Below are 144179 nucleotides of genomic sequence, written 5' to 3' on the forward strand. Positions count from 1 at the left end.
CCATACATTATACACTGAGAAACCACAGCCGAGAGTGAGCTCTCCGGGAACAGAATCCCGGAGGAAAACGGCCCAAAGGGAGGGTTGACATAGCAGCTTTGAAGCAGAGAATAATATATGTACAAGGCGGAAGAGACCCTTCTGCGCTAAACCAATCAGAGAGGGTCTTCGCTGTATGTGGCTAGCCAATCAGAGAGCGTCTTCGCACACATAGGCTACGGAAAAAAATCAAGCTGCACCTCCGAGTACTTCGAGAAACTTCCATACTTTCTGTGGCTGCCACAGGCTTGCCCAGTGAGAGGATTCTCCGGCGCTGCAGCTGGACCCTACTCCATGACAGTGAGAGCACTGTAGAAATAATAGACTGACGCGACCACAAGAGGCGCATACCGCCACCAGAGCCGTTGAAGAGACCATAGATATTATGTACAATCCGCGTCTATACTTTCCGTAGCCGCATTTCTGGCAGACGCTCTCTGATGGAACAGCCTGCAGTGCAAACTACCTGGTGTTCTATCGCCATGCTCTAAGACAAACTAACCTTAACCAACTTCGAAAGAGTGCCTAAGCATAACCGTAGAAAGAAGTAGCCGTCACGCTCTAAGACAAACTCTAACCTTAACCAACTGCGAAAGAGTGTAGAAACAGGCGTTGGCCAATCAGAGAGCGTCTTCCCAGAAATGCTACGGAAAGTATAGATTTCTTCTTCTTCAATGATTTAATGGCGGGTCGCGACCACAAGAGGCGCATACCGCCACCTGTACTTCCCAGCAACTGAGTGTTGAAGTTGCGCGATGGTTTGCGCATTTGCGCCAGCGTTTGATTGTTTTTCGAATTTGCATACAATAATGTTATGCTATTTAAAAAATCCTGCCAATTTATATAGGTAGGTGGATAAACTATTTTGATTGATACGCATTGATACACAATAATAATGCGTATAATAATGAAAATATTAATTCATTCATTTATGTATATATAATGGCTACTGCTGCCTACATTTGGGAGAATAGATATTCCCAACTAGCTACGCAAATATCAAAAAGACAAACAAACAAAAACACTGTAGGCTAAGCCTAGTTTAAATAGGTAATGTGTGTAATATAGTATAATATGACGTGTATGGTTTATTTCGCTTGTGTTGTTATGTTTTGATTGATTGATTGAAAACTTTATTAACAGATTGCAGAATGGGTACAATACAGTACAGCTCAATACACACAATTGTTAAGGGGATGCAGACCAGAGAAAGACTTTCGTCTTGTTTACATCAGGGTCCCCCATTTTCAATTCATCAGGACATATATGACATACATGACATACAGATAGTCAGTACTGCTACATCTATACATTTATGACATACCAGATTTGCAAATACAGTACTGTTTGTGATACAGAAGGAGTCAAGAAAAGGGAGTATATACATTTGACGTAGAAACTGTACATTGGAGGAGGTTGGGTGGGGGGGGTTGGGTACATTGGGATATTGACAACCATACTGGGTAATTTACATTGGAGGTGGTTGGGGGGGGGGGCACACTGTATAAACAAGTAAAACTGTACATTGAGGGGGGGGGGGGGGGGAGGAGACACTGTACAAACAAACAAAATTGTACATTGAACTATTGACAACCATACTAGGTAAATGACTGTACATTGGAGGGGGTTGGGTTAGGATATTTACAGGGGCCAGTGTTGAATTGCAGTCTCCCGTAGGTGTCCCTTGAGAGAGGTTTTGAAAGTGGGTAGTGATCCACATTCCTTTACAGCTTTGGGTAGGGCGTTCCACATTGATGTGGCATAATTGCGAAACGTGTTTAGTCCCTTATTTGTCTTGTTAAGATAGTTCATTGATACAAATTAAAATAGATTAACCGGTTCAAAATATTCGCAATGATTTGTTACTCCTCCTGCTCCACCTGTTAAGTCAGTGAGTCTACCCACAGCCTACACACCCCTTGCGACGGGGCGCACCTGAGTTAGAGACCCTGCCCTTTAGAGAGACGACAGCCAGATCAGAACACGTCGTGCGTCGATACACCCACCATCAGCACCGAAACTAAAAAGCTACTTCAGCGAGGATCATGATTCGAAAATATATGTTGGCTGCTGCAATCTTTCTTTGCTACATCCATGGAAGCGACAACAAAGGTGATTGACATTTTTCATTTCTTGAACCATTATTGTGTTCATGGACTGTCTATATAGCTACTTCTTTGTTGAGTCGCTGTCGTCGTCCGTCAAAGTTGTTGGAAATTACCATCTTTCTATATTGTATGTATTCGTTTGAATACCAATCACTTGTTTGCGTAATCATGTTTTGGAATAGATTCGCACAATTATTTATTTTTTGTTCGCTGAACTAAATCGTGGATCTGGCTGGTGGAGGGCTGTGTCAAATATTTTGTGTGCGTTTGTGTGAGAAATTGAGAATCAATGTTAAAAGCGTGTGTTATAAGAGTTAACGTTAAGCATAGAGAGTGTGGTTAGGAAGTGGTCAAGTGAAATGGCCTCACAGCGGTGTGTGTGTGTGAGAGAGAGAGAAGGACAAAGAGAGAGGAAACAAACATTGATTATCTTTCCATGTGTGTGTGTGTGCATGCATGCACTTTTATGATTGCAATGTTGCTTTACTTTCAGATGTTTTCAGTGGACCCACATCAAAACTTTCCAAGTATACAGTTGTGAATCCTCAGTTAATTCATAGAGGTGTAAGAAGCATCAACGGACTACAGTCATCAGAAGAGGTAGGCATATCTATCTACTTAATACGAGTGTAAACCTCAGACGTGTATAGCGACATATGAACATAGCATTAAAATAATTAAGGTAATGATTCAATAGTTCGTTCAATAGGCGATATCACGTATGTTACTCATTTCAGTAACATGATTGATTATGATATCAAATAGCCAGACTAAAATCTGATACCAGGAGGAGTCATGTGCAACATGTTGGAAAGCAAACCAATGGGATTTCTGTATTTCTGACATAGTCTCTCTGTATTCTCAATCATCTTTTTTGTACAGTGACCCAAAATTAATGGTCTAAGTCTACTGTATTGATACTTACAGTTTAGCACTCAGAATTGGCATTGGCCATACAAAAAAGTGGTGTATTGCATTTGCATCCATGTTCTTGTCTATTGTCTTATTTTAGAGGTATTGTAAATATGTAGATTTAAACTTGTTTATCTTGAACTGGCAGAATTAGACCATTTAAGCCTAAAAGCTTTACATCACAATGCTGTCGTCTTGTCAGCATCTCTTGTACAACAGGGAGAGGGGTGGGGTTGGTCAAAGGAGGTTTCACTCAAGAGAGGAGAGGCAGTGGTAAAATACATAAATGAATAATAATAATAATAATATAATTCCCGTATTTTCTATTTTCTATAGTTAACTACGCCTCAAAATGTCAAAAAGGTAATTGACTACTAAAATCACTATGCCAATTTTAATTTAGTTGAACTACTAGCAAGCTACTGCAAAATGTAATTAAACTACTAGTTTAATTACATGTTTGATTGATTGATTGAAAACTTTATTAACAGATTGCAGAATGGGTACAGTACAGCTCAATGTATACAATTGTTAAGGGGATGCAGACCAGAGAAAGACGTTCGTCTTGTTTACATCAGGGTCCCCTGTTAAAGTTATTACTAGATCTTTGTATTGTCATTATCAACAAATGTCTGAATACATTAAGTTTTGATAAGATTTGATAAGATCTCTAAAAGTCATTATGTGTGTCTCAGTATGTGACGAGACAAACGCTTCTGCTTGTCTTCTCTGCTAAAGCAGGAAGTCCCACTGGGCCTCTCAGGGGCCAGTTCATGTAAACCATTTCCTTAAACAAAACCGCTGTAATAGCACTTTCCTCTCAGAAGAAGACATGTGTATATTCTGAGAGGGTCAGCAGAAGGCGACATGTCTCAGAGAATTAATGGTATGTTCCCTGATGATCACATGATGTTCCTCTTTCTTCTCTGTCCTCTCGCTCTCAATAAAGCTGTTGTAAAACGGGAAGTTCCTCAGTGTGTTCTGAGGAACCGCTCCCTGTTCTGCAGACTTGTAATATAATCCCATTCTGTCTTGTTGTTCTTGGGTACTGAATAAAAGTGCAGTTAGAGGCACAGTGAGAAATCCTTAACATCCCCCATTTTCAATTCATCATAACATATATGACATACACGACATACAGATAGACAGTACTGCTACATCTATACATTTATGACATACCAGATTTGCAAATACAGTACTGTTTGTGATACAAAAAGAATGTAGTGAAACTACTTCCGAAAACTGGTCACAGCAGTCCTTTTACCATTATAATTGGGTGCTTGTTACAGATAACATATCAAAATAAGGATGGTAGCCTCTAGGGGTGGGAGAAAATAATCGAGAATCAAGATTCTATCTTCAATTCACAAAAAATCACAAGTATTTTTCAGTATTTTTGTCATATGGTTTCAACTTTCCTATGATTGTAGAACTATACTGTAAATCATTAGGTCGCCAAGATTTGCTAAGTAGAAAGACTCACACAATATACAAGCTTTGTAAGATGAAGGTTAATAGCAGAATCTAATCTATTGAACAGCCTAGATAATTGTGATGAATCAAGAATTGATGAAATCAAATCGTGACCCCAAAAATCAAAATCGAGAGATTTGAAAAGATTCCCACCCCTAGTAGTCGCAAGTACCCTAATGTAAGTACTTTGTTTGAAAAAAATTGTATCAGGACATCCCAACAAATATGGTTGAGAGTTTGAATTGTTTGATTGTGGACTTTAGGAGGTCGGGGGTCAGGGACTACAGCCCCCTCAGCATCGACGGGGCACCGGTTGAGAGAGTGAACAGTCTTAAGTACTGTACCTCGGAGCCCACATATCCGAGGACTTGACATGGACCACACACATTGACAGTGTTGTGAAGAAGGCACGGCAACGCCTCTACTTCCTCAGGCGCCTAAGGAAGTTCCAAGTCAGTCAGAAGATCCTTAAGAACTTCTACTCATGTACAATAGAGAGCATCCTGACTGGCAATATCACCTCCTGGTTTGGGAATAGCACCGCACAAGACCGTAGCAGACTACAGAGAGTGGCCTGTTCAGCCGAGCGCACAATTGGAGGGGGGCTTCCCACTCTCCAGAACATTTACAACAAGCGGTGCAGGGGTAAGGCTAAGAGAATTATCAAGGACTCCAGCCACCCAAACAACTGCCTCTTTGAACTGCTGCGGTCAGGCAAGCGATACCGGAGTCTCATGGCAAGCACAGAAAGACTCAGAAGAAGCTTCTATCCCCAGGACAGGTTGCTCAACGAACAATAACACTGCAACAACCATCAAATGCACTCACAGCACACACATCCGCACACACTCACTTTAAACAATCAACCCACTGCAGCACCCACTCTACACACTTTAGAACACCTAGACACACTTTATATTTATTGGCAAACACCTTATTGTAAATTGTACCTAAATTGTACCTCATCCCATTTCTGCTCTGCACTATATAGTATATTGTATATTAGTATATTGCATAGTATATTGTATGGTAACTCAGTTACTGCTATCCTGCATTGAACATTGTACATATGTACATACTGAACACTTGTGTCTACGTACGTGACTTCTATTTTTTACTTTTACTTGCTATACTTATTTTATTTCATACTTATCTTTTGTCTAGCACAGTCTGGAGCGTAACAGAAAGAAGCATTTTGTATAAAAGTATTCTGTACTTCTGTATGACAACTATTAAAGAAACTTGAAACTTGAATGCAATTCCTGAAGCACCATTCATCATTCACCTTTGAATCTGTGAGAGAGTAAAACACATTCTGGACTAGCTATTGGTTTTATGATGTAGTAACGGCCTAAATCAATATTATGTGCATATTGCATCAATTGTATTGGATTGTTGCCTTTTGATACTGATACTGATATGGTATCGGTCCGATACCAGACTAAAAATGTGATACCAGGACGCGTGAATATTTTAGGCAACCAACTTGTGTTCAGCGTTTCTCTGATTGGCCACTACGCCCATGTGACCGCGGCAGCGCGAGAGAGCTGCAGTGCGGAAATAGGCTGCATTCTATTGCCATTCTCTGCGACAAACTCTAACCTTAACCAACTCCGAAACAGCGCCTAAACTTAACCCTTCTAACCTTAACCAACTCCGAAACAATGCCTAACCTTAACCCTAACCTTAACCAACTCCGAAACAATGCCTAAACTTAACCATAACCTTAACCAACTCCGAAAGAATATTGGCATGCTCTAAGACAAACTCTAACCATAACCAACTCCGAAACAGCGCCTAAACTTAACCCTTCTAACCTTAACCAACTCCGAAACAATGCCTAACCTTAACCCTAACCTTAACCAACTCCGAAACAATGCCTAAACTTAACCGGCGAAAGAATGCATGTTAAAAAAAAAAAAATTTAAGGGATTCGAACTTGTTACCAACGCACCGCAGGATCCACAGCAAGGCGGCGAACCAGTTGAGCTAGTCGTCGATGTTAAAAGAGGGGGAATTACGGCTGCATAATGCTGCCGCGGCAGAGCTCCGCGGCTCCGCTCCGCTCCGCGGGGGCGTGGCTAGACGCAAGTTGGTTGCCTAAAATATTCATGCCTTTTGCTATACCAAGTATCGATACAGAGTACCGATCCATTGCTTTAAATTGAACAATATAGAATTAGACTATTAGTTTGGGGTCACTGGACAAAATAATTATTGAGAATACAGAGAGAATATATAAAAAATACAGAAAATCACATTGGTTTGCTTTGATTTCCAACATGGCTCCTGGTCCTGGTAGCCCGATACTTGGTATAGAAAAAGTGGTATATTTGTGTTTGCATCCCTGTTCTTGTTGATTTGTTATTTCAAAGAAATTGTAATTGTAGAGGACTGACCTACAGTGTGACCACTTCCTTATTTCCTTGTTCCTGCTTCTCTTTCCCAGAGCGATGGAAAAGATACACTTACCTATTCGCTAAACATAACCAAAAGAAAGCACCTCCTTCATCTCAAAAGGAACAAGTAAGGCTCCCTCATTCCTCAGCCATGATCTCATAGTCACCCGCCAATCAACATCATCACTAACAAGGTGACATGCTTGTGTCTTGTTTCCTTCGTCAGGGACTTTTTATCCAAAGACTTTGTTCAGTATTCCCATGATGCAAGTGGCAAGTACACGTCTACACATCCAAAACAACATGTAAGTAAACATTTTTTTTAATAATAATTATAGTACAATCAATCAGCCTGCTTCATTATTATCTCAGGATTTTGAGTTAATAGGTCTTGAGCTGTCTAGTAGTTGAATGTTTTTGTTTTTCTTTGAACAGGGTAATTGCTATTACCATGGGCATGTAGAGGGACAGGAGGATTCTCTAGTAGCACTCAGCACATGCTCCGGCCTCAGGTTTTTGTCGCCCTCATTTCCCATTATCTGCATACAATATAACACACCAGGCCTCCATTCATAAAGTTCTCATATTGAGTTTCTGCTGAACAGACATAAAAGTTATCAATTTTAATCTGCTCTGCTCCCTCTTTAGGGGTGTCATTTTCATCGGCCGCGAGATCTATGGACTTGAACCCGTCCCCCAGTCAAATGAACACATTCTATACCTCCTGAGCGATGTTCAGTCAGAACTCGTCGTCTGCGGAGTAGCCAATGAGACAACAGAAAGTCATTCACCCTTTGACCCTGGCCATTCAGTCACTGAGCGGGTTGGGATGCGCATTGTACTACATATATTGACATTGATATTGATTAATGTATCGACTTGGAAAACGACTGAGATTTCAAATTATTACATTTCCTTTTCTTGTGTTATGACCATTTCAACAGAGGAAGCGCAATTTACCTGATACCAGTTATGTGGAGTTGGCGTTGGTCGTTGATAATCTCAGGGTGAGAAGCTTTGTCAATTTACAGATTATACAATGTGTAGTTATGGTTGAAAATGATTTCAATCAAATGGATCTGATTATCTTTGGTTTTCATTGGTGTAGGAATCCGATGGCTTATATCAAACATTGATATGCAACAGAGTGTGCTCAGAGTTGCCTCAACAGTGTTGCATTCATTATTTATTGAGGAAATATTTTAATATATTTATTGGGGCGAGTGTTTCATGTCGTCTCTCCTTTCTGAGAACATTCACACTACCCAAAAATACATTTTGTCATTGTATTACCGTTGGATAGTCAAAGGCATTCATTGTGGCATTGTCTTATAAATGTTTTTTCTGTTATTTTCACAGTACACATTTAAAAAGAGAAATGAGACCGCTGTGCGAGAAGAGATGGTGGAATTGGCCAATCTACTCGACGCGGTGAGATGTTTTAATTGCTATTGTCAAACTAAATTCTCTTTGCTCCCACACAAAGAGCAACACTCCCATAGGTGAATATATGCTCTAGATACCGTCATCTTTATTGCGCTTATCCTTATTCTTCTGTGGGCATTACAGTATTATAAGCAGCTGAATATCCGAGTGGTGCTCGTGGGCCTGGAGGTGTTCAAGGATGATAATCCCTTTTCCGTGGTGGGATCCGCTGGGGAGGTTTTGGAAAGGTTTGTTAAATGGAGGAAAACCAGTCTGCTACCCCGGATCAGGAACGACGTTGGCCAACTCATCGTGTGAGTACTCTTATTGTCTAGTCCCAGCTATTTGTAGCATTTCGAGCCAAGTACAATGATGCGATGAGCTGGTAACATAACCGAAATTTGTATGTTGTCTGGTAGGGTGCATACCCCGGTAGCCTGATCTGCTCTCGCAAATGTAACGTGATCCCAGGCTTTTGTCTCGTCGTATTTGACAGTTCTCGTTGCTATGCTTTTCTCTTCCCCCCCCCCTCCTCAGTGGTCGTCCCGGTCCGTACGGGGGAGCGGTGCTCGGCATGGCCTTCGTGGGCACGGTCTGTTCCGTGGCGTCTTCTGGAGGAATCAATGTGGTCGGTTCTACTTCCTTTTAGCTTCTTGCATCCGCTGATGTTCTACTGCTTTGACATTGTGAGCTGTTGTTTTGGAAGCCGATGCCGTCTGTTTAATTCATGAAGAGCTCTATTGTAGTGCACTTCATTCTCACAGACCATGGCACGCACACACACACACACACACACACACACACACACACACACACACACACACACACACACACACACACACAGGTGTCAAACAGGTTAGGCGTTGCTATAAACTCTGTACACTCAGTGGCTGCATTCCTATTTGGGTTGTGGGCATTTCTCTGATTCGTCTTGTATCATTATCTCTATTTGTAGTTCTGCGAATAGACAACATACTGACATACTGCCAACTTCCCGGCTGTGTGACGTGGTTATGTGACATGGATGATAGACTATAAACAATGTGAGACTTGAATGTACTGGGTGTGTTTTACAGTTCAGCGACAACAGTCTACCGTATTTCTCCACCGTGGTGGCCCACGAGATGGGCCACAACCTGGGCATGAACCACGACGACGAACGCTGCAGCTGTGACGGAGGAAGTTGTATCATGTCAGCCAGCGCCAGGTAAAATTAATCTTGCAAACTGTCAGAGAAATTATAAAGAAATTTTCCCCTCGATAAGAGATTGAATAGGGACACAAGTGTGTCGCAAATGCAAAGCTGGGCAGATACTTTGTTCACAGGAGTCTGTGTCATGTCTGTGAACCACCACCAGGGGCAGAGAGGCGGTGCGTGAGTGAGTGATGCTCTAAAGCAGGAGTGGGCAATACATTTATACAACGGGCCACATGAGAAACCTGAACTGTGTTGGAGGGCCGAACCAATGATAACTTGAACTTAATTCTGCTCAATATTCATTATCTCCAATTGTAAAAATTGACCGCGGGCCGGACACGGACGCCCAAAGGGCCGGAAGTGGCCCGTGGGCCGTAATTGCCCAGGTCTGCTCTAAAGCCTCCAATATGTGTATTTTTAGGTAACAAACTCTGGGTGTACGGTGATAGAATCTTGAAGGGTAGAACTTGCAGATGGAACATAAGCTTTTCACAACTATGTTTACGAATGATATGAATGGAAACCAAAACAAAACTCAAGTTTCAAAATGCACTGAAAAGTCCACCAGCTGTCATTAAGTCCTTATTAAAGGAACACGCCAACATTATGGGAAATGCGCTTACCCATTTTCCCTGTTCTGTCCCCCATCATGGTTAACATTATTAACACCTCCTTAGCGTCTGGCACTGTCCCCTCCAGTCTCAAAATGGCTGCAGTCACCCCCATCCTAAAATAACAAGGTTTGGACCCGGATGAACTCAACAACTACCGGCCGATCTCCAACCTTATTTTCCTCAGTAAGATCTTGGAAAGACCAGTTGCCGCCCAACTCCACCAACACATGTCAAACCATGAGCTCTATGAACCCCTTCAATACGGTTTTAGAGCCAATCACAGCACAGAGACTGCACTAATCAAAATCACTAACGACCTCCTCATTGCTGCTGACTCTGGATACATCAACATTAAACATTTTCTCAACCTTTTTGCTGCATTTGATACAGTCTGCCACACTACCCTTCTGAACCGCATGTCTGACTATCTCAGCATCACTGTCACAGCTCTCTCCTGACTCCAGTCATATCTCTCAAACAGGAAACAGTTCATCACCATCAACAACTCCAGATCCCCCCCTGCCCCAGTCAACCAAGGAGTACCTCAAGGTTCTGTCCTTGGCCCCCTCCTTTTCATAATTTACATGCTTCCCCTTGGCCAGATCATCCGCCAACATGGCCTCAACTTTCACTGCCACGCTGACGACACTCGGCTCTATGTATACACCAAACCCTCCACACAGCTCAAGTTTCAAGTTTCTTTAATAGTTGTCATACAGAAGTACAGAATACTTTTATACAAAATGCTTCTTACTGTTACGCTCCAGAGACTGTGCTAGACAAGATAAGTATGAAATAAAATAGTATAGCATGTAAAATAGAAGTAAAAATAGAGGTAAAATAGTATAGCATGTCAAATAGAAGTAAAAATAGAGGTCACAGTGTTCAGTATAGACATATGTACAATGTTCGATGCAGAATAGAAGTATCTGAGTTACCATACAATATGCAATATACTATGCAATGTACTAATATACAATACTATATAGTGCAAAGCAGAAATGGGATGAGGTACAATTTACAGTAAGGTGTACGAGTTGTAGTGCAAATCCTTTACCAATAAATATAAAGTGTGTTTAGGTGATCTAAAGTGTGGAGAGTGGGTGCTGCAGTGTGTTGTTTGTTTAAAGTGAGTGTGTGCGTGTGGATGTGTGTGCTGTGTGCATTTGATGGTTGTTGCATAGTGTTTATTGTTCGTTGAGCAGCCTGATGGCCTGGGGATAGAAGCTTCTTCTGAGTCTTTCTGTGCTCGCCTTGAGACTCCGGTATCGCTTGCCTGACCGCAGCAGTTCAAAGAGGCAGTTGTTCGGGTGGCTGGAGTCCTTGATGATTCTCTTAGCCTTACCCCTGCACCGCTTGTTGTAAATGTTCTGGAGGGTGGGAAGTCCCCCTCCAATTGTGCGTTCAGCTGAACGTGTCACTCTCTGTAGTCTGCTTCGGTCTTGTGCAGTGCTATTCCCAAACCAGGAGGTGATGTTGCCAGTCAGGATGCTCTCTATTGTACATGAGTAGAAGTTCTTAAGGATCTTCTGACTGACTTGGAACTTCCTTAGGCGCCTGAGGAAGTAGAGGCGTTGTCGTGCCTTCTTCACAACACTGTCAATGTGTGTGGTCCATGTCAAGTCCTCGGATATGTGGGCTCCGAGGTACTTAAAACTGTTCACTCTCTCAACCGGTGCCCCGTCGATGCTGAGGGGGCTGTAGTCCTTGACCCCGACCTCCTAAAGTCCACAATCATCTCCTCCCCCCCAGTCCTTGTTGAACTGCCTGCACGACCTCAAAACCTGGATGTCATCAAATTCTCTCAAACTCAACAGCAACAAAACGGCTCATGGTTGTGGCTTCCAAGGCACTGCTCAGGAAGGTTGGTGATCTAGTCCTCACCATCGATGGCTGCTCCATTCTCCGCTCTTCAGAAGTCCGCAACCTAGGTGTCATTCTGGACTCTACACTCTCATTTATCCCCCATATCAAATCTGTCACTAAATCAGCCTTTTCTCACCTCAAGAACATTTCAAGACTCCGGCCCTCACTTACAGACTCTGTGGCTGAAACCCTCATCCACGCCTTCATCACTTCCCGCTTGGACTATTGTAATAGGGTCCTATCCGGGGTGACCCACAAAGCCCTGGATAGGCTCCAGTACATTCAGAACTCTGCCGCCAGGGTTCTCACCTGCACCAAACCCTGGCAGCACATCACCCCCACCCTCATACACCTTCACTGGCTTCCTGTAAAATCTTGTGTCACCTTCAAGATCCTCCTGCTCACATATAAATCCCTACACACCACTGTCCCTCAATACCTATCCGAACTTCTCCACACCTACACCCCCTCCCGGAATCTCCGTTCCTCTGACACAGGCTTACTTACCATCCCACAAGCCAGGTTGCGGAAACTTCGGGGACAGGGCTTTTAATGTTGCTGCCCCCACCCTTTGAAACTCCCTCCCCATGGACATCCGAAATGCTAATTCTCTTGTCCACTTTAAAAACCTGCTGAAGACCCACCTCTTCACCCAGGCCTATAGTCTCTGATGCTCCTGAGCATCCTATTCATTCATACAGATGAAGGGAATAAAATCACAACTTGAGATGGGAAAGGGAAGAAATTAAGGTACACAAAACAAACCTTCTATGAATCAGGCCCGAGGGCAACCAAGATCTTAGCAAAACGACTCAGGGCCCAGCAGAGTAGACACTTTATTCACAAAATCAGGGAACCCCAAACAGGAGAAACGATTTATGAACCTGAAGAAATCCAACGTATATTCAAGGAATACTATGAAAAGTTGTACTCGCAACCCGAGATGGAAGATGAGGAGAACATTTTACAGTTTTTAGCATCCCTGGATCTCCCGAGTATAGGGAAAATAGAGAATAAAGCCTTGATCTCCCCATCACAAAGGAAGAACTAGATATAGCCATAGGAAGGCTGAAAGCAAACAAAACGCCAGGGAGCGACAAGTGGCGAGTGGTACAAAATCTTTAAAGAAGACCTGGCCCCAGTAATGCTAGATTCTTTTAACTGGACACTTGAAAAGGCAGAAGCCCCCCCGTCTTGGAAAGAGGCGGTGATAGCAGTTATACCAAAAGAAGGGAAGAATAAGGAGCATTGCGAATCATATCCATATCGATGTTAAATGGGGATTACAAGCTGTTCACATCTATACTGACTAGCAGAATGGAGGACATCCTCTCTGACCTGATTCACGAGGACCAGACAGGGTTCATAATAGGCAGACAGACACAGGACAATGTTAGGCGCACCTTGCATGTGATAGAACAGGTGGAAAAACAACAACTCCCGGCAGCCCTAGTGAGCTTAGATGCGGAAAAGGCCTTCGACAGGGTCAGGTGGTCCTTCCTGTTTAGGGTATTGGAAAGATTTGGATTCAACGAACAATTCATCAGCTGTATAAGAGCTCTATACGACAATCCAAATGCCAGAGTAAAGATTAACGGTAGCTTGTCGGACAGATTCAAACTGTTCAGAGGGACGCGCCAGGGATGTTGTGCAAGTCCCGCCCTCTTCGTGATTTTTGTAGAATCGTTAGCCCAAGCCATTAGAGAAAGTAAAGAAATTGAGGGTGTAAGAATAGCAGAGGGGGAACACAGGATAGGCCTTTTCGCGGATGATATTATAATATACCTCCAGAACCCAAAAGTTCGACCTTCCCCAAGTTAATGACCATACTAAATGATTATGGTTGGATGTCAGGATACAAGCTGAATGTCGCGAAAACCCAGATACTCACTTACAACTTCTCACCCAGTAGTGGGATGAGGAATGATTACAAACTGAACTGGGAAGCTGAATCAATGACCTACCTGGGAGTGATTATCACCAAGGATATGTGCAAATTAGAAGCGGCTAACTACAATAAGATTAATGATAAATTACAGAAGGACTGGTCGAGATGGGCTACACACATGATGGATTTCAGTACCAGAATAGAAGTGATCAAGATGAATATTCTGCCAAGGCTGCTGTATCTCTTCCTCTCACTACCAGTCAAGGTCCCCGACTCCCAATTCATAGCATGGGACAGACAGATCTCAAGGTTCATATGGGCGGGGGGCAGACCTAGGGTGAAATTCAAAACATTGCAAATTGAAAAAGAGGGAGGAGGCCTGACACTACCTAATCTAAAGGAATACTACTATGCAGCCCAGCTGAGGTATGCAGTTTACTGGTGCTCAAGAGCATACAGGGCCAGGTGGAAGGACATAGAAACCCACTTAGGACGTGTCCAACCTCAGGCCAGATTGGGTGTGAAAGAACACACAACAAAACAGGGAAATAATTCAATAGTGGACCACACACTGATGGTTTGGAATGAGGTGGTCAGGAAATACAAATCAAAAGAAGATAGTAGACTTCTGATTTGGCCTTCCCAGACACCAGGGTTCAGACCGGGAGCACTAGACGCCACTTTTGACGGGTGGAGGCCAGGGATAGGGGTATAACAGCCATATGTACACTCTTAGAGAATCATAACTTCATGTCTTTTGAGCAATTTAAGAGAAAGTTTGACTTGGGAAATGACCATTTTTTTTAGATATCTACAGCTGCGACACTTCTATGATACAGAAGTCAAGAATGGGATATCAGTAGGTGGTAATGGGGTGGTGGCAATGATGGAGATAGCGTATATGCGAACTCCAGTGAAAATAGGATCGGAAATGTACAAAAGTTTACAAGTTCGCAACAACTGTGATTCATATAATGTGAAGAAGAAATGGGAAAGTGAACTGAGTATAATCTTGACTGAGGATGATTGGCATTCTATATGTGAGACACAACACTCATCCACTAGCTCTAGAGGATGGAGAGAATTCGGTTGGAAAAATGTGATGAGATACTTTATCACACCGCAAATTAAGAGTAAACAATTAAAAAGGCAACAACCCTGCTGGAGACAGTGTGGACAGATGAATGCCAACCACTCTCACATATTTTGGCTATGTGATAAGGTGCAACCATTTTGGGAGAGCGTTACACAGGAAATGTACAGAATTCTTAGCTATGAGTTCCCCATGGAACCCCAGCTGATATACCTGGGTTTGATCACAGAGAAGATCATACACAATGAAGACTTGTACCTGTTCAAAATCATGACAATTGCTGGTAAGAAGGCCATCACAAGGAGCTGGCTCAAAGAAGCTGCTCCAGGCATAGTGGAGGAGATAAGCGACATGGAAAAAATGACATTCCTGCTGAGAATGAAGGCAGAGACATACGGCAGACGCTGGTCGAAATGGACAACATATGAGCCGTCAGACGGTTAAAGACTGCCATGACACAAACAAAACAGACCTGACATATTAAGAGCAAATACAGCTCTCTCCCCCCCCACCATACAACACTGTACTGTCCTGTGAGTCCTGTTTGTCCTGTCTGTCCTGTGGTGGTGGTTGTCATATTATTAATGTAAATGTATGTTTATGAAAAATAAAAAAATAAATAGTTATAAAAAAAATAAAAATCATCAGTAACATTACATTGTTTGTATTTCCATCTAGCTCGCGTTAACTAGTGGCTAACCTAGCTCACGCTAATGTGGCTAACTGATCGACCTCTCGCACACAATTAATGACATGTTGCGACAGCCATACCGGTGACAATGTTTAGCTTTTAGTGCCAAATGATAAGAGTCTGAGGCGGAGTCTCAAAAGAAAATGTTGAATATTTATTGTGCATTAAAAATCACAACAGCAGTGTTAATTTTGTCAACGAAAATGATTACTAAATATGGTAGTCAACAAAGCTTTTTCCCCTGACTAAATCTAGACTAAAACAAAAAAGTCAAAATCTAGACTAAAACTGACTAAGACTAAAATGCTCAGACCTGTAGTTATGGTGTATATATGTGGAGCACTTCTATGCTCTATAATGGGGTTCCCAAACTTTTCAGGCCGCGACCCAAATAACGGTGTCAGGGAGCCGCGACCCCCACTATTATAGGAGGTACAAAAAAATGTTTTTAAAAAATTAAATATATTATTTTTGTATTTTGTATTTTATTTTTTTATAATTTTTTAAACAAACACAAACAAACATGACGACATAAAATTAGATATACAAGCATTAATTAACAGTGCACATCCAATGAAATCACCATTTAAATAAATGTCTTATACAAGATATACACCTAATACCTGCTATCTAATACCCTACATACATATGCTCTCGCTCGTCCGTCCCCCCCCCCCCCCCCGGGCCCCCCCTTGGATAATCCATCCATTATCATTCGCTCCTAACCAGGCACTACAATTATATGCTAGCTTTTATTCTCTCCACCACTTCTAACCACATTGTAATTTTGGATTCACTGAGACCCAAAATTCTTGCTGTAGATATTTCTAGATAAATCACATCGAGATATGTAAGAATCCAGACCTTCCGGCACATTTTTTCCGGTTGAAACCATCGTGATGCTATCAGCTTTTTAGCCGCTGTGATACCAGATAAAACCAATCTCTTTAGCTGTATAGGTACTGCACACTCAAAAACATCATTCAACAGTAATACAGAGGGGTGTACAGGTATATTCAGAGTTAAGAGATTTGATAATTGCTGGGTCACTTCTTTCCAGAATATCTTAACAGTCCCAGTACATGTGCATAAATGTACCCTCGTCCCCATTTGTACATAAGGAGCATTTAGAGTCTTGTTTAAGACCCATTCTGTTCAGTCTTATAGGATTCATGGCGGCTACGTGGCGTAGTGGGCAAGGCGCTCGCCACGAATGCGGAGACGCTGGGCTCGCCTGTTCGAGCCCAGCGCTCCACATTGCTTTCAGTTTAGCTGGTCGTTCATACTAATACACATTGGCCGTATTAGTGGGTGGGAAACTGATGGGTGAGGATCGGGCGTTGTGGACAGCGACTCCTACAGGTCGGTTGGTGCGCCTGCGCAGTAGAATCAGGAAGTGTCGGAGGCAGCGTGAGCCTCCCACGCGTTACTCCTCGCCACTGAGAGATCGAGCTGCGCAGGTGAAAAGATGCGACTGCTGTTACCTCAAGTACCGGAGGGGACTTGTGCTATGTATGACTTAGTCCACATTGCAGCCGGCTTGTGGGAGGCAAGAAACAGCGTTCGTGACAGGGGAGGGTTGAATTGGATGATACGAAATTGGGATGGGAGAAAATGTAGAAAATGGGAGAAAAAGTGGATAAAAAAAAAAAGGAGTCAAGTATGTCATATGAATATAGTTAAGATTGATTTGTTGATGGTCCGGGTTCCGTGATGCAAGACGAACATTTGCCCAGGCTTCTTGCCAATCAAAATCTATTTCCAGGTCTGGTATATCCCTCCTCCAGACTGAGTCTAGGTGGAGGATTTCATACGAGGACGTTAGTAATTGATGATAAAAATCTGATACAAAACCTCTCGATGTCTCTTCCATAGAAGAATTTGTGGTATCTGTGGTGTACAATTGGTATCCTTAATGGGACACCGTGAGCCTTCAAACATAACAATAACTGTGCGTAAAAATAATATGTGGAACTGGTGAGATTACATTTTTTGTGTATTTCCTCATAACTACAAAAACCCTGTTTGTTGAAAACATCTCCTAATGTGTGTATGTCCTGCTTTTCCCATCTTGGGAATCTTATAGGTCGTGTTCCAATCAGGAGTGCATTGTTATTGAATAAGGGAGTATGATTATGCCATTTATGTGGGTTAGAATTTTTTTTTTGTGTTTCACGCCATATCCGGATCGCATGAGTAATATAATGGGGCCATATTTCAGTTCGCATTGCTTAATTGATAATTTGGTGTATACTATGTCCTGCAGTCTATGTGGTGCTACTACTATTATTTATTTATTTTTTAATAAAATATTAAAAACCAGGAAATTTCTTGTTACAAAGACTTCATTTCCTGCATTCTGGTGCAGATTTATTTTTATTTGTACCCTTTAAATGCCAGTGTTTGTGATGGCATCACACATTATTGTTAAAAAACAGGCTAGCATATGTATGATTAGCAACAACACTGATTTTGATGGATTTTCAGTTTTTTTGTAATGTCAGATTGAAAATAATACAATATTTTATTCAACTTCAGCCCTGATCATAACACCACATTCATTTTATAATTCTAACCCTTTAAATGCCAGTGTGTGTGATGTGATGGCATATATTTGCAATATATCAAATGCAAAGTAGATTTTTCTGGGGGGGATTATTACAGGCTAGCATGTGTCAATGATTAGCAACAACAGTTTTTTGTAAGGGTCCCGCCTCCACCAATCACATGCGGCTCCCTTTGTGTGTGTGTGTGTGTGTGTGTGTGTGTGTGTGTGTGTGTGTGTGTGTGTGTGAGCGCAAGAGAGAGAGAGAGATAGTTCTCCAACTTGTGTGAGTTGCAGTGATCTCCTGGTTGTTCCCCACCTAGGTTATCTAACTATTGCGCTGCTGCAACTAGAAATACTGGCCTGCCCTGCTTCTAAGTTCAGTGGCCTGACTATAATAAAAAAAAAAAAAAATTATTTTGGATAAAAAAATGTGAAAATCATCTGGCGACACCCCCCGCCCCCCCCCCCCCCCCCCCCGCTGCGGCTCGCGACCCCCACTTTGGGAACCCCTGCTCTATATGTATATATTCTTTTTGTACAACCAGGGGTCATGTCTGCTTCACATGAGCTGTGGAAACATTCGGTTCATTTACTGTTTTTCTTATTTTAAGACTGGTGAGGGTCTTTAACTGTTTACATCTTTAACTCATTACGTTATGGGGGGAGTGGGGAGAGGGGCGTCTACATGAATCTATGATCCCAATAGAAATGAATGTGAATTTGACTTCCGGTATGGTGAGCAGGGAGTAGGACGCGTTTTTCCCTCTCTCCCTCATGTTTTTTTTTATTTCTACGTTTTAAGACTCCAAAACCTCACAATTCTTGTTTATATGCTAACATAGATATAGCTAACTAAGTATTTATCGTCGCAAAGATGACATCCAAGACTCCAAGACCAAAACGGGGCGATGTTCCGAACGAGGAAGAGGCTGACGATACTTTTAACAAGGCCTGGCTGGCCACCCTGCTTGAAAGCCACAAAGAGGCTATGACCACCGAGTTCAGAAAAGCCATTACCGCTTTGGAAAATAAACTTGACCAAATGAAAACGGACGTGGCCGACAATGTACAGCGGGTCGATTCCCTGGAGGAGAATGCAGAATCTGTAAGCGAAAGAATTACGTCGCTGGAGGCTACATGTGCGGATCTGAGGGCTAGCCATGCGGTGCTAAAGGCTAAGGCGGAGGACCTCGAGGCTCGAGGGCGACGTAACAACCTTCGGATCATTGGACTACCAGAACAGATTGAGGGCCCGAGACCAACATCCTTCTTCGCCACCCTTTTACCCCAAATTCTTGGGGCAGAGACCCTCCCTAACCCTCCAGAATTGGACCGCGCACACAGGTCTCTGGCAGCTAAACCGAAGCAGGGTGAAAAGCCTAGGCCCGTTATCATCAGGTTTCATAACTATCAAACTAAAGAACGGGTGATTCGGGAGGCCAGAAAGAGAAGAGCGGAGATGCTATACGACGGTCAACAAATTGCTTTCTACGAGGATTATACCCCGGCTGTGTTGGAACAGCGAGCACCGTACCGCGATGTGATGGCACTACTTTACAAGCGGGGGCTGAGGCCTAGTCCCCACTACCCTGCTAAACTGATGATTACGGAAGAGAGCGGGGACAGAATACGCTTCACGTCTGTTGGGGATGCCGAAGCGTACCTCAAGGCCAAGTTAGCCTAGCGTGGACGGCTACCCAACGTATACCCAGTGGTAAACTAATCTGACGCCGGGAGCAATGAACAATGAATGTAGAATGCGAGACTGAATTTATAGACATTGGTTGGGCTACATTGGTCGACTGCGTTAGACCTGATAATTAGACCTCATGGGGGGATGCTATTGACATTAAGCGGACTGGCTTCTGAAACTGAACTCTATGCTTCCCAAACAGCCGACGCGGATAATATTTTGCCCGTATTTCTAACGCCTTTTTGCTTTTTTTCATTATTCTTTGATAGCCCTTATCTTACATATGTCTCTCTCTCATTCAAACTGTAGACGTTCCCTCTGTTTAGGGGCTGCTAAATAAACAGAAGGGATCGGTTTGATAGGATAATGAAGGTTCTATATGTACGCGTTAGGAGTACTCAAGAGACTGGGCCTGAATTTACTAGGCCATTTACCTAGGCCCAACGGACACTCGGGGACAGCTGAAACCAACGCCAACAACATTAGACATGATTACGACGTACTGAGTGTTCGGCTGAACTTGTGGACCTTGGCTATATTATTATAGTGCTCAGTCACTATAGATTGTCCGCCTATGCCTCAGAAGGGGAATATTGTTATTTCAATAGGAGGGACTCCTTCAAAAGGAACCCTATGCCAACCAGGTTGCTATAGCCATGACCTTGTGAATGATTGCATGCTGTTTTCTTCTGCTCCCTATTTTGTATTTTTTGTTTTGCCCCCCCCCCCCCCTTCTTTTTTATTTCTATTTTTATATATGTATATAATCTTTTTCTTTTTTTTCTTAACTTAATTTGTCTTTTATTTTGTATGGATTTATTTATATACATATGACTCTCTATGCAGGGTGAACATATTCAGGGTGCACATGCTCCTCTTAATATTTGAGTGTCTCAATACACATAAACCGGATAGTATCTATTGGGTAGTGGGGGTTGTGTATGCATGTTTCAAGAAGCACCCAAGGTACTGACTGAACCAATTCAATTTGCACACGCTTCTTTTTACTGTCTGTAATAGAATAATTGTGATCGAATATCAATTAATATGCTTGCTATACACACCTAAGAAGACATTTCCCTTGGACACAACTAACACTGTCTGCCGTCATGACATCCTGTGTTTATCTTATTGATATGCCCATGATAACCCCATTGTACAACGTAGCAGGCCTGTCTGTGACCAAGGTCTGTTTTATATTCACATGTTAAACACATAATCACCTTTGTTTCCAAAGGCCTGATATATGTCCCAAGAGTTTCAAACTGATGACACGAGACTCACATTGCGACACAAAGGAGACAATTGACCCTTCAGACACTTGACCTTTTTGCAATCTCTGCCAAGCAGAAACATTCTACGAAACCCACTGACTACAAGTGTTTCTTACGACCCTCCAACTGTCAAGTTCACAGTTTTTACATTGGGCCACCTTCACTTCCTGAAAACACACACACATAGACACGCACACACATGCACACACATGCATGTGCACGACAATTGACCCTTATGCGATCTCTGACAAACAGGGACTTCCTCTATGAAACTAACTGACTACAAGTGTTTTACGACATGTCAACTGTCTCAGGTCACAGGTCAAGCGATGCTGCAAAACAATGCAACACCCCACTTCCTGAAAACACACACACACACGCCCACGCATATGCAAGCACACACACATAGCCGTGCACACACGCACATACATACACAAGCACACACATGCACGTGTAAGCATAACACACACACACACACACACACACACACACTTTCACTTCCTGAAGTCACACTCACACACACACACGCTGTTGGAGAATGCTATATAAGCTCTGAAACTCCATCTGTCTATACACATGTTGGCACCTTGCTTTGCTGTCTGTCAGTGTGTGTCCAGCCCTGTGTGGCTGCCCAAATTAAAACCAACAAACGTCCATTTGTTTCCGTGTTAATCTTTATTTCAACAGCTACACTTAAATATTCCAATACACTGTCTTAAGGTATAGGTCGTGCTGGAGAAGTTTTCTTTCTGTGTTTTTAGTTCTTTCTTTACTTCTTTGTATCTAAATATTTGTGCATGATACAGATAGGTCTGATTGATACTATTATTGTTTTTTTTTTTTTTTTTTCAGTAGCATCTATGCTGTATGTTTGGATGTTTTGCAGATGTGTCTTCAAAAACCTCGGTGTGGGGGGATGGGGTGGGTATGAGGGAGGGGAAGGGGAAATGAAAGGGGAAGAAAAGAAGAAAAGATGGAGAATGTATAATATTGACGATTGTAAATGTATGTACTACTTTTCCTGCAATAAAGAAGTAAAAAAAATAAAATGTATGTGAATTTGACTGACTGTAGCGGTACATAGAATTGCATTACAAGAGAATAAAATGCCTTTTTTTTTCATTAACGAAAACTAGACAAAAATGTCATCCGTTTTCTGTGACTAAATCTAGACTAAAACAAAAAAGACAAAATCGAAACTAAAACTGACTAAGACTAAAATGCTCAGACCTGTAGTTGACTAAAACTGACTAAACGAAAAATAAATGAAGATGACTAAATATGATAAACGAAAAAGGAGCACTTGACACAAGACTAAAACTAAAATGAAAATAGCTGCCAAAATTAACACTAGTGGCTCGGATGGACATGGTGGTGGTTGGATGGGGGGGCGTGTGGCATTGTGGATGGTCTGGGATGGCACTGGGACCTTTGGGACGCTGTGGGGGTTGTGGTGGGTTCTTCATGCGGAGGGTCCCTGGGGTGTCGGTTGAGGGAGTTCAGTGGTGGGGACTGGCTGGGGTTCGTCGGGGCGCATAGGGGAGTCTGGTGTTCGGCTCTGGGGGAGGGGTTTGGTTGGGTGGTCCGGGTGTATTCGTGCTGGTTGTGTTTTCCTTTGGTCGTGACATGCTTTATCAGGGGGTGTGTCTTGGATGGGGATGTGGTGGGGATTGATGTGTGTCTGGGGTGTTTGGGGGACTGGCTGTTCCGGGCAGGTTCACATGCTTTCGAGCAACACTACTTATTTTATGCCTATTATATCTGCACTTTCTACATTGCACTACGTTTATTGTCTTTTTATACCTATTCTTATGTCTGCACTTTATGCATTGCTTTTATTCTGTCAACTGTATGCTAATTTTATGCCTACATCTGTATGTTCATTTTATGCAATTTGCTGTGAAGCACTTTGAGCTGCAATCCATGTATGAAAGGTGCTATATAAATAAAGTTGTTATTATTATAACATTGATCGCAATCTGCTCTGCTCCAATTTTGTATGATTATGTACTGGAGAAGGAACAACAAATGACAAATAATTGTGTTTGTGTTCATATACACTACTATTACACATCGCAGTGTTTATCTTAACGGTGATAAACCAGCCACCCTGTCTGGAGGAGCAGGCACCCTATACTAAATGTATTTAATTTAGCAGAGAGTTCTTGGGTTACATGCACTTCACGTTGGTTCATAATTCTTTTTACACCTTAACAAAGAATGATTTCCGGGGGAAACACCAGTGTGCTTGTAACGGTAGTCACTAGGCAGGCACTTCACGCTCTGCACCTGCCCTCTGACGGCCTCGAACCGCGAACCCTCCGCTCACCAGCACCGTGTGACCACGTGTGTCAATTACCACGGTCTTATCCATTCTGCCACATGAAAAGGATCCAATTCAGGTGGCGAAGTGCTGGGTATTTTCTACTCAGGAGTGCGTTTACACCAAGCGGCTACTATTGCAAGGTGTCAACCTCTTTCCGACGCGTACGTACAGGACAGGTGTAGAGGATACATGTAGGGTTTCCTGTAATGTTTGTCCTTCTCACCCTGCAGCGGCACGACGAAATTCAGCACGTGTAGCGGGCAAGACTTCGAGAGGCTAGTCCGCCGCGGAGGGGGTGTGTGTCTGAAGAACCAGCCTTCCCCGTCAGACGTGGAGGGCGTGGCTAAATGTGGCAATGGCATGCTGGAGGAAGGCGAGCAGTGCGACTGTGGCACACCTGAGGTACGGTGTTATTGCACACCAGACACACCTAGAACACCTTCTCAGAGGTTACCCGGGCGCCTTGGTCACGTAATACTCTGGTGTCTGACATGACACCGTTTGCACTCATTTCCAAGCTATGTCCCTCACTGTTACTCGGTCTCTCCTGGATAGAAAGACAATAATTTGGCCATTGGTTGTGAATGTTTCAGTGTCCGGATCTCTGTCGACATGTGACGTTTTCATAGTTTCAAGATTTTTGCACACGTTCATTTACTTGACAGTTATTAGTAAATGAGTCAATTAGTTTGAATATGTTCACCAAGGATGTCTGATGTTTTTGGATGTGTGTGAGATTATGTGTAAAATAAATCAGCATTGTTCTTTGTTGAAATGCCCCTTTGAGGACATTTACCTTATTATGGTCTTTGTCACTGTTACGCAGGAGTGCAAGAACAAATGCTGTGATGCAGCCACCTGCACATTGACCCCTGGGGCGGCCTGTGGTCAGGGAGAATGCTGCAGCAACTGTCAGGTCAGTTTCACTTGGACCGAAAGCAGGATCTACGTATTATTGTATTGAACAGAGGGAATAATAACTTTGCAGTAGTAGTAGTAGTAGTAGTTTCAGTCATACCAGTCATATGCAAAAAGATACTATCCTGTCACCGCTGAGTATCGTGTGTCATGTTTCAGGTCAGAGTTGCCGGAACGCCATGCAGGGGATCTTCCAATACATGTGACCTGCCGGAATACTGTAACGGCACGAACCCATTCTGTCCAGATGACTTCTACGTCATGGATGGCCTGCCCTGTGAAAACGACGCAGCGTACTGTTATGGGGGCCGCTGTCAGACGTATGGCTACCAGTGCAGACATCTCTTTGAAGAAGGTACTGTATATACTGTATGCCAAAACCCGATCAATCTTTCGCCGTCGACTAAAAACACACTTCTTCAATCACTATCTGAAATTAATTAAATTCCTTTTTTAAATAAACACTAACGGTCTTATACTATCATGTACTCTTCCTACTATACTAATATGTTTTTACTTACTACTATGCACTCATCACTGCAGCCCCCAAGTTTCAGTACTGTTTGATGAACATTGTTACTCAGTTGTAAGAATTGTGCCCTTCCTGCTAAATGACAAAATGTAAATGTATATTCCATAAAGGTGGAACTTGAATTGTCTCTCTGCCAAATCTCTCAAAGTTGGCATGCATTGTAAAATGACAAAGCACAAAACCGTGTCACCCCTACATGTGTATATCACCCCTACGTGTGTCTATATCACCCCTACGTGTGTCCATGTTGCAGCAAAACTCTTGACAGTGATTGCACCAACACATATCACACTAACCTGTTTGGGTTGTTGGCTGAAGTAGTGGATAAACCTGTGCTTCTCAGACCCAGTGTAAGGAGAGCAGCATGGCTGCTAGTGGGGCTTATAGACTACGTTCACACTGCAAGCCTTAGTGCTCAATTCTGATTCATTGCTGATTTTCTGTTCACATAATTTTTTAAACATGGCCAAGATCAGATTCCAGTGTGAACTGGTCATGCTCCTGAACTGACCCATATATGTGCAAATGAACAATAACAAAGATCGACGTGAAGTTCGTGAACATGGAGGACACTGAAGTCACCAGTCTATGGTTTAATTTACAAGTTGATTGGCCAGGTGATTTGTGAGCAGATGATAATGGGGGCAAAGAGGAGGTGAAAGAGCCATTTCTTCTTAAACACTAAATGTGCTTTCAAACACAGACCGGTTATGATACATCCCCTCAGATTTTGCATGTAGAGAAGTATACCACCTCACTGGCCCTCCACTGACTACCTCCATCGCAGCTATCTTCCATGTTTGTATTCACTGAGTGACTCCCGAGTCCCGCCACAGAATTGTCATGAATGTCAATCTAGAGTGACGTAATAGTCACATGATGTCCGACATGACATCAAAATGAGGTCGTGTTGCAAAACATCAGACCTGTATCTGATTTAGGACCACATTATGAAAGTGGTCCAAATCAGAATTGAAAAGATCAGATTCTATGCGATTTGTGCTGTTCACACTGTTGTGAAAAAATGTGATCTGATTTGAGTCAGTGTGAACGTAGCCTTGTTGTTAATATTTTGTAAGCGAACGCAGGACAATGTCCTTCAAGGTGATGATTTTGGGATGCAGAGATAGGCGGGATTCATCACAAGCTACCTTATCGTCAAGTGACCACAATTTGCCAGTTGAAGCCCAGTCTGCAGCACCATGGGGAAAATCTCCAGAGCCTGAATTTTCACAGGAATGAATAGTTAAAGGAGCACACCAAAAAACTGTTGATTTATTTTGCACATAATCTCACACACATCCAAAAACAGTTTTGCACACATTAATTTAGTTGTAGTTCCTTTCTCTGACATTTGACATGTTGTATCCTTCATGCGCAGATGCAGTAAAGGCAGCAGATATCTGTTTCCAGCATGCTAACACACAGGGGAATATATTTGGAAACTGTGGAAGGGACAGTTCAGGACACTTAATCAAATGTTCTGTTGCGTAAGTATTTTTTCTTACCTGCTTCCTTGTTTGTACTCCAAAGCCACCAGATATAAATATTATAATGTCTGGATCAATCACCTTTAAAGGCCCTAATAGGAGGATTTCCACCTGAACACTTTCAGTGCCAGCAGGGGGCGCACGATTTGAGTGCCAGCGCTCTATTCAATGAGAGGGCGAGCACATTTGCGAACGCATAAACTACATCTTAAATTATGGCTATGTGTCTAATACGCCCGTCGCTTATCAATGACTTGTTTGGGCGGCTACATGGCGCAGTGGGCAAGGCGCTCGCAACGAATGCTGGAGACTGGGCTCGAACAGGATGCCTCCTGTTCGAGCCCCGCTCTCCACATTGCTTTCAGTTTAGCTGGTCGTCCACAGTAATACACATTGGCCGTATTACGGGGAGGGAAACTGAAGGGTGGGGATCGGGCGTTGTGGACAGCGACTCCTACAGGTCGGTTGGTGCGCCTGCGCAGTAGAATCAAGAAGCGACGGGGGCGGGGCCCCTCCAAAGCCCAGACCTCCGACGCTGAAAGATCGAGCCGCGCAGGTGAAAAGATGCGACGGCTGTTACCTCGAGTATCGGAGGGGACTCGTGCTATGTACAGTATGACTTAGTCCACATTGCAGCCGGCTTGTGGGAGGCAAGAAACAACGTTCGAAGACAGGGGAGGGTTGAATTGGACGATATGAAAATTGGGATGGGAGAAAAATAGAAAAAATGGGAGAAAAAGTGGATCAAAAAAAATCAATGACTTGTTTGCAGTCAACATTGTCGAAACGGATTGTTTTTTAATCAGTACATTTCCGTTTTATACCATTTTGAAAAACGCTAGTTTTTGGAGATTTCAAGAAAGAAAAAGAGATTCTGCAGGAATCGCCCTTTAGTGGAATACACAAAACACGTTGTAATTTTTCGGCCTATTTATGAATCGTTTTCAAATAAACGCTAGATTATCAATAGTATATGTGTACTTATGCACGCTAGAGAAGCGGGCTGAAAAATCGATTATCCATTTCCTGATCAACACACACACACACGCACACACACACATATGAGACACGCTGAGATATAGGTGAAAAAAAACTGATTATCCCAAGACTGGTAAAATAAGATTCCTTACCTCAGATCAGATGTTCTCCAAAAAGATTATTCCAATTCCTGATCGCCATTCCAAATATCGATCGTGTTTATTGATCCAACGCTGGGTACTGGAAACACATACCGGTAATCCACGCTGTTCTGAGGGTCGGTGATGACTGCAGTAGGCTCGGGTTACATGCCTGATAAGTAAAATGTGGATTCCGGATTCTTTTTTTCCCATCCATTTCATTCAGTCCAATCCAATGGGTGCAATACCATCCGGAGAGACGATAGGGGGCGGTATTTTCCCTGTTCGAGCTCAGCGAGAGTCCCAATGGTAACGTGAGGCTAGATTGATGAAAAATTTATGGAAATCGCTAATAAAAAAAATAACTTAATAACAAGATTTCTCGTCGTTGGCACTCAACCATTGGCATGAACTAACAAGATTTCTCGACGTTGGCACTCAAAGTGTTAATATACAGTATATTGTTGTTAATTCAGTGTCCATACCTTGGCAGGATTACTGCAGAAACATGTAGAGAACGAAAGACAATAATTGACGACACCACAAGGAGTCCATTGATATCCTCCGTTTTGTATTCATATTGTGTGCGACGGGGTTCTGCTGAAGTTATTACGGCTCAAAGGAAGCCCTTCCACACACACACAACCTGCTTTATCAACAAAAATAACTCCACGTTCACAGTTAGAAAGGCCTGTTCACTCTCCCCTTGTCATCAAAACAAATTGGACAAACGGCAAAATCATCACGCGACGGGGTTTACGAAAAATGTGGTCTTATCATGAGAATCAGGCTACCAATTTCTCTGGCAATGGTCTCATTTTGTGTACTGTAATTATAAAAAGGTGTCATAACCAATCTGACATTATATGATATATATTGTTGAAAATTCTTGCATATTATTGCTATTGTTGCTATTATTACCTGTTGAGGGAAACTGACTGATGCATTCTATCTGCTGGCCTGCAGTAACGCCATGTGTGGGAAGGTGCAGTGTACCAACGTGGACGTCAACAGACCGCCTCCCGGTGCCCACGTCAGCATTCAAATAATCCAAGGGTCTAGCTGTGTGAACGCAGATTTCAACCTTGGCAGCGACGATGTGCTGGATCCTGCCTACGTTAATCCCGGCAGTCCCTGTGGTAAGGGAAAGGTAAGCATTGTGTGAATCAACGTTTGGTGCGTGTGTTTGTTTTTAAGGAGTGTAAACATGAAGGAAAGGGAACAAATATTATTTGAGACGTTTGAGGCGCACCTTAGCTTGGGGAGCCATCAGGACACCCTCTGATTAACTGTTATTATGAAAGCCTACAATAAGCCTGGTATTCCGGTGGAAAAATAATTCTCATTCCTTCCCCTGATGCAGCCCAATGTAGCACCAAACAACTACCGTATTTGCTATGTGAAGATATAGAGGAGTAATGTTGTCCTGAGCGGAGAATGACGTCACACTGTGACGTTATCTGAGCTTCTCTGTTCTTTGCTTTGGTAGGCGGCCTTAAGCCACACATGTGAAACTGGTGCCCCTCCCTACAACAGACTCTTCCCATGTCAACCAATCAAAAAGAATGCTATTGTGAAATGCACTTTGGATAATGTCACTGCTAGTTGGGTGGTTCCTGGTTCTCTGCTCCCCATTTTCACGTTCTCTTTTTCCACGTAAAAAGGGTTCTCTAAAATATGTTTCTGACAACATTTTAGGAGAGGAATAGGCAATACAGCTGCTGAATCCTTTTTTGTCATTTTGGAACTACATTGCCTAGTTTGACAGTTTGGTCCAAGTTTCGTGAGTGCAACTTTATTGGGAGGTGTGGTCGAAGCAACCCTTTGTTATGGTCTGAAGCAGGTGTAATAGTGCAACATCTAGTGGCTGAAACATGGACCTTTAAAGCTTGGATTGCATTAAGATGTATGTTTCTTGCAGGTGTGTCTGGACTTCAATTGTGTGAATGCCTCTGCTCTTCTGCCCAACCTGAACTGTGATGCCCAGAGAACCTGCAATGGTCGAGGGGTAAGACCGTACCTTTTTATTAAAGGCATAGTTCCAAATGTTATTCCAGCCCTATATATTATTTACAGATGATGATGTTGATTGGTAGACTTCTTTCTCAGCACAATCCATGCTGTTCCTGCGACTGGCTCCGGATAGTTGGGCAGAAACCAATGCAGAGTCAAAGGGGTCACGCTCTTGTCTGTACAAGCTGACTGAGGCTCACTGAAATGTACTGTGTGCACTGTGGATTTACCGTTATTGGCTAGTCAGTAAAGTTGTAATTTAATCAAATTATGGTGGAAGGAGGAGATTGGGGACGGGGGGATTATATAGGATACCTACGTACACACACAGTCCCACAACATTAACCACTGAGCAGCTCTACTGGAGCAGTTGGGGGATGCCTTGCTAAAGGGCATTTCGATTGCAGTTGTTTATGGGGACAAACAACTAATGACCAAATGAACAACTGATGGGGACCATCTCATTCACCCCCCATCCCACCCTCACACACACACCTAGATTTTCCACATCCAGGCTTTAGGTCACATGCTTGTGTCTCTTAACACCAAGGGAATTATTGTCTCGCTTTACTCGCATCAGTTTGACTCGCGTCAGTTAAACTGGCGTGAAGACATGCTAGTGCCTTCAGTCTCAACAGAGTCTCTAAAAGGTGACCTATGTATAGGCTACAGAGCATTCAAAGTATTCCATTTCATACTAAGATATACCTGTATTCGCTCCACCTCGCCGTGTCAAAAATGTCTCGCTTGAGTTGGAACTAGGGATGTTCGATATTGGCTTTTTTACCGATACCGATATTGTCCAACTCTTAATTTCCGATACCGATATCAACCGATGCCGATATATGCGGGGTTTCCCCCCCCCCCCCCCCCCCCCCCCCCAAAAAAAACAGAATAATTTCAGGTATTTAACATTACATATCTCTTGTTGTGGAATTAACACAGCATTATGCATACTTTTGACAATAAATAAAATAAGAATGTGTTCTTACTTGCTTGCCTGGGTAAATAAAGCTTAAATAAATGTAAAAATAAATAAATAAATAAAAATAAAATAAAAAAAGATTTTTTTGAAAACCGATACCGATATTTTCCGATATTACATTTTAATGCCAATATCGGTAGGCCGATAATATCGGACATCCCTAGTTGAAACGTTTTCATTTGTATGCTTCTAAATGTCCCGTTGTGTCTGAACACACTATGACAGTGTTGTGACGCTCTCCTCAGTTATGTAACGACAGGGGACACTGCCACTGTAATGATGGAAGGGCGCCGCCCTTCTGTCGCTGGTCAGGAAGAGGAGGCAGCGTCGACAGTGGTCCTGCTCAGATAGGTGGGTTTCCTCCACTGCTTCTGTTCCCATTTACTTTGCAGTGGCTGATCCTGTATGCTGCTGATTTACTGTGCGCCATCTGGCCAGAGAGTACAAGTGGAAACTAGCCCTTGTGGTGAACATGTACAGAAATGTTAATTAATGTGCACTGCCCTCAGTCAAATATACTACTAATAAAATAAATATATAGTCAAATAAATCAATCACCTGGTACAGCAACATGGTGACAAGTGCAGTTCAGTTTTCTTCTCTCTTTCTCTAATAGACCTATTTCAAACCCCACCCTCTTTTCTTGATCCTCCCAATCACAACTGTTTGTGACAGTTGTTTGTCTGAGGGAAGCAGCAGTTGTGATTGTAGGATCAAGAAAAGAGGACTGGTTTGAGAGAGGTCAGTTGCCTCTGCCCTCAGACTACTCCCTCAGTGTCAGAAATGGCCTGTTTTATCTTCTTCCTGCTGGTAGTGCCTGTCTATAATATAGATTTTTATTGTAGGTAGTCAATCACCTATCGGGGCAATATGGTGACTCACTGTGACCATTGCAGTTCACTGTAGTCTTGTTTTGTTGTTGTTTATCTTCTACTAGAGGTATGTGGAGACGTCATATGTATATGTATGTATATGTGCAACCAAAGAATTATCTGTTTCTGTATTCGGATAGAATATCGGAAGTGGGTGTGGTTTATATCGGAATGTCTTTTTTTATGGGAACATTAGATTAAATGTTGGATGTTAAATCTGACAAATGTATTTTCGAACCTGATATCTATTGGAAATGCAATTGTTGTGCCTTCAAAGCATCACATTTATTTAATATTGGCATACAATTAATTATGCATAAATATTTCTACGTCCTCATGATACTGTACTTGTCATTTGTACTTATGCTCTCTCTCTTTATTTAAAATGTTTAACTAAACTAAGTTAATACTTAATACCCCCCCCCCCTTTAACTGAGGGACATTGAACAATCAGAAACTGAAAAAACAGTAACAGTAATAGTATACTTTAAATTTTTTATATAAAAAGAAAATGGTCATCCATTTTTACACAACCTGTAGATGATTACGAGCCAAAGATATGATATTTAGCACCTGCAAATTTCGTAATTAGGCTATTCATCATCATCATGTATGAATAATTCATTAAATGATAGACTTTAGAAACAAAATCTTGAACATATTGCCAATATGAATTTATAGAAAAGACATGAGCATTTTCTCTATATTAGTTTCCTACACTCAAGTAGGCTATCATTCTTAAACTTTTTCTGCCTTATAAAGCTGATTTTGTTGTCAGAACATCACACAAATATTAGAATTGATTAGATTAGTATGGTTTTGACGGACGGCAGAATAATAATATTAGACATCTGTGTAATAAAAATATGTGTCCATCTCATTATCCGTGCTTTCCCGAATTCACATTTGGAATATCTCCCTACCTTCTACCCTCAGACTACTCCCTCAGAGATGGCTTGTTGATCTTCTTCCTGTTGGTGGTGCCTGTCGTGACCTTCCTCATACTGCTGCTGCTCTACATCTTCAAGAGGGACTCCCTTGAGCGCTGCCTGAAAAGAAGCCTCCGCAGGTGAGTGTCTACTCTAAAGAGTAATGCCACCTATTTTAAGAATTCCTATAGACCTTTTCGCTGTATACAAACATACCGTGTTCGAGTCAATCCGCAATACCAACTGAGTCACGTGACGCCCCGGACCTGTGCGAGCTTCTGCACTAAAAGAATACGATGGGGCTCTATGGAGAAACCCCTAAAAGTTGTTTCAAACGAAAACGTCTGGATGTCATTTAGCCAAATCAGCATGGCTGTGAGTGTGAGTCTTTCACCTTTTACATATCTAGCGTTGGCATGGATTGATTGTTTAGATCGCTAGCATGGCTAACAAATACAAATATATTGTAGTCTGCTCCATTGTTCTGACCAGGAGTACATTCCTTTCTGCCCCGGTGATGCATGCGGCCTCGCGCACACTGAGTCATGAGGTATACAGCGAACAGGTCTATATATATTCTTCCTGTTCCCCAGGACAGTTCAATCAGTATTTGTTGTCAATCAGGTTAGACTAGAGTATTGCAGAAGTATTTGTAGAACTCTGCAGGGAAGCCATCGGGTCCAGGTGATTTCTTGTTAGGCATGAGCTCAAGTGCATTGTGGAATTCTGTTATTGTAAATGGTTTCTAAAGTGCACTTGCTTGGTCTTCAGTTCGTTGTGGTGAATCAATATTGTTTAGGAATGTATCAATGTCTTCTTGGCTTCGTTCATGTGTTGATGAGTATAGGTTGGTATACAAAATATTGGAAAGTTATTTATTTCCTCAAGTGTCTGTACGATTTCAAGTTTTAGTTTTATTTGTCACATATAAGGTACATGTACATTACAGTGAAATGCTTGGTTCTGTATGAACCCCCTAAGATTGTGCTTCATACAGTAAAAAAAAAGTGAAAAGAATACACTATACAAAATATACAAAACTAAAGTACAAATTGCAACGATTAGGTAGAGATGTAGTGCAAATATTTTAGTAATAAATAGATGAAATCTGGTGTATTGTTAAAAAGTGTTTAAAGTGAATGTGTGGATGTGCAATGAATGTAGAATGGATGGGTTCGTGTTGCATAGAGTCAATTTTCATTTCATTTCAAACCTTTATTTATACTCGTGAAAGCACTGAGGTTTCCCTCATTTACAGTGATGACGAGTTAACAAAGGACACAAATATCATAACAGTTAATAATTACAATGAATTACAATTACTACAATGATGGATTAAAAACAATTACATGATTCAGTACATAGGTCAAGTGCAATGCCTTTAAACTCCATGAATGACGGGAATGTTCCGAGCTTTAGAGTCTTTTGCAGGGTATTCCATGTGTATGGAGCATCGTAGGAGAAGGCAGATTTTCCAAGCTCAGACCGAACTCGAGGCACCCTGAGCACAAGCCGATCATTCGAACGAGTTTGGTAGGTGACAGCACTCCAGACCAACAAAGATGTAATATAAGGTGGAAGTTTTCCAATAATTGCTTTGTAGATAAAAAGATACCCATGATAACTACGTCGCAACGAGAGAGATGGCCAGCCTACCCTCTCATACAAAAGACAATGGTGAGTATCATATTTGTCACCCTTAATAAATCTTAGGGCGGAGTGGTAGGCAGAATCCAAAGGCCTTAATGTAGACGCAGACGCATGCCTGTAAATGACATCACCATAGTCCAATATTGACAAAAAAACAGCCTGTATAATTCTTTTCCTACAGAACATAGGAAAACTAGCGCGGTTACGGTACAAGAAACCAATCTTTTGCCGTAATTTTGTAGCTAGGTTATCTATATGGAATTTAAAAGAAAGTTTATCATCCAGCCATATACCAATGGGCCTCATGCATGAAGCGATATAAGAACAGATTTCGTTCTTAACTAGCATTTCCTCTTACTTTGTTCTTACCTGGGATTCAGCAAAGTTTTCTTATTGTTGCTTTTTTCTCAGGCAAGAACAAATTATAAGAGTGGTCGAGAGCACTCTTACCGAAATAAGAAATTCTTACCCCCCCCCCCCCCCCACACCAAAAAAAAGAAAAAAAAGCCTACTGTAACTGAGGGGTACAATTCCCTGACTGTATTACTAGATATGATACTTACTACCACTACCTTTGTACTTAATATTCGGCCACCCAGTACACGGCATAAATATATTATGATGAACACTGTCACGTAGATGAAACGGATCCAACACAAATGTACGAATTAGAAATAGGTCTTTATTTCTACACAGCGATGGTGTGTAGAGCAAGCACTTAATCAAATCAATCACATTTATGAATGGGAATTAGTATGCACTTTTATGGCAAGAGTATTCGTCGGTATATCAATAGAGAATGTCCAATCTCTGAAGGCGCAGGTGGTACATATACGACCTGGAATAGTTAAGGAATAACAGCAATGGTACTTTAATGATTATATACTGGATACACTAGGGGGGGTTAATCCGGTCGCTTGTAAGCCGACAGGAGTAGGAAGGGGGGGGGGGGGTAGAATCCGGCTGCCTCATCCGGCCAAGGGTATCCCAGGTGAACCCACTGTAGTGCCGTTCAATGCGCCGGCGATCCTTGGACCACAGATGAAAGCAGGTGGACTCTTTGTGGGCCGGCGTCCTCCGGTCCACGGAGGAGAGACGTGAAGCGACCTCGTCTTGCAGAGCGTCTCCTCACCTTGCGTCCTCTCCAGGGGGGGGGGTTCCAACACACGGCAGTGTCGGGGGTCTTTATCCATGGAATAATCAACGTATACAAAGCATAATCCGTGCCTGGGAAGGCGGGCTGTCGTCGGTAGAATAATCCGGTATACAGGTCCACTCGCTCGTCGGCTCTGGGGCTCCTCGGGTGCAGCTTCACGTGGGGTCAACCACCCTGGATAAGCAGCCAGTTCTCTGCCCGAAACGATGGGGTACTGACCACGGTAGTATTCTCACCGCACGAAGCACTATATATTAACAGACTATTATTAGCTTAATAGACTACGTCCAACTCGACGATATAGTGCCAAATATGACTATTCAAATATTAATATACACGATGTCTCAATACCGATGGTAGGCGAACTTGGCCTTACTCCCACACGTGGCGTCGCGGGGAGGCTTTACGTCTGTGACTCTATTGGAGGGTAAGAAACTGGACTGAAAAGGAAGTCCTACTTTAGTAGCGCAGTATATATACGCACTATGAACAAATAGTCCCATTAGTGGTGCGGTAGCCAGATTCCTACGCGGAACTAGGACTTGTTCGTACATGTTGAGCGGTACGTTTGAACTGGGTCTGGGGGGTATGGCAGCCTGGCACCAAGGTCTCGACCAATAGTAGAATGGAGACTATTATGGGATGTTCAGTAGGCTAGAATGGATATTCAATGCATATTGTACAAGGAATATACAAGGGATATCAAGGAATATTAGAGAATATACAAATACAATTAAATATATATATATAAATAAATATATATATTCGGTTTAATCTGGCCCTTCACAACACCTACCATTGGTTAATTGCCCCCAAATACGACTTTAAAAATACAGAACTTTTCAATAATAATAATAATTATTATTATAACTTATTGCGTGCGTTCTGTCTGAAATGGATTATATATTGCTGTTAGAACAATTATGCTCTGGCCGCCCAGGCCATTGATCGATTGAAGATTTTATTAACAGATTGCAGAATGGGTACAATACAGTACAGCTCAATACACACAATTGTTAAGGGGAGGCAGACCAGAGAAAGACTTTCGTCTTGTTTACATCAGGGTCCCCCATTTTCAATTCATCATAACATTTATTATTTACGAGACCATCTTCTTGGACCAAGTAGGTTTCGTCGATAATCCAATGTACAGTTCCCCACCCCACCCCACCTACCCAACCTCCAATGTACAGTTTCTACATCAAATGTATTTACTCTCTTTTTTTTGTAACTCTTTGTATCACAAACGGTACTGTATTTGTAAATCTGGTATGTCATAAATGTCTAGATGTAGCAGTACTGTCTATCGGTATGTCATATATGTTATGATGAATTGAAAATGGGGGACCCAGGACCCTGATGTAAACAAGACGAAAGTCTTTCTCTGGTCTCCATCCCCTTAACAATTGTGTGTATTGAGCTGTACTGTATTGTACCCATTCTGCAATCTGTTAATACAATTTTCAATCAATCAATCAATCAAGACCCAAGGCACTGCGTTCCGTTCTCAGAATGGATTTGAGAGAGATGTGTCATCCAGTATACAGTACGTGTGTATGCGCGCACTGCTGGAGGTGGCCAGAAGCGCGCAACTAGCCAACTACTATTATATTACTATATTAATACAGTATATTCCACTATATAGCTATAGGTGCTGTATGATGACAATACATTTGATTCCTATCTAATTTTGATCCATCGCAAAGCGCTCCAGCGCTTGAATACGGCCGGGGGATCCCATGCAGACCCACGGCTCTCGTATTATAATGAGCCCGCGAGGCGTGTCTCTGTATGCAAATGACTTGCGCGAGAACGCGCATCCAGTTTAGAATGAGTGGGATTCACCATTCCAAAAACCTGGGTAAGAACAGATTTGGACTTTAAGAACGGTGGCTTTTCTTATTGTTTGATTATGTCGTTAATTTTGTTCCATTGTATATTACCCTGTTTCTTTTTTTTTCTTTTTATATCGTTAATCCTGGCTTATATTACAGTCATAATAGTTTGCGCTGTTTTCTCTCATGCTGAATAAAGTCAAGCGGAAAGAAAGTCCCCCACTCGGCTACACAAACGGTGACACAAACACAATGGTATTCACTCACAGCACATGTTTATTGGCATAAACAAATTATACAAAACAGTAGCCTATAGCTATGTATACAATTGACGCCTGTTCCTGATGGAGACCGGGAAGTGCTGACACACTCTTCTGCTCCCTTCACCTTTATAAAGCGTAGACAACTGTGAAGTGTTTTGCAGCCGACTATGTGAAACTGGAGATAATGGAATGCAGACATGGAGGTGAAGAGACGGCGAGTGTTCTGTCCTCCCAAGGGAACACACAAAACCAATCACACAGTACAATGGCTCCTGTGGCCTCGATGATTCTAAGTCATCTCAACACAAATCCTTCACTTGTGTCAGTTATCGGTTTTTGTGTTCATCAACTCAATAGGGCAGGATACGCTGATCCTCCCTTAGGGTATGCCGACACTTTTTTCAACAACTATAACTTTAGAATATATTCATACAAAAACAATAAAGTCCAGCCTCAATATGACTCTGCGGTCATATTAGCGGAATTAAGCGCTTTTAAGTACAAAGCAGGGGTGAGTTTTCCTATTCAGGTTTTTTACCAGACTATATTTTATTTTTTTCTGTTACGGGTTTCCGCCAATAATTACGAGCAAACTTGTAAGTGCATTATGGAAAATGGTATGATGTTATCTGCAGTCCAGATATGTGCTAGCAAACTGGCACCACTGCCCCGAATAATCTTTGTAGTTAGTTTATAAAACATATTACCATCCAACAAAATCTTAGAATTAGGCACTGTGAACCAAAAGTAAGCATATAAGATCAGAAATTGCAGAACATTCTAGCTTTAAACCGTGTTCCAGGGACCCACTTTTCTACTGAGGGCAGTTTGTTTATTAAATGTTTAGATACATTTCAACACTACATGTAGCTGTTTAGACACAACACAATGTTTCCACACTACAGCAGGTGTTTAGACACAACACAATGTTTCCACACTACAGCAGGTGTTTAGATACAAGTTACAACACAATCTTTCAACACTAGGTGTTTAGATACAACACAATGTTTCAACACTAGGTGTTTAGATACAACACAATGTTTCAACACTAGGTGTTTAGATACAGCACAATGTTTCAAAACTAGGTGTTTAGATACAACACAATGTTGTATCAACACTAGGTGTTTAGATACAGCACAATGTTTCAACACTAGGTGTTTAGATACAGCACAATGTTTCAACACTAGGTGTTTAGATACAGCACAATGTTTCAACACTAGGTGTTTAGATACAACACAATGTATCAACACTAGGTGTTTAGATACAACACAATGTATCAACACTAGGTGTTTAGATACAACACAATGTTTCAACACTAGGTGTTTAGATACAACACAATGTATCAACACTAGGTGTTTAGATACAGCACAATGTTTCAACACTAGGTGTTTAGATACAACACAATGTATCAACACTAGGTGTTTAGATACAACACAATGTTTCAACACTAGGTGTTTAGATACAACACAATGTATCAACACTAGGTGTTTAGATACAACACAATGTTTCAACACTAGGTGTTTAGATACAACACAATGTATCAACACTAGGTGTTTAGATACAACACAATGTTTCCACAATAGGTGTTTAGATACAACACAATGTTTCCACACTACAGCAGGGCCCTATTCCCCATACCTGGTTCAACTAAGTCGATCAAGAGTCCCATTATCCAGATTCAATTAACCCGATGTTTGAATCCGGGATTTTCCTGTTCCTCGAACGCTGATTCAGTCTCGTTAACTCGAACCAGACTTGAGACTCAGGATAATTGCGCGCGCCCACTTCAGCTGAAAAGACAGCAGATGTCGATCGCAGAAATCCTGATTTTCTAACGGCATTGATTGATTGATTGATTTAAAACTTTATTAACAGATTGCAGAATGGGTACAATACAGTACGGCTCAATAGCCTCGCCGACAAGTTAAATGCATAATCTATAGGCTAATTTTAAGTCCCTCATTACCCCAATCAATCAGATTATATTTCTTTAAATGTGCCTGCTGGCAGTAGGTTTATGGATTGAATAATCAAATGAGATCTTGCTAGCGAAAATAATTAGTTCAACTATTTCAGAATAAGGATACAGCTCTCTTATCCATTGATAGATGTATGGTGGATGTTTTATTTATCTGGCACCGTGGTCTGATGGTTTGTACTTATGCCTTTCACGCGGACGACCCGCGTTCGAATCCCCGTCTTTTCTAATTTATTTTCTTCTTTTTGCAATGTAAATACTTCAATTTGGTGCACTTTGAGAGCTATATAAAGAATGACATCCTCAATGCATGTAGATTTATAATATTTTAACTTAAAACTAGGCTACTTTTGCGTATATTCATTAATATTATATTCCAAAAGAATTATATTGGAAATGCGGGGTTTCGAACTCGGGTCGTCCGCTTGACGGGAGTGAGCACTAGCAGTTGCACCACTGTGCCAGACGGAATATATCCATTGTGTATCCATCAATACAAGAGTCCCGTGTTTCGAATATTTTTCTTTTGAATGAAGTTGTATCTCTTTATTCTCAAATGCATTAATGTGACGTCAACGGCTCATTCAATTGCTCAAATCCGTCAAACAGCGCATCTCATTCTCATCAGACATTTTAATCCCAGTTACAATATCACAATAACGTGTGAGTGATGATACAATTCAACAATCCTCAGATTCCTCGTAATTCATAATCCACAAAAACCACAATCCACGCATAGACACTTCAATTTTATGCTTGAATGAAACACAATCCGGGCGCTCCGTTAAGCAAATCTACAGCGGAGAATATATGAAACTAATCAGAGCCAAACGGCCGATAGGTTTCATTCATTAAAAATATCCCTGCGGGATTCACATTTGCAATGCGCCGTTATTAAAATAACCACATGCAGCGTGTATCGCGACTCCGAGCGCCGTATATGACGTGCATTATTTTATTTAGGACAAAGTAAATCTATAGGCTGAATATGATTTATTATCAACATTTAGTTCTATTATTATACATTTCAAAAGCCCCCTCTAGGAAAACGAAGCACAAAAACATAATTCAGAATGGTATAATGGGATCTAGACTGTGAGAAATATTTCAGGAAGCGAGCTGGCATTTCTTTGCGTGGGCGTGGCTATGGTTCATCCAGCTAACTGAACTTAACCCTGCTCCGGACCAGGTTCAAACTTTCTGATCTGTTACCATGGTGATTTAGAAAATCCGACTTCGGGGAACAGAAAGGTCCGGCTTAAGTCAAGCTATGCTGGAAATGATCCGGCTAACTCGGTTAGCCAGGTACGGGGAACGGGGCCCAGGTGTTTAGATACAACACAATGTTTCCACACTACAGCAGGTGTTTAGATACAACACAATGTTTCAACACTACAGCAGGTGTTTAGATACAACACAATGTTTCAACACTACAACAGATTGACATTAGGTGTTTAGATACAACAGTTTGAGATTAGGTGTTTAGATACAACAGTTTGACATTAGGTATTTAGATACAACAGTTTGACATTAGGTGTTTAGATACAACAGTTTGACATTAGGTGTTTAGATACAACAGTTTGACATTAGGTGTTTAGATACAACAGTTTGACATTAGTGGTGGAAGAAGTGCACAGTTCCTTTTAGTAAATATACTAGAATTACCTAGATAAAATACTACTGTGGTAAAAGTATTTCATTTTAAATTGTACTTAAATTCAGTAAAATAAAAAAGGAAAGAAGTCATTCATATTGAAGTATCAAAAGTAAAAGTACATATTTTATAGGACATTCTTGTATTTCAGTGCTTGGGAGCATTCAACCCTTGATCTATTGACCTCTGATGGTTATGTTCAAGTGTTCCAGTTAGGCTATGTGTCCACTCAAAGCCTTTTTTTCAAGGCGGACCGCTTTGAAAAAAGAAGAAAAAAAAGCTTCTAGCGTTTTTCTGGGTCTCCCCAGAGCTCGCGCCAGCCGCGGCTCTGCCCCTTCCTCGATGAGTTACATTGATGAGTGCGCTCCTTTCCAAAAAAGTTGAACTAGTTTCAACTTTATGAGTTGGGAGCGCTCCGCCAAAAACGCTGCCGTCGAGAGCTCATAAAACGCGAGGCGCGGCTCTGGGAAGAGGAGCGCGCCTGACGCTTCTCCAGCATAGAAATGAATGACAGAAAGGAGCTGACAACTCATAAAACGTCGGCTATGGACACAAGCCCTTATGCTGCTCTGATTATGTCCCTCAGGATTGCTGGTTTAAAATGATTAACATTTAAAAGTACTTTAATCTTCATCAATTCATGCCATGTCTTGTATGCAAAATATTGGGTTCACTAATGGGTTCAGATAAATGTAGTGGAGTACAATATTTACTTTGCAATGTAGTGGAGTAAAAATACAACAAGTATCTCGCTCTCCCCATCAGTCAGGTGCACGACTCCTCACTGTCCCTTTTGGAGCGTATTGGGCACCACCAACAGTAAGGGGCAACAGTGGCTCAGGAGGTAGAGCGGTCGCCTGGTAATCCGGAGGTTCCCGGTTCGATTCCCGCTCCTCCCGGGCAATGTGTCAAATTGTCCTTGAGAAAGACACTTAACCCTTAACTGCTCCCGATGAGCTGGTTGGCACCTTGCATGGTTGCCTCCGCCGTCGGTGTGTGAATGTGTGAGTGAATGGGTAAAATGTGAGGAACAAATTGTAAAGCGCTATGCACCATTTAACATTTACAAAGTTCCCTGAAATGAAAATACTCAAGTAAAGTACAAGTACCTCTGAATTGTACTTGGGTACAGTACTTGAGTAAACATAATTAGCTATTTTCCACCACTAACGTATGTCTACTCCTTTTTTGGCAATAGAATCTGACATAATTGCTTGCAAGAGAAGCTTTCACATGACAACTTATTTAATTTATTTTAAATACAGGTCACGCAATGCGGAAAATGGTCATTCAAATGGACAAACAAATGGCAACGCTCAGACAACAACACAGCGCCCGATGCAAGATCTTCCTGCTAAGGTAAACAAACGAGACAGGTTTTTCTATCAACTGTTGCACTGTGTACAAGGACACAACCACTATAACCAATCGTCTTTACACCTATATCACTATACATATTATACTATAACTCTGTACATACAACTGATTAGCACTACACTCAGTAGTACCAATTTGTATATTTTGTACCCAGTTTAATCATGTACATTGCTGTTGCACTTTATGGCTACATTTACACTCTGGTTGGATGCCAAACGTATTTCCTTTGTACTGTACTTGTGCTGTATGATGACAATACATTTGAATATAATCCAATCTAATCAATTGCGTTAAAAGATACATCTTAACGAAAGGATAATCGGGATAACGGCAGTTGAAACATTGTTTTTATATTCATTGCAGCCACACGGAAATCCTCCAGATTTCTCTGCTCCAGCTCCTGGGTATGAATTAAATGGAATATTTTTTATTTTACGCTATTCAAATCAGTTAATCTTTTTTCTCTCATCCGCACTGTGTTCTTGTAGACGTGTTATGTTCATTAATCTCACCGTTTTATTTGCACACACTTATCAGTTACAGGTACGGAGAGTTGGATTATTGGAATACAGACTCGAAGGCTCCCACTCCTCCCAGTGCTCCTAGCAGCCAGCCACCTGTCATCATCACGCAAGGTCCCAGAGTCCCCAAGCCCTTCCCACCCAAGCAGGAACCACATTGATACTCTTGTATTGTTCCGTTTTTCTTTTTATTATTAATATATTTGCGACATCCTTGTGAGAGATCTTGACATTTTCTTTTGGCACTTCACCAAAAAAATATTCATTTAGTTTGATAGTTATTGAGAGTAAATCTTCGAAGTAGAGCAGCGAAGAAATGGAAAGTTTGTAGATTTGTTTATTTTCCTCAGTACAAGACTTGTACTCTACGATTGTGTGTCGTAAATGGTGCATTTGTTAAATGGTGCATTTATATAGTGCTTTTATCCAAAGCGTTTTACAATTTTAGCACATTTTAATATGGCCACCAGTGATGTCATCAAGAACATTGGATCCTTGTGTTGTGTTAATTACAGCTCAATTACATTATAAAGTAGCAGTTCCTATAAGACATGGTATTGCTATTTTTCATCATAGAGCTGTAATTAATTCAATGTCCCCAATGACATCACTGGTGGGCCATATTCAAACACATGTACTCTCAATAACTGTCAAACTAAATGAATGTGCAAAATGGTTTCGAGGTTTTGGATGTGTGCGAGATTATGTGCAAAATTTTAAGTGCCCCTTTAATGAATATATTATAGAAATGAGAGCTCAAGCACAGTGTTTGCATTCACTTTTAATTAAATTCACTTTTCAACTAACAATGGTTCAGTCCTCAGACATTCGTCAGGTTAAAGAGTTCTCTTGTCTACATGTTGACATTATAATTATTATCCTACTCCCCTGTGGACAAGACAAGAGGTGTGCAGGGGATTGAAGGTTTTTGAAATTCGTTGATGAAGAACAACACTGTTTATAAAGTAAGATGTATATTTAACACATTATTATTATTATTATTATTATTATTACTACCGTATTATTGTAATGGATTGAATGTTGTCAATGTTTTGTTGCCAGTGCCTTTATAAGGTAAATTTAAGCAACAGATGGTTTAAGCTGGTAGGCTGTTCACTGGATTACATATTTGATATGAAGTCTTAATTGTTTATATCGAAGTTTTAGTTTTTTGTTAATGTTATTTTCATGTGTAATTAAGGAGAACATTTTGTATTTTAGTCTGTTACATATTTGAAAATATTGTAAATGTTTGAATATTGATCTCATGAACGTTGATTGTAATAAAAAGTATAAATGTATTTTTTTATTGATTGGTTATTTAGTTCCTCTGTAGTACCACATCCTCTGCTGTAGGAGGCAGTACTAACGCCATGCTTAATCAAAACAACACACTAGGAAGTGTACGGAAGTGTACGATAAACAGCTGGACGCGAAATGCGCGCACAGTACAATGGAAACCACGCTGATTTAATGTAGCCGACACTTTTTAATCATGGATTCAGAGGAAAGTGGATGTTTGCGACGTACGCGAGCAACGTGCGTCTGTGTTCTCTGTGGTTTACCTGCTGCAGGGAAGACTACTCTCGCGCAGGCTGTCAACACACTCGCCGCGGACAGAGGATGGAGATCCATTGTAATAATATATGACGAAATGATCCCTGATGATGCTTTTCATATCAAAGTGTTGGAGGACGACGGCAAGCTGGTGCAAGCGGTAAAGGCCGTTAGTATTAGTAACGTATTTATCATTGGTGTGTGCGTTTTTCTCATTAACCTGGTCGGGTGTGTGAGGTTTTTGTTACTACTACATTTCATCACTTATATTTTGGAATTGTAGAAATGTGGCAAATTAGTAATGCATCATCATTAGAATGTCTTGCGGCAGTTATTGTTGCCAACTGCATTGATTGATTGATTGATTGAAAACTTTATTAACAGATTGCAGAATGGGTACAGTACAGCTCAATAATGCAGACTCGTCTTGTTTACATCAGGGTCCCCCATTTTCAATTAATCATAACACAGATAGACAGTACTGCTACATCTATACATTTATGACATACCAGATTTGCAAATACAGTACTGTTTGTGATACAAAAAGAGTCCAGAAAAGAGAGTATACATTTGACGTAGAAACTACATTGGAGGAGGGTGGGGGGGGGGGGGGGGGGGAGGGGGGGGGACTACATTGGAGGAGGTTGGGTAGGTGGGGTGGGGTTGAGGGGGGGGATTGATTGATTGATTGGAAAGTTTATTAACAGATTGCAGAATGGGTACAGTACAGTACAGCTCAATACATACAATTGTTAAGGGGATGCAGACCAGAGAAAGACTTTCGTCTTGTTTACATGATCAGGGTCCCCCATTTTCAATTCATCATAACATATATGACATACATGACATACAGATAGACAGTACTGCTACATCTATACATTTATGACATATCAGATTTGCAAATACAGTACTGTTTGTGATACAAAAGTGTCCAGAAAAGGAGTGTATATACATTTGGCGTAGAAACTGTACATTGGAGGAGGTTGGATGGGTGGGGTGGGGTTGGGTGGGTTGGGTGAGGGCTGTACATTGGAGGTGGGGGGGGGGGGGGGGGGGGGGGTTGGGTAGGGGACACACACATTTTACACTGTACATTGGAATACTGACAAAGCCTTACCTGGTCATTTACTGTACAACTAGGTTAGGACATTTGTAGGGGCCAGTTTCGAATTGCAGTCTCACGTAGGTGTTTTTTGAGAGTGTTTTTGAAAGTGGGTAGTGATTCACATTCCTTTACAGCTTTGGGTAGGGCGTTCCACATTGATGTGGCATAATTGCGAAACGTGTTTAGTCCCTTGTTTGAGCCGAATCTGGGTTTTACATGATTTGTGGAGCTCCCTCTGGTGTTGTGATCGTGGTATTCACTGACCTTTGGGAAGTATTTTGACATGTACATGGGTACCTTGGTCACGTAGTGTATCTTGTAGACCAGGCCCATTGCAAGTTGCTGTACTCTGTCGTCTACTCTAAGCCATCCTAGGTTGTCAAAGTGGGCAGGGGTGAGGTGGGTTCTAGGAGTCAGGTCAAGTAGTAGTCTGACTAGCTTGTATTGAGATGTTTGTAATTTGTTTTTTAGTGCCTTTGAGGTGCTTTGGTACCATGAGGTGCAAGCATAGTCGTAGTACCCTTGAATGAGTGCTCCTGCTAGAGTCTTTAGGGTATTCTTGTTTACCAGAGAGGAGATCCGGTACAAGAAACGCGTTCGTTGGTTGACTTTTTTTATTACATTGGATGCCACTTTGTCACAGGAAAGATTAGCCTCTAGGATGGAACCCAGGTAGGTAATTTCATCTTTCCTTGTGATAATATTGTCACCCACTGTAACCGAGAAGCCGTCGGTCTTGCTGAGTTTGTTATTTGAACCGAAGAGAATGGACTCTGTTTTGCCCATGTGTAATGATAGTTTGTTGTCGGCGAGCCATATGCATATCCCAGGGCTGTACATACATTGCAGTACGTGCAATTACTCAAATGTAGCCTTTGAAAATTATCGCAAATTGTCAAGAATTTTGATTAGCAGTACGACTTGTTTTCCGTTTCAGCAAACTGAATGGAAGTTGCATAGACAAGCAGTGCTCCAGTGTATCGAGCAATTCTTGAAGAACCCCCGAGTGCTGACAGAGCCATCCGCCGCCTGCAGGATCAACAGTGAAGCCTGGAGAAGATGCATCCGAACCCCAATGGGATCGAGGACCTTGGACAGCTCCCAGACGGACCAGTCGCCACTACTCATCCTGTTAGATGACAACTTCTACTATACAAGCATGAGATACGAGGTGTACCAGCTAGCAAGAAAGTGTAAGCACTGTTCTAGGAGGACTAGGGCTGTTCTCAACTCAAGAAAGTAGGTGTGGTAGCGGTAGGACTTAGTCGAATAGTTGGTTCAATAGACAAATCGTATATTTGTGTTTTCCCACATGCAATCGTCCGAAGGTACTTCTTTAAATGTAGTGCTTAGCAAGCAGAGATGTGTATAGTTTTTTTCAGGAAATAAGTCTGCGTGGGGTGAGGGGGGCAATTAATATCTGTGTACAGCCTATTCATTTGACTGTTGACATATGATTGATTGAAAATTCTATTAACAGATTGCAGAATGGGTACAATACAGTAAGGCTCAATACACACGATTGTTAAGGGGATGCAGACCAGAGAAAGACTTTCGTCTTGTTTACATCAGGGTCCCCCATTTTCAATTCATCATAACATATATGACATACATGTCATTATTTTGTTTGACTATTTGTGGCAGATTCTCTGGGGTTCTGTCAGGTGTACCTGGACTGTCATGTGGAGACTTGCCTCACTAGAAACCAGAGGCGATCCCAGGCCTTACCCACTGAGGTCATAGTAGAGATGGCGAAGCGCTTGGAACCTCCAAATCCACAGAAGAACCTGTGGGAGAAGAGCAGCATCTCCTTGGACAACACAGACGATTTGCTAAAAGGGGACATGTAAGGCCTTTCAGGGCAGCAATTTACCTAACTCAAACCCCCCCCCTCCAGAGAAGCAACAGTTGTGATTGGAGGATCAAGAAAAGAGGGCAGGGTTTGAGGTAGGTAAATTGTTGAAGGACGGTACAAGTGTTTTTTTGACATTCATCAAAATGTCTCGTTTGACTAGAATTGTCTTGCTAACATCTGAAGTTGCATCTATTTTCCTGTAAAGTTTCTCTATTGTGCCTTAATACAGTATCTAAAGGGAAGAATAGGATGTCTGATGCAATTTCGGGGGGTGGAGACTGGATAGCTGTAGTATTTAAATTACTTCTTAAACACGCCCTCCCTCTGCAAGTTGAGCCTTACGTCGTCTTACCTTTCTCCCATATTCCAATCGTATTACTACTGCTTTTCAAGTGGCGTCTTGACAGCTGTTCAGATGTGCTGCTGTCATCTTGCACAGCCGCAGGTTGCCTACGCACCTAGGTTCACGACCACGGATTCACACCACCATTTCTGGCCTGTCAGCACTACATGGGCTTCAACTGCCTTGGGCTGGCACTACCCTCAGGGTAAGCCAGCCAACATGGGCTTCAATAACCTCAGGCTAGCACTACCCTCAGGGTAAGCCAGCCAACATGGGCTTCAATAACCTCGGGCTGGCACTACCCTCAGTATGAGCCAGCCAACATTGGCCTCGAGCTGGTACCACCCGCAGGGTGGATCAGCCAACCAGATCTTGAAGATCTTAGGCTGATGACACCCTGCTGTACACACACCAAATCAGCCTTCATAACATCATTGAATAAACTGATTATCATCCTGTCTGCTGGCAGTTGATAACTACCAACTCAAAACTCTTGAAATGGCAACACTTCAGGAAAAAGACACACATAAGAGCGTATGGCGTTTTAGTCAACTGTGATGTGTTTCTTTGTATTTTCAAATGATAAACCAAATTCAGGCACTGTCTACACTCATAATGGGAGTGCACTCCCCCACCTCTAATAATAGCACACTGGGTTTGTTTAAGACACGTTTTCAGATACATGCTGCAAGCCTATGGCAGTGGTGAATCTGCAAAAAGTAACTACCAAATATTTCAGTAATGGTAAAAGATTATGGAATGTAATTTGCGGTGTCAATTTTGTTATCAAGGCAAGAATGACCAGGGACCCACATGTCTTAAATACACTGGTATTGTCCTTTTAACGAGCAGCAATTTGACCGAGTGATCATGGCTTTTCAGCCACATCTTAACTTGTTGCCTCTGTTTCTGTCTCTGGTCGTCTTCAGTCAAAGGTTGGTGGAATCGATCTCTTGTGCCATGAACAACCCTCTGAGCCCAGTCCAGGACAACACCCAACAAAAGGCACGATAATGTTATTCTCCACAAGCATGGTGGAGGTCAACTATATGTTTGTCTCATATGCTGGTGAAATATACAAACTATGGGTGTAACGATCTCGATACAGAATCGATAATTCAATTTAATTTACTTTCTGGTGGACATTCTCTGGTGGTATAGCGGCTGCTATTAGAATACTGTTGAGGCTCATCTTCATTGTTCACGACTTTAAAATAAAATGTGAATTTTTTCAGAGCCAAACAAAACCATATGAATACATTTTATAATTTGAAAATCAGATTGTGACCTCAAATTCGAAATTCTTCTTGAATCGGAAAACGTGTGCATCATTACACCCCTGAACACAACTATAGTAATTGAATCTGTTGTCCTGAAGCAGCCACACGCCACTCATCAGGCTCTGTCCTCTCTGTGCTCCAGGAGGCCGACCGTCTGAGCTGTGCCACCAGTGTGGTTCACCAAGCGGACCAAGTCTGTCGACGTCTGGTGTCTGAAGCCATGAAGAGCGCCAGAGGTCAGTCCTTAGCTGCAGCAACAGGGGGAATTATATAGTCATCCTGTACCGTTTAGGGACCCAAAGGGAGATTTGTCTTCCCTCCCCATGTCACAGCCCGGTCTCACTTAAAGGAACACGCCAACATTTTGGGAAGTTAGCTTACCGTCTTCTCCAGAGAGAGACGAGAAGATGGATACCAGTTTCCTCTCTGTGCGTTCAGTAGAAAGCTATCTGGCTGCATGTTAGCCTAGCTTTTCACTGTATACTTGTATGCCGTGACAAATAAAACTCTTGACTTGACTTGACTTGACTTGACTTGACTTGACTTGACTTGACTTGACTTGACTTGACTTGACTTGACTTGACTTGACTTGACACAATGAATGGAAGTGGACATGACCGGTTAGCCTAGGCATTGTCCAGCTAACACCTCTCCCGAAGGCTAACTGCTCATGTCCGCTTCCATTCATTGTGCTAAGCTAGGCTAACATGTAGCCAGAACACAGAGGAAAACTGGTATCTATCTTCTTGTCTCTCTCTGGAGAAGACGGTAAGCTAATTTCCCAAAATGTTGGCGTGTTCTTTTAAAATATGTAAATAAAGTACTAATTGACCACAGGAAAATGGTGCATATTGTACGTTATGTTATAACCATAAGTAATATATTGATGAAAATGTACACTGTACACTGACCATAATCATTGTTGGTTCCCGGTCGCTGTGTTTGTTTTGGACTTTTGCCGATACAAAACGTAAATATATTACTTATACAAGACATAATATATAATACGTATGGCTATAAAATAACATACATTATGTACCTTTTGTCTTGTGGTCGATTAGTAATTTTTTTTTATGTTTTCTGATGAGAAGTGTTGCAGCCATCTTAACACATTCTGCGCCAAACCCGAGATAAGTCGTGTTAACTCGCCATGCGTTGGACGCCAGACCCGCGATATCTCGGTTTTGGTCGTTTTTTATTTTATTCAATATTTTTATTCATTATTCATCCACTGACCTCGGTGTTGCCATAGGAAAGGATTTTGAGATCGCCAAAGTGCAATACCAGCCGCATCCTGCCAGATGGCAGTGTCGCTCACCCTTTCAAACCTTATATCTAACCCTGTGTTACACTCAAATGTCTCCGGAACTATATTTAGACGGAGCCGAGTAAGTCGCTTCATCCGACCACTTCGAAACGCATCTGGCACACTCGATCCATAAATTGGGCCAAATTATGTCCGGGACCAGATGGACATCAATACTGGAAATCGCGATCAGACAATTGGAATATTCTTTTTGGAATACCCCCGACCACAGGTAAGGACTATCTCACATCAATTTAAGCTTGATCCAACAATGTTTTCATATCCATCCAGCTGATCAGCTTCTGTGGTGTTCAACACGAATGCCGTTACTGGCCATCAAAGCATAAAAAAACTACCCCCCCCCCTTCCTTTCATGCATTCATGATGAAACATAATACCTATTATATACATTTGATTTGGAAATAGTAGTGTGTGTCCAGGCAAGAAACGCCAACGCTTATAGTAGAATACACGTAGCGCCCTATAACTCAGCGTTTCAGGAATTTTCCCGGATCACTCCTAAACTATACTTATATTCACCACGGGATAACGTGCGAACATATGCATGAAAAAATTATCTCTTTTTTGCATGTTCGACGGAAGAAGGTCACTGTCAAATGACTATAGTATTGTCTCCATAGCTATAATATAGAATATAGATATAGCTCTCCAAACATAGTGATGCACAGTGAAAATATGTTATGGAAACGTGGCACGTTAGCCACAAGGACCCGACTAATCCCTGGCGCTGAATGAGTTAATGTTATTGAATACTTCTTTTTTTTTTCATTGGTGGGGCCCCATAGAGGATGACAGGGGCCCTAGGCACAATGCTTGATGTGCTGCTAGGACAGGGTGGCTGACGTTAAAACGAGTTTGAAGCACCATAATGGTTGTCTCAGTAGATCATGGGCCTAATTTGGAAATATATATATCACCATTCTTTGTTTCCCTGTGGTTTTAGAAAATAAAGTGTCCCCTGAACACATGAAGGTTCTGGCAGCTGACTTGAACGAATCCAAAACGGCATTCCTTCGCAACTTGCGGAAGCAATTCCTCCAGGGACTACCCGTCACCCACGGCGAAGATATCGATGTGGAATACGTGGTGAAAATAGCCGTAAAGGTTTTTGACCAAGATAGAAAGGATATCATGTCAAAATACTTTGTGAATGACTTGTAAATACTGTGTGAATGAATGAGAATGTACTTGTGTAAATGATTTGACAAATGTGAATGTTTTCTTTAACACATTAACTGCCATGGAGTTTGCCCGTCTCATACCACTCTCTGCCACCACTCTAAGCCTATGGAGATGTTTACCTTCTTTGCAGGGCTATAACTTTTTAAATTGTATTGCTAAATTGACATTACTATGGCCCATTCAACATCGATTATCTATCGTTCAAGATGTAGGAACGTTATACTTTTTCATTCATAGATTCATATGAAAATACCGTCTAGAATATAAATAGGCTGAGGTTCTGCTTTTAAGCAGTGACAGGCCTTTGATAGCACACTCAGTACACAAGTGCTGTCTTTAAGCAGGAAGCAGCCTTTAATGGGGCACTTAAGGAAACAAAATGGCCGCTTTAAACACGCCCCTTAATCAAGTCAGCTGGTCAGGTCAGCAATCAAGTCTCAGTTTAAAGATATTACTAAATTACTTAAAATGTCTTACCCTGATGCAGTGTAAGTCTCTCAGTGAATGTGCTGTCCTTCCACAACAGAATGTAGTACAGAGATTATCAACTGCCGTTTGTTGCCGATACACGCTATATTAAAAATGTCAACTGTACATGATCCTAAACGTTATGACTCATCATGCGCAGATGAACGGGGGGGGGTCGTTTATAATTATAATAAGTCAGTAAATGCTTTATGTAGTATGGGTGATATATTGATCAGAGCAGTTTGCATTAATAATAATAAACAAACACGCTGAAAATTACGTCAGCGTCCTCTTACCGTTCACCGATGAGACTGGAGGAAAAAGATCCCACTTATTTGACGGCGACCTACTAGATTGTATAATAATAAGAAACGCCCAAATCATATTGATTATTGAGTTATGGCAGCGATCGATATACACGGATGTGTGTCTAGAGTCCCGCAACAATATGTGAGTGCCGGACGCATTTGCCAGATGCCCGGAGATCTCCAGAGATCCATTTCCGGTTGTAACTCTCCGATCATCCACCAGGCGGCAGTATTGAAGCGTTGCAGAGTTGTGCAGGCTCCCACTGTATCAGCCGAGGCTGGGTGAGGGAATTCTGAATACCATGGCGAAAAAATGAAATATGATCTCAATAACGTTGTACGCCGTGGAATGGCAGAATTAGCATGACCTTGAAACACGGTGTACGACGTTATTGGCGCCAGATGTGTTAATGCACTCATATTTTGTATGGCATAGGAATGAATAAATGAATACACAATAAGAAAGTCTTCTTTTGTGTGTGTGTGTGTGTGTGTGATTTTTATATATACAAAACCAGAATGTTGGTGCTCAGGAAATTGTTAGTTACACAAGAAATGTGATATTGCAATATGCAATGGAATAAAATAAAGAGTCTTGACAATGTAACTGCTTTAATTAATGCCATCGGGTGCAGAATCTACCCAATAATTTCAAGTGTAGGATAATGATCTCAGTAATCTTAGTACCGGTAATGGTTATTCATTTAAAGGTGGCATATTATGGAAAATGGGTTTTGCCAAGTATTTGTATGGATTTGGCAGTCTGAAATATTATTTAGGTGCTATAATCGACTAGCTGTCCTTTTTGGCGCCAGGAGCACTGACTACCTAATGTACTGCCCAATGTATAAAGATATTTTACTCTTGGGTGTGGGACAGCCAGGCAGGGAATGTAACAGTTTATTTAAACTATACCCACCAAAAACAAGAGGTGCTAGAATATAATAATAAAAAAAAATGTATTTCTTTGCTAAAGAAAAATGTTCCACATTCAAGGAAGTCATTAAATTATTAACATATGTCGCCTTCAATAACCAGGGCTTCAAATTAATGGTAGCGACCAGCCAAATGCAAATATACATATGGCACATCCGTTTGAATCAGCACTTCAGCTACGACACTGAATTGAAGGTAGGGGATTTAGTTTCATGCGTCATTTAAAGGTGCTGCAAGTGGTATTTGCGTGAAAATGAGTGGTCTACATGTTAAAATAATACTCCTGATTGGATAAAGTGGGAACGGGATACCAGAACATGTATTTCGTATTTACTGCAGAGCGGAGGGACTGACCAAACACTCACACCATCAGTGATGGCTGTCGGAATGTAGAGCTACTTAACATTTGTTTTAAATAAAGAATACCACTTACAGGACCTTTTATGATGATACTGTTGAGGTGGCCTTGGCTTGTACTATGCAAATGTGCATCACTCAATAGCCCATGGTCTTTATAATGGAGAACATATTCCTTCTTTGCTCACAGTATAAATAAAATCACCAGACGCAAACATCTCCAAATAATTACTTAAAGGGGAACTACACCCAATTTAAGGATTCATGTACGTTATTCAACCATATACTTTTACTATAGAATAAATCTCATTTGGGTCCACAAAATATGTCTCCTTGTCATCGTCAGTGGAGCAGCTCGACTTTATACCAGATGACATCACATGTTTCTGGCTTCATGAGAGAAGCTCATGTTCACAGATATTGATTGAACTTTCCTTGGCAATGGAAACATTGGAATTCTTAATTTGGGTAGTGTTCCCCATTAATTAAGGTTCGACTTTACGTGTAAACAGCATTATTATTCAAACCAGCAGTTGCAATACACCACTAGACTTCTCTAATGCACACATTATGAATGACTATTAAAGAAAGAAATACTGTAAAGTGTGTAATACTTTAGCCTAAAACAATTACAGGTTTAATAATTTTTCATTTTTTTTCATTTCAACCTTTATTTAAAATCGTAAGCATCTGAGGTTTCCCTCATTTACAGAAACGACGATTGTACAGTACATAATAAAAACAATATTCACAGAAATTTAAACGGAGTAAAAAATAAAAAACGTTTAAAAATAATTTAAAAAGATCAACTAAAACAGTTACAGGTAGTCACACAATGGTCTGAAATCATGTTTAAACATCCAAGGGAAGGGAGAACCTCCAATTTCAGCGAGAGTTGAAGGACATTCCATGAGTTAGAGGCATCAAAGGAAAAGGCTGACTTCCCTAGCTCAGAACAAATTTGAGGAACCCTAAGAACCATCCAGTCATTCGATCGAGTTGAATAGGTTCCAATATTCCAATCTAACAGTGAGGAGATAAACAGGTTGTTTACCAATAAGGGCTTTAAAAATAAATAAATACCTGTGTTTGTTGCGCCTTTCTGCAAGAGAAGGCCAACCCACCCTATCATACAGGACACAATGGTGAGTATCATTATAAATCTGATAGCTGAGTGATATGCAGAATCCAGAGGTTTAAGAGTCGATGCCGCAGCATGCCTATAAATTACATCACCATAGTCCAAAACTGATAAGAAGACTGATTCAACAATTATTTTTCTACTAAATAGAGGAAAATTGGATCTGGTTCTGTACAGTAAACCAATTTTCTGTCGCAGTTTAGAGGCAATATTGTCCACATGGAACTTTTCTCATCAAGCCACAGGCCAAAATATTTATACTCAGTGACTCTCTCTATACAAGAGCCACTGACAGTAGATATCCTCACATCATCAAAGTTAATATTCCTTGCTCTTGAAAACAACAAACTTTGTCTTACTAGCATTAAGAACCAATTTAAGACTAGTAAGGGCATCCTGTAGAGCATAAAAGGAAAGTTGCAATTTCTCAATGGCCAACTGTACAGAGTGCAATACAGTACACAATTGTGTCATCAGCATACAAATGGGCATGCCATCCATACAAAGAAGAAACAATATCATTAATATAAATTGTAAAAAGGACAGGACCCAAAACTGAACCTTGTGGCACACCTTTAGTCATGGCCAAGAATTCAGATTGTGCTTGACCTAACTTCACACACTACCGCCTAGAAGATAGATAATCCTGAAACCAGACACAGGCATTATCATCCAACCCAATGTTAGATAGTTTCTTTAGAAGTAAGTAGTGATCAACTGTATCAAATGCTTTTGATAAATCAACAAAGAGGGCAGCACAATGTTTCTTCTTATCTGTTCAACAGAAATGACTTGGTTCATGCAATCCGCTGTCAGTCCTGAGAGGTATGAATGAATTCCAAATTCAGAGTGGCAAACGTTATCACTCAGGCCGCTGAACACAAATGGCAAGCAATATATATATGGATTAGATTAAGCACCAATTCGACTGGCCTTCATGAAGAAGATCGGTTTTAATATTCCACAGAGTTAAGAGAACACAGATCCTGAATAATTGGCTGAAATTAACATTTTGGTGATAGTCAAGGTCAAATAAAGCTTTGGATGTTGTCAAAAAAAAAGCGTGTCCATCCTAATAAAAAAAGATCTTGAAATATCAGCCCACAGTGCATGGATAAACTGAAATACGGCAACACAATAACAGTCACAACCACGTGCAAAATAATACAAGTAATTCTACAAGTGGAAAAAGGGGGAAACAAATGCAATAGATTACCAAGGGATAATAGCAAAGTAAAGCAACACGACCACTGTTTTAACATATAATATGAAGTTACTTTTGATGATCTCCACGAGCAAAGTGACATGCAAAGTCATATCTATCTCTGCACATGCAGCCACAGACGTTACACTGGAAAGGGTTTTCGTAACCATGGCAGCCCATGTGTATGGTATAGAGGATGTTGTCAAAATAATGGATATCACAGTGGTGGCACTTTTGCACCAACTTTTGGTCTTGTGTGGTCGAGCCATGGGCAGGTGTACTAGGCTGGCTGTTGCCGACGCTCGAAGACATAGTGTGTGCGCTGTGCTCAAAACCGAGGCCGTAGTCACCGTGGCCTGAGGGATGAGACTCCTCAGTGGGCGGTGACATCTGGACTCCATTTGTAACCTGCTGGATAATGATGGGCTTCTCGTCCTTACAGGACGTCCTGTCTGGGGATGTAGGAGTCTGCGACCCGGGGTGCAGGTTGGCCAACTGGCCAGCGAGTGTAGACAGCTGGTTCAGTGGGTTATCGATCATCATACCATTGGGACCTCTGCCGCTGATACCACCGTGGTCGTGAGCTTTGGCCATGTTCTTACACTCGTCCCCATTCAATTGGTGGTGGTGCAGCTCGTGAGAGAAGTCATTCAGATAAGGGGACTTTTGCCCCACCATCGAAGGGGGGCTGAAGTTAATCAACAGCCGCCTGTTGAAGCCCAGAGAGCTCGTCCTCTTCTGGAGAACGCTCAGCATCCTCTTGTTGGTGAAGGAAGAGCGCACCCCCCTCATGGGCAACAGCTTGTGGCGGCGGCGGCGATGGTGAGACAGGTTGCTGCGATCACTGCAACAGAACCCGCAGAGGTCGCACTTGTACGGTTTCTCGCCAGTGTGAGAGCGCATGTGGGCTTCGAGGTGACGCTCGTAAGCCGAGGCAAATGGACACAGTTGACAACGGTGAGGCTTTTCTCCTTTGTGAGAAACAGGAAATGAAACAATGAAAGAAAGAATTCAAAAAGCAGGTTAGTGAATATAACTTGAAGATGAAGATGAATGTTTTCAAACCGGATCTGACAAAAGTGTGCTGGGATTAGGTTACCTGTATGGATACGGATGTGCTCTACTAGACGAGCTATGCCTTTGTTGGCATAGTTGCAGTAGCTGCACTTGTACTTTCCATCAGGAGTCCTCTCAAAATTATCCATCGGTACCTCTGTATTATCTTCCAGTGGTAGCCTTACCTCCACAGATGGAGGGTCAAGACCATTCTGGTCACTCTTTGTAGCACCTGATAACACATTAACACAACAGTTAGGCCCCCCACTCTTCACAATAATGAGTGTACATTTTGCAGTTCATTTTCTACCAACGTTACTGTGACTTTGTCAATATTTAGGCCTGTCGTTATTACTAGGTCTAGAGTATTACCATGTTTATGTGTAGGTTCATTTACATATTGGATAAGTTAAAAACTGTCCAATAGATTTCTTAAACTCGTTAGCCTGGGAGTCGTTTGTCTTGTTATGAATGTTCAGTTCTCCATTTAAGATGAATCTTTCATATCTAGTGATGCTAAGCGAGATTAGCTGATAATTCCTGTATAAATAGGTGTGAGTTTTTTGGTGGCCGATATGTGATGATTAACACTGATCATTCTTAGATATGGTTCGGAACACATACTGTCCTTGTACGCAGATGACTTATTATTATTAATTTCTGATCCACTGTCTACCATCCCCCAGACTATCGAATTATTGGAACCTTCTCAGGTAAAAAAACTGAACTTTTCAAAGAGTGAATGCTTCCCGGTGAATAATCTAGCCTTACAGATCCCTGAAAAGCAATTCCCCTTTAAGATGTCTAGAAACAGCTTTAAGTATTTAGGAGTGAATATTTTCAGACCTTATCAGAAATAATATTCACAAGATGATTTTATGGATCCAAGAACCGACACGGAGTTGGTGTGAATTTGAAGCTAGATCCTGTCCTTCTACCTCACTTTTGGCTCTGCTCTCATCTGAATTGCCAATCCGGCCGACCAAATTTTCAATTAACCCAATTGTTGTGTCCACTTTGAGAATATGGCTTCAATTCGGGCGTGCTTTTGGACACCTGGGATTCTCCAGCCACAGCCCCATTCACAACAACCACCTCTTTATCCCTCCCCACACTGACGCAGCCTTCTCGGTCTGGCAAAGGTTAAGCCTTGTTAGATTGAGGGACCTTTATATTAATATGGTTTTCTGTAGTTTTAGCGATCTGTGTGAAAAAGTTGGCCTCCCGAGATCCCATCTATTCCGATACTTTCAGGTTCGGAACTGGGTTAAACAACATAATGCCTCCTTCCCTAATATCCCCCCTAACTCAGTAATTGATACAATTTTGGACATTCAATCCCACAAATCAAAAAGGTCTTGTATCAAGGATTCTCCTGTAGCACAGAAACCTCTCTTGATAAAATCAAAGTACATTGGGAAAAGGAATTGGGCAATATTATAGATGAGGGTGTTTGGGATGGAGTATTGGCCAGAGTAAATGACAGTACTGCACGTCTTGTTCCAGGCTCAATCTGATGCACTTTAAGGTGGTCCATCGCATCTATTTTACTAATTCTAAACTCTCCAAAATATATCCCAATATTACAGATTCTTGTAATAGATGTCATATGTCCCCAGCAAATATGACGCACATGTATTGGTCTTGTCCTCGCCTACAAAGCTTTTGGACAACTATTGTCAAACACCTCGCTGAGGCCTTCAACATGGAGTTGACTCCCAGTGCAGAAATATTCATTTTTGGCGTTTTACCAGGCCCGGGTCATCAAAGGGTTAGGAGAAGAACAATATATAACATTGCCGTTGCATCATTATTAGCACGCACAAGGATTTTGCTAGAGTGGAAGTCACCATCAGCCCCAAAAGCATCCCTATGGCTCAAAGACCTCATGTTCTTCTAAAATTTGGAGAAAATTAAATACAACCTAATGGGGTCTAGTGAAAAATTTGGGGCCCTTTTATTGATTACATAGCTAAGCTAAAGACACTATAGGACAAATGAGGAGGAAGGATGAGTAAGTGTGTTTGTATGTTGTTTTCTGTTTTTGATGTGTATTTGTAGGATTAGGTAGGTGAAAATACAAAATGTGTCATTCAATGTGTATTGTATTTCATTGTATCCTGATGACGAATAAATACATTTATAATAAAAAAAAAATATAATACCTAATGCTCTAAGCTCAATGGCATGGTGTTCAAACGATGTGGATTCACCCAGATCAATGACTTTACATACAAATGATGAAGACAGAATTGCGGCAATCCCTCCTCCCTTCTTGTTTTGTCTGATTGGTTGATACAATGGAGGACAAGTTTCAATCAGTATTGCTACACCAGTGACGTTTAACCAGGTCTCAACTAATAGCATATACAATGTACGTTATTTTCAGCTATTAGGTCATTGATTTGTTAGTTAACAACCCGACGTTTAGAATTAGACAATATTCCAATTAACAGTTTTGCTTGTAGTGTCCCCCACCCAACCTCCTCCAATGTACAGTTTCTACATCAAATGTATATACTCTCTTTTCTGGACTCTTTTTGTATCACAAACAGTACTGTATTTGCAAATCTGGTATGTCATAAATGTATAGATGTAGCAGTACTGTATGTCGTGTCATATATGTTATGAATTGAAAATGGGGGACCCTGATGTAAACAAGACGAAAGTCTTTCTCTGGTCTGCACCCCCTTAACAATTGTATGTATTGAGCTGTACTGTACTCATTCTGCAATCTGTTAATAAAGTTTTCAATCAATCAATACCACTCTTTTCAATTGTAGGGATTGTGTGATTGGCGGGGGAGGCCGTTTTATGTTGAACATGGACCTGTGTCTGAGGTTACGTGTACTTGCATACACAGATTGCACTGGTTCGGGAAGCCAGTCTCACCAACTTGAAATGATTCGTCCGTGTCTTTCTCCGCACACACAGCGCCCGAGATCATGTTGACATGCTGAGTTTGTTGTGTCAGGTATTCTTGGAACTCCTTCACAAAATCCAATGGCTCGGGTTTAATATCATCCATTTTCCTTAACCGAGTGCTCCTTCTTTGTCAAAAGAGCCCGAACCTGCAAGGTGATAAAACAAAATGAGCAAGACAAAAAGAGACAAGTTAACAGCTAGCCATTTAGTTCAGTAGTCAGACCCGAGGCAAAATTGTGATGTATTGGATTCGATCTGGCCGACAGCAGCTGAGGTAACAACAATTCGACCATCTTTGTAGCTAACACTCACATAGCGACGGACGGGAGCTTGGACGCAGGTTTCTCTGGTTAACGTAATCTTACAAATACCTCGTTCACTTTACCATAATCACAAATTACAATTTAGTTGCCGAAGAACTTGACTCTCGCTTATAGGAGTATTTTAACTAAGGCACGACAAAGACTAGCTAACACGAGCTGGTATCAGCAAGAGCAGCCTTTTTCTCCAGCAGCCTTTGTTTCACCCGGCACACTCACCGAGTGGTACACTGCACTCTTCTCGCGAGATGACACGCCCTGAAGTTAGTTTGATGTTGGCTATTCGACACTCAAATGATTCGATGGATTTAGACGTCATTTAACGTCAGTGGCCAATAAGATCGCGGAAAACTGAAAGTGGGTTGGTAAAAGACTACACGCGGAATCCAACATTAAAACAACTTCATCGCGGCGCCGAGGACCCGTATGTAAACAAAAAGGAATCATGGCCGCCCCGGTGTTGGTTAGAATTGTCTCAAAGGTGAGCAGAAATATATGGCACACGATTTAGCTCAATCGTCGGGAGACTTGACACTCTTGTTGATTTGTATGTAGCTAACGCTGGTTTTGTGTGTTAGCCTTTCCTACAAAAAAAACGCACACTAAGCGTCCTCGAAATCAAGCAGCCTACCTTCAAATCACCCCCATTTACGAGACCCGTTTCTTTCCATCACGTTAGCCAAAATCAAGCATGGGTAGGGCTGCAATAGTATTCCGTTAATTAATTAGATTAATATCAACCTATGGAATAGTATGACCAGATGATATTCATAAAAAATATATAAAGTAGTTAGATGTGACACATTTTGATCCGATTTCGTTCATATTTATATATCCTTCACTCACATCTGTTCTCTTTGCCATATAAACGTTGTTTCAGGAGTGTAGCTAATCCTAACCGTTATTTTGTTGTTTGTAATTTGCCATAATTGCAGGTGGGCCGACAAGTGTCTCGACCATCATGGGGCGCATGCCAGGTTGGGCTGCACCGGAACAGGTCCACAAGTTCTGCCCCAGACGCGGCCTCAGAGCAGGCTGTTGGGATGGGGGTCTCCTTTCCTCCTTTACAGACTTATTCTGAGGAAGAGGCCATGATGAGAGATGCAGGTGAGTTGACGGACTACAGGTAATACAACTGCCTACAGTTCAGTAGGCTTAGGTGATGTTGAAAAAAGAAAATATGATTTTCAACACCGATCTATGTCACGATATCAGCTAGCTGGTATTATGAGCATAGTGTGTCGCAAAAAAATTCCCAGGGTATGATAACACAATAATCATTGAACACGATAAATGATAAATAGCATGCATTGCCCAGCCCTATTGTATAGTGTCTCCTAAAACTCTAAATATCTTGTGTCCTCTTTCTGAACAGTGAGGAAGTATGCACAGGAGCGCATTGCCCCATTTGTGTCAAAGATGGACGAGAATTCTGTCATGGATAAGGAAGTCATCGATTCGCTTTTTGAACAGGGTGTATGTTTTTTTTTTTTTTTTTTTCCTATGCTATTTATTGAGATGAAAAACCACATAGGCGAAGTCTGTTCTATGTTTTTGCCATGTTTTCAAACTTAAAGTTGACAAGTTGGAGTGTTGTTCATAGATAAAGGCAGTAGCGGTTGAGACGTTCACTCTACAAGTGATACAGACTTGATGTGGTTCTTCCTATCAAGGATTTATTGCTGTTTTAACAGTTGTGCTAAAACAGAAATCATTCTGGACACCTTCCAGAATTATAAAATATTTCTGTCAAACGTTCACAGCTAATGGGGATCGAAATCGACCCAGAATACGGCGGTACTGGCTCCACCTTCTTCTCTTCCATTCTGGTCATTGAGGAGCTGGCAAAGGTGGATGCCTCTGTGGCAGTCCTGTGTGACATCCAGAACACCCTCATCAACACACTGGTGGCCAACATGGGAACCCCAGAGCAGAAAGAGCAGTACCTCAGCCGACTATCAACAGACATGGTGAGTGATTTATGTTGTACCCTCTCACACTTAAGGGTACTTGGCCTTTTGGGTACCTTAAGTGAAAATTAATATGTATCTCCTTCTTGCCACTTAACCCCCTTGCCCCTTTGTGGTTAACCCAGCTTTTAGTCACACTGTATCAACAAATCAATTCAATTGAAGAGTTCTAGATGATCCATTTTCTGAGACTTTGTTTTGTTTCCCTTTTCTTATTGGTGGAGGCCCTTTTGAGTGAGGTAGCGGCTAAAGCCACAGAGGGTTGAGGCACAGTACTTGATTTGCTTGTAGAATGGATCTGCTCTCAAAAGGCCCGGATCAAGTATTCTTTTGGAAAATATAGACTGTTGTATCATCTTCATCATAACCAGAAGATGGAGACACTTGATGGTCTTGTATCTTGTAAATCTCATACTTGAGATATGTATTGGCTTTGCATAGATACTATTTGTAATGTTTGCAGTGTTTCATTATTTTCCAGTGTAATGTATGAGAAAGGTGCTGGTCTCTTGCCATACAGGTTGGTAGCTTCTGCCTTTCTGAGGCAGGGTCAGGGAGCGATGCCTTCGCACTGAAGACTCGTGCTGACAGAGAGAAGGACTACTTCATCATCAACGGGTCCAAGATGTGGATCAGTAATGCAGAGCATGCTGGGGTGTTCCTGGTGATGGCCAACGTAGATCCATCTGCTGTGAGTAGAAGAAGTCTTTATTTGTAGCACACATTGCTACATTATCATGCAGCGAACACACGCATGCAAGATGGGCAACACACATAGGAACACACACATGCATTTTTTTGGGTCGCCAATAAAATGTCCTCTCTGTGCTTGATCCATCCCGTTGTCGTCGTCGTCGTCGTCCCCCGTCCCCCCAAGGGCAGCCAGTAGAAGACACAGGCTGTGGCTTGGGGTGTGACAGCGTTGGCGATCTGTTCTGCATGTTTTTCCATTGGGTTAATCTCTTTTTCTGGAGGGGAAACCCTTGCGAGCACGGGGAGAACATAGACAACTGGATAATGTTGTAGTCAACTGGATGGTGTTGTAGTCAACTGGATGGTGTTGTAGTCAACTGGATAATGTTGTAGTCAACTGGATAATGTTGTAGTCAACTGGATGGTGTTGTAGTCAACTGGATAATGTTGTAGTCAACTGGATGGTGTTGTAGTCAACTGGAGGAGGTTGTATTCAACTGGATGGTGTTGTAGTCAACTGGATGGTGTTGTAGTCAACTGGAGGGGGTTGTAGTCAACTGGATAATGTTGTAGTCAACTGGATGGTGTTGTAGTCAACTGGAGGAGGTTGTAGTCAACTGGATGGTGTTGTAGTCAACTGGATGGTGTTGTAGTCAACTGGAGGGGGTTGTAGTCAACTGGATAATGTTGTAGTCAACTGGATGGTGTTGTAGTCAACTGGATGGTGTTGTAGTCAACTGGATAATGTTGTAGTCAACTGGATGGTGTTGTAGTCAACTGGATGGTGTTGTAGTCAACTGGATGGTGTTGTAGTCAACTGGATAATGTTGTAGTCAACTGGATAATGTTGTAGTCAACTGGATAATGTTGTAGTCAACTGGATAATGTTGTAGTCAACTGGATGGTGTTGTGGTCAACTGGATAATGTTGTAGTCAACTGGATAATGTTGTAGTCAACTGGATAATGTTGTAGTCAACTGGATGGTGTTGTAGTCAACTGGATGGTGTTGTAGTCAACTGGATAATGTTGTAGTCAACTGGATGGTGTTGTAGTCAACTGGATGGTGTTGTAGTCTGTGTGGTGTTGTCTTTATGGACACCTCTGTGTCTCTAACTGCAAGCCCCCTTCTTGATTCTTGTTTATCAAAGATAAGTTATGAGATTTGTCAACTGGGCTATTCATAGTATCCTCATTATGTGTTGTGCATATCTTACCAAAATGGTAAAATGCCATAAACAGGTCACTGGCTATTGAACACATTCACACAGTTTGCTCTTATGTCATGCTCTGCAGGTGGAAAGGAATCTCAACAATATGGTCAAGGTTATCATTTGTTATTTGATTACAATCACCTTTGTTTGCCTACCAAGATGGCTGATGATTATGATGTAATGGATTACTGTGAATAGTTCCAAATAATCAAATTATGACTTAACATTTAGTGCTTTTAGTCCTGTATTCTAAATGTTTTGTAGCTATTGTGTGCCACTGTGCTGATGATCCCTCCTTGTTGTTTGACAGGGCTACAGAGGCATCACCTGTTTCATCGTGGACAGGGAAACTGAGGGTCTTGAGATCGGTAAAAAGGAGAACAAGCTGGGCCTGCGAGCCTCCTCCACCTGCGCTCTCAGCTTCGACAACGTCAAGGTGTGGTCAGATTGATGTATCTGCCTCATATTGTAGCCTGTATCCACGTGAAACGATGGAGCCGTCTCAAGCTCCGCCCTCTTTTCTTGACCCTCCAATCGTAACTGTTGCTTCCCTCAGACAAATTTTATTTTTATTTTATTTTTTAAGAAAAGAGGGCAGGGCTTGAGATTGTGGAAGTGAAAACTCCCGATGCAAAAAGTGACTTTTGGAGCTCACTGCTCCTCATCATTTTAAACTGTTCCAAACAGTAGTGTCTGGTAGGAAATTCCTGGGAAAATCATCCAGCACACAAGAACATGAAGCAGTTTGTTTGGAATTAATAGAAGACTAACTCAGTAGTTAGCATGAACTTTCATGGAAAGCAAGCTAATACAGTGCAAAAATGCAACAACAATGATCACTAATCACCAATAGATGTTGCCCAAAACAAGGACCACGCGGATCACCACTTTCACCACAAGTTAATTGAATGTGCATGGTTTTTAGTTTTGTGAACACTTAACATCATGCCACTGTTACTACCTTCATGCGCTCCGTTTATAGGTTCCTGAGAAGAACATTTTGGGCAAGATCGGTCAGGGGTACAAGTATGCCATTGGGATGTTGAACGAGGGAAGGATCGGGATCGCTGCTCAGGTAAAACAGCGAGACATTCTATCCCAAAATCTGTTCTGCTCTCTCTCATTCTAAATTTTTTACTTAAAGCAAGACCTGAAGAACAAAGCGAGGAAAAGGCTTGTGTTCCAGGTAGACTCACTCACGTTCTCTCCGTGTCACAGATGCTGGGTCTGGCACAGGGCTGCTTTGACAACACTATTCCCTACACCAGACAGAGGGTACAATTTGGCCAACGAATCTTTGACTTCCAGGTAAACATTCAGCACAAAAGTAATATTATCAGTAGTAGTAGTTGTTGTTATGTCTTGCCATTATTTCATCGATCGGCGTGTTTGGTTCATATTTCCTCTGTGCTGTGTACATAAGGGCATGCAACACCAGATAGCCCACGTGGCCACTCAGATCGAAGCCGCCAGGCTGCTGACCTACAACGCTGCCCGTCTGAAGGAGGCTGGACGACCTTTCATCAAGGAGGCCTGCATGGCCAAATACTTTTCTTCAGAGGTGAGCTCTCTGATCAACAACAACAAAAATATATGAAAATAAATATATAATATTATTTTAACCCTTTCACTACCACACTAACTGTAGTGTGGTAGTGAAAGGGTTAACCTTCTGTAGTGTGGTTGTGAAAGGGTTAACACTTTGTCGCGTGGCAGTGAAAGGGTTAACCTGTATTGTCGCAGTGAAAGGGTTAACCCTTTGGTAGTGTGGTAGTGAAAGGGTTAAAGGGGCATTTTGCCAATTTCTAACCTGAATCCTATCGTCCTGTTGTGAGGAGAACATGAATATGTCCGCGTCTCGAGAGCTCTGCTGCACTGGTGCCCCATGAAACTCCACCGGGGAACGGCATCCGGCGGAGTTTGTCGGGTGCCAATGGAGCCGAGCTCTGGAGACACAGAACAAGTCGGTAGGTTTTTATGTCCTCCTCGCAAACAGAGCGAAAGGTCAGTGAAGTGGCACTTTTTCATATGTCTCGTGTATCTTCTGGAAAACACACGTTGTCCTCTCGTCACTCAGGTCGCAACGTTAACCACGTCGAAATGCATAGAGTGGATGGGAGGCGTGGGCTTCACCAAGGACTACCCCATAGAGAAATACTACAGGGACTGTAAAATCGGTGAGTAGCAGTCATGGTTGGGACGAATGCCCCACACCACCTAATCCAGACTGTGATTGTTGTACTGGATATGATAACTATTGTATTGCACTGCACTATTTTACTCTTGTCTGTTTTATGCTAATTTGTGTTTATTATATTGCACTGCTCTTATTCTGTCTACTTTTCTACTCATTCTATGTCTGCACTTGATGCATTGCTTTTATTTAGTCAGAAACCTGTTAATAGTCTTTATAGATTTTAATCTCAGAAATCTATCAGAATCAATAAGAAATGTATTACAATCTTTTGAATTTTTTTATAGAGATTTTACCAACGGAAATCTATTACAATCTTTTTTTAATTAATCTTTTTCCCCCCATAGATTTTAATGATAGAATGATGAATTATTATTATTACTACACACTCATAGTTTGATTAGAGGTGGTTTCTATGACCATTATCAACTTTACAGCGTTAGTCCCCCCCTTGCATTATTAAAAGTACACAAGTCATGACTCTGTAGGAAAGTCAAACTACAGCTGTTTAGTGATTGGACCAGAGTAGGGTGGAGAGAAGTGGTGGTGGTGGTGCTGCTGCTGCTGCTGCTGCTGTTGCTGCCCCACAGGTCCAAGTAATCTGATCCCAAAGGAATTCCCCCCGTCTGACCTTGGTGTACTTAGACAGAGTGTTACTATGCCAGCACCACACACACACACCCCCCCCCAGGAAGCACTCTGCGCAGAATGGCACTTTTCCTTTCGTCAATTCCACTTTGTGCTCCTCGTTTCTTTGGTGGATTGAGTTGCATAATAAGCCTGGCGATTCCCCCCTTTTGTCCTGATATTGAAAGCTCCACATTCATTGTGTTGCTGGTGGAATTTAGAAGACATTGTACTCGTAATCTGGGTTTTTCTTCCACGTCAAGAATGAATGTTTGAACACTCGCAGGTAGCATTTATGAGGGCACAACAAATTAGGGCTATGCGATATACACTCTCTTACCGACCACATTTTTCTCTATATTGGTATGTTAGGTAAATGCATTCCTCCACTACATAGGCTGTTTCACTTAAAGTTTGTGCCCCTTTAATTCAACTGAAAACAACCAATCACATGCTGACAAACATATCGATAGACCGATATTACATGATCTATTATTATGGAGAATGTGGTATTTGTGTGCTGGTGTTAAAAAAATATATATATTTATCTATACAGTGTATATATAATGAAAAGAAGAAGATATTGACATTTTAATATACAGTGATATGAATTTTCATTGCCATACCCTTTTTTGTTTTTGTCTCCATGTGTTTTAACTCAGGTACCATTTACGAGGGCACGACAAATGTCCAACTCTCCACCATAGCCAAGTTCATCGATAAGGAGTATGACAAGTGAACTGCTCTACATCAGCTGAACCATGATTGATCTGCACCTTTCCACTTAACACTCCCTTGACCTAAAGACTGTAGTGGGATTTCATGTGTGCGACAGGCATCGCTGTAGAGCTCCTCTTCAAATTCATATTACTGGCCTGTTGATCTTAGGCCCCGAATATCACCACCACTCTCTGTCCATAACCAATCATGTCCAGTAGTTTGACTGTGTGTCTTTTCTTCACCACTATTCATGCACTAGCGGTTACGGGAGTCCAGAGATCTCTGATAGCAATCAATTTGACCTATTTCAAACCCCACCCTCTTTACTTGATCTACCAATCACAACTTCCCTAGGGACAGTTGTGATTGGAGGATCAAGAAAAGAGGGCAGGTTTGAAATAGGTCAGTTGTGTTTATTTTTTTCCACAAGTCTGTGAAAATTGACAAACGATGTACATGTCTTGATGTAGGACTTAAAGGAACATGCCAACTTTTGGGGAAATTAGCTTATTTGCTTACTTCCCTGAGTCGGACAAGAAGATGGGTACCCTCCTCATCTCTGTGCGTGCAGTACAGAGAGAGTGAGGCACACTAGCTAGCTTACACAATTACTGGAAGTGGATATGCACCATTAGCCTACTGTCAAAAGTAATGAAATACACTTTCCAACTACTCAAACGGTTTTATTTACATGTTGTGACATGTAGAAATAACCTCAGCCTGTTTTGACTGTACAGAGATGAGAAGGGTACCTATCTTCTTGTCTGACTGGGGAAGACGGCAAATAAGCAAATTTCCCAAAAGGTTGACGTGTTCATTTAACTCTTTTTGACAGTCTTCCTTTTGTTCCTAATATCTTTCTAAGAATCTTTCCCTCCAGCAGATTCAGTATTTGTGAAGAATTATCCTAATGTTACTGTTTTTTCATGTAGACATGCTCAATATTACAATTGGAAAATGAAGTTGGGGAGTACACAGTTGGAATCTTTGGCTGAATAGGTCAGTGCCTTCACACACAGTTTCTCAACAGAGTAGTTTGCTTTTTAAAGACTAAGCTATAATTTCCTCAGGATATCATGGGTGATAAGTAGTTTGATTTCAATCGTTTTGTGGCCTACTTTTGTTGTTTAATGTGTACTTTTCCTTGGTAACATTGTTTGCTTTGCTCAGAGTGTGTGTATAATTATATATATATGTGTGTGGAGTATGACACATGTACTTAGTTATAAGAGTTGTCTTAAGAATCAACATCTTTGACAATATAACTATATTGTATAATGTTTGAATAAAGCATTTCCTTCCCTTTATGGTATTGATGCAACACATTTAGCTAATGTAGTGGTTTGCTTATTTGCAGGACTGGAATGGGTTAAATGCAGAGGAGACATTCCTGGTATATGTTCAAATGTACTTGACAATAAAGAGATTCTATTTCTATCTATTCTAGAATAGTTGTTCACATTATTCTCTCATTGAGCTAACATCTAGTAAATGCAATAGTGAAATTCAACTATTCCCTATTTTTCTTGGGAGCCCCTGTGATACCATGAAAGGACCCCTGAGGGTCCCCTGGTCCCACATTGAGAACCACAACATTCTTGTGACCTGGTTATACCACTAGATGGCAGCATTATCTTGATGGACATCTCATGACTGAGGCTTGTTGTGACAGCCACCACTCAACGGACGACCAATTACCACATCGTAATAGCTTGTCGGGTGCTAATGTTATTTTAATGCAATTTAATTATGCTCCGGTTTCAAGTGAAGTCAATGTGCCTTAAATAATTCACTCTTTGGAGCAATTTGTCAGGTAGATAAAGATTAATTAGATGTCCATAGTCTACATGTGAGGCCCCGTCTGTACTGACTAAGCAAGGTATATTGTTCTACCTCAGACATAATCTGAGACCAAATCAGATGCTACACTAACACCTGATGTAAAAATGAACATCTGCTATGTAAGGATACTTATGTGGATACCTGATGCAAAGCGAAGGTCATTAATAACATTGTATCAATAGAACTGCATGGGATAGGTAGCTGGACTAGCCAAGACACTGACAGCTGGGTGAACAGGTTACCAAATGATGGTGGAGATGGAGACTGAATATATCCAGTTAAAAACATTGATGTTAATTTATACATGTAAGCTCATAATATTCCGATCCAAGTCATTGCATAGCCATAGTACATTCATATAATGTTTTTTCAGTCATTCTGGATAAAAGCTAATTCAATATTTCTATGTACAAACAGTCCAATTATTCATGAAGCACAATTGCAGCCAATGGAACTGGTAATAGTCGAGCTTGTTGGTTGAATAAAATAATTAATATTATATATTCATTTCATTATACATATTATTTTCATTAGTAATATAATATATTCACATCAGAAATAGCATAATTAATTGTTGGCATAGTTGCTCAAATGTCTTGAACCTCTGTAATAAATAGTTGACTATGAGAATAGTTAATTATGAGAAGGGGGCAGAAGTGCTGGTGTGCAGCAGAGGAAACAAATGATCTTCTGATCGGCAGCCTATGTCTTCTCTTTACCCTTCATCCTGTAATGCCCCCTTCAGAATAATAAAGTAAGCAGCTGCTTAGCATAGATTACACTAATATCACAATGTGTTTTTCTTTCTTTCCCCATTCAAATAAAACTTTGTAAAGTACACTCGTCTACTACCTACTACAGTAGCTTCTCAAAAGTGCGCTTCACAGATCCCTTCTGGCTGATGGTAATTCACCCTGCTCCTCATAGAGGAAATTATAGCCATTAACCTTCCTCAAGTGTGTAGCTGGCCACTGCCTTTAAAGAGCCAGTGCAGACACACTGATGCATTCTTTACAGTCTAGTCAGCCTATCTGACTAGAACTACCCATGTGACCATAGAAAACAATTCTACATTTCATTTACATAATGACACAAACAACCGTTGGGTTACTTGATCTACTGATAATAAATGCATGTGTATTCCGTTGACACAGACACAACAGAGAAATATTTCAATGTGTGTGTGTGTGTGTGTGTGTTTTGACTTACACAAGCAAGCACCAACACCAGTTCCTAAATTGTAAGTGATATACTGTAGTGTAGGGCGCCTGATGTGTGCATAACAGGTAATGCAAGAATGTGCAAACATTGCTTATTAATATCACTGGGAATAGCAGCATACAATTATAGTGCAGATGGTGCAGCACTCTTCCTGCTCTATCTGATACCGTTGGGGTACATTTTTATGAAGCATAATATTTATTTTCATTGTTTTGCACACGATGTTCAGATCTATCTGCCCCTGAAATCTAACAACAAAGACTCTACACAGCCACTGCTTGATTGCTTAAAGTTTAAACAATGTAAAATCCTGGATGGACACTAACTTTTTAAATCTCAATGGAAACAAGACAGAAATTATTATGTTTGCCATCAGATTATCCTGCTGGTTTTCTGTGGCCCTTAACACCAAACATCCGTTCCTCTGTCAAAAACCTTGCCTTTGACAGTGCTTTTAAATTTTACAAACAGGTTAGCTCTGTTATAAAAACAAGTTTTTTCCAATTAAGGCTCCTAGCCAAGGTAAAGGGCTATCTCTCCCCCAGTGATTTAGAGCGCGTAGTCCATGCTTTTATTAACACACGGCTGGATTATTGCAAGTCACTGTATGTTGGTATCGATCAGTCACTATTGCATCGCCTGCAACTTGTGCAGAATGCAGCAGCCCGTCTCCTCACTGGTAAGCGAAAGCGTAACCACATCACTCCGGTCTTGGCCTCACTCCTTTGGCTCCCAGTGCGTTTTAGAGTTGATTAAGATTTTGTTGTTTGTTTTCAGAGCTCTACATGGGCTGGCACCTCAGTATCTGTCTGAACACTTTCATCCTCCTGCCCGAGCACTGAGATCAGCCAATCAGCTGCTGCTGGTTGTCCCTAGGACTAGGCTGAAGACCAGAGACGACAAACCTTTGGGTGCGGCTGCCCCTAGGCTCTGGAAGCCTCTTCAACTCATTCAGAACGCAGCGGCCCGCCTGATCTCAAACCTACCGAAGTCGGCCCATGTCACCCCACTTCTTAGGAACCTGCACTGGCTCCCCATTGCTGCACGTATCCGCTTCAAGGCCCTCGACCTAGCTATACCGTGCGGCAAAGGGAACCGCTCCCGCCTACCTCCGGTCAATGGTCTCTAACTACACACCCTCAAGACCCCTATGCTCTGCATCTTCTGGCCGCCTCAGACCTACTCCTATCCAAGCCCCGGGAGGGTCATCAAAGAGATGCCGCCTATTCTCAGTCCTTGCGCGCCCCACAATGGTGGAATGAACTACCCACCCCAGTTAGGACATGCCGAAACCCGGCCAAGAACTCTAACCCTAACTAACCTTACTGTCATGCACTTGTCCTAATAAACTAACCTACACTGTAACACGCAACACTTTGATGAACATTGTTACTCAGCTGATAGAGTTGTACCCTTCCTGATGACTTGTCGTACAGAACTTGTAAGTCGCTTTGGATAAAAGCGTCAGCTAAATGACTAAATGTAAATGTAAATTAATAGCCTGCGCGGCATATTAGATCTGCTCAGACCCTAGAGATTTCAAGTCTTCTTTGAAGACCCACTTCATCTCCCTGGCTTTCAACTCAGGTTGAGCTGGGCACCCGATTTTAACATGTATCTCTGTACTGTACTTCTTGTATTGTTGTATATTGTTGTATTGTGCTGTATACCATGGTATGTTTTTGTGCCACAATGCATTGCCTGTGTTAGCCTTTTATTGACCTGTACAGCACTTTGGTCAACTGCGGTTGTTTTAAATGTGCTTTATAAATAAACTTTATAATCTAAATTTGAGTTGAGTTGAGTGATGAGGACAGTGCTGAGCTTGTACTTCGGTGACCTGTACCATCCACCAGAGGTATTGGTAGACTATATCTATATGTAGACTGTTATTATATAATCAAATAAATGTAATACATTTTTGATTAATGCTCAATTAAACTTTTTTTTAATAATGGCAATTAATATGTTGTGCCATATTGGAATTATTCCAGTCCAGTGTTGGGAGGGAGTGGATCTGCCCATAAACCCGGAACTGATAGAGGCAGGTGTATAATTTCCAGACTCACAGCTTTAACTTAACAAGCTCTCTGTCAGGTTCCTGAGAAGAAGAGAGTGCAATGAGAGATATGGCAGAGTTTGTTTGGGGCTAGGGGGTCTGTAGCATGTCCTTACAGATGTACAACACTAACACAGGCCAACATCCACTTTTTGAGAGGCCCACATCCAACCTCAACCCTTTTTTTTATGGTTAACTCCTTTTGGAAGCATGGCTTTCACTTTACAGATTGCTATTTGTGAAGAACTTGTCACCAGAGTGCCTTTTTCACATTCTTCCCCTGGAGACGGAGAGCTTTTCTGTACTTCCCTGAAATCTGAGTTGCATATGTGATCGATATCACTAATAGGTTGAACCTCTCATATTCCAGTATGTGGCACTTTTAGCTTCAGCATACACAGAAAGCTGAGTAGGTATTGGCCATGTCTTGAAAGAATATAAGTTGCCAACTTGGAATTCCTGGTAAATATCAATGGTTGGTTGTTGTCAATTTGCATATTCATGCTCCTTGCATTCTTAATCGGGGTAAAGGTGCAGAGATGCTGCTAAGCCATTTTCTGTAGTTTATTGAACAATTTGGTGGAAACCCCATATTTATACAAATTGTTCTTCAATATAGAACATCCTTTAAGGGTTTAAAATACATCTGGAGGGGAGCTTTAATGAAAAGCCAATGTTGGCTTGATACTGTATATTGGCCGTTTTAGCACATATCAGTTTAAACCCTATATGTAACTCTACAGTATATGTTGCATTGTGACTCACAGAGAGCTGAATGGTCTGGGTGGAATCACCAGCGTGGTCAAATGTAAACGTCCCAAGCAAGGTCCCCTTGCTATCGTCCAATGTTTTTATTCCCTGGGAGAGAGAGAGAGAGAGAGAGAGAGAGTCAGCTGAACATACTAATGTGTTTTCCATGAGTGAAAATTAAAGATGGATAGATTGAGAGATAGATAGTCATAGACCGGGAATTCTTACAATGTGGCCTGTGGGGGATTGGCTCCATAGGAGATGGTCAATTTTCAGATGGCTAATGGTGGTTTGGTATGACAGGTTGATCACCAAGGTGCCCTCACTCCCTGCAAAGGGCCAACACTGACGACAGGTTGTGTCCAAAAGGCACTAGGAAGAGAAGGGATGGAGATGAGTGAGATGGAGAGTGGACAGAAGAAATAATTTAGTCTCCTGGCTACAATTCAATCAAACAGGGTAAACATGCAACAGATAAATTGTCACCCAAAACATAAAAGAATGACATTTTAGGTAAATTATTGAGTAAAAAAATAAATGCTGCTTTTTAAGGAAATCACTGGCATGAACTGCAACCAGTGAGGGCTCCAGCTAACTCAAGGAGCCAGAGAAACACAACTTGCTCATTTGTGGTCCAGTTGACAAGATTGAGTTCAGAGTCTACTCTAGGCTATGACTGACAGATGAGGTCTAGGTTGAAATAATCCCTTTGCCCAACTGGAGCGTGCGTGCGTGCGTGCGTGCGTGCGTGCGTGCGTGCGTTCGTTCGTGCGTGCGTTCGTGCGTGTGTGTGTGTGTGTGTGTGTGTGTGTGTGTGTGTGTGTAAAAGCAGCCATTTATTACCCTTATAAATACCCACGGAGACACCGCTGGGGAGAGCCATGAGGGTAATGGAATTCCAAGTAAGGTCCATTTGATCTGTTATGTCTTCGAGCTAAAGGCAGCGTAACACATATGCGCCTGCATCCACACACACACACACACACACACACACACACACACACACACACACACACACACACACACACACACACACACACACACACACACACACACACACACACACACACACACACACACACACACACACACACACACACACACACACACACACACACACACACACACACACACACACACACACACACACACACACACACACACACACACACACAAAAAACAACTTAAATGAGATTGAGAATGTGAGACATGTGAGCTTTTCTACTGTATCAAAGTCATTCTAACAGAGTGTTTCAACTGCAGATCAGAATATGCTATTAGTGATATCACGGGGCAATCATTCCACACCTGCAGTATCACATGGAAGATGGGAGGCTCTTGGTCTCCCCACAGTTTTTAGAGTGGCTTGATGAATTGCTTATGAAACTTTGGAATTTGATGATCATCCGTCATAATTGTTCATTGCCTTTGTATAAGAACATTTTCACTGCTTTGGTTGGACTTTTAACTTCTTTTCCATTGAAAAGAGGGAGAAATGAGTGAAGACATGTGTCCAGTCGACTTATTCCTTCATACGAGATGTCTCGTTAGTGATGGCCAAGGTGGTGGATGTCCCGTGGTGATGGCCAAGATGATACGATCCTCTCTACGTCGCCCCCATACTTCAAATGGATCCCAACAGAATACATACTCATGTGGAAACGGAATATGACTCTGATATTTTTAGCTCAGAGCCTTGACATTTAGCCGTTATCCTATTTCATACTATGCTTTTTCTTTAGTTGTTGTTGTTCTTATTTCTATTCTATTTAAATCTTTCAAAAATGTTCTTACTGTATGTACCCCAGTTGCTATTGCCCAACGATCATCCATAGCAACACTACTATCACCGACATCCAAGAAGGGGGATCCCCCCTTGAACGGCCCTTCTAAGGTTTCTCTCCTCCATATTGCCTGTGGTGCTTTTTTCCTATTGCTAGGTTTTTAGTGAGTTTTTCCTTACCTTCGCTCGGGTACGTCTGGGAGTGTTGCATTTATTTATTTTACATTTATTTTGGATTTCATGGTGGGTTTTTTTGTTCTTGATTTATTGTGATGTTTCTTCTTGACTTGTTTAAAGAAGACTTTAAATGTTCCTGGGGACATTAACATGTGATTTCGGGCTCTACAAAGAAATTTGATTTGATTTGATTTTATACCAATATATTCACCTTGTTCTTTATCACTTTGTCTCCAAGATGTCCTTGTGCTTGGAGGTTATAGGTCACTGAGAGGTGTGGGCCGCTCTGAGGCAGAGCTATCTTTTACCGCCATGCAGACAGTTCCTGACTCATCTAGAAGTCTAACGAGGAAGAGGAAGTAGATTCATACAGAGTCTGAATCATGAATACTTTATTGTTTATTGTAATTAGAGTATATTGTTGGAATGGAAATGGAGCGACGTTGTGTGTGTGTCTGTGTGTGTGTGTGTGTGTGTGTGTGTGTGTGTGTGTGTGTGTGTGTGTGTGTGTGTGTGTGTGTGCGTGTGTGTTTTTGTCCCCGAGTCGATCCGACCACCCTGGACCACTGTACAGATTTACCGTTACAATGCTACCAGGCCCTTGTTGTTACACAATCCATTCCACTTCCTCAGGTTATGTAGTAAGCAACAAAGTGTCAACCTACATCCCTAGTGGTTGTGGATCCACTGGAGGAACATTTGATTAGATTAGATTCAAATGTATTGTCATCATACAGCACAAATAGGCCTACAATGAAAAGAAGTTTGGCATCTACTGTGCAAATGTAACAGTAAAGTGCAACAGTAATGTACAGGTGATTAGACTGGGTATAAAATATATAAATTACTGGGTGTAGTGCTAAACAGATAATGTATAGAGTTGCAATGTTAATATGCACACTGCACAGTGATACAGGTATAAAGACAGTATGGTAGTAGTCTGGCCACAAGCGTAAATAGTAGTAGGTAGGTAAGGAATATGTACAGATATAAACCATACCATACCATATAGATATAGATATAGATATAGTATCTTCCAGATATGTAAAAGGGTTATATGCAGGTATATACAGCATTATTGTACATGCTATCATACAGAGTTATATGGGTTATATGTATGCAGGTGTATAGGTAGGTATATAGAAGGATTATGCAGGTATATCCATATATATATATGGGGTAAATATAAACGTAAACATGTTATGCGGTATATAAATTTACATATACAGCACTGTTGTACTTGATATCATACAGAGTATAGAGTAAATCATCTTTCCATTGACCAATAAAAAAAAAATATATAATAATAATAAAAAGAAATTAATATATATATGTGACCTCTCCTATTCTGTCCTGCCTGCTGTCTCATCCAGAATCGACACGGAATCAGGTGCTGGAGCAGTAGAGTGTGGTTTTATTCTGTACACAATTTGGAAGACACAACCACAGCTTGTAAGGTACAAAACGATAGGTTATGTATATAACCTAGTTATATGAGTGCTGGCTGAGCGTCCCGCTCTTAAGCCTATTGAGATACCCCTTATCTCCTGTACCTACTGTACTCCACCACGAACACAACTTGTACACCCACACCTGACCGGGTCCCGCCTCTATGGAGGCGTAGCCTATAAGACCATGGCCATGGTCACCAACACACCCTTCCTCGCCAAAATCCTGTTCCAGTAAAAGATCCCTCAAAAGGGAACTCAGGGCCGCTTAAGAGCGGGACGCTCAGCCAGCACTCATATAACTAGGTTATATACATAACCTATCGTTATATTTTGTATCTGGCTTATCGCGTCCCGCTCTTAAGCCTATTGAGATATGGGTTAGAGCGGACGTGAGACCCGACAGATGTACCCCCTGAGGACCCGTAAGCCCACATCAAGGGGTTCGGGGAGCCCTGTCACCCCATCCTTCCTAATGAAGGGGGGGCGCAGTCAACTCCACCTGAGTGCGAGCAAGAGGGAACTAGAACCCCTTGAACACACAGCACAGGCGGAACCACGTGTGACCTAACACACTGTGGCCCATACCCACACACTCCTGCTACCCTACCAAAGGACGGGAAGCAGGAAAGGCCACAGACCCCAGAACCGCCTGGGAGACAGAACCCCCGGTCATGTCCATGAGGTAAAACCTTACAAAGGGGCCCGGGGAGGACCATGAAGCTGCAGCACAGATGTCCTCCACCGAGGCCCCACCCAGGAGAGCGGCAGAGGCAGCCACCCCACGAGTGGAGTGCGCCCTGACGCCCCCAGGGGGATCCTGCCCAGCCAACGTGTAGCAGAGGGCAATGCCCTCGCACAACCAATGGGACAGGCTTTGTTCGATAGTGCCTTACCGGCATGAGAACCACCGTCACAGACAAAAAGCTGAACGTGGCACCGCAATCGGACGAAAGACAGGCACTCTGGACATACCGAGAGAGCACAAAGCACACCCACGCGTTCAGCGGAGGTGACGGCCAGCAAGAACGCGGTCTTGAACGACAGCTGTTCCAACGGCAAGGAGCGTTGCACCGGCTTAACGCGTCGAGCGCCAAGCAGGAAACGCTTCACAAGAGGGTGGCTGAACAAGACATCCCCTCAAATCCCTCATGATAGGAGGATATAGCTGCTGCATATACCCTCACCGTCGAAGCCGACAGTCTATCAAGGAGAGACTGGAGGTAACTAAGGACAGCATCCAGGGGGCAGGAGACTGGGTCCCGGCCCCCCGCCTTACACCACACTTGGAACATACGTCATCTGCCCGTGTAAAGCGCGACAGTGGAGGGAGCATGCGCATTCCGGATGGTAACACCATCAGGATCAGGAACCTGCGCCCCTCAACGTACCTGTCCCAACAACTGACCTAACAGATGTATGGGGAAGAATCCCAGGCGGCACGGCATTGGTCCCAGACCTGCCTGGCTATGTCCGGACGTAATCCCCACCCGTCAGGATGAGGACCGCCCCGCGACAGTACACCTGTACCCACATTCTCCCTGCCGGGGATGTGGGGAGCCCTCAGGCCGCACAGATGGAGGACGCCCATAGCCAGCCGCCCGCCGCCTGGTGCAGACCTCCCTGTCTGTCGATATACGACACTGACGTCGTATTGTCCGTCCTGATCAACACCGTTTGAGGACCAGAAGGACCGCTTTCAATACCAACACATTGAACGTAGCGCAGACCGGGCAGCATGGTTTGCCAGCTGCCCCCTACTGCGTTGGCCCGACGCGTCACCAGCGAGGGAGGCGTCGGTGTAAAACGTGACGTGAGACAGCGCCGTAACCGTCCTAGGACGGAACCTCCCGAGCGTGTTGACAACACGCTCTGAGAGGGATGCCCATAGCCCTCCAACCGTTGACTGGGAAGAGGAGTACTCTACTTCCAGTCTACAGCAAACCCCAGGCTGGTAGGGACCTGCCTGGAACGAGACCTGACGATCCACCTTGACCGCGAAGGACCAGAACGTCGTCAGGGCAGAATACACTCCGTAACCCCTGACGACGCAGAGGCCCCAGTGCGGCCTCCACGCACTTGGTGAAGATGCGGGGAGCCAGAGAAAACCGAACGGCAGCCTCTGGTACTCATATGCTAACCCTGCAAAGGAAGCGTAGGTAAGCCCTAGGATGGAAGATCGGAGATGCGCATACGCATCCTACAGGTCTATGGAGGAGAACCAGACCCCCACCTGACAGTGTTCAACAGGTAGGAGACGATCCAAAAAATGCTGAACCTTCCCATGGGACAGGTCCAGCCTGGGTCTGACACCCCCCCCTCCCGATTTCTCAGGCACCAGAGAACACCGGGAGGAGAACGCCACGACGATGGTTTGCTTCGTCCACAGAGATTGGATATCGTTGACCAGAGCTGTCACTGCTGGAGACCCTGACAATAGGGTCTGTACCAAACCCGAAAACGGGTGGGGTTGCGTAAACACAAGTCCCCGCCTCAGCGTTCTCTCCATCCACCTCGACATATGGTACTGCCGTAGTCATATGTGATGACACTCCCAATGCACCCGTCGCCATGTGGCGCAGGTCCGCCAGGAACTGTAGATAGTTGGCCCGGTCCCACCCGCTGTGCGTAGCCAACCCTGGAACCGTGCGAGCAGAGCGTTCCGTGTCGGGACATCTGATCCTGACACCACCCATGAGGCAATCGCACCCAAGGGGGGACCCCGACAGAAATGGCCGGTTTGATACGGGGGGCTTTCTAGGTGAAAAAAGCCTCCCCACTGAACACCCCTCCAGAACATGCTGAGGAGTTGTTCTGCAGCCGGACATGCAAGGTGTAAGGACCCCATGGGTTCCTACACACCGTAGCCCTGCAGTGATATTACTACCACCCAAATCACGCATGCCTGCGAGACCACTGCCAATCTTTCAGGAGTGGGAGGCACCAACATGATACCTGGCCTGGCGAAGGCGAGGCCGGGGAAGCCCGCACTGTGTGCCTCAAAAGGTTTCGAGCCCCCCTGCTGACAACACTTATAGTTGACGTAACACCAGGCTCAACCAACACAGCTTATGGTGTGGGAGCCGCTTGACAGCACAACATTCTCACGGACAGACCCAGGCAGCCATCAACTGGGTGTCAGCCCCTGTCCCCATGAGAAGCGAAAAGTGGGGCCGCCCGCGCTTCAACGAAGGCACGCGGCCCGCAGCCAAAGGAAACAATCAGAGCCCACTTTTTCCGCTGGTGTTGGGGAAAGATAAGATAAGATATTCCTTTATTAATCCCCTTGGGGAAATGCATGACACACACATACAGCTCAACGTCTCATTAATAATAACAACACATCACAATCATTACATTTTTACAGTAACAATGGCACAGCATAAATTCAACAGACATGTACATTTGTTGACACATGTCATCTACAGGAGGCCTGAGACGCCGTATGCGATAGTCGGCAGCATCAACACCGAGTAGTAAAACAAGGCATCGTCGCGCCAGGTGGCGGGAGCGAGGGAGGGATGGAGGGAGGGGAGGGATGGGGGAGACTGGGGGACAGGAATTTTGTAATGAAACAGTCTTAGGGCCCCCACCAACACGCGTCAGAGGCAGCCGTCCTAGATAAGGCGTAGGCGCCAGACATACTCGCGGAGGGAGGAGTGGGTAGAGAATGGGGGTGGAGGGAGGGGGGAGGGAAGGGGGCCTCATCAATCTTATCGCCCCCAGACAGCACAGCTCGATGCTCCTTCCCCGGAATTGCCTCCCTGGAATCGCTCCCCCACGCCGACCTCGACCTTGGTTGGTTTCACAGCAGAATGGGATAGGGGGGGGGGGGGGGGGGGTGATACATGCAGCTTAAGGCAAATTGCTGCCATATGGTCAAAATTGGGTCAATTTAGTTTAATCATCATCACCATCATCATACCCCCTATTAGCACGGTACGGTAGCATCTTTATTTTCACGTCTCTAATTTCCGACGTGATGTCCAGAATGGCCTGAGACCGCGACAGTTCCTCTGCGTGGTTAGAAGCAAGTCTCTCAAGAATTGTCTTCAAGCACGATTGTTCATCTACATGGTAGATTTCGCACCGTTCCAACATGGTCTTGGAGCTCAGTTGTTCATCACCCCGCAGGGTATTGAGGTCAGCGATCCTTTTATACAAGGAGTGATCGGAGAGTGGGCTGCTCGCGGCAGGACGGTGACGGCTTGTTGTTCAAGCCGAACCCATCCAACATGGCCGATCCCTCGGCCGCCAAGGCTGTCGGCCTTCTGGACACCTGTCGATTCAACGCCCAGGATACCTCTGGCGGGGGAAAACATGGCCGCCTGTCGAGGGCCTCGTCATCGCCGCTGACGAGACCGTGCTCTCTCTTCTTCTGGCTGCGCGGTGTGAGGCGGTGTGGGGCCTAGGACAATACCGCCCGCGCTCCAGCAGAAGACCAAAATCCCCTGCGGAGAGGGGAACCCTGAGCGGTTATAGCTTGCGGCTAGGTCAAAGCTAATAACGTCAACAACCTCGCGCGATGTGTCGACGTCGGCTGGCCCTCAAGGCCCCGCCACCAGACACCATTTTTTTGATAGAAAAAACAGCAATTCGAACACAGTTCTAATCGCTGCCAATTCCATACCGTGGCGGTACAGGCTTTAGCAGCCCACCAGCCACTCGCCAGGCCGACCCACCCATGGCGTCGGCCGGGCGGGGCACTGTTTCAATATGTCAAAAACAAAGGACTGATGTTAACACGGAGCACCATTGGTGGTTGCAAACAGCAACCTCCACTGTGGTGTGCACCATGAAAGGGTTAAATGAATAAAAGAACTAAACCACAAAATACTGTAGAATGAGCAAGCCCATATACACACGTTAAGGGGAGGCGGACCAGAGCGAACTAGTCCCGCCTTCATTAAAAATATTCACAACAGCACACCAGCCCTAGCTTAGCCCATTTACCAAAAAAGGTAAACAAAGCCCCCCCCGCATACTCCCCCAATAGACACCGATTGACCGTCAGGATGAATGGTTGAGAGGAGAGAAAGCTGTAGCATAGACAGACCTTCTCATAGCAGAGTGACAGAACAAAACAGTAGCCCACTACACTACTACAGCCTAGCGTGAGGCGATGTGGAACACAGATCAACAACCGCCTGCGCACAAACACGCAACATGTTTACAATGTCGGCTGGACCCATAGCCCCACTACCCGACGCCAATGTGGATAGGAACTAGCCAGCTGAGCCATAACCCGCCGTTAAGTCCCATCCTGCAGTAGTATAGCTCTACTGCTACACCGCCGAGCTCACGCATCGGCTCCCAGATGGGGACACCGTTCAACATACCTCGCCGGAACACAAAGGTAACGTACCTGGCTAGGCTACCTAGCCACGGCCTACCCTGTTGTCAACCCATTTACCCATAAAAAGGTAAATAGGACTCAGCAAAACCCCCACAACAGCTACCGACTGACCTTCATTGATGAACCGGGCAAGAGGAGGGAGAAGTGACAACATCTCACGGCGGAGACATTAGAACAGCGTAGCAGTAGTGTTCAGCATGTAGCATTAGTATTAGCATGTAGCTAGCATTAGTTGTTTAACAGCACGCTTGCAGGACCGTTTGGAACCCGTTCACCGCAGTGAACGTTCACCAAACCATCCCCCCCTGGTGCCGACACACAACATGGTTGTGTAACATCAACCCAGCATTACTAACACTAATACCCGTGCCTGATGACACAGGGCTCACCGTTGTACAAGCCGGCCCGATAGCCAAACCATGTACGCTGCCCCTCGATCTGCTGTCGTCAGACGAGGAAACATCAACATAGGCCCGTCGTGTCGCTGAAACATGCTTCGAAGATGCCAGGGGCCAGCAAACCTCCGGTAAGTTTTCAACATTACGCAATTCCTCCAATCTTTTTCATACTACTAGTTACATAAGGTGCACTGCATTCAATATGATGGAACGAAAATAGAGGAAGGGTGTGTTGGTGACCATGGCCATGGTCGTATAGGCTACGCCTCCATAGAGGCGGGACCCGGTCAGGTGTGGGTGTACAAGTTGTGTTCGTGGTGGATTACAGTAGGTACAGGACATAAGGGGTATCTCAATAGGCTTAAGAGCGGGACGCGATAAGCCAGATACGAAATATAACAGCATTGGGTCATCTCCATCAGCAAGGTATTCATGTGTGCTGAAGACCCACAATGCAACACAACAACTTCAAAGTAAAATGCATCACATACAAAATGAAATAAAATATAAATAGCCATGGCTGTGTCCCAAGTTTAACATAATTGAACTATAATAAAGTATTTGTTAACACCCACCTTAAATTATGGTAAACTCTTGTACAATTCTCAAGAGTAATCAAACCAAACAAAAAACAATATCTTAACCACTCAAAAAAATTAATGAAACCAGAGCGCTGACGTATTACACAGTCAATACAAAATTCTCCCATAGGGAGTGCAAAAGAATAGGGTGGTACCAAACCCCACACTTCTCACAGACCAATAGAAGATGCCGTTTACACCTCCTGAACATCTCTTCTCACCTAGCTCTCATTGCACACTTAACAAAAATGACATAAACCACTCCCTCAATCAAGGCTTATCAGAAACTTAGACTTCAAAGAAAAACTGAAAAAAAACTCTTGGTCATTTAGACCACAAACATGCTCCTGAGGAGATTCAAAACAGAACCCGAAACAGGTGAGGTATCCTCAACCTCTTGTGTCAACATCTCACAAATCAATCTGTTAAGAGGTCTGACATGTCTCCCAAACCTGGTAGTGACCGCACCAGTTTGACCTGCACTTAAACTCTGAGGCTGTTTAGAAACAACAGTATCCTGGTCAACATCATCTGACAGATCTAAGTGAGACACACTGACTGTGTCTGGATCAGGTGAGCGAGCTACAATGACAGGGGAAGGGGCTGACTCAGGAGCTGCACTGACAGGGGCTGAATCAGGGATAGGGACTGCACCGGTGAGGACAGGGTCAGAGGAAGGGACTGCATTTGTAAGGACAGGTTCGGGGGAGGGGACTGCATTGGTAGGGAAGGTTCGGGGGAGGGGACTACATTTGTAAGGACAGGTTCGGGGGAGGGGACTGCATTGGTAGGGACAGGTTCAGATCCATCAGGTGTATCGGCCAAGTAACCAGGTAGGGAGTCACTTCCTGCAGCTATGGATATAACCTCATCCACATCACTCCCATCAACAGGGTCCTCAATCTCAGGAGTATTCATGAGCCAGTCCATAGTCTGGACATTACGATCCACACCGCCAACTGCCACTGACTCCTGGCCACTTCCATCAGCCACAACACTGAGATCCGATCCCACAAGGGAGACTGGAGTCTCCTCCTCATCCAAGTTAAGGAAGTCGACTGGGAGAAGAAGGTTCCTGTGCACAACGTTCTCCTTGCCAGTTTGGGTGTCTTTTATCCTGTACACGTTGATGTCAGGCCTCACTGACACAACATCATAAGGAGCTGAGTCCCATCTGTCAGAGAGCTTCCTCTTGCCTTTCTCACCATGAGTGGCCAGCAACACACGATCGCCCACAGCCAACGAAGAGCCTTTGACTCGACGGTTGTAGAGTCTGGCATGACGTGCTTGTTCTTGGAGGCTGTGTCTTCAGGCAATCTCTGCGGCTGCACACAAGTCTTGCTTCAAGCGAGTAACAAACTCATTACAGCTGACTACCTTGTCATCCCGGCGGACATGTTGGAACATGATGTCAATGGGGAGGCGCGGGACTCGCCCGAACATCAGGAAGAAGGGGGCAAAGCCAGTGGTCTCGTGCACGGTACAGTTGTAGCAGAAGGTCAATGTCTGCAGCATCTGTGGCCATCTGGCTTTTGCAGTAGGGGGCAGGACTCTCACCATGTTCCCCAGTGTCCTGTTGAAACGTTCTACAACACCATTACCCATTGGGTGGTATGGGGTGGTGCGTGACTTGTGAACTCCCGCCATCTCTAGAAGTTCTTTCATAAGCTTGCTCCCGAAGTTGGCACCCTGGTCTGAGTGTATTCTTTGGGGAAAGCCATAAATACAAAAGAAGTCATCCCACAACCGCCGGGCAACTTGTTTCGCAGACTGATTTCGGCAGGGAAAGGCATGTGCCATTTTGGAGAAGTGGTCTGTTACTACCAAGACATCAACTGTCTTCTTGTCAGTCAGTTCGGCAGACCAGAAATCGATACACACCAATTCCATTGGTGCAGATGTCTGAATGTTCTCAAGGGGTGCACGGGCCTCAGGCTCAGGTGTTTTGCCAACAACACATCTCTCACATCGGCGTACATGGCTGGCCATGTCGTTTTCCATTCCAATCCAGAAGAACCGTTCCCTAGCAAGGGAGAGGGTTCGTGCACGGCCCTGATGACCAGCATTATCGTGGACGCCGAGGAGAACTTGATGCTTGAGGCTATCTGGCACAACAAACTGAAAGAGCTTCTTGTCAAGTCTGAAGTCTTTTTTCACCCTGTACAGGATCCCATCTTGTACCCGCAGCTTCTTCCAGTGTCTGAGGAGCTTGTTGACACAGCCAGGTTCAGACGCTGTTTCCCGCCTGGTAGCTCTCCTATGTCGCTGCATATAGAACATGACTCGGCTTATTGTGGCATCCTGCTCCTGAAGACTCAAGATACGGCTCTGGGGAATAACAGTGGAAGCATCTTCTCCAGGTAACTGGGGCAACGGTGGACTAGCACTGGGCAGACTGGTCATTCCACTGTCACTATGGGCAATCAGCACCGCTGACACCTCCACAGATTGAGAGACAGCTTCAGCATCTGAATCAGATGATCCTGGTTCCACTTCTAGAAAAGCTTGACAGTTGTTTGTCAGCCGGAAGGCGTCCTGTACTGTACCTCTGACAACACCATTGACTTCATCCAACAGTGCAATGTAAGGCTCTTTCATCAGACGGTGACTGATACATGACTGAACGAATGGCTCACGGCTGAGCGCATCTGCGACAATGTTCTTAACACCTAGGACATACTTCAGATCAAAGTCGAAAGCTGCAAGCTTAGCCACCCATCTTTGTTCACATGCATCCAAGCGAGGCTTCGTTAGGATGTAGGACAGCGGGTTGTTATCTGTCCAGGCAGTAAAGTGTCTCCCCTTCAGCCAGTGGCCAAACTTTTCACAAATGGCCCACTTCAACGCCAGGAATTCCAGCCTGTGCGCTGGGTAGTTCATCTGTGACCGGGACAGTGTCTTGCTAGCGAAGGCGACAGGTCGAGCGATCGTTTCACCTGGTGGCACTTGAGACAGGACGGCGCCAATGCCATCGAATGACACATCGACAGCAAGAATGAAGGGCTCACTGAAGTCAGGGTGGGTTAAGGTGACACCATAGGCTAGTTCACTCTTTAGAGTCTGGAATGAGTCTTTGCATGCGTCAGTCCAGTCGCTCGCCGTAAGCACTGGTGGAGCCGATAATCGTTTCTTGCCCATCCTGCTCTTCATGGTCTTACGCTGCACCTGCCTTCCAGAGAGGAGCTTGAACAAGGGCTTAGCTTTTGCAGAGCAATCAGCAATGAAGTGCTGATAATAGAAAATTAGGCCCAGGAAGGACCTTATCTTCTTCCAGGAAGGAGTGACGCCATCGCTCTCCATCAGATCAGCCTCTCCCACATCCGTGATGGCCCTCATCTTATCAGGATCCTTCATCACCCCATCTCCACAGATGACATGTCCCAGAAACTTTACTGACCTCCGCAAGAGATGACACTTCTTGGGGGTTAGCTTGAGCTTATGATTCCTCAGGCGGGAGAACACCATCTCCAGACGCTCAAGAGCCAGCTGCTCGGTGGGGGCAAAGACCATCAGGTCATCAAGATAACAGAGCAGACTGGTGAAGTTCTGATCCCCGAAGATTGACATCATCATTTGCATGAATGTCGCAGGACTGTTGGACAGACCTTGCGGCATCCTGTTGTACTCGTGGAGGCCGAAGGGTGAAGAGAAGGCTGTGTACTTCTTGTGCTCCTCATAGAGGGTTACATTATAGAAGCCAGACGTTAAGTCCATGGTGGAGAAGAAGACATTTCCTCCAAGCGCAGCGAGAGTATCTGCCTGGTGAGGCAGTGGGTGCGCGTCTTTCACAGTTTTTGCATTGAGGCTCCTGAAGTCAGTACAGATGCGGAGACTGCCATCTTTTTTCCACACTAAGACCAATGGCGACGCGTACTCACTGTGTGATTTTTGGATAATGCCCTTCTCCTCCATGTCATTGAGAGCAGTCCTTAGCGTCTCGTACTGGCTGGGCGGTACCCGACGATAGGGTAGGCGAAACGGCCTCTCATCTACAAGGCTTATTTTGTGGACAAAGTCTGTAGCTTCCCCACAGTCCATCTTGTCTCTTGAGAAGACACACTCGTAGCTCTCAACAAGTCGCAGCAGTCTGTCTTTCCACAGGTCTGACACCTCACAGGCATTCAGGTCCAGGTCCTGCAGTCCCAGCTTGTTCAGAACATCTTCCACCTGTTCAGGAGACCTTGTTGCCACTGGATGCTGTGAGACACTCTGCATATTGATAGAGATCTTATCAGGTGGGGACAACTCCTCGACTGCAACACACAGGGAGACATCCGTAATCTTGCTGTTCCTTTTCAGGGTCACTGTCTTAGTGCTAGGATTGATCAACTTCACGGGCACCCACCTGTTCCCCCACAGGGGCGATATGACACGGCCCACCAACACATTCCTGGGCCTGGATCTTGACTGGGTTGCCTCAACAATTACTGTGCTTCCCACTGATATGGGTGCAGAAGCAGGCAGCTTGCCCCAAACAAGGTGTTCACACAACGGCTCAAGTGTGACACTCTGTCTCAGCTTTACAGTGCCGATCTTGTCTGGCATGGGACCTCCCTTCCACTTCTCAGAGTTGGATAGCAGGGACAAGAACTGGTAGCACTCACCATCTGCAACATCAACTGGTGAAGCTAAGAGACTCCAGTAGTTATCAGAACTCTTCATTTGACGTATAAGCACCTTAATGGCATTGCTGCCAACAATCATGTCGTCTGTTTGCCCAGGGATGACCAACGTTGGGATAAGCAGCTTGAAACCGTAGATGGTCACTTCCAAATCATAGACTGCTGTTGGAGTGACACGGTGACCCCCAGCACCAATTACAACAATGTCATCAGCAGGACTTCTCTTAGTGTCAGGGCATCGTTGCATAAGGCGCGCTGCAGCAGCCTCACTCAATGAGCATGCCATGGAGCCTCTGTCAATCATGGCTTTCAGATCGACTTTACCAGCAGCACGGACATCAGTATAGAACAAGCTGTCAGCTCTCTGAAGCCTGTGTGTCAACTGGAATATGGCAGTCTTCCCAGAGGGTGTGACAGGACCGAGAGAGTCATACAAGGATTCTAAATCATCGTCATCACAGTAGGGAGGGTCATCATGATCCACACTGTCCCCCATTAAGTGTGGATCTTTCAGTTTCCCGGCTGCTGACTGTAGTTTGGCGCCGTGCTATTAGGGCAATCACGTCTGGAATGGTCTGGTGAGTGGCATTGGAAGCAGAGCCTACGGTCACGGCAGTGGGTGAATGCAGAATGTGCAGCGTCTTGACAAACAGAACAAGGCATGTTATTCAAACCTTCAACCCTGGGGAACTGTGGGCCAGACTGTCTGGTTGAACCTGGAACAGGTCTTTGCCGGAGCACCTTCTCCAGCATGCTGATAAGGCGGTTCAGGGCATCAGGGTCGGTGGCCTGCGGCTGCAGTGGGCTCGGTCCCTCAGCATGGAGCGCAGTGGCAGGGACAGCAGCAAGAGCATTTACTGACACTCTTTCCTTGGGAGCTCTGCTTGTCGTCGATGATATCTCAGAATGGTACTCATTCAGAATATCTTGAACTTCATGAGCTGACCACCTGTCTATTGTTTTTGACCTGAAGGTCATAGCAAGCTCAGTGGAGGGGCAGTTCTTTACAAACATACGTGTCACTTCAGTGCCAGGGCTGTCTAGTGTTTTGCCTTGTTCCTTAAGACGCTCAGTGGCTAGGTCAACAGCACGGTTCAGCCTGAGCCAGTAGTCAAATGCATCTTCACCCTTCTCAGGAAGAGTGGTGTAGAAGTCTGCTAACGGGAGCGATGAGCATGTGGCAGAATCAAAGTGCTTCCGCAGAAGGCCATAAATGGCGTCAGGGTTGCGGGTGATATCACTGTTCCTGGTTCCAAACCTGACAACATCCTTGGCTTTGCCTCTGAGGTGTGTGAGAATCTCCTCTGCCTGTTCCTCAGATTGCAATTGTCCCCTCTTAATGAAATTCCTCATGAGCTCCTCCCACTCCTGTATGGAAACAGAGTCTGAGCTGTCTCCTCTGAAGCAGGGTGGCTCCTTCAGCTTCCGGTGGGACACATATTGCAAATGGGAATCAAATGCATTCGTAGCAGACACATTGACATGCGTAGGTGGAGGGGCAGCACTGTGCAAAGGGGTACTGACGAATAGATTGGCATGGTTAGATGGAGAGGTAGCACTGTGTAAAGGGGCATTAACAAGCACATTGGCATGGGTAGGTGGAGGGGCAACACTGTGAAAAGGGGTACTGACAGATGGACTGAGATGGGAAATAATCTCCTGTGCTACTCGCTGACTGACCTGCTGAATCAATACATCACCCATCTGACTCACAATACTGGCAGCAATGACATCAGGGGTAGGGACAGGGGAGCCTGTGCTTTGGCTAACTGGGGCAGGAAAATCTGTGCTTTGCCTGGCTGGGGCAGGGGAACCTGTGTGTTGGCTGGCTGGGGTAGGGGCACCTGTGCTTTGGCTGGCTGGGGTGGGGAAATCTGTGCTTTGCCTGGCTGGGGCAGGGAAACCTGTGTGTTGGCTGGCTAGGGTAGGGGCACCTGTGCTTTGGCTGGTTGGGGTGGGGGCACTTGTGCTCTGGCTGGGGGGAGGGGCAACATCTGTACTGAACAAAGGGGCCCCTGATGTACCCTGGATACCCAACATCACAATACCAGCCCCTTGAACAGGACTGTCAAACTGTAAAAACTGCCTAAAACCTCTACCTCTGCCAACCCCAAAAGGAGTTACAAAAGATCCCCCCTAAGATTCACTCATGTTAAACAATCAAGTGAACAGCATACAATATCATTAAAGAAAATACAAAAAGTATCCACAAAGGGTTTCACGGATAACTGGTAGAATAAAAAATATTCCTCAATCTGACCACTAGTACTGTATCAGAGCAACACATCCACCTGACTTCATGTACTGTAGACGAACAGCAGCAGCAGAACAGTTCCCGGATCGCTCTGTAGCATCCACAGCTCAACAGAAGAGTCTCGAGTCACGGCACCAATGTGACCTCTCCTATTCTGTCCTGCCTGCTGTCTCATCCAGAATCGACACGGAATCAGGTGCTGGAGCAGTAGAGTGTGGTTTTATTCTGTACACAATTTGGAACACACAACCACAGCTTGTAAGGTACAAAACAGCATTGGGTCATCTCCATCAGCAAGGTATTCATGTGTGCTGAAGACCCACAATGCAACACAACAACTTCAAAGTAAAATGCATCACATACAAAACGAAATAAAATATAAATAGCCATGGCTGTGTCCCAAGTTTAACATAATTGAACTATAATAAAGTATTTGTTAACACTGTTACATATATATTATAAATCAATAATAACTCCTTTCAAATCCAAATCCAGCCTTTATATTGTTTAAAAAAAATTATTATCTTTTTCCCCCTTCTTTTTCCGTTTTTCTCCCATCCCAATGTTAGTCGTTATGCCAATTCCCAATCCCCTACCTGGTCGTTGCGCACTCTACCCCCTACCGTCAGTCCGGGAGGGCGGAGACTATCACATGTTTCCTCCTACACATGTGTACCCAGCCCACCGCTTCTTTTCACCTGGCAGCGCGGACTCTCACTGGGAAAGTGTAACGTGTGGAAGGTCACACTACCTCTCCTAGATCCTTCCCTTGCTGTGCAGGCGCCCCGACCGGGCCCACCCACGCCGGCTTCCCACCCGCTAACACTGCCAATTGTGTTAGTATGGACGGTCGGCCAAGCCGGAGGCACCACAGCTGGATTCTATCCCACTGTCTCTGTGGTGGTAGACAGACGCTTAGTCCGCTGCACTACCCGGCCGCCCCACATTAATACAAGTTCAAGTTCTTTAATAGTTGTCATACAGAAGTACAGAATACTTTCATACAAAATGCTTCTTACTGTTACGCTCCAGAGACTGTGCTAGACAAGATAGTATCAAATAACATAATAACATAATATAGCATGAATTTAGAAGAAGAAAATGAGGTCACAGTGTTCGGTATAGACATATGTACAATGTTCTGAGTTACCATATAATATACAATACACAATACTATGCAGTGTACTAATGTACAGTACTATCTAGTGCAAAGCAGAAATGGGATGAGGTACAATTTTAGGTACAATTTACAGTAAGGTGTACGAGTTGTAGTGCAATCCTTCATCCATAAATATAAAGTGTGGGGAGTGGGTGCTACAGTGTGTTTGTTTAAAGTGGGTGTGTGCTATAAAGTGTGTGGAGTGGGTGCTACAGTGTGTTTGTTTAAAGTGAGTGTGTGCGTGTGGATGTGTGTGCTATGTGCGTTTGGTGGTTGTTGTTGTGTAGTGTTCATTCATTGTTCGTTTAGCAGCCTGATGGCCTGGGGATAGAAGCTACTTCTGAGTCTTTCTGTGCTCGCCTTGAGACTCCTGTATCGCTTGCCTGACCGCAGCAGTTCGAAGAGGCAGTTGTTCGGGTGACTGGAGTCTTTAATGATTCTCTTAGCCTTGCCCTTGCAACGCTTGTAGTAAATGTTCTGGAGGGTGGGGAGCCCCCCTCCAATTGTGCGTTCGGCTGAACGTGTCACTCTTTGTAGTCTGCTTTGGTCTTTTGCAGTGCTATTCCCAAACCAGGAGGTGATGTTGCCGGTCAAGATGCTCTCTATTGTACATGAGTAGAAGTTCTTAAGGATCTTCTGGCTGACTTGGAACTTCCTTAGGCGCCTGAGGAAGTAGAGGCGTTGTCGTGCCTTCTTCACCACACTGTTAATGTGTGTGGTCCATGTCAAGTCCTCGGATATGTAGGCTCCGAGGTACTTGAAGCTGTTGACTCTCTCAACCGGTGTCCCGTCGATGCTGAGGGGGCTGTAGTCCTTGACCCCCGACCTCCTGAAGTCCACAATCATCTCCTTTGTTTTGCTGACGTTCAGGGAGAGGCTGTTTTCCTGGCACCATCCCGCCAGGACCTTGACCTCTTCCAGGTAGGCCCTCTCGTCGTTGGCAGAGATCAGGCCCACCACCACTGTGTCGTCAGCAAATTTGACGATTGTATTGCTACTCCGCTGAGCCACACAGTCGTGTGTGTACAGGGAGTAGAGGAGGGGACTCAGAACACAGCCCTGGGGGGCCCCTATGTTGAGGGTGATGGATGAGGAGGTGCAGTTGCCTGCTCTCACCACCTGGGGTCTGCCAGTCAGGAAGTCCAAGACCCACTGGCAGAGGTCATAGCCCAAGCCCAGGTCCCTGAGCTTGGCTATGAGTATGGAGGGGACTATGGTATTGAATGCCGAGCTGTAGTCGATGAATAGCATTCTCACATAGTTCCCCTGCCTCTTGTCCAGGTGTGATGCTGCTGTGTGCAGCACATGGGATATGGCGTCCTCCGTGGACCTGTTGGGGCGGTATGCAAATTGCAGGGGGTCCATGTTGATGGGGAGGGAGGAGCAGATGTAGCCCTTTACTAGCTTCTCAAAGCACTTCATGGCTATGGAGGTGAGAGCTACAGGGCGGTAGTCGTTGAGGCAAGCAGGCTTGGATTTTTTGGGTACAGGGATAATAGTGGACTTCTTCAGGCAGGTGGGGATGACAGCCTGTTCTAAGGACAGGTTAAATATGTCAGTGAATACTGGGGCCAGTTGGTCGGCACAGACTTTTAGGACGCGGCCGGGGATGCCGTCCGGACCTGCTGCCTTCCTGATATTCACTTTTTTAAAGGTCCGCCTCACCTCATGCTCTGTTACCCTGAACACTGCGCCTCCATCAGCAGCCGACCCCCCCCCCCCCATTGCCGAGGCTTGTGAGCTGGTGTTGTTATTACCAGCATCAAACCTCGCATAGAAGGTATTGAGGTCGTTTGCTAAGGAGATGTCACTGTTCAGTTTGAGGGAGGCGCCTTTGTAGTCTGTCATCGTTTTGAGCCCCTGCCACATAGCTCTAGAGTCAGCTTGTTCAAACTGGAGTTCAATTTTATCCCTGTAGCGCCGTTTGGCCTCTGACACTGTCCTCCTTACGTTGTGTCGCGCCACCTTGTGGTCATTCATGTTGCCTGCCACTAGGCCGTCATTGTATGCTTTGGTGCGCTCTCTCAGAGCTTCACGGACGGATTTGTCTACCCAGGGTTTTTGATTTGGGTAAACTTTCATTTTGGTAGTGGGGATTGTTTCTTTCACCCTAGTACAGACATAGTCCAGCACTGTCTCCGTGTAGGCATTAATGTTATCTGTGTCGCGGAACACAATCCAGTCTGTGTGGTGAAACACTGACCGGATCGTCTCTTCTGACGTCAGATCCCATTTCTGCACCTCTCGCGAGACTACGGGAGTACTTTTAATTCTCTGTCTGTACTTTGGTGAAAGGAAAATGGATGCGTGATCTGACTTGCCAAAGCCACTATCAGAATGAGCCTTGTAGCCACCTTTAAATTGCGTGTAACAGTGATCTAGGATGTTACCGCCTCTGGTGTTGCAAGTCACATGCTGATAGAAGTCGGGCAATACCTTTCTCAGATTGGCGCTATTGAAATCTCCCAGTACTAAAATGGCGGCGTTAACGTTAGCCACTTGTATTCTATTTACCTCGTCGTGTAGTCTGGAGAGCGCAACCTTGTTGCTGGCTTGCGGTGGAATATACACTCCGACCAGGACGATCGCCGTTAACTCCCTCGGGAGGAAGAAAGGACGACACTTGATGGTTATATATTCCAGTTCTGGGGAGCAGTGGTTGGATAATTCCTTCACGTTCGTTGGATCACTCCAATTTTTGTTAAACATGAAGGCAATACCTCCTCCACGTTGTTTACCGGACTCTGATGATGTCCGATCCTTTCTATGGATAAAGAAGTGATCCGCTGGTTGAATTGCGTGATCTGGAACCTCCGGTGTGAGCCATGTTTCGGTGAAGCAAAGGACATTGCAGTCCCTAACGTCTCTTTGATATTGAATCCTTGCTCGGATGTCATCCAGTTTATTGTCTATTGATTGTACATTGGCTAGCAATATACTGGGAAGTGGTGTACGGTGGCGTCTGGATCTCAGCCTGTTTCGGATCCCAGCCCTCTTTCCTCGTCGTCTTTTCCTGGGCTCTGGGAACAAAGGGTCTGGTCCCAATCTCCGGAGAATTTCTTCAGGCCATTGATGTGGCTCGGAAAGCTGATCCAGCGAGTAATCCAGTTGGTAAGTTTCCCGTAATCCAATGTCTATGAGTGACTGACGGTCATATACATTAAATGCACCAACAGTTGGTACGCACAAAACTCTAAAAACTATAAATATTAACAAAAGTAAACACAGTCTCGACGGAGCGAACAGAGAGGCAGCCGGTCGGGGCGGCGCCATCATCATGTGGCCATTCTGTATGGGGAATTCAAACAACCTTCTCCCTGAGTAGGAACACTACCACTGGGGGACTTTACCTCCCTATGTGCATTAGAGCAGTGACCTATCTCAAGCCCCACCCAATTTTCTTGATCCTTCAGTCATGACTGTCCGGGAAGCGTGAATATTTTCGGCAACCAACTTGTGTTTAACGTTTCTCTGATTGGCCACTACGCCCATGTGACCGCCGCAGCGCGGAAATAGGCTGTCTATTGCCTCGCGCTGCAGCGCGGAAATAGGCTGTCTATTGCCATTCTCTCAAACTCTAACCTTAACCAGCTCCTTAACAGCGCCTAAACTTAACCCTTCTAACCATAAGCAACTCCGAAACATTGCCATTCTCTAAGACAAACTCTAACCTTAACCAGCTCCTTAACAGCGCCTAAACTTAACCCTTCTAACCATAAGCAACTCCGAAACATTGCCATTCTCTAAGACAAACTCTAACCTTAACCAGCTCCTTAACAGCGCCTAAACTTAACCCTTCTAACCATAAGTAACTCCGAAACAATGCCTAACCTTAACCAACTCCGAAACAATGCTTAAAGTTATGCCTAAACTTAACGGCGAAAGAATGCGAATGCACGTTAAAAAAAAAAAGAAAAAAAAAATTGAAGGGAATGAAACTTGCCAGCAACAGGCCATAGGATCCACAGCAATGCAGCACTGCCAATTGAGCTAGTTCTGGATAGTAAAAAAGGGTGGATTACTGCTACATAATGCTGCCGCGTCGCCGCGGGGGCGTGGCTAGACGCAAGTTGGGCGTGGCTAGACACAAGTTGGTTGCCTTTAATATTTAGGCGTCAAAGCAATAGTCGTGATTGAAGGATCAAGAAAAGAGAGCAGGGCTCGAGATAGGTCAATTACAAGTGATTTACATTTTCTTTCCAGCGCCTGCCTACAAAGTACTGGGATGTGCCAGCAGCTACTTGACACTTTTTCCCCTAGTAGCCACCTGGTCATCATGTAACTCCAGGGCAGTCAATCTCTTTCAGAGCAGGGTGATTGTGAAGTCTTCTAGGCCCTCTTCTAATGCATTGCTCTGTTCTGCTCTGTTCTGCTCTGTTCTGTTCTGACATGAACAGCTTGTCTGACAACATAGAGCAGATTACTAAAATCTCTCTCTCTCTCTCTCTCTCTCTCTCTCTCTCTCTCTCTCTCTCTCTCTCTCTCTCATTCACACACACACACACACACACACACACACACACACACACACACACACACACACACACACACACACACACACACACACACACACACACACACACACACACACACACACACACATACACCACACACACTCACAGGCATTCAGGTCCAGGTCCTGCAGTCCCAGCTTGTTCAGAACATCTTCCACCTATTCAGGAGACCTTGTTGCCACTGGATGCTGTGAGACACTCTGCATATTGATAGAGATCTTATCAGGTGGGGACAACTCCTCGACTGCAACACACGGGGAGACATCCGCAATCTTGCTGTTCCTTTTCAGGGTCACTGTCTTAGTGCACACAGGGACGTGTTCTTATAGTATGCTCATGATGTGTCATGCCTACCAATATGGTGCAATGCCACAGCTTGTTGTCCACAATTGTCATTTAATGATCGTGACCTATTATTTGATTACAATCACCTGTTGTTTTTTACGTAAACTTACATTTAGTAATTTAGCTGACGCTTTTATCCAAAGCGACTTACAAATTGTGAACAACAAGTCAGCAGGAAGAGTACACCTCTAGCAGCTAAGGGTAAGTGGTATTGTTTGTCAAACAATGTCGAACTTGAGTGCTACAGTCTGAGTACATAGTATAGACATATTCGCATAGTAGGTTTAGTAGCATAGTACATAGTAGATAGTAGTATAGACATAGTAGCAATGTACATAACAGTAAAAGACAGTAAGTTGTTTGCCAACCATCGTTCGAAGTGAGAGAGTGGGAGGGAGAGATTGGAAGAGAGAGGGAGGGAGAGATAGGCATAGCGGGGGGGTAGGGAGAGAGAGAGGAAAAGAGAGATAGAGAACGGGAAAAGAAAGGGAGAGAGAGTGGGCGGCTGGGTGGCGTAGCGGAGATTGCGCTCGTCACCAATGCAAGAGACTCCGGTCTCGACTCCCCGAGTCAGCGTTGCCTCCGGCTTGGACCAGTCGTCATACTATCTCAATTGGCAGAGGTACTCCTACAGGTCGGTTGGGTGACGCCTGTACAGCAGAGACAGGAAGTGGATCAAAAAAAAAAAAAAATGGAGAGAAAGACAAAGAAATATATAAACTAAAATACATTTCCTTGTACATATTCACACTGTAAAGTTACAACTGTGCAAGAAATTATCATGATCATGCAGTTCAGTATGAAATGACAATGACTGTAAATTATCATATCTATCTATCTGTCTGTCTGTCTGTCTGTCTGTCTGTCTGTCTGTCTGTCTGTCTGTCTGTCTGTCTGTCCGTCCGTTTGTCTGTCTGTCCGTCCGTTTGTCTGTCTTCCTGCCTGTCTCCCCCCCCCCCCCCTCTCTCTCTTTCTATTTCCCCAATGTCCCCAGGTACATTTACCTTGTTTCCGTTGTTGCTTTTGATATCTATCACTGTCCTGCCTCCAATTGTTGTTCAGAATGTGACTGATGTGTAATCCGTCAGGGTTCAACCAGAGTCCTAAATTAGTAACACCGGCCACCAGACAAATGCTGTATACATTTCGTCTTTGTCTTGGAAGTTTGTAAAGAGATGTAAAATCAATGGCCTCTGAACTGCTCAAAATTATTCACTGCACCCAATTGTAATGCAAATACATCTTATGATCTGTGGAGATATATTAATCATCTCCATCATGGAAGAATTGTCAATTTTACATTGCAAACTAAATTATTCAATCTTGTTATCTCATATTAAATAACGCACAGCATGGTTTCAGATAATATGGGACACTTTTTGAAGGCATTTCAATCAAAAAGCTCCAGTTCAGAATAGTTAGCCCATGAGTTTACAACACCTACATTTATATAGGGCTCTAGTTCTAGTGTTGTCTTGCTGTTAGTCTTGAAGTCAGCAGGCAGATCAGAAGGAGAATGGGATTATAGATTAACTGAGAATACAGCCTTTTATAAGGGCTACACTGATGATATGAAATAATCACATGACATTTGACTAAATCTGATAAAGTGGTGAATATCTGTAATTAGAATGGATACCAAGCGGGGCTCTTTTGCCTAGAGGTCGCTGTTTGACGACCTTACATATTATACCTTTAATTAATATTGCTGGCAAAATAAAGAAACATATAAATGTATCTTGTGCTGCACTACACCCTCTCATACACTCCTATATATACTATTTTAATTATATTCATACCCTGTTCTTCAGCTGATCTCTACTGTCTGTTTTGCTGATTTTAGTGAATTATTTTTGTTTTTAAATATATGTTTATATGTATATATGCAGTCATATGCCTATATTCTTTGTTTATTATTCTTATTATTCTTTTATTATTTCTTTTTTTCTTTCGGAACCTGCTGTCTTGCGATACTTGCTGTACAAAATGGTTATTATTAGCGCCAAATGCTTCCCATGTCCGGCCCATTCTGCATGCGCTTCAGGGGTGAGAGGCATATGGTGGCGCTATAGAGCATACTCACCAAGCACAGGTTTTTTTTTCGGGGGGTGGGGTGGGGGGTTCTGGCTGGTGCTGAAAGTGAATCTCCCAGTGTATTTACTATGGAGTCTGTGGTCCTGCGCACTGAAAGAATAGCTGCATGTGATGCCGGTGTGCACTTAGAATTAACATGGGAGCATCTGTTCAGCTTCCGTTTCTGGTGCTGTTCTGCTGTGTCTCAGTACTGACAGTGCATTTGGGATCAGTGAACCAAACCATTAAAGACCACTGGAACTGGGTGGTTGGTTTGTGTTGTTGAGCCATAAGAAATGTATGGTAGAGAGACATCAAAAATCAAATGTATTTGTAATGCCCGAAATCACAAGGTAATGCCCCCATGGGCTGGGCAAGTCTTCTTTAAACAAGTCAAGAAGAAACATCACAATAAATCAAGAACAAAATCCACCATAAAATCCAAATATGCAACACTCCCAGACATACCCGAGTGAAGGTAATGACAAACTCACTAAAAACCTAGCAATAGGAAAAAAGCACCACAGGCGATGTGGAGGAGAGAAACCTTAGAAGGGTCGTTCAAAGGGGGATCCCCCAACTTGGATGTCAGTGATAATATAGTGTTGCTATGGATGATCGATGAGTGGAGAAATAAAACAGGCGAACAGGCCCCCTGAACTTTTGGGGGCCCAAAATGACAGCATATTTGAGGGCCACACTTCCCCATATTGCTACCCTACCATCTTGACCCTTATCATTGTTTTTAACCCAACCTTTACGTTTAACCCTTTACCGGTCACTTCTTGAAATACCTGGAAATTCACAATTTAAATTCTAGAATGTTATTTTGGTGCTATTTCAAAAGTTATCTACAATAAAAAAATAAAATAAAAAATGTCCCCCTGTAAATTAAGGTTAACCGAAGTGTCCGTGAACAGGCCCTCGACCGGTACCCTAAAAATGTGGGGGCTATGGGGCATATTTTTCCTTAGGGAGCATATCAATGAAACTTGGCAGGCTGATTCATAACATAAAATAAATAATAAAATGTATTGTGAGTTTTCTTGAATTTGCGTTGCCATGGCAACAGTAGCCGATAAAGGCCCAAAGAAGAATAGCGGACAAAACTATATAACTACATGGTACTACAGGGTACTACAGGATACTACATGATACTACATGGTACTACATGACACTACATGGTACTACAGGGTAATACATGGTACTACATGGTACTACATGATACTACATGGTACTACAGGGTACTACATGGTACTACAGGGTACATGATACTACATGGTACTACATGGTACTACATGGTACTACATGGTACTACAGGGTACTACATGGCACTGCAGGGTACTACATGGCAATACATGGTACTACAGGGTATATGGCAATACAGGGTACTACATGGCACTATATGGTACTACAGGGTACTACATGGCACTACAGGGTACTACATGGCACTGCATGGTAGAAGTAATACCCTAAGTGTAACTGACTAGATGCATCGGGCATATGTCTAAAAATGGACACCTGAAGGGGCATATGACCGTTTATGGCTTCACCACTTTTTAGCTAACAACAAATCCTGATTTCACTAATCCTATGCAAAAAAACACCTATCCTATCCTTTACAATGATTGTTCAACTGCAAAAATGAGTAAATGTTATCAATTCACCATGACTTGTTGAGGAAATAATGGATTTTGAAGAGTAGAAGCAGGTGCAAAAATTTGCATTTGTTTTGCTGTGGTGAAAAGATGCAAGTTGCAGATCCCCAGGGTCTATCCTGATGGGATGGTGACAATATCTGTGTCATAGCCTGACCTGTGCTGATTGGCTGGAAGAATTTTATTTCATAGATTAAAGATCCTCCCCTCTCCCACCTGGCTAAATATATTGTATGGGGAAGTGGCCAAAAATTGTTACTTGGCCGGTAAAGGGTTAACAGTAGCAATAAAGGAATACTGTCAAAGATTTCTTGATTATAAATGTACCCATACACTGATACCAAACCCCACCCTCCTTTTTCCCATAGGTAAAGGCTGCTAGAGGGAGGGGGCACAGTGCTTGCTTGTCGGAGGGGGTTGTGTCGGCACTGCTGTCAATACTTTTTCACATGTGAGATATGATAGTTTCATATTTACTTTGAATGAAAAAGAAAAAACAACACTGATGGCTCGGTTTTATTGGTGTTCTATTACATAGAAAACATGTGACAAAACACAAAACTTAAAACTGAACCGCATTTAAATTATTATTCAAGCATATGCATAGAGTCACTGTTGTTGTGAGATAAATTGGATTTTCTCAACCTATACAAAGAAGCGATGTGGACCACTCTCCAGTTCTCAAGGGCAACGCTGTTTTGTTAAAGCCTACTTGAATCCCTGTATAATTACAGGTCTCATGGCTGTGTTGAAGATGGGGGTGGAGAAGGGGACTGTTGTAGTTGAGCAGTGTTTGCCCACATAAAGTGCAATCAGGATAGTACTTTTATCAAAGCCGGTAATTACATTCATTAGACAAGGTCTGGTACAGTAATTAGGAAGAATCAATATATATATATATATATATATATTTTTTTTTTTTGTTGGAACAATATGTCAATATGTAGGAAATACCGTTCCATCATTCCTGATATCTTTTGGGGGCTTTTGAAAAGGCTTTGTCACCAAACACACTGCTGGGTGTGTGGGCAGGCATGAGGTGGAATGAGGTACCGGAGGTCATTTACGTATGAAAGGGTTATTGAGAGCTTTGAATGTCAATAGCAAGTGTCTTGAATTGTACTCTGTGGGGAAACCATAGCGAGCCACACAGTTTTCAGAATACATTCTGGTGTCGCTGCAGTAACCACTCTGCATCTGTTCCTGCTTTCAGTCTGTTTCAGGGGTCACACAGGGTCACTCTGCTTCAAATCCGTCTCAGTATATAGTACTGTACCTCTCAACACAATCTTAATCATATCTTCTTTGTGTTTTAAGCTGGAAAACAACACAACAACAAACAAAAATAAAGAAACAAAATAATGATCCCTCTCTATTGCCATATTCGTTTTTATTCACTGTTTTTATCCAAATACACATCATCAATTGAATACTTCTTATGGAATATAATGAAAGAAATACCTTCTAACTGTGGTCAACATTGATATAATTTTAATAATCAACAGAAACAAGGTTCACAACAACAACCTCATTAATGCGGATCATCCTGTGGGGTTTTGGAGACTTTTATGAAGTTGATTTGACGGGCCATTATCACTAACTGATGTTTATTGCTATGATAAGGTCTCGATCTGATGTCTGCCTGTACCACTTCCTAACTAATGAGATCATAAGTGAATGCAGAGCAAGTGAAATGCAGTCTAATGTTGCTTATCTGTTTTCCATGGAGGAGCAGCGTGGTTGAAACCGAGGAAAATTGAAACGAGTGAAGGGTGAACGACAAGTTGACCCTCTGCAGGTCACAGCGAGATGTCACAGGCAATCACTGAAGTTTCAATGAGAAACGGGCAAACTCAGTGCAAACATACAAAGAGTATAATGTCACAAAGAGTAATTTTGCATTGCCAGACCTCGCTCCATGCTGTGTTTTAGCTCTGTGCCAGACCTCGCTCCACGCTGCGTTTTAGCTCTGTGCCAGACCTCGCTCCACGCTGCGTTTTAGCTCTGTGCCAGACCTCGCTCCACACTGCGTTTTAATGCTGTGCCAGACCTCGCTCCACACTGCGTTTTAATGCTGTGCCAGACCTCGCTCCACACTGCGTTTTAATGCTATGTGCCAGACCTCGCTCCACGCTGTGTTTTAGCTCTGTGCCAGACCTCGCTCCATGGTGCGTTTTAGCTCTGTGCCAGACCTCGCTCCATGGTGCGTTTTAGCTCTGTGCCAGACCTCGCTCCACACTGCATTTGAATGCTGTGCCAGACCTCGCTCCATGCTGCGTTTTAGCTCTGTACCAGACCTGGCTCCACACTGCGTTTTAATGCTGTGTCAGACCTTGCTCCACACTGCATTTTAGCTCTGTGCCAGACCTCGCTCCACGCTGCATTTTAGCTCTGTGCCAGACCTCGCTCCACACTGCGTTTTAATGCTGTGCCAGACCTCGCTCCACGCTGCATTTTAGCTCTGTGCCAGACCTCGCTCCATGGTGCGTTTTAGCTCTGTGCCAGATCTCGCTCCACGCTGCGTTTTAGCTCTGTGCCAGACCTCGCTCCATGGTGCGTTTTAGCTCTGTGCCAGACCTCGCTCCATTGTGCGTTTTAGCTCTGTGCCAGACCTCGCTCCATGGTGCGTTTTAGCTCTGTGCCAGATCTCGCTCCACGCTGCGTTTTAGCTCTGTGCCAGACCTCTCTCCATGGTGCGTGTTTAGCTCTGTGCCAGACCTCTCTCCATGGTGCGTGTTTAGCTCTGTGCCAGACCTCGCTCCACATTGCGTTTTAGCTCTGTGCCAGACCTCTCTCCATGGTGCGTGTTTAGCTCTGTGCCAGACCTCTCTCCATGGTGCGTGTTTAGCTCTGTGCCAGACCTCGCTCCACATTGCGTTTTAGCTCTGTGCCAGACCTCGCTCCACATTGCGTTTTAGCTCTGTGATTTTGTTTGCTGAGCTATTGCAGTGTGATGGTTAAAGTTACAGGGTTAAGGTTACGATTAAGTTTAGGGTTAATGTTATAGGGTTAGCTTTAAGTTTAGGGTTAGTTACAGAAAGCTGTAAATCTGTGTAATGTCCCCATATTTCACATAAACATGTGTGTGTGTGTGTGTGTGTGTGTGTGTGTGTGTGTGTGTGTGTGTGTGTGTGAAATGTGTGCATGTAATAGCCTACATATGTTTTACATTCCATGTTCAGTTCTTTACTGAGGTGTGGTGAGCCAAAATATTCCTAGACCATTTAGTTTGGTGACAGGTGATCTGTCTGTAGATAATGTGTGTCCAAAAATCCTATACCTACCCTACGTATGGTCAATTGAGAACCTATTGAGTCTGAAGCCAATACGCACGTGGCGTGTAGACTTTTTTCTTCGGAGTCTATTCTCGTCATATCCCCCGCCTGACCCCCCTTTCTCCACTCCATGTTTCATCTCAAATCCTATTTGCCATTGTACCTGCCCAATCGCAACGTCTGGGCGCATTTAACTTGGATGACATGTTTATCTCATCATTACAATCCAGCGCAGGTTTGACGCATTGATCGTTGTGCTTTAACAGGGCTCACCTCAAGATCTGGATCCGAATGACTTTATTTCCCCCTCTCTTCTGCTATTCCTACATAACCTATATATACACAACGCAGCGATAGGGCTGCAACAAAGAAAATATTCAACTTTTCCCCCTCTTTTGCGGTTTTTAATGGTGATTCATATTGGACTGTAAACATACAGGCTAACCTAATGGCAGATTCTGATTCGCAGGAGACTCGCCAGCCAGCAAAAGACTCGCCGTTCTCCATTAAGAACCTGCTGAACTTTGACAGTAAGCCGACGAAGCCAAGCACATTTCTCGCTTCATCAAAAGGACTATTTGAGGGGAGCTTCTTCTCTCGGATCGGTGAATTGTCTTTTCCTCGGTTTGAGCTGCCTGCGACCCAGCGGATAGGACTATCAGCGCACTACCTGGAGCGCGCCTCTACCTGGTGGTATCCGTACACGCTAGGTACCCCGGGGGGACCATTTAGGACTGGAGGTAGGCCTGGGTCTGGACGACTCATATTTACATTTGGGATATGTATAAATATTACATTCAAGTTTCAAGTTCAAGTTTTCACGTTTTGTTTTATTCGTCACATATAATGTACATCAGTGAAATGCTTTTTGCTTGGTTCTGTATGAACCCCCTGAGAATGTGCTTCATAGTAAAACAATTTTTTTTAAATAGTAAAAAGAATGAAGTACACTATATACAAAATATACAATATACAAACTAAAGTACAACCTAAAGTGCCAAATGAAGTACAAAATGCAAACAATGAAGTACAAAATGCTAAAATGAGGTATAGATGAGGGTGGTATTATGGTTTTGATTGATTGATTGAAAACGTTATTAACAGATTGCAGAATGGGTACAGTACAGTACAGCTCAATACACACAATTGTTAAGGGGATGCAGACCAGAGAAAGACTTTCGTCTTGTTTACATCAGGGTCCCCCATTTTCAATTCATCAGGACATAATGACATACATAGAGACAGTACTGCTATCTATACATTTATGACATACCAGATTTGCAGGGTATATAGGTGTCCAGCTCACTTATTGTGCATAATGAACAAAATAACAACATTAATACAGAGATGTATTTCAGAGTATATGCCTAATAGGTGTAACCTATTTGATTTTGTGATGTGAAGACTAAATGTCTGATGTACTGAATATAATTAATCTATTTTTTATTTTTTTTATGAATTGTGTTTCCTGTTATTAGTGTCAGAAAAGCCCGTTCTCAGAGACACCTCCTCGCCAGTCTCGGACAGACACTCGCCGGAGCTCCACAGAGGCGGCCCGGGAACCAAAGAGGACGACAACAGAAGCGCTGATGATGATATCGTGCTGGATGAGAGTGACGTGGAAGACAACAAAAAAGACGACACTGCTGCAGATGACTGGCGAAAACTGGACGACAACCCAGATAAGAAAACCTGTCGGAAAAAGAAAACACGAACGGTGTTTTCCAGGAGTCAGGTTTTCCAGCTGGAGTCCACGTTCGACATCAAACGCTATCTGAGCAGCTCCGAGAGGGCGGGCTTGGCGGCGTCTTTACACCTGACAGAGACGCAGGTGAAAATATGGTTCCAGAACAGACGAAATAAGTGGAAAAGGCAGTTGGCTGCTGAGTTGGAAGCGGCTAATTTGAGCCACGCGACGGCGCAGAGGATTGTCCGCGTGCCCATACTTTATCACGAGAGCGCCGGCTCAGGAGGCTCCGCAGGAAACTCTCCGGCCAGCCAGTCCCTCTTATCGTTTCCACATCCCATGTACTATTCCCACCCCATTGTCACGTCGGTACCGCTGCTGAGGCCTGTTTGAGACTCTGTTATTTGTATTTGTTTGAATTCTCCTTATTATTATTATTATTATTATTATTATTATTATTATTATTATTATTATTATTATTATTATTATTATTATTATTATTATTATTATTATTATTATTATTATTATTATTTTTGTATATTTTTTATTATTTTATTTCTTTAATAGGACAACATAATTTCCACCGGAAAGCTAAAATGTGTATATTATTCTGCAGTTACTAAATGATAGATATTTTTATTATTATTATTATTATTATTATTATTATTATTATTATTATTATTATTAGTAGTAGTAGTAGTAGTAGTAGTAGTAGTAGTAGTAGTAGTAGTAGTAGTAGTAGTAGTAGTAGTAGTATAGTAGTATTGTTATTGTTAATAATAATAATAATAATAATAATAATAATAATAATAATAATAATAATAATAATAATAATAATCATCATAATCATTGTTATAATAATAATAATTTCCTTATACAGGCTAAATTCCATTGTAATCTAAATTCAAACATGACCATCTTGTTTTGAACATGGTATTTTACAGGGGCTTGTGTCAGTGTTTGTATAAAGTGGGATTTCATATTTTGATAGCTTATTTTATAATAGCCTATTGTGCAATATAGTTCGCTCCATACAACATAGCTCTTGTCCTTCAGCGTCCATTTCACAAATGAAGATTTGCTTTGAAAGAGTGAGGACAATCATTTGTAAAATAACTCCCCGGGCGGAAAGCAGGTAACATTTACATGTGTGGCTATAGGCTGCTAAGCCTTTATTTTTTTTAATCTTTTTTATTTTACCCTGGAATAGCCAAATTACTGTCTTTATTGGCCTACATGTTTTAATTTTTATATTGTTATAGAAATTCGGTAAATCGTGAAATACAGTCCCACACTATCCAACCTGAGGACTTTCTTTCCAAAACGATTGGAGAACAAGGCTATACTCTCGCGGGATGACTGCTGTTGAAAAATTATGATGGAATCAACTGTATTTTTTTTTTGTTTTTAATTATTTATTTCATTGTATTGTTTTATTTTCGGTATGCATTTTTTTAAAGGCCCTTCCATGTTTTGGAATGAAACTCTTCATTGTAAAAATGCAAGTTAGCCTTAATTTGTGCTTCTATTAAAAATAAAACCTGAAATGTAGCCTGTTGTTTGTGTTGCCTCAGATTAGCTTTTTTATTTAGCCATAGAAGTCACAAGGAGAGATGATGCCTGCAATTTCTTCTAACGCAGTGGTTCTCAGTGGCGGAGGGGGTTCCAGCGAATAGTTTAATTTCACTAATATTCTACACTAGAAGTTTGCACAATGTATTAAGATTTCTGATCTGAGGTTTCTCGCTCTCCTCTGTTATCTCCCCACCTGCAGTATAGACATGCATGGGATTCAGGACTGAATCATATAACAACTATCTTCTCATTGATTGATTGAATTGATTGAAAACTTTATTAACAGATTGCAGAATGCACAATATAGTACAGCTCAATACACACAATTGTTAAGGGGATGCAGACCAGAGAAAGACTTTCGTCTTGTTTATATCAGGGTCTCCCATTTCAATTCATCAGGACATATATGACATACACAGATAGACAGTACTGCTACATCTATACATTTATGACATACCAGATTTGCAAATACAGTACTGTTTGTGATACAAAAAGAGTCCAGAAAAGGGAGTATACATCTGGTTGGGGGGGGGGGGGAACACTGTAGCCTACAACTGTACAAACAAAACTGTACATTGAAATATTGATAACTATACTAGGTAATTTACTGTACATTGGAGGGGGTTGGGGGGGGGAATCCCTGTAACAAGCAAAACTGTACATTGGAATATTGACAAAACTGACATATTACTTTATAAATGGTAAATGGCTTTATATTTGGGGGGGTCCTTGACAAGTTGACAGTGACACGAACAATAACTTCGAGGGGCATAAGATGTCTCCAATGGATTTCGTGTGTTGTTTCTTGAAGGGGAAAAGGACCATATCGCGGTATCAGCAGCATAGGCTAAACTGTCCCGTCATGAAAAGGCGGGGGTTAAATCATTTTTTCGTTGGGGAAACAGAGTAGCCGTCTCTTCATTATTATAATAAAATTAAGCATAATGATATCGTGATCATCATTAGTAGGCTATAGGTAATTATGAGGGGTTGGGTTGGTTGGGAGTGGGGGCGTGTTTTGTTTACTGGAATAGGCTACAGGCCCTCCATCATATCGGCATATTAATAATCCAGATTATTGTAGATTTAAGAGGTCCTGTAAAAGTCATTTGAGTAGAGCAAAGCACCAACTCTGCCAGGGTTACAGGTTTGATTCCTATGGGCTAAAAATATATGCACTCATTGATAAAGCATAGTGTCGTGAAAAGATGTCACATTATTTGCTCCAAATCCAATTCAGACTAATTTGATTATTATCCTGTTGGCCTACAAAAGAAATAAAGAATGAAAGAAAGGAAGAGAAAGAGAGAGAGCGAGAGAGATCCCATGCCATGTGATCCACCGTGTGACAACGGACATGTCCTCGCAGTCGCACTGAGAAATTCGACCAATAACAACGAAAGCGGGAAGCTGGTATATTCGTTTTAACCAATAAGGTTACTGTATTTAGAGTAACGGTAACAGAGACACTCCAAAAGGAGACTAACCAGTGCATCCTCACTTCCTGTAATTTGTCACGTGAACTACACAAGGCACGGCATTGGTGGGTTTACTGCCCGGAGACTAGAGCGGGCACAGGTTCCATAGTAGCGTATTTTTTTAAACCATTGAAATCGAGGTAAATAGCGGACTTTCTCGTTGCTTACAACTTTTTAACACTAAATCTACGTTTCTCCGACGAGTAGATCCAACGAAAAACAAGTTTGTTTAAGACTTGTCCCGCCCATTTAGGAGACCGGAACTGTTCCATTTCGCACCGCGCTGCTTTATCTTTTCTTATGGATTATCTTTGGTTTCGCCCTAAAACAACACGACTGGTGTGAGGAGTGGTAAGGGCCCGAACAGCACGCAACCATTTAGCGTGGTTGGTTTATTAAAATATATCTTTCACATTTAATATCAAATAACAACAGAGACTATCCTGTTGAAGACACCAAAGAATTGCATCGTTACGAAACGACCATACAACGGTAAGTATCGCCAGACAACGTTAGCTACCACTCATGTCTGTTAGCTAGTCCCTACACTAGCTAGCTAACGTTAGCACGACCGGCGGGAGTCGCCGTGGGCTCCGTCTATTTGCTGGGTTGAAGTGGATACATCTTCTTGTTTTGTAATCAATACGCTATTTGCTATTCGTTAACCTTATATAATTATAGGCTCCGGGTTTCCTCATTTCTTTAAATAACGTTGCAGCTAACGTAATTTATACATCTAGTCGAGCTATGTTAAATGAATGGCTCGGTATAGTTATGGACGGTTAGCTGTAATGCATGATTATTGCATTGGTGGTGTAGCTGCTAACATAACTTTGGGATCACCTAATGGACAATGTGATTTCCACAATATTCTCCATTAAGCCACTATAAAACCAAAACTTGAATGAAAAAGAGATTGGTGGTGTTGTTATTAGGGCCAAATGGAACAGTCTCCTCAAACAACCGAGGGAGTTGGCTAACTAGTCATTTTAAATAAAGTTGAGATGGGCAAGACACCATTGAAAGACAGTCTAAATTTTTTTTCTTAACTGATTTATAAAGGAGTTAAACATGATAAACTAAAAATGTTCTGATAATTGCATTAATTATGTTTAGCTGAGCATTGTATTGCAACCCCAACATTCTAGTGTCTTGTATAGGGTACGTAGCCTAAATAAGCCCCACATAAAAGTCAACTACACACTCGCTGACTCCATTTACGCTTGGTATTAACATGCACTCTCTATATCTGGATATGTCATCTGGATAAGGAAAACCTGCATGTTAACGCAAGGTGTAAATGGAGTCTTGCATTACAAAGCAAATTCTCAGAGGATTAATGAAGTATCTATCCACCTGTTTTATCTTGTGCTCCTGCAGATGACAGGCTCAAATGAGTTCAAGTTGAACCAGGGCCCTGAAGACAGCATCTCTGCTGTGAAGTTCAGCCCCACCACGCCCCAGTTCCTGCTGGTCTCCTCCTGGGACTGCTCTGTCCGCCTCTACGATGTCAGTGGAAACACCATGAGGATGAAGTACACACACCCGGCCCCAGTTCTCGACTGTGCTTTTTATGTAAGCCACAGTCGACACCGACCTGTTCTCTGGATAATACTTGGGTGGTGTTAAGCCACTTGACATAGCCTAGCAGGCCATTTCCACACAAATAATGTAACTTTTTGTCTTTGCAGGATCCGACACATTCATGGAGCGGAGGTCTGGATGCACAGTTAAGAACCCACGATTTAAACACGGATCAAGGTCTGTCTGCCACTACAGTCTGTTATATCATTTATTTAGGAAGTTAAATACTTGTGTTTTACAAGAACATCTGCCAAGACGGGCAGCAGCTAAATGAATAGGGTTGCAGACATCATTTCAGGATCACAAAAGAAAAAAATATTTGTCACAAGTCACCAACATCGGGCATCATACAGGCACAATATAAATCTGTCAAAACATCTGCAGCCAGATGTGTCTGCCTCCAAATCATTAAGAATGACTTTAAATGCATCCAATGAGACCAGCTCACGGAGATTCCGCTAGTTTAGCTGAATCTTCCAACCAGAGGGAGCAGCATGCTTAAACGTCCCTTTTCCCAATTCAGCACAGGCTTTAGGGACAGATGGTAGGAATAAGTCCTGGGAATGAAGACAATAAATTCCATTACTATACTGAAGGATGTAGGTAAGATAGAAGTAAACCAACAATAGCCATATAATTAAAAACATGCCTGTGGTTAAGTCGAGGCAGACCATCCAACCCAGCATACAAAGAGCAATGGTGAGGAAGGGCTTTAAAATGTCTAATAAACCTCAGTGCTCCATGGTAGACAGTATCCAGCACATGTAGATATTGCGAAAATGCTGGCTGATGCTGGCATGCATATAACATCACCATAGTCCAGCACAGACATAAAAGAGGCAGCAACAAGTCTCCTTTTGGCCTCGAAGGAAAATCAAGACTTGTTTCTAAAAATAAAAATACAAAATCAGATTTTCACCAGATGCTGAATGCGAGGTTTAAGATGGAGAGAATCATCAATTACGATTCCTAGATATTTGTATACGGACTCCATCTCAGAGCCCCGAAAGGTGGTTATAGATGGATATCAAGCTTTATGTTGTCACTTGTAGATTTAAATGAAGGGCAAAGTAAACCAATTTTCAAGCTCTTTATGCCTTTCACACACCTGGGGCTAGATCCACAAAGAATGGATTACACGGAGCAAGTTGCACCCTTACTTACAATTCATTATGAATTGAAAATCGGGGACCCTGATGTAAACGAGACGAAAGTCTTTCTTTGGTCTGCATCCCCTTAACAATTGTGTGTATTGAGCCATACTGTATTGTACCCATTCTGCAATCTGTTAATAACATTTTCATTCAATCTGTGGTGGCTGGGTGGCGCAGCGGACATTGCGCTCGTCACCAACGCACGAGACACCGGTATCGAATCCGGCTGTCTGTGTTGCCTCCGGTGTTGCCTCCGCACACAATCCGTCAGGCTGGGCAACTACACCTCGTCCACCCTGTCTTTCAGCACCGGCGCTCCGCAGGGTTGCGTACTCAGCCCATTACTGTACACTAGGGGTGGGACGATACATCGATCCAGATCGATATATCGATCTATTATCAATAATCAAATAGGATCGATGCAATGTAAAAAGATCGAATATTGCGATACTCTTATTTTGAAAATCCCGCGAGTCATATCTGCCGGCGCCCAGTAGTGTGAAACTCTTTGTAGACATTACAGCAGAGCAGCGTCTACGTATTTTGCGACCCGATATAAGTCTGTTAGAGCCATATGAAATCCGTTTTATTATTTTCCAAATTCCATTTAATTTTTTCCCAAATTCCATTTTTTCCGTTTTAATATTTCAGAATTCTGTATTTTGCTTTTTATGCTCATTTTACCATTAGAAATAGTGTCTAATAAGTGGGAATGAATAAATGTCCACAATTGAATAAGATATAACAGTCCATTTAATGTTTTTAAGTGCTGCAACTCAGAAATACAGTTCAATTTTACACAATATTTTTCAATTAATATTGTGACAAAATAAAAATACATATTTCAAGTGTAAACAATAGATACAGCTAGCTACTACTGACATTATCACAATGACAATGTCAGTAACCTAGCTATATCTATTATATTGTGATGAAATAGTAATGCATAATTTAGGCACCTTTAGTTTAGTTTATTTCGTTTATAAAGGACGGTGTATAATGGCAATCGTTTGCATTAAACGAATGGATGGGTCCACTAGATTTAGCAAGAAGCTATCATTTCCATCTATAGTCCTATGTACTGTGCTGTTTCATAGCTATTTAAGTTTATTTAGATTATAAAGGGCAGTGTATAATGACAATCGTTTGCATTAAACAAATGGATGGGTGCACTAGATTTAGCAAGAAGCTATCATTTCCATCTATAGTCTATGTACTGTAACGTTTCATAGCTATTTAAGTTTATTTAGATTATAAAGGGCAGTGTATAATGACAATCGTTTGCATTAAACAAATGGATGGGTGCACCAGATTTAGCTAGAACTGCTATCATTTCCATCTATAGTCCTATAACGTTACATAGCTATTTAAGTGTATTTAGTTTATAAAGGGCAGTGTATAATGACAATCGTTTGCATTAAACAAATGGATGGGTCCACTAGATTTAGCTAGAAGCTAAACGTCCTAACGTTTATAGCTATTTAATCACAATAGTGTCGCAAGTGTTTTTGCGGGTCCAGTCCACGGAACGTTGACAGAATTAGCAAAACACCTTATCACCGGAGGCATAAAAGTCATTATGATACTGTTCTGCTCTGAATTGAGGGCTTATTGTGGAATTGTTTAGCTTCTTGACGATGTTAACACTGAAGCAGCCAGACGCTTGAGCACCGCGGCTGTGTTGTGTGTAACACGCTGTAGAGTCCCCGCCTCCCCGGTCGCGTGTGCACCAAACGTTCCACCCAAAAACGAAATTTCAGTCCAGATTAGGCCAAATTCTGCAATATTCCACGTTTTGCAGTTGATTCCGTTTTTATTGGTTAATTCCGCGATTCCGTCCGCGATTCCGTGAACGCGGATTTCATATGGCTCTAAAGTCTGTGCAGTTTTTTCCCTGCAACGGGTCAAATGCATCGAACATGATTTGCATCGTCGCCATTCCTTTATGCCCACGTTGCGTGGGCAGATCTAAATTAACGTTATGTTGGCTGCTTAAGCTAAGCAGCTAACGTGAGAGAAGGGGAGAGGGGACTTGGGAAGGAGGAGGGGTGGGGGCATTCTACCTTTCTGTGGGGGACTGGGGGAGGGGCATTCTGTGTGTGCGTGTTACTGAGGATGGACGGATAATGTTGATATTTAAACATGAATACATAATAAATGTATTCATGATCATCATGCAACATAAAACAATTGTAGGAACAATTTGGGAGAGGAAGGGGTTTTAGCTTGCGTGTTGTGAGTTCCAAAACATTTTACTTAAAGTTTAAAGTGCAATATATAAAAACGTTGCACTTTACAGTTAACAGGAGGTCTATTTGTATTAAAAACAATAGATTGTTTTTCATTTAAATGTCTGGAAGAGCTCAAAAATAAAAACGTCAATTGATATTTCCGTAGCCTTTTTTTAGTTGATCTAAATGTGACTGATTGTGTTAAATGGGCACATAATTAGGGATGGGTACCTTTCACATTTGAACCGATACCGGTACCGGTACCTGTGAATCGATACCGGTACCCAACGGTACCTTTTTTCGGTACTTTAGTCGCAAGAAATTTAATTTACCTACCTCAGCCGTAAAAAAAAAATCCAAACTTCAAATAACTACAATTTCGACAGTTTTCGGCTTGTCATTGCTCCGACTGATTTGTTGTTGAATCAAGTCAAATCCTAGGTAAGCATATATTGTGCGTGTGAACGTTGACATAAAAAGAAAAAAAGTTAAAAAAAAAATTAATAAAAAATATTTTTTTTTATTTTTATTTTTTTTTCGGTTTCTCACTTGATTCGATACTCGGTAGTACCGACGTGTTTCGGTTCGGTACCTCAAAAGTACCGAATTCGGTACCCATCCCTACACATAATATCACCTCATATCGATCGCAGGCACCCGAATCGTATCGTATCGTGGCAGACTTTGTGATATCGGCAAATATCGTATCGTTGTCCAAAGAATCGATATCGTATCGTGATGAAACTGGTGATTCCCACCCCTACTGTACACCCTGCTCACACATGACTGTTCCCCCTCCTACCCCTCCAATTACATCAAGTTTGCAGACGATACCACAGTTGTGGGTCTCATAACAAACAACAATGAGTCTGCCTACAGGAGGGAGGTGGAAGACCTTACAGCCTGGTGTGACAACAACAACCTGGCACTCAACATAAAGAAAACAAGAGAGATCATAGTGGATTTCAGAAGATCAAGGCCTGACTACTCCCCTCTGCTCATCAACAACGAGGTAGTGGAGAGGGTCACTGAGTTCAAGTTCCTGGGTCTCAGTGTGAGTGAGACCCTGTCCTGGAGCACCAACACCGCCTCAGTGATCGGGAAAGCTCGGCAACGCCTATACTACCTAAGGAAGCTGAAGCAGGCTGGCCTGCCACGAAATCTCCTTGTCAACTTTTATCATTGTGCGGTTGAGAGTGTGCTGACCTACGGTGTGTCTGTGTGGTTCTCCAGCTGCACAAAGGCAGAGCAAGAGGCTCTACAGAGGGTGGTGAAGGCGGCAGGCAGGATCGTCGGGACTCCTCTACCAAACATCACCTCCGTCTTCACCTCCCGCTGCCTCCACCGCTCCAAGTGTATTATCAAGGACCAGTCTCACCCAGCCAGCACATCACCTCTTTCAGCTTTCAGCTCCTTCCCCAGGGAGGAGATACCGGTCCATACATGCCAAGAGCTCAAGATTTATGAACAGCTTTTCCCCCCAAGCAGTCAGACCCTCACGTGCACCATGCACTTACCTGGACTTGATAACCACTATGTTACCGCTCATCATGCACTTTATTATTTAAAATATTCTGTTATATGTACAGTGTTATGTGTTTCATGTGTGTATATTGTACTACGGTCTGTGGGAGCTCCCCTGAAATTTCGTTGTATACTTGTGTGCAATGACAATTAAAAGTCTATTCTATTCTTGGGCTGGCTGTCATACTAACTCAATTGGCAGAGTTAGCGGGTGGGAAGTTGATGGGTGGTAATCTGGACGTTGTAAACAGTGACTCCTACAGGTCGGTTGGGGCGCCTGCACAGCAGAGACAGGAAAATTGCGGGGGCCGTGTGAGCCTCCTATTACTCCTCGCCAAATGAGAGTCCGTGCTGGCAGGTGAAAAGATGCGACTGTCTGCCTACACATGTATCGGAGGGGACATGCGATGGGCTTCTATCCTCCCTACAACCGGCCAGTGGGGGGCACATGCGAGCAACGTTCAAGACGGGAGGGGATAATTGGCACGGCTAAATTGGGATAGGAGAAAAAGTGGATAAAAAAAATCAATCAATCTGCACGGTGATTGATTGTATGAAAATTTTATTAACAGATTGCAGAATGGGTACAATACAGTACGGCTCAATACACACAATAGACCTGTCTCAAACCCTGCCCCTTTTCTTGATCCTCCAATCACAGCTGTCGCTTACCTCTGACTTCCTCCTACAAACTTTGTTTGTACGAGGAAGTCAGAGGTAAGCGACAGCTGTGATTGGAGGATCAAGAAAAGAGGGCAGGGTTTTGAGACGGGTCCATTGTTAAGGGGATGCAGACCAGCGAAATAAAAATGTCTCCTTTCCCTTGGGTAGCGGTTGTTTGTTTTCAGGCCGTGTGAATGTTTACTCTCTCTGAACAGATACAATCGTTGGGACACACGACGCCCCTATCCGCTGTGTGGAATACTGCCCAGAGGTTAATGTAATGGTGACGGGTAGCTGGGACAGGTCAGTTCGGCTGTGGGACCCAAGGACACCCTGCAACGCCGGCACCTTCACACAGCCTGAAAAGGTAGCGCTTGTGTTATTATTGATGTCAATATTGTTTCTGTTGTGACCGAGGATGCATATGTGAAGACACTATGATGTGGAAAAATCTCATTGACAAAAATGGCATTTCTGAATTTGATTAATTTCTACTGTAGTGTAGAGTGGCAGAATTGTGTCACCGACCCCTAAAATCTCCAATAATGTTAAAGTAAACCAACCCGTCTCTGATTATACAACACTTTTATTTTTATTTGTCCTTGACATTTGACTGAAGGCCTACATCATTGTCACTCTCATTTTGCGGCTGTCTTTGGTCAATGTTCAAATCATGGCCCTCTGTGCTTTTAAGTCCCACCTGAACTGCCTGATATTTTGAGGACATCACCCAGCCCTAATCATAATGCTATTTGGTATTTTATGGTGTCTTACTGTCTTTCATTTTGAGTACTTGCAGTATCAGTAAGATTACGTTTCATGATATTGACCTTGTTGGTCAACTAATTTATTATACTGAACATTGTGGGAAAGGGTTGTCTTTGTAGAGGCTACCATTTTGCAGTGCTAATCTAATGGAATCCTTCCATCTACTTTTGTAATGAAATTGGAATTAAATACATATTATTTTATTTAACCTTTATTTTACCAGGTAGTCACTTGAGATCAACAATCTCTTTTTCGAGCAAGACCTGGCCAAAATGACAGCATAACAAATACACAAAACACAGACTGAGACATAAAAGGCAAAGTGGGGCAAGGGGATACATTTGAGCTGCAGCAAACAAGATTTAATGGGATTGGAGGGTAGGGTAAAAGGGTAGAAAGAGGATGGAAGGTGAAGCTTTGCAGGAGGTTGCTGGGGAGAGAAGGTCAAGTAAAAAATATAAAATATATATTATAACACCACATTATGCAGTGAAGCATCGACATTCTCTAAAATGCCCTTAATTTGAACTTTAAAATCAGATATGGTAGTGAGGGCCTGCAGTTTCAAAGTTTTTTTAAGTCTATTCCAGGCAATGAATTGCCATAACATCTACGATTAACACTAACCCTAAGCAACACTCTCATTGTCACCACCAGATTAATCGCACACACACGCATACACAGTGGCCTATTAGCAGACTTAATGATTTTAGAATATTTCTAATATAGCTAATAATAAATGTAAAATGTAATAATCTGAACTATTATCAACTATGCAATTAGTTTGCTACTGGAAAATGCGTAATGGTTGGTTAAATGGGATAGACCGAACGTACAGAGAGGGAGCGAAACAGGGAGATAGTCTCAGTCAGTCCCATTCACTTGGGGCTCGTAGTAATGTTATCCCCACAGAATCGACTAATGAAAACTAAAGTAAACTCGGCATAGTGGGCTGCTCTGTTGTGAACTGCTACTCTGCAGCCAGTCACTTGCACACAAACAAGGCGTGACTCACGAGGGGAGTTTTCAAGGGACAATGTTTTTTTTTTATTTTTTATTATCCACTTTCTCCTTTTTCTATTTTCCTCCCATCCCAATTCCATTGTGCCAATTCTTCCCTCCCCTGTCTTGAACGTTGTTCGCATATGCCCCCCACTGGCCGGTTGTAGGGAGGATAGAAGCCTTGCATCACGTGTCCCCTCCGGTACACGAGGAGGCAGCCTGTCGCATCTTTTCACCTGCCAGTGTGGACTCTCATTGGCGAGGTGTAACGTGTGGGAGGCTCACACTACCCCCACCATTTCCTGTCTCTGCTGTGCAGGTGTCCCCAACCGACCTGTAGGAGTCGCTGTCCACAACGTTCAGATTACCACCCATCGACTTCCACCCTCTAACTCTGCCAATTGAGTTAGTATGACGGCTGGCCCAAGCCGGAGGCAATGTTCAATTCACTGTCCGTGTTATGGTATGAATGTAACACTAGTCATATTATTGAGTTATGCTTTTTATAAATTTACATTGATTAGGCTAATTCTTATGGCACACAGTATTCCGATTTAACCATTGTCTTTTTTTGTGTGCATCTTTGCTGTTGCATATTTATTTCTCATGCTTGTATCTCGGTAAAAAGCTGCATTTCTCATACTTGATAAACACTCTTAACTCATTCAGTGCCAAACAACTAAGTAATATTACGCGTTTCCTCGCCAACGCTTGAGCGCCAAACAAGTAATAATACGTTTTTAGATCCTTTGATATTTTTCCTCTGATCCCTGTTCTAAATCATCATCCGGATCATTCTAGCCGCCCCTGGCTCGTTTGCCCACGTTGGAATTGCAATGCCGATCGAATATCACCAGGTGGCAGTATCGCCTACCTTTGAACTGGAATGGCTTGGTTTGGATACACGTTTCCCCCCCCCCTTTTTTTTGGTAAGGGCTCCTCCTCCTGCTTGAACAGATATTCACAGCGATCGCCTCGAAATTCCGTTGCCGAAGCGTATTTTCCATCGAAACGTGTATAGACATATACACTGGTAATCGCGATGGCGATGCGATCACTTGGAATTATTCTTCTTGGAATACCTTCTCGCTAGGGATGCCCCCCGAAACCCGGTTCTAAACGGGAACCGGTACTAAATTAGAAAAAAAACGAAACTCTGATGTTATCGGTACTGCTATCGGTAGTCTAGGAGCGGATTAGCTACGGAGCTAACAGAGTGTACCATCCATCTGCGACGCAATGGTGGCAGGCAGCAACACTGGAAACGGAGTAACGTTATGTCGAGTTGCACGATTAATCGATTTATCGAAATCGTGATTTGGAATGACGCAATTATCAAACCAAAAAAAAAAGAAAAAACGCCTTTTTTTTTTACTTATTTTATTTATTTTTTAACCAGGAAGTCCCATTGAGATACAAAATCGGTTTGGGAGAGGGAGGTAAGGGGTTTTAGATTGTGTGTTGTGAAGTTTAGACTTGTAAAGTACAGAAAAAAAGGTACCGGTATCGATTCCCGGGTAAAAATAAACATTTTCAGGCTTGGTGTCCCGAAAAGATCCACCGCATAGGCCAGATGCAAGCCGCATTTTACAATAAACCTCTGTGGGGCTGCTTATATTTTTTTTGATTATAATCGCAAATGTAATCGCAATTGCAATATCCGTCCGAAAAATCGCAATTAGATTATTTCCCAAAATCGTGCAGCCCTACACTACACGTATGAACTCGACATAACGTTACTCCGTTTCCATTAAGTGTTTAATTAGCAGCAATCTGTTGTTGAAAATGTAACGTTAAAAATCTCCGTGCATAGCACCGGAAACTGGAAACACAAGGACCGGAAGCCGTCATGAAATCATTGGTCATATTGTAGTCTTTTAGTCTTATTAACTAAAAGATTAAAAAAAAAAAAGCAGCAGCACTATTGGATAACTGAGTCATGTTTGCTATGTATTTCTTTCTTTAGGGGAGTAGGACATTTGTTTCACAGTTTTAGCATGATGTTTTATAGATGGCTAGGTTAAACACAGGTTTTTGGTTTTAAGAGGGGGGGTTTGATTTGATTTGATTGAAGTCTATTTAAATATGCAACACAACAAACAAACATCAAGTACATATATGGCCTTAAGCCAGGGGTCGGCAACCTGCGGTTTTTTAGATCGATGTCATACTGTGACACTGAAATGAAAAAATATTTCATCAACTAAGATATTTAGTCAACAAAAGGCTTACCTGTATGCCTGTTATGTGGTGCGAAATTTGCGAACAATTTACTTTTTATTTGATAGATTTTCCACAAGTAAGGGAAGGACTCTAATAGAGCTGCATAGTTCAGGGTTTTATTTCAAAGTAGGTCTACAGATGCCAGTGTTTTTTTCTCATTTTCTGTGTTTTATTTCAAAGTAGGTCTACACATGGTATTCTTTTTTCAAAGTGGACTACTTTCTATTTTATAAATGTTCCACAAATAAGGGAAGGACTCAAATATACCTGAATAGTTCAGGGTTTTATTTCAAAGTCGGTCTACAGACACCAGTGTTTTGTCTCCTCTTCTGTGTTTTATTAAAAAATAGGTCTACACAGCCAGTATTTTTTCTCCTCTTCATAAGAGTTTGAGGTTTTCCTTTGGTAAAAACAGGTAAAAACAGCAATTAAAAAGTCAAAAAATTTCTTTTTGTTGCTTTATAATACCACTAATGCAACAAACTGTGTGCTATAAGTATAAAGTATAATAAATCGCAAATTTCTTTGGGTATGCAATTGTCAGGCGTTTTATGCTAAATGTGGGGTATGCTTGGGGATATATAAAACGTTATACACTGTTATCTTCATTTTAAGGGTAAATAGGTTGTGCGGCTCCCTGAGCATTTTATTTTGTGGGACGGGGGAAAAGTGGCTCTTTTGATAGTAAAGGTTGCTGACCCCTGCCTTAAGCCATTCAAATAATAAATGTATAAATTTTTTTAAATAATAATAATCTAAAAGAACCGATAAGAGTATCGATAAAGTACCGAACCGTTAAGCAGTATCGATAAGAGTAGTTGTAACTGAGGGGTACAATTCCCTGACTGTATTGAAAGTATGGTATCATTAAACCACTACTGAGTTATGTACTTTAATTACTGGCCATACAGTACACAGGTATATGTGATGAACACCCACACAATAACACGGCTTAACAAAGAAAGTTCTGTTTGGAATATTTATTAGAAGAGCAGCAATATTATATTACAGTATTGAGAATTAGAGTCACGCTTGTATGGCGAAGAATGTGCATGAATAGGTCAAGAGCGTAAGTCCATGAGCATATTACGATGGTGATAATTAATACCACCTGTAGCATAAGAATTATATAAGGTACACTCGTAGGTCAGCTGGAGATACTAGGGGGGTTCCCTCCGGTTGTAAGCCAGCAGGGGAGAGGAATTGTCGGGAGCAAAGGTCTGGATCAACGAGGAATAAAGAGACTCCAGGTACAGGAGACGGTGCAATAATCCCTTGGTCCTTAGACAAAGCAACAGCTATACTCCGGTATGCACTGCAGCATGGATGAAAGCTAGCCAGCCTCTGAGTCCTAGAGGCGGGCTCGACGGGGCTCCTCACAGGGTAGATCCCACACGGTAGTGGGGTAGACGGTTCTCTGCTCCAGCAGCCACAGGACCAAAGCAATATAATCCAGCCGAAAAGGGCTCTGCATTCGTCGGTGTAGGTTATCCAGTGTACATATCCACACGGTTCTCGTCTAGGGCTCCTCGGATGGCGGCACAAGGTTAGGCCGCCCAGCCTGGATAAGCGCACTAGCTCGGTACGATGAAACGGTGGTAATGCTGGTCACTGTAGAACGGTAGCCGCACGATACACTATACATAATAGACTATTACTTGATAATAGAATAAGTCGAACTCGACGATACAGCGTTAAACTCTGACACTTTAGCTATCAATTCGCACGCGGTCTCAAGGCTCTATTTAGGGGCAAAACGGGCCCACTTCACAGCACGTTGTATCGTGGTGAAGGCTTCAGCTTTTAGTTAACATTACTGCTGTATCCACCTGCAACGTATTTATACGTAAGGTGAATAATCTAGTGCCAACCTTATTTCTGTCTCGTATTACTGCGCAAACCTGGGCATGTTGAGACATGTCTTAGCGGTGACTTTGAACTAGACATTGGGGGTATGGCCGTGGCGCCTGGGGGGTCGCTGTCCAATAGGAGAACGAATATTATGGTCTGGCCTGTACCTAGGTAAAGGGATATAACGTGTATGTATAAAGAATATACAAGGGATATCAGACGATATATAAATATTATACAATATATCTCGAGTAATAAATATATATATTCGGTTTAATCTGACCCTTTGTAACAGTAGTAGTATCGATAAAATCCTAACGATACCCATCCCTACTTCTGGCTAAGGTAAGGTATATTCTATGTCTATTTTACAGAATCTGAAACATGTTTTTCTAACTATCACAGTTTTGTGTTTTACCGGACGCTCGTCAAACATGATCACAGTTTTGAGTTAAAACGACCCCCCCCCCCCCCCCCCCCCCCCTTGATGATTTTGTGAAGGTACATGTGTACATGTGTACATGTTATTTGATTTGGGAGTATTTGGGGTTTCAGGGGATCAACCGGAACGGTTTGGGCTTATTGCATATACCTTGTTTTATCTCGCGATCTATGGAAAAAGACTGGATTATCTTGGAAATGCGCGATGTTTAGCGTGTAATAAACTACAAACTACAGTGTGTAGAAACAAAAAAATTTTCCATGTTGGACTACAAGTAGTGTGTCAAATGAGCCACACCATTACCATTGTCTCCACAGCTATAATACAGAACACACACACAGCCCTGAAAACATCGTGAAACACCGCGAAAATTACCATTTAAGCTGGCCTGAAGCGGCAGAGATGGGGACAGTTTATGGCGTTGAATGAGTAACCCACATGGCAAAATTCAGTTGCAGTTAAAAGTCCAGCATATGGCAACACACAACTAGGGGTGGGGGTGTGAGTAATCGTTTAATCGATTACTCGTAGCTATGAGAAAAAGTGATCTTAAATTACTAATTTTTATGGAAACTTAATTAATTAATTTATATTTGTTTCAAATGTATGTGTAAGATTATAACTGTTGGTTTCCTTAAACATATACGTGAATGAACAAAATTAAGAAAAAAAATATATGTAACCGATATATATTTCAAAAATAAATCTTTCTTTTTTTAATGTTTTTCCCTTTTCGAGTAATACACGATCAATCGAGTATAGCATGCGATCAATCGATCTGAATTTTTCTTAAAAATGCCCATCCTTACACACAACACGACAAACTCGCACAACATATGAAACTAAAGCACATATTACTGCAGTGCTACCACAATCATAACCCCAGCATCATTGCTACCATGAGAATGTGGATGTTCAAATCGGCAACAACATATTATCATAACATTATAAACAACAAACATTCTAAATGTTCCATACTGATTTCCTGTCTATTGTCGATATTAGCAAACACTGCCACAGGGAAATCAACTGCGGTCCAAAGCTGTTCCCTAGCAATGCAATGCAACGGACCTATCTCAAGCCCCCCTGCCCTCTTTTCTCAATCCTCAAACCTCAACTGTAGCTTCCCTCTGCAACAGTATTGATTTGAGGATCAAGAAAAGAGGGGGGTAGGGCAGGCTGAGACTGAAACCGTCTCTCCTTGTGTCTCTGTGTTAACAGGTGTACACGCTCTCCGTGGCCGGGGACAGGCTGATTGTGGGCACGGCTGGCAGGAGAGTCCTGGTCTGGGACCTGAGGAACATGGGCTACGTCCAGCAGAGGAGAGAGTCCAGTCTCAAGTATCAGACGCGCTGCCTCAGAGCTTTCCCCAACAAGCAGGTAACATCTCGGATCTCAATCTGGCTTAATTTGTCAAGTCAGCCCACACCTTGAACGCACCGCGATGACATGGTGCAAAATTATCGAAGACAAAACTTTTAAGACCCAGACAAATGGTTCTACACATAATACACACAGTATCGTGCTACCACAATGCGAGACAAATTCCTGTGTTTCTGTGAGGAGATTAGACGGTAACATCATACCCCGTTGTCTTTTTTTCTCCAGGGCTATGTCTTGAGTTCAATCGAAGGCCGTGTAGCCGTGGAGTACCTGGACCCGAGCCAGGAGTTCCAGAAGAGGAAGTATGCCTTCAAGTGCCACCGGCTGAAGGAGAATGGAATAGAGCAGGTTTACCCCGTCAACGCCATCTCTTTCCACAGTGTTCACAACACATTTGCCACAGGTATGGTTGACTCTCCTTGATTTGAAGCGAAATCAAAGCTGCCTTGGGGGGGGGGGGGGGGGGGGGGGGGGGGGGGGTACCTCGCGAGAGAGGCGGGTGATCCATGATTTATGGTCCATGTATTTTTTTATTCTGAAACTTTCACATTTGCACGTGGTACACGTCTGAGAATATATATAAAAGAAAAGCTGTTTTCATACCTTATTTGCCTATCTCAATCCCTGCCCTCTATCCCCGCCTTCTATCCTTGATGCTACAATCCAAAAAAAGAGATTTGAAAAGAGAAAGCTTGAGATCATTCTACACAGTTTTTGTGCACTCTCCGCTTCCCTGCTCTTAACTATTTACATGAGTGTGATTGACAACCACGGGGGCCAACGAGGTCCCGCTTACACTTTGAGAAGGCATTACTCAGTGTTGGGGCTACGGGTGTTACTGACACACTCTCGCATCACCCTACTCGTCTGTGACAACCCTTTTCTCATTTTCTGTTGATGATGTGGAATCATTTGACCATTATTCACAGAGGCGGACAACAGTCTTTCATTAAGGATAAAGTTTACTGACTGAATGACATGTTGCAACATGGAGAGACCGTGGTTACAGCAATGGGCCCTGGCATAGATCTCTGTAGAATAGTGAGCTAACAAAGTATTTATACAGGACAGTAGACAAAACTAAGTGGTATCTTGACAACACAAATCCATTGTTTATAAAGTCTCATATTATGAAATTGAATGATTTGGTTTACTATAAAACTATGCAAATAATGTACAGAGCTAAAGCAAAGTTACTCCCAGACGGGTGCAAAGGTTTTTTTCAATAGGATGAAAGAAAATATGATTTGAGAGATATTTGTAAATTTACTGTTCAAAAAGCTAAGAAAGGGATTAAAAGGAGGTGTATTTCTATGATTGGGGTTAACTTGTGGAACAATGCTGATATACAGTTAAGAATGAGTAATTCGCTTTTGGTTTTTAAGAAAATTGTTTGTAAAACAATTTTTGAAAACTACAAAGGTGAATAATAGTTTTTTGCTATTTTCTTTTAGAATACTGTTTTGGAGTCTTAATTTTGTTAAGAATATAGGACAGGCATATATAAGCATTATGCTTCAGTCTGTACCTTTTCAGTCACTGTAAAATCAAATATTGTTAAATGATTGTGTATATTGTATTGTGTGAGATGATGACTGAATAAACTATACTACTACTACTACATACAGACTGAGTTATAGATATGATATAAGACTACCGGTATGTGGACAGACTGCTTGTGTGTGTCTGTGTGTGTGTGAGAGATGGAGAAAGTTTGTGAATATGGTATGCAGACTGAGTGAGAAGGCTATGTGGATGTGTTATGTGAAATATGTGAAGCTATGTGTGTTTGTGTGTGCACGTGTGATAGAAAGAGACGGAGAGGGGGGGTATGTGATAGAAAGAGATGGAGAGGGGGGTATGAGTGAAGGCTATGTATTGTGTGTGTGTGTGCATCCATTTAGAAGGAGAAGAGAAGTGTCGTCAGAATTCAAACAAAATGTTATATAGAAATACCTGTTTATTAAAGTCTACACAGACCTCATGTCCTCATCCCAGACCATAAAAAAAAATCTTTGATGCAGCTTCAAATGGCTTTCAGTTGATTTCTGGGAAACCATTCAAATAAAATTTGAAACAACTTCCTTTTTATGTATACAATGGGGGAAATAAGTATTGAACACATCAGCATTTTGTCCCGTAAATATATTTCCAATCTGGCCATTCAAGTGAAATTTTCACCAGACTTGGGTATTAATAGAAATACTTTTATTATCCCGTGGGAAATTTGACACTGCAAATCGCTCAACATTTAAACATTTAGACAGAACAGGTCACGAATTAGAATAATAAAACAAATCAAATCAAGTTGCCTAGGATAAGAGTAGAGTAAAATAGAATAGAAATGGAATAAAATATACAGTAAAAATATACTGAGAGACATCATAGCAGCATGGGGGGAAGGGGGGGGGGGGTACAGGTAGTAAAAACAACACAAGCAGTGTAAACAAATAGGTCAATATAATTTACTATCTAACTAACTGAAATATATATTCACAGTATTCACATTGTCACATAAGGTGCAGTATGCATCAGGTAGTGTTATAATTTACTATCTAACTAACTGAAATATACATTATTCACAGTATCACAGTATCCACATAAGGTGCAGTATGCCTACGGTAGTGTTATTGTCCTCCTTGGGTTCCTATTAGTCCTAGGTCAATGTCTGGCAGCAGTCGCTGCCCCCTGTTGTAGAGCCTGGAGGCCGCTAGTCGCGGCCTCCTGCCACTATGGAGCTGCCACTCTGTGCTCAGTGATGCAGTGAGGCACAGTGATGCATTGTATAGTCTGATGGCTGTTGGAATGAAGGACTTCCTGTGCCGTTCAGTGCTGCATTTGGTTAGTGTGAGCCTAGCACTGAACATGCTCCTCCTGTCAGCCAAGTCTGTGTATAGTGGGTGGGAGGGGTTTTCCCTGATGGCCTGGAGCTTAGCAAGGCTCCTCCTCTCCGCCACCCTCGCTAAATCTTGAAGATTGCGGGGGGGGCCTCTTGTGAATCTGGATCAGCTTCCACAAATGTTCAATTGGGTTTAAGTCAGGTGATTGACTGGGCCATTCCAACAAGTTGTTTTTCTTTCTCTGAAACCAACTGCGAGTTTCCTTTGCTGTTTGCTTTGGATCGTTGTCCTGCTGGAAGGTCCGCCCACGTCTCATCCTCAGCATCCTGGTGGATGGTAGCAGGTTCCTCTCAAGAATTTCTCTGTACATTGCTCCATTCATTGTTCCTTCAATGATATGAAGTCTGCCAGTACCAGGAGAGGAGAAGCAGCCCCACACCATGATACTTCCACCTCCAAGCTTCACTGTTGGTATAGTGTTATTCGGGTAATGCCATTTCTCCTCCAAACATGGTGTGTTGTGTGACAGCCAGAAAGTAACATTTTGGTCTCATCTGACCAGAGTACATGCTCCCAGTAGTTCACTGGCTTGTCCAAATGTTGTTTGGGAAACTTTAAACAAGCTTCATCAACATGTATTTTCTTCAGTAGTGGAGTCTTGCGGGCTGAACGCGCACAGAGGCCATGGCGGTGGAGTGCATTCATTGCCTATGGTCCTTTCTGTCACAGTTGTACCTGCTGCCTCCAAGTCTTTCTGGAGCTCTTTCCTAGTGGTCCATGGCTCTTTGGCTACTCTTCTAAGTATCCTTCTGACTCCCTGATCAGACATTTTGCGAGGAGCACAGTCTGTGCATGGCCGGTTGATGATGGAGTGATGTTGCTTCCACTTATGGATAGGGTTGGGCATCATTTGGATTTGAACGATTCCGATTCTCCATTTCGATTCCTGTTCTAAACGATTCTTGATTCCGATTCTTTGAGGTGCAGGTCAAAACAGGGTCACCGCTTATTTGGCAGGAGTTTTTTATTTTTTATTTTTTTTAATCTTATTTTTTTCATACTATTCACATTGTCAGTTGACTTGATACAGTTTAATTTGGTTGCTGTACTGTAACTAGGGTATTAATTAACAAAGTTAAAATATTATTATTATTTAAGAATCTAAATGCAAATAAATTATGTTACTTCCGGTTCCTATTAGAACTGGTTTTCGGTGCCCAACCCTACTTATGGATAATGCCCCCAATGGTGCTTACTGGAAGATTCTGAAGTTGTGAAATATGTCTTTAGCCAATTCTATTTTCATGATTTGCAACAATCTGTTTGTGAAGGTCTTGAGAGCTCTTTGCTTTTACCCATTTGATGTTTCTTGTGTGGCACCTTGGTAATTTTTTTTTTTTTTTTTTTTTTTTTTATATAGCCCATCAATATATTCTAACCCAGTTGACATTATTAGCACAGATAGGAGGTAGAGTTGCCTCAGTAGTTTTGGTTTTCAGCTAGTTCCTTGCCTTTCCTTGCTGTGGTGTACTGCTTTTTCTTAGTGTGTCCAATACTTTTTTCCTGTTTCATTCCACTTTATTACACACATTTACATATGGACTTTAATGTTTAGATTTCTGGAGTTAATACCAGTCTGGTGCAAATTTCACTTGAATATGCTCATTGGAAATACATTTACTGAACAAAATGTTGATGTGTTCAATACGTATTTCCCCCTTGTATATTCAGATGACTAAATTAACTATTGGATTGATTCTTCCCAGATTAATTTGTGTTTCTGTAATTTGAAAAAAGTGTATAGATTTCTTTTGTTGGTAACATAAAATGTCTTGTCGTAGTTTGTCAACTCTGTTCAGTGTTTCCCCTGATTTTTTATTTTTATTTTTTTCAACAGTGGTGCTGCGCGCGCTGCCGTAATCCATATTTGTGCGTGCGCAAAGCGCACGTGCCGCCGTAATCCATATTAGCTCATGCTAATGGGTCCATATTAGCTCACGCTAATTCATGTGTGGGTCGCACATAAATCAGCAGGGTCGGTTGGCAACCGGTAACCAAACTATATTTTTTGTTAGGCCTAAATTCTTTAGATTTATATGAATAGTGATATCCTATGTAAAATATGTATCAATATGATCAATTTGGTTATTACTTAAGGAGACAGCCCACAGTATCTAAAGGAATTCACTTACCTCTGCTCTGCCCCAAAATCTTCACCTTTACATGCGAGTTAGGTTAACGTTAGCTCTTCTTTCCTGCGTGAATGATTTAGCTACTCACGCAGCTCCACGTCTCATGCGACGAAACCAAATTATTTGACTCGCAAACAAATAAACCAATTAAAATAATTTCAGCCAACATTATTTAAGCCAACTGGCCTATCGTTGTAACTGAAATCCTTTTGACTTGTTCCATTCAGTCATGATCCTCGCCAGCTTGTTTGATAGGCGCGCAGCAGAACGAATTAATGGTTGTACGGAGGTGATCCGGTTCATTTAGTTCACGGAGTTCAGAGCAGCGGCGCTCATGATTTAGCAGCAGTGTCGCGCCACCGCTGAATGCATACAAGGAAAACACTGCTGTTGCTTTCAATATTCAAGCTTTAGACCTATTTTGTGGTTTATTGTCATGTGTGTGTGACCCGACCTGTGGGATTAGCACTACCAAGGTCGCACCAGGGAACACTTGTTTATTACAGATCCTAATCTCCGCATGAAGCACTGTCGGAAAGCTCTGAAGTTAACCTTGAGCCTCTCCCCTCTGCCAGGCGGTTCGGATGGCTTCGTAAACATCTGGGACCCCTTCAACAAGAAGCGCCTGTGTCAGTTCCATCGCTACCCGACCAGCATCGCCTCGCTGGCCTTCAGCATCGACGGCTCCATGCTGGCCATCGCCGCCTCCTACATGCAAGAACAGGGAGACATCAGCCACCCGGAGGACGCCATCTTTATTCGTCAAGTCACAGACGCAGAGACCAAACCCAAGTGAGTCTCCCTCGGCAGCGCGCAGGGGTCACTTCTTACGGCCGCGGGAGAAAAACTGTAAAAGTCGTGGAATTTCAACTTCCTTTGTGTATGTTTTCCAGGCCTGGAAATGTTACGGTTTTAATGTTTCTATTTTTTCTTTTATTTTTTTGTTTTACTATACATATTTCCTATTTCTTTCTTTTTTCTTTTCTTTTACAAATTTCCTTTTATTATTTAAGTCCTACACGTGGTGATTGTTGTATCTGGCCAAAATAAAGCCTGGGACATTCAAAACAAACTATTACTTGTTTATGCAGCAATAAAATGTCTCCCTTGAACATAGACCATGCCAAGTGTAGGTTGTGGAAATTTGGCTATTTGTTATGGAATAGTCATAGAATTTGATCAGTAAAAAAACGTGTTGGAACATTTTGACTGTCATCTGTCTATGGTTTGGGTTTTTTTAGGCATTTTATTGAATGAAATCCGTTAGCAAATCTTTTTTAGATAATGATTTTGACTGGGGAGGAGCGGGAGGGGGTAATTTCTTTGGTAAAGAAACCATTTCTTAGGTGAAAAGGAAAGACCGTTTCTTAGTTGCACTCGGTGCAGTAACTAAATATTCTCTCAACAATGTTGTAAGTAACTCAACAACATTGTAAATAACTTGATAGTGAGAGGCTGAGGTTGAGAGGATTTGTTAGACTCTGAGCTTAAACGAATCCAGGTTTTTCTTTTACTAAAAGGGAACCGGCTGACGGAACCCAGCCCTATATCTACCTGTGTGGACTGCACCATCGCCACAGTTTACCCCAAATGAATTTGAGTGGCTGCATTTCCAAGGAGCGCACCCAGCTCTTGCGGCATATGCTGATCTGTATCTCTAGCTCTTCACCTTTTCAATATCCGACAGTTGACAGACAGACAGATTAGAACCAGTTCTCTGTGATGTGGTGGTAAATTAAAGCATAGGCCAACTCCAGAAGCCCTTTTGTCATATAAATCCATTGTATTTTAGATTCTATATTGACCAAATGTTGATCATTTTAAAGATTCACCCATGATCAACTTCTATTCTATTGAAAATGTAAACTATTGTGATTATGCCACTGATGTATACCCAAAGCTAGGGGTGGGAATCACCAGTTTCATCACGATACGATATGATATCGATTCTTTAGACAACGATACGATATTTGCCGATATCACAAAGTGCCACGATACGATTTCGATTCAGGTGCCTGCGATCGATATGAGACACCAGTAACATTTAGATCAACTCAATAAAGGCATGGGAAATATCATTTGACATTTTTATTTTTGAGCTCTTTCATTTTTCTTTTATTATCTTTTCCCCCCCTCCTTTTTCCGATTTTTCTCCCATCCCACTGTTTAGTCGTTATGCCAATTCTCAACCCCCTTCCTGGTTGTTGCGCACTCACCCCTACTGTTGGTCCAGGAGGCCGGAGACTGTCGCATGCTTTCCTCCGACGCATGTGCAGCCAGCCGGCAGCCAGCCTGGCAGCGCAGATTCTCACCGGGAGAGTGTAACGTGTGGAAGGTCACACTACCTCCCTCCAGATCCTACCCTCGCTGTGCAGGCGCCCCGACCGAACTGTAGGGGTCGCTGTCCACAACGCCCAGGACCCACCCATCAGATTTCTCACCCCTAACACTGCCAATTGTGTTAGTATGAACGACCAGCCAAGCGGATAGCAACACCAAGAGCTGGATTCGAACCCAGCGTCCCCGCCCCAATCTATTGTTTTTAATACAAATAGACCTGTTTACTGTAAAGTGCCACGTTTTGATATATTGAGCTTTAAACTTAAGTAAATTTTTTTGGAACTCAACACTCAACCTAAAACCCCATCCTCTCCCAAACCATTCCTACAATTGTTTTATGTAGCATGATGATCATGCATACATTTATTATGTATTTATTTTTTATGTTTAAATATCAACATTATCTGTAGTGTCCATCCTCAGTAAATTTACTATCAATATAATATACTCATCTGACTTCATCTGGTCTTTCCAAACGCACGTACACACAGAAAGGGAGAATGCCCCTCCCCAGTCCCCACTGCTGTTCTCTGTCTCTAGGGCAGGGGTGCCCAACCTTTTTTAAACCAAGATCTACTTTTTAATTTACCACCTAGCCGAGAGCTACCAGCCAAAATTGTATATTGTAAGCAGTCATTTGAGGCTTTATAAAAGCAGCATAATGAACACAAATCAGTCAGTGCCGAGTCCGACCTCATCTTAAATAACAAACGGCATTGCTTGTTGTAGTTAACAAGGAGAGGCAGAGTTGATTTTGCTAATCATTTTTTTTTTTTTTTTTTTTATATATAATCTAATTTTATTAATCGAGATCTACTTGAAATCAGCCCGCGATCTACCTGTCGATCGCGATCGACTGGTTGGGCACAGTTGCTCTAGGGCTATGATCAGGGTTAGCGTGTTAGCTTACGCTAACATAACGTTAATTTCGGTCTTTAACGCGACATGGGCATAAAGGAATGGCGAGGATTGCAAAGCATGTTGGATGCATTTGACCCGTTGCAGAATAAAACAGCAGGGACTTGTTTTGGGTCGCTAAATAGGCACACTATGTAGCCTTGCTCTGTTGTAATGTCCGCGTTTCAGACGCTACTGCTGTGCTGTTGAGCGGATATGACTCTCCACAGGATTTTCAAAATAAGAGTATTGCAATATGAACCAATCTTTTTACGTTGCATCGATCCTATTGGATCATTGATAATAGATCGATATATCAGTGTATCGTCCCACCCCTACCCAAAGCCACTGTAATACTAAACCCAATTAGATACAGTAATAGTCTGTAATCGGTACAGTAGTCAAGGTAACTCTTGATATAATGCAGAGCTATGAACCCACCTTGGCTCTAAAACAATTGCAAAGCATACAGGCAACTCCCTGGACCTGCTCGCTCTCTTAAAGTGAATTATACTTAGCCTTAACAAGGTTTTCGCCCTTCATTCATAGATTAAACCGCTGGATTGAGCCCAGAAGCAATTTTTCTGTAGTCTGTTTTATATCAACGGGAAGCATTTAGTTCAAGGAAAACCTGCCCTCATATTAAGACAATTTAACTTCGATTAATTGATTTTTATCACCAGGATGGGTGGTTTCCACTAGATTTGTATTTAACCTCAAAGAAATATTACGGTCTTGTCCATTAATGGGGTATCCCTTGTCTCCACGGCACAGATCAGCCATTGTCAAAAAGGCTGTTGAACATCTGCTCTTTCACTGGCCCAGGATAGCGTAGCAGATTTTTCAAAGGTCTGCTCACACACAGCATTACTATTCCACTACAATTATTTCAACGTACTGGTAACAAGTAAGTAAAGGGGAATGCCAACCATTTTAAGAATTCACACCGTGGGAATCATGCATCACTCTCCTAAAGATAAACAAATAATCATCTAATTTGAAATAATTGGCTATATGCAATCAGCTATATGATCAGCTGTTGTTCTCTAGTTAATTGGGGACTCTTTATTTGATCATGTTCTTGGTCCACAGGTCAACCTAAGTTCTCCTGGGAATGGTTTCCTCTGTGCCCCCCTCCCTTAAAATGTGACCCGTTGAAGTCCAGATCACGTCTTGTGAAATATCTGCTGGCATCCAGTGTACCTTAATGTATTGTTTCCTGTCGATTTTTCCTTTCTGATACAGCAATGCGTTTGTCTTTTTCACTTTTATTTTTTATGTATATAAATGTCCTTTTCACGTTCAACCTGACTGTTGGGTATTTTGCATGTGCAACAAATGAGAGGGTCCACAGCGTACACACTATTGAAAAGTATGCATCAAACTAAACGTAACCCCTAATGGATTATGGGAACGTTAAGCGTCAGTGGTGTAGTAGAGGAACACAAAAGCAAATTGATCTAAAGTGAAGGCCGTGGGGAAGGTGTCCTGGCTGCTCGGCAACACAACCAAGAACTCCTAGGAAAGCAGCCCTTTTATATCCTTAGGCCACTCCCTCTTCAGGTGCAGCCAATCAACTCTTGACGGACCTCTGGTACTCCTGGAAAATGGACAACCGGAGAGAACAAGAGGGAAATGGAGAGCTGTCAAACACGTGTCTGTGGTAACAACCACTTTTTACAAAAAGAAAAACAGCTTTTTTATACATTCATGTAACCATTCTCTTCCTATCACCTTAGTTTGTCAAACATGGATTGACCTCTGATTGTAACTATAATTCAGCAGCGTTACATGAAGTGAATCTCATACACCGTGATTTTAGCTGATGGGAAGATATTGATGTTACATTTTAACACTTTTTATTAAGGCGTACTTTTTAAACTAGTCTTTTTATTTTTTTTGTCAAGTCCCCCTCTCAGTGACACATAAATGGTCATTCCTTGTTAATCTTTCCTGGAAGTTGATATTTAATCTGATTCCAACAATATTTTCAAAATAAAGTGAAATGTAAAATAAAATTTGCTCCTTCAAAAAAAAAAAACGTCTTCTTTTGATGAATGTTTTGCACAGTTGCCATTCCCTCCGGTAGAAAAGCTCTTGTCAGGAATGTGTTTGGTTAAGAGAGGTTGTTCTCGTGATGATGTGTTGAGGGAAAGCGATGAGCCATTAATATTGCCGTAGGCTCCACTTGCCCCCAGACAGTGACCTGTACTGATAGACATCAGAGGGCCTATTGGTCTAAAGCAGAGTCTATGTTACTGGGGACAACCACCGCACTGAGTGACCCGACTGCGTCCGCGTGCCTGGTCCAGAACGTTACTGTTCAGCCACTTTTCTTTTTTCCTTTTTATCAGATTATTAGGGTGGACAATACGTCTTCTATCATTGTCAATATATCAATAGTCAGACTTTTATGATTTGTTGTTACCTTAGTGACAGACGTTAGCCGGAGTCGGGACAAAACGCAGGCCCTTTTAGTGCGGTCTGCGCTGCATGAATGGGACGCGGGACAGTGTCTCGCATGGGGACTAAGTGGTGAATTTTTTCTCAGTTTATATTTTCTATGAGTGGCTAATGCAATTTTGGAGCCCTTCAGCGAAAGCAGCAGAGAAGATAGAGATGTCAATTATTGTAAGGGCTACAATTTTTCTAATGGGTCTATCTGTTTCTGTGGTGTCCTGGAAATTATTTCTTCGTTTGGTTAAATGATGTCACTAATTCCCATGATTGCCGATAATGAGTCAATGAGTCTTTTTTTCCCCTCCCTTTTTTTGTAGGGATTCTGACTGCAGCTTAATATGAAATGGCATTCATTTTGGTGGATAATTACTGTCATACAGCAGAGTGGGAAAGGCTGGGGTTTGTTGTGGAGGCTACAGTAAATTGCCTTGTTTCCCATCATCTTTGGCTTCCATTTAATTGGAAAATTGAGTTCCTTGAGTGAGCATTAGAGCGTTAAGGTTTTCTTGTCTGTACAGTGGTTGGGACAGCTGTTTTTGGAAGAAAAGTAATTTGGAAACCCATTTGTCAATTTGTTAAAATAAAAGATACCATTTTGAATGAAATGTCACCATGACATTTGTATTACAATATAAAGACATAAAATGGATGTCATATCACATTGTAATTTGTGCCAGAAACCAAATACCGTTAATCCTGTCGATGCTAAGAAAAATATGGTGATGGGAGATTTTTGAGCATATTGCCCTGCCCTAACACAACTCGCCCGCCAGTTTTGTTGTATTTTCCTCTCTTCTTGCAGAAGCCTTAGTTAACCACATCTCTTGGTTGTGTGGCCACTGGCCAGGCTCTGGTTTCCAACCACCAAAGTGTTGCAGACAGTTCGGCACTACATGAAACCATTACGTGACAATTAAAATGGGCGATTGTGCTCCTACAGCCTGTCATGTCCATTTAACCCGACCGCAAAAGGCTCTTATGTTCACTCAGGAGGGTCCAGATGACCTTCAAGCCGACACTTAATCTCTCAAGACATTCTTCTCTCTAATATTATATCAAGCTGATGATGCTATCCCGCACAGCCCGCCAGGAAACGGGGAAAGCACGTGATGCTGCCGTAAATATTGATATTTTGGTCCTATACTGTGATCTCACTTTTTTCTAGGTCATTGCCACATTGTCCAATGGCAGCGACACCCAATTTTACTGCAGCTTATTGGTCTTTTATATAAGTAATAAACAGCAGAGTAAGACTACATTTGATTATAGTCCTCGTAGCTCATGTTGTATAATAATTAGCTTTTTGCTTCATCAAGTGTTATACCTGCTGCCACCTACAACCTTCTGTGCAAGATATACTGTGGCTACTGCTTGTGTTGAGGGATTGATTGTCATTGATGGCACATTTTATCAGCACTTTGTAATAATAATAATGTGATCTTGTCTCAGTGGTTCAGTGAGGAAGTGTCTAGTTTTTCAATAAAGCTGTGTTCTTGAAATACCCCCTGCAGCTCCGTCATGAGAGACAGAGAGGGGGCATTAATGGCCATCTATTTCCTGACTGAAGGGATGGCCTAAAATACACTCTCAAAATGTAATTTAACCAAAATGTCATGGCAGGGGGGACTTGTGCAAAAGAAATGTTTGTATTTCATAAGGGGCAATCAATCTTAGTTAGTAAAAGAAAACCCTGTCCTCTGAACAAAGACCATGCCTGGGCCCCCTCTCCCAAAGGTCCATGTAATTCCTAGTATTCTTTTAGAAGTGCCCCTTTTAAGATTAGTTTTCCCCTACCCCTGGATAGCTTTGTGCACAACAGTAGTGTGGAATCCCTCGTATCCAAATACAAAGCATTTCTTTACACAGAAGCATAAACACCGGGTTATTGACGAAGCAGAGCCGGGTCTGATATCTGTGTGAAGATGTCAAGCTGGAGAAAAGGTGGATAAAGAACATTTGTGGAAATCGAATTTTTTTTATTCTATCCTGGGTTCTGCTATACAGCACTTTAACCCAGAGGTCAGCAATGTAAAGTAAAGACGGCAACATAAGTGTTCGGTTTATATCACTAACCTGTGGAGATATAAACCAGCAGAACCACAGTCAATGTGCCGGGCCAAAAGGATGATGGGTTTTGATTGAAGAATGGGGAGTCTTGGCGTCCTGCCGACTACATCACGCATCAGGGAAGGAAACCTGAGCCTTCCCCTTGGCCCCGGCTGTGGCCTGCCACAGCATCTTAACTCCAGGCCGCCTCTGCCCCGGGGATGCTTTTAAAGAGATTTGGTGGGGGGGCGAGACGACGTCTCCTCACGAGCGTTGTAGTTACATTAGTCTAATTAGACGGCAGGGCTCAGGGCCATATATCCCGCTGCTAAGTTTCACACTTGCGGTCATCCATCTCCTGACAGGTGGGAGAGCGGCACGGACCTATGCTCCAAAGGGACTCTCACCTGGGACCCAGGCTAGTAAATCAAACGTCTCCGGGCATGACACACGGGGTCACAGAGTTTGGTCCGGAGGTCCTACAGAGCTCCTATGCCGCGTGCGGCAGATTAACGATTAGGTCCTCCTGAAAAACGAGCTGCCCTGTCTTTCAGAACGAGGTTTCCAAATTGCATCGTGAGACATGACTAAATTCACTGAATTATATTTATATTTTTGATTGAGACTGATGATAGATATTCTAGTAGTAGTGTACTTGGATCAAGGGATACATGACCATGGTTTACACATCCTGACTCGTGTAGGTAGTCGGATCATGCCTAAGATGAGAGCAAATTTGAGGCAAATTTTGTGTTATGCAGCTATTGTGTTTCATTTACTAAGAAATTAATAATAACCTTAAGAGTGAACCAAAGGGGAACTGTACCTGTTGCTACAATTAGCTTACCTCAGACCAACTTCAGACCGTCTGCCCCTCCAAATGCCAGTGTCTTATTTCAGCATGTCTTTTAGGGTCTGAAGGAAAATGGTTGAAATAAGGCTTCAAGGGAAGTTGTAGCATTCAAATGGACCTTCCTTGTGTCATGTGTCAAACTAATGTATGTGTATTAAGTGAGGCGGGAGCTGCCGGTGCTTTGGTGTCATATTCTAGTTTTACAGCTAAGGAGATTAAATGTGCTGGATAAACAGAATGATGAGATGTTCAGATATTTTCTTTAGGAAATGGACCAAATGCTCATGCCATATTTACCACACAAAAAAATTATATTATACTCTTTGTTAGATGGCTTCCAGTTGGTTATCCAGAACATTGACACAGGGTCGTTTCTAGACTTGCAAAATCCTCTTAGAGCATTATATCTCAAGAATTAGTGTGATAGTTTTATGATGATTTTGAAGTTCATTAGCTCACAAGAGGCCGCTGCTCCCCCATCCATCTACCATCTTAATAATTAATTCTTAAATGGTTGAGAGAATGGGCACATGGAACTTGATTTCTTAAATGATCTTTTCTAGTTAACAATAAATGCATTTGTCTTAATTTAAATGCCGTGGTAGATCAACACATGATGCCACGCAAAAAATGTAACACACATGAGGGGGGGGGGGGGCCCTATGCAACTACGTAGTCTGCATATAGCAAGAAACGGCCCTGCGCTGACATAATAGTTGGTAGTTCTTACATAGGAAGAAAGAGCACCGTCCTCATGAATAGCATAGTCATCTCAAACCTTGACTGGATCATTAGGGTTGAAACCACAGGTACTTAAAACTGATACATGTCCTATTGAGATCAACCTCTCAGGCACTGTGAGAACTGTACCGCAGACAACAAATTCCAATTGAAAACATAGAACCTGTCGCATTGTAGTAACGATTTGCGGTCAGCCTTTGGAGTGACAGGCAGTTTCTGTATACTGTCATCCAATGACACAAAGGGGTGGGGGCAGGGGGGTTGTCCCATGGGGGACTTTGAAAAAACAGTTGCTTGTTATCCCCATTTAAAGCGAAATCAGATTGCAGGCCTTTTCAGGGCAGGCTCTTTGTATGTCTTCCACAGCTATGAAACCTTCCGTGTCATTTAATGGGTTCATGGCCACAGGGCAAGGGTTGCAGTTTGTCCTTCCTGCAATTAGCATTCACGGTTAGCTTAGCAGAACTAATGCACCACATCTTTTGGGCTCAGGTTCCCTGCGCCTCTGGGTGACCGCGGGCGGCTTTGGCTGAGTCTCGTATCCATTTCAACCTGCTTTATAAGCTGTTATTGGCAAAAATCCCCTGAAGAATACCATTTAAAGCCATCTATTCTCTCCCTCTGTTAACTGTTGGCGTTACATTGTTCCTCTCATGACAAAGTAGAAGGCATAGATAAACTTGTGCATACTCCTCATAGATACTGTGTATGGCCGGGGGTTGAGTACATACAACATGGACATTGGGAGAGAGAAGCCAGAACTGTAAGTGTCATGCAGGACAGAGTAATGTCCCCTGTGGGCTTCCATTCTTACAAACACACCACACATCAATACAGGCCATTTCCTTTCATCATCCGTCTATTTTCCATTCACTACTCAAGCCCCACATTCCATATTATAACGGAGAAAACAAGTTTTTGCCATTCCTTTCTGTATACCTCCGGTTCGCTCTGTGACATCTAGGTCAAGGTACTCTAATGGTATTTTTTGTAACGGCACAGGAAGACTTAACACCCGCACTATTGTGGGCCGGTCCTGAGCCACGGTGATCCCATGGGTCTTAAGTGACATTGGTGCTAAAATAAAGAGCTGCTCCTCTGCGATTAGCTTTCCCTGTGTTGTGTGTATATATTACATAGATCTAACACATGTAAGGTTTGTATAGGTTGACCACAGCATTGTACGAGAACTATAGCAGGTTTGAAGGCTTATGGAGGATTACAGGAGGAGTATATGACTTTTGCAAGTGAATATATTCAAGATTCAAGAGGTTTATTTGTCACATACATACCAGGGCATACAGTGAAATGCGGGTGGTCATGCCCGCTTCGATTGTGCAATAATACTAATAATAAAATAGACATAAAAAAACAGACATAAGATGGGCATGATAAAGTAGACATGCTAAATTCCTGAGAAGGCACTGGGTCCTATGTACACTACTATACAATATACAGTTTTAACTCTATGTCATTATGCTATACTTACTATATCTAAACTATATTATACAAGAACCACATCGGTTCTACCTTAAAGTGACCTTTATTTTCCTCGCCTTTAAAGTGACCTTTCCATTTAGTTTAAAGTGACATTTTGTCTAAAGCGATTGCAGCATGTGTGTTGTGTGTGCGTATGTGTTTGCGCATGTGTACTTGTGTGTGGAGTGTTCAGTATTCTGATGGCCTGGGGGAAGAAGCTGAGCCGTAGTCTCTGTTCTTGTTGCGTGTGTACGTAGGCGCTTGCCTGACCGCAGCAGCTTGAACAGGTTGTTGTTGGGGTAGTGGGGGTCTTTCATTATTCTGCAGGCTCTGGAGTGCCCTTGCTAAGAAGGGCACTCGCACGGATGCTGACACCCACGCATGAGCGGGAAAAGCCTGCGAGTGCATCTGTCCCCCATCTGGGTAATGTCAGCTATATTGATTTCAATGGACAATGGTTGAAATAAATAAAAATAAAAATACTTGGTGACCGATTTGAAAAGTTATTTGAGAATTCAGGTCATTGGCTTCCTGTCAACCGATATGCAGAGTTTCATCCAAATTCGATCAGAACTTTAGGAGTTGTGACAGACAGGAGTGATTGCAATACCGCCTCACCAGTCCTTTGTGTGTGTGGGTGTAAAAATAGATAGAATTATACCAGAGGTAGTTGAATTTTGGTATTTAATTGGGTGGCAGGTTGGTTAGGGATGCCACCTGGTAATCAAAGGGTTGCTGGTTTGATCCCCAGTACTGTCCAGGCAAATACTGCCGATGTACCCCTGAGCATAGGCTAATCTCCGATGTAAACGTGTACCAACCCCCTCCAAGGATAGGTATGGAAACGTAGCTAATATTAGCTAAAATACTGAGATATGACACAATGGCAGTTGTATGCAATATGCCATTGTGGTTGCATCAGTCCTACATACATACAGTACATACATAGATATAATATGACAAACAACCTTTTACTAAAATTATTGTTAATTCATCATCTTAAACGTCCAATCTGATTTTTTTTTTTATAATAATTGGGAAAAATGTTAATGGTAATATTTGGTGAAATAGACCTATATTATGCTTTATGATGGGTTGAGAATGCTCCAAAAAAGGCATATTCCTTCTACATGTCAAATTCCTAAATAATGCATGTGTATATATCCACATTTATATGGTCAAAAAAAGATCACATATTGGTAGATTTGATAACTAGTTATCACAGAGATGGCATTGGAAGTAGTAGATTGTATTGTATGTATTTGACCTCTAACTCGTAGGGGAAAATCTTTGCTGTGGAATGTAAAATACATTTGCCATTTACAGAGCAGACATTGTGTCTAAGTGATTAGTGACTAATAGTGCATTACTGGTCGGGTCAGTGCAAAATCAATGACGCAAAGAGAGGTACTTTCATAAACAAGATTTTGATTATCGGACATTATTAACATTTCTGAATTCAATGGAGTGGAATAGAGTGTCGTCCCATTGATCTGAACACAGATTAAGTAAACATAATGTGAATACAGGGATCAATGTATCGTATGATCTAGTGGCACTTCTGTATCCGGAGTGAAACTCAGGGCCTACTCAAAAGCCCGGCTCTAATTCATCATTATCCACACATTATATTATTATTGATGGCCCTCGCCTTAGGGCTTAGGCCAGTCCATTTGTTTTCAGATTTGTGACAGGCGCCGGCATGCTGGATGGAGGTTTATTTTGCAGCGCGCCAGAAGCGTTGTACCCAGCTCCCTGGTTTATATATTGATCATCATACGTCCCCAATAATCTGGCGTCTGTCACATTTGACGACGTTATTTGGAGCGGGTCAGAGGACAGGACTAATGAAACTGTTTGAAAGATGGATGCTGGTCTGCACGGTATAAAACCTTGCAAATAGCTGTCGTAGAGGCCACGCATTTATTCACACACACACACACACACACGCACGCACGCACACTAATGTCACTGATGGTGTTAAAGGCCCAAGTGGTGATTTTGTTTTTACCATTTCAACGTGGAGTATATTATCACACATTTAAATTTACCTTTCTTAACCCATTGTAAATGTGACAATAGATCTGTTTTATGCCTGTGTTTACAGATGTTACATATATAAACAAGCATATTAAAGCCACAAAACGCTGTGAATACAATTCCTTACTCATAATTACCTATCGTCTACCTCAATGAACGAGAAGAATGAAAACGTGTTTCGTGGTGGTGATCCTTTTGTTATGTTGTTATGGTTGGATCGCTGATTGGGCCTTTAACGGAGAAAAAAAGAAAAAGATGAGCCAAGTACTTGTTCAGAGGTGGTCCAAAACCAATGCATATGGACCCCCCCCCCCCCACACACACACAAGAAGAAAAAATACATAATACAAAAAACAGCATCACATCAAGCAAAACCCACAGAACAAAAAATTGGTTTGATAACAGAAAACTAAAGAAAAAGGCTGTTGTTTTAAGGATGATGAAGAGAGGAGCGCAGCTGCAAGAAGCAAGAGGAGAATGAAAACAAGTTCTCGCCACGTGTGATGATAGTCTCATGTGTCTACATTAGTGTAGACAACAGAGATCACAGATCCGTATGATGAGAATCTATTACAAAATATAGATCTGCGCATTTTATCACTATCAACAGCCTGGTTTCAGCCCTCTTTTATTCAGCTTTCTCATCATTTACGTGCCCCGAGATCAAAATGTAGACGGTTATGTTACATAAAGATAGATGTGTATAACGGACGACAATCACCTGCTAGGTTAGAGTCTCTAACACAGTGCTGGAAACGAGACGGTAAATTACTTTTTCTTTTTTCTTTTTGATCACATTTTATCCTGTGGTTCAGTGAGTCAAGCCATAGAGATGAGGTCTCCAGCAGCAGGCGTGAAGTGAGCTGTGTGTGGTTGTGAATACGCTGCCCTCCTGCATGGCTAATGTGTCCCCACCTCAATACACAGAGGGAGAGAGAAAAGACTGCTTGTACGAAGCACAAAAAGCCCTGTCTGCCGAGGGCACGCTCTCCGTCAGTAATTAGCAAGGAAGCTTCATTTCATTCACAAGTATGATGCTTTTGAGAGATTCGAGAAGCAGCCATTCTTCATGCACAACACCCCGTCTAGTATTTCACTCATGTACCCTTTTTCTTTTCTTTTATAAATCAAGTCTTTCTCTTGTCTTTTTTTGTACACACTTTAGTCTCTTAAAAACGAAGGATTTAATAGTTTCTAGATAAGGCTTTTAGAGTATTCAAGACCTCCATTTGATGGAGGTGAGGCAATAATTGAATAGCTTTTGGACCCCCCCCCCCCCCCCCCCCCCCCACACACACAAGACTCTTTGGAAGCTTTGGTGCCTTTGTGAGATGCTGGTCATGGAGGTCTTTTGACATTTTAGTGTGAAGTCCCATCCCCCTTTCATCATCCTACAATGAAAATTATAATAAAGACCTGAAAAATGGAGCTGCACATTTTTTTTTGCCACAGTTCAAAAGATTCTTTCAACATTTCATCAATGCTTTACATTCTCATAAGTACTCTTAACCCCATGATAAATCCATTTCGGATGAATTCTGCTGCTAAGAAAGGCATCAGGCAAGGGGAGTGATCCCTATTCCATCATACAGGTTGGGTGGATGCATCATCTACTACTGTATATTCCGTACATTCATTTAATGGCACCTATGTTCCATGGTCATTGCCATTTATTACGTTGTATTAGGGCAGGGTGATACAAAAGAACAAAACAATATTCATATGGACCTTTTTGATATCAATATATTATCACAATATCTGCTTAGATATGGACAATTTTCAATGTCTATCATGCTAATGGGATGTGTGATACAGTATGACACTGATTATTATTATTATTATATATAATAAATGTAAACATATATTATTATTTACATTTGTGAGTAGCCTAATATAACTTCACATTTGCCTTTAAATGATACATTTTCATATATCATTGATTCACAATATGAATAAAACATGATACAAATAACACAGATACATAGATGATGAACGATAAATACTCCTTCAAAACCGCACCTACTACGGGTGGCTGCAATTAGAAACTGGCCCCGGTAAATGTCAAAATCGCCCACCCCCACCCACCCAACCCCCTCCAATGTACAGTTTCTTCCCCTTCGGATGTATATATTTTTTTATGATCTCTTTTTCTTACACAGTAAGAATGTCTTGTATGTCATAAATGTCTTGATGAATTGAAAATGGAGGACCCTGATGTAAACAAGATGAAAGTATTTGTCTGGTCTTCATCCTCTAGCAGTTGTTAGTATTGAGCCGTACTGTATTGTATTTAATTTGTACCCATTCTGCAATCTGTTAATAAAGTGTTCAATCAATCAATCAATCAATCAATCAAAGATATATTGTCTCGGACCTGAGCTGCGATAAGGCAATAATGCTGCACAATCCTAAAAGTATGTTTGGGAGAAATGTATTGGTTAGGCTAAGCCTAAAACAGATGTGTATATCAGTGGTGGGAGTCAAACTCTGGAATTCTCTTTATAATGAGTTGAAGTACTGTACAAATATTTTCCAACAAAAAATACTTTTAAAGACAGAACAATGAGAACATATGAACAGTATATACATTTCTCTGTATCTGATTTAATACATTTTGTTTAATTTTTTTCTCTTTTCCATGCATCTGAGGCTCGTGACGCAGGTTTTTTAAATTTATTTTATTTATTTATTTTATTTGGGTATCTAGCAATATTATTATTACCGTTATTATTGTTATTATTAATGGTCATATTATCATTATTATAATAATTATGGTAATGCTTATTATATTATTATTATTATATGGTATGAAGCTGTAAGGTGCACTTGAACTGACCATTATGTTACCTCATTCACTGCCAACAACGATTAAACTCGTTATTGGCCGCCAATCGTTGAACGGCAACAACGAGTATACTCGTTATTTGCTTGTTATTTCTTTTATTCGATATTTCCATTCATTATCCATCCAGGGAGCCTGGTGTCATCATGGGGCTGAGTCTGAGATAGCTAAAGTGCAATACCGGCCGCATCCTACCAGGCAGCGGTATCGAGCACCATTTGAAACCTTGTGTATTGGGCTGTGCCACACGCTAAACGCTCTGGGCATTCTTTTTTCGGGACCCCCGATTAACACTATGCCGTCCGTCCACATATATATACGTGTTTTGAAAAAGCGCGATGTGGACCAGAGCCACGAGTATATACGTGACGAGTTGTTATTGTTTTATTCCATATTTATAACGGATCTTAGGTACCCGATCCACTACCAGCATCTTTTCACATATTTGATTTTCGAAACATGCAGTACCGGCCATACCCGCTTAGGGGCGCCATCGCTCCACTGCAGTATCAATGTGAATTAAAAAGAAATTAAAAAGTACAATTCTGTGGGCGGATCATAGTTCCTTGATCCCAGCCGAACATCCTCCATCTTGGATCAGTTTGGCGAGCGGTTTTTTCAGCGTGGAATAATGGGATTTATGATTAGCCAATGTGCATATCGATCTACCAGAATCCGATGACTGGTGAGGAAATGCTGCCGGCGATCACATGGCCTGACGGTAGGATAATATTACCCCAAATTACAGCTG

General features: G+C 42.6%; 5 protein-coding genes across 8 annotated transcripts; 4 read left to right on the plus strand and 1 right to left on the minus strand.

Annotated features, from left to right (window-relative positions):
• The first annotated feature begins 2019 nt into the window (after positions 1–2019).
• adam9b (ADAM metallopeptidase domain 9b) lies at positions 2020–44139 on the plus strand. The gene is made up of 22 exons (XM_084323796.1): positions 2020–2151; positions 2641–2747; positions 6982–7058; positions 7158–7236; positions 7367–7443; positions 7580–7754; positions 7876–7938; positions 8291–8362; positions 8501–8670; positions 8894–8984; positions 9433–9563; positions 23778–23949; positions 24374–24463; positions 24625–24820; positions 26379–26487; positions 28572–28755; positions 29527–29613; positions 30849–30954; positions 32412–32544; positions 42206–42299; positions 42681–42721; positions 42855–44139. Exons 1-22 carry the CDS (start codon positions 2085–2087, stop codon positions 42997–42999), a joined length of 2466 nt encoding a protein of 821 aa, XP_084179922.1. The 5' UTR covers positions 2020–2084; the 3' UTR covers positions 43000–44139.
• Positions 44140–44260: 121 nt separating this feature from the next.
• acadsb (acyl-CoA dehydrogenase short/branched chain) lies at positions 44261–69059 on the plus strand. 3 transcript variants are annotated; one of them, XM_084323758.1, is made up of 16 exons: positions 44261–44555; positions 46438–46693; positions 47145–47346; positions 48628–48703; positions 49121–49214; positions 51249–51409; positions 61138–61309; positions 61578–61678; positions 61966–62172; positions 62693–62863; positions 64388–64513; positions 65060–65152; positions 65296–65385; positions 65501–65638; positions 66155–66254; positions 67561–69059. In XM_084323758.1, exons 1-16 carry the CDS (start codon positions 44334–44336, stop codon positions 67635–67637), a joined length of 2286 nt encoding a protein of 761 aa, XP_084179884.1. In that variant the 5' UTR covers positions 44261–44333; the 3' UTR covers positions 67638–69059. The 3 variants fall into 3 exon arrangements, with proteins under 3 accessions (XP_084179884.1, XP_084179885.1, XP_084179886.1); XM_084323759.1 differs by lacking the exons at positions 44261–44555; positions 47145–47346 and having other exon boundaries at positions 46646–46693; XM_084323760.1 differs by lacking the exons at positions 44261–44555; positions 46438–46693; positions 47145–47346; ... (1 more) ...; positions 49121–49214; positions 51249–51409 and adding an exon at positions 60587–60683.
• LOC311236140 (zinc finger protein Pegasus-like) lies at positions 54227–60392 on the minus strand. 2 transcript variants are annotated; one of them, XM_084323761.1, is made up of 4 exons: positions 60195–60392; positions 59850–60028; positions 57001–57189; positions 54227–56872 (listed from the first exon to the last, which is right to left on the minus strand). In XM_084323761.1, the coding sequence occupies exons 2-4, from the start codon at positions 59983–59985 to the stop codon at positions 55971–55973; spliced, it is 1227 nt and encodes a 408-aa protein (XP_084179887.1). In that variant the 5' UTR covers positions 59986–60028; positions 60195–60392; the 3' UTR covers positions 54227–55970. The 2 variants fall into 2 exon arrangements, with proteins under 2 accessions (XP_084179887.1, XP_084179888.1); XM_084323762.1 differs by lacking the exons at positions 59850–60028; positions 60195–60392 and adding an exon at positions 59123–59222.
• A 34522-nt stretch (positions 69060–103581) lies between the features above and the next one.
• LOC311235770 (homeobox protein HMX3-B-like) lies at positions 103582–105213 on the plus strand (the record flags this gene model as incomplete). Its single annotated transcript, XM_084323256.1, has 2 exons — positions 103582–103873; positions 104612–105213. The coding sequence occupies 2 exons, from the start codon at positions 103582–103584 to the stop codon at positions 105211–105213; spliced, it is 894 nt and encodes a 297-aa protein (XP_084179382.1).
• Positions 105214–108201: 2988 nt separating this feature from the next.
• bub3 (BUB3 mitotic checkpoint protein) lies at positions 108202–129013 on the plus strand. The gene is made up of 7 exons (XM_084323783.1): positions 108202–108365; positions 109254–109448; positions 109565–109634; positions 115245–115396; positions 122537–122695; positions 122924–123101; positions 128306–129013. Exons 2-7 carry the CDS (start codon positions 109254–109256, stop codon positions 128524–128526), a joined length of 975 nt encoding a protein of 324 aa, XP_084179909.1. The 5' UTR covers positions 108202–108365; the 3' UTR covers positions 128527–129013.
• The last annotated feature ends 15166 nt before the right edge of the window (positions 129014–144179 follow it).

This window comes from Notolepis coatsorum (genome assembly GCF_963971535.1).
Source record: "Notolepis coatsorum genome assembly, chromosome: 10".
Taxonomy (NCBI): domain Eukaryota; kingdom Metazoa; phylum Chordata; class Actinopteri; order Aulopiformes; family Paralepididae; genus Notolepis; species Notolepis coatsorum.

Coding starts and splice junctions, on each gene's coding strand:
- LOC311236140 (XM_084323761.1), bottom strand. CDS start 59,985: ATGGATGATATTAAACCCGAGCCATTGGATTTTGTGAAGGAGTTCCAA. Junction 57,190..59,849: donor GGACGAATCATTTCAAGTTG/GTGAGACTGGCT, acceptor ATGTGTTATCAG/GTGCTACAAAGAGTGACCAG. Junction 56,873..57,000: donor GCACATCCGTATCCATACAG/GTAACCTAATCC, acceptor TTTCTCACAAAG/GAGAAAAGCCTCACCGTTGT.
- adam9b (XM_084323796.1), top strand. CDS start 2,085: ATGATTCGAAAATATATGTTGGCTGCTGCAATCTTTCTTTGCTACATC. Junction 7,755..7,875: donor GCCATTCAGTCACTGAGCGG/GTTGGGATGCGC, acceptor CCATTTCAACAG/AGGAAGCGCAATTTACCTGA. Junction 8,363..8,500: donor TGGCCAATCTACTCGACGCG/GTGAGATGTTTT, acceptor TGGGCATTACAG/TATTATAAGCAGCTGAATAT.
- acadsb (XM_084323758.1), top strand. CDS start 44,334: ATGGATTCAGAGGAAAGTGGATGTTTGCGACGTACGCGAGCAACGTGC. Junction 46,694..47,144: donor GTACCAGCTAGCAAGAAAGT/GTAAGCACTGTT, acceptor TATTTGTGGCAG/ATTCTCTGGGGTTCTGTCAG. Junction 49,215..51,248: donor AGCCATGAAGAGCGCCAGAG/GTCAGTCCTTAG, acceptor CTGTGGTTTTAG/AAAATAAAGTGTCCCCTGAA.
- bub3 (XM_084323783.1), top strand. CDS start 109,254: ATGACAGGCTCAAATGAGTTCAAGTTGAACCAGGGCCCTGAAGACAGC. Junction 109,449..109,564: donor TTCTCGACTGTGCTTTTTAT/GTAAGCCACAGT, acceptor TTGTCTTTGCAG/GATCCGACACATTCATGGAG. Junction 123,102..128,305: donor TCACAACACATTTGCCACAG/GTATGGTTGACT, acceptor CCCCTCTGCCAG/GCGGTTCGGATGGCTTCGTA.